Source organism: Ptychodera flava, chromosome 17, assembly GCF_041260155.1.
Source record: "Ptychodera flava strain L36383 chromosome 17, AS_Pfla_20210202, whole genome shotgun sequence".
Lineage (NCBI taxonomy): Eukaryota > Metazoa > Hemichordata > Enteropneusta > Ptychoderidae > Ptychodera > Ptychodera flava.
The window spans coordinates 13,367,999-13,512,177 of record NC_091944.1 but is presented as its reverse complement, the minus strand read 5'-3'; the positions used below and the strand labels follow the sequence as shown (position 1 = coordinate 13,512,177).

Genomic DNA, 144,179 nt, shown 5'->3' with positions numbered 1-144,179 from the left:
GGCTACTAGTACATGTATGATATAATACACTCTAATGACATGTTGGACCGAAATCAGTGTTTTTGATAAAGTTGGGAAACATTGGTAAATAATTCGGGAAGCCCATTAACATTTATGCTGTCTCCTTATCTGATTATAATTGATATACCAAGGGGGAACCCCGGTAAAATGACTGGTGAACCCTGGTAATATTTGCCAGCTTACTGCACTTTACGAAAACACTACATAATGGTAGTGATGTCAGACAGGAGTTTTTACTCGACTTAAAAATGTTTATTTACCAGTATAATATTTTTACGAGAATGGTATTAAAATTATAATCATGATCATCAGTTTTCCCAGATTAGAACTCCATAACCAGTGTTTTTGCTGAGGTTGGGAAAAATTGGTAAATGAGTTGGGAACCCCGGTAGCATTTCTGCTGTCCCGTTATCTGATAATAATTGATATCCATGTACCAAGGGAAACACTGGTAAAATAACCTCAGAACCATTGCATTGCCATTACAAAAAACAACGCTTAAAATAGTAAAGAAAGTAAACTAAAATAAAGTTCTTGTTTTTCCAGAGTTGGGAAAATTAAATGATACTTTGGGAAGGCATTATGAAAACTTGGGAAGCAGCTATATTACACGTAACATGTTGTAGTGCAGATTTGTATTTACTGAAGTTCTCAAAATATTTATTTCAAGTTCCCCATTGCACACTAGCAATGTTGAGAATTCCAGTTATGTTCCTGTAGTTCCTGAATTCATATAACCGATTTCCTAAATAGTATCTTGATTGGGAAAACTGCTTCAAAAGCAATGTCATAATAATTACATATTCTTTTGTATAATCTAACGACATCATAAGTCTTAGAAATAATTGAAACGCTTGGGCTTTTTTTGTATTTGTGTACCCATATTTTGAATCATGGGTTTCTATTGTTAAAAGCAAAAATTAATTACTCCTATGAATTTTTTTTTTTTGGCGATGTATCTAATTTCCTATGTGTTTAATGATAGCTTTGTTTTGGGGAGGATTTGTGTGTTTCATGGAAGCGAGGATGCTCTTTTTCAGGGAACTGTTTGACTTCTTTCCACCCGATTTCCCCTAATGGATCTCCATATGACAGGAATGAATCTGTGTGTGGTGATAACATGGTTTATATGGTAGAATGTGCCTTGGGGACAGATATTTGGACTCTCAAAATTTCAGTTCTTTTCTGATCTACCACTTGTGGGGGTTTGTTGTACTTTGTAAAGCTCTTGGTTTGAGAAACTGTCGTAGTTTACAGAAAATATGAAATTTTAGGTTTTTCCATAGGGATGATCATCCATTTTAAATTTCAAATGTCAGTAAATCGTGGGTTATTTGATTCTCTATCACTAAAATTTGCACGGTGACCTTTGTTTTTATTCTCGATTTTAAAAGAGAATGGCTGAAATTAGCATTGAGGAAAGTTTGCGAAAAGGTTTACACCAAAACCAAAAATACATGTACTGACTGAATTTACATATGTAAAATATACTAGTACAAGTATACGGTCCCCCACTCTATCATATTGACTGAACATGATACTTGGGTCTCAATTACTATACACAAATGCACATTTTTCTCGATGGTCTATGCTTAAATACATAATACCCATGTTGGACAGAGTGCAGGTGTTAAATCACATACTATTCTGTGTAAATAACAACAAACATGGCTTCACAATCTTCAAAACACACATGGATTATTAACCTATTTTCATATTATTCAGAAACTAATCCATAGACAGTAGAGGGGGGAATCCCCTCTACTGTCTATGACTAATCCTTGTGTGTAAGTATGCATGGCCATTGGAAACATGCTTGGCCTTGTATTATGGATTTATACAATAATCCTTCTTCCCCTTTTGTTATGTAATTAAGTTCTGCAACATTTGCACTGCTGGTTCACTATTTGCATATGAGTGCAGCATTGTACTGTGGCTGTGAGTTTGTTTATGGTGACCGTGCCATGTGCCTGGGGGACAGATATTTGGACTCTCAAACTTTTACAATTCTTCTCTGATCCACCACTTACCACGGCTAATTTTCAAGCTCTTGGTGTGAGAGAAACTTCAGTCTTAATTGTTTTGAAAATTCAAAATTTTATTTTTCTCCATAGTGTTAACAAGGGGATGGCGGCCATTTTGAATTTCAAATATCAGTAAATATTTCTTGGTACAGTAATTTGTGTCTCTAGTAATACCAAAATTTGCAAGGTGACCCCAATGTTAACTCTTAATTTTGAAAGAGTTTAGTTGAAACATTCCTTGAGGAAAGCTTGAGCAATTTAAGCTTAAGTCTTTCACTTTTGAGGCACGTACTACATTAATATGCTTGATTTCCTCAAAATAATGTATTCATATTATGCAAAGAGTATTGATGAGCATCATTTGACGATTAAAATAAACTGATAATGAGTCATAAACAATGGAGAATGTTCACTGTAATGTCTACATGTTTATGTGTTTTCATAGGTTAGTCACCAGGGCACACCCTGTATACGGAAATGCAAATTTCTGTCCACCGGGAACTTTACACAAAAATTTTCACTTGGAAAGAAAAGACAGCATTTTGTTGTCTTATAACACCACATTTGGTTTTTAAAAAATTCTGCCTTGGTAGACAAATCTTTTCATAGTTCTTTGACGTTAGCATTTCCATTGTTTGTCTTGACCTTTGACCCATATTTCCGTATACATGTATATGTGTACATGTACAAACTAACTATATATTTAACTGGGTTATTGGTTGTGACGTATGGCTGTGAAAAGCACAAAATATGTCAGACACGGAAACAATCACCATAAAGTGAAACTTTATGGTAATTATTCAGTGCCTTGAATTTCTGTGCAGGAATTGAGAGACTTGATGTGAAAATGTATGAATTTGTTGTAAATCAGTATTAAAATGCTTCGAAACAAATTGATTACTGTACAGGGTTTGTTGATTTATGGATGTTACAAATACGTGTTATGATCATATGGAAGTCTGCGTGACCCAATGCCATGCTATGTACGGAAACAGGAGCACAACTTGTAAACTGGAAGTCAATGAAATTCCCATGTATTAAATTTTGGTGAGGTTTCCAACTAAAGAGAAAATCACATATTTTGCTAAAAGTAACAGGGAACATAAAAATTGTCCATATGTATAAGTGTCAGGAATGTGTAAAAGAAAGTGGTAGATTTTACCGTAGTTTCAGTTGTCATGCAAACACATGTTTTTTCTTCATTTTAACTTTTTTCATCATTGAAAGCGTCTTTTATATGAAATAGATCTTGCAGGGTTACAACAACATTGTTTTAAACTATTTTATTTGCTGAGGTCTTAAAATTCCAAAAATTCCACGTCTTGGGTTGTGTCATATATTTTACACAATAATGAATAGAAAATGTCGGGCATATTAGCTATCTCAACACAGGGTCAGTAACTGTATCTATGGATGATTTTTTCATTATTTTGTTTGTGTTCTTGCCCTACACCCGGAAGCAATTGTTAAACGCACACTATTTAGCTAGTGAATACAGTATCTATGGGTGTATAATGCAATGCTATTGTTCATATCGGATTCAAACCGGAACCAGAATTCACTAGTTTCAACAATAACAATTTCAGTCTACACATGTACAGGCTGTGTGGAAAAGTCGAATGCTTTTTATAAATCAACATGGCTTGGTAAGTAAAACCGGAAACTGGGCCTGGCATGAAAATAATACCCACTATGGACAAATGCTCCCACCCGTGAAGGACGTTTGTTATGTATAAACTATGATCGACATATAGTGTTTACCTCCGCCTACTAAAGGTTTCAAATTCTGGAGAAAAAGTGGATGTGCTTCCAAAAGACTTGAAACAGAATGTTCCCTGTCGTTACATTTTTAGTTATTAGACTGAATTATGTTAATTCCATCTCCATAAATCCAGATATCCCTTGGAGAACACGGCTTAATTCGTAAACAAGTAAAGCGAATATTTACAACGGTGTCACAGTCTACAGGGACACTGAAACATAACTCAATTTTGTTCTTCTCCAATGCACTACATTTGTAAACCAGTTACGGAAAACGAACGATATAAATTTGCGAGCATTCTGTCCGTACACTAGTCGGTACCTCCATGTACACTGAGGGTGCGGTAGTATATGAGTTCACTCAGCTCACCGTCACAACAGGCGAGTTGGTGACTTGTCGAGACTGTCCGTTATATGCAAACGAATGTGACTTTGAGCATTATTATTGTCTTTCTCGATCGTGACTTGAGTACAGACCCTCTGTGCTTTGAGACAGTTTCAAAGCGGAACTATAGGTTATGACCGTATCGTGGCCCGCGACGTGGGGTGTAAGCATACATTACATGTTACAAACCAACTCTGATTGAGGAAGCTGTGTACATACTTAAAATATCAGCTAAGTTTAAATACTGAATGTGCTATATACAACGCTAGAACACAACAATTCGTGATTTATCGTACTGCCACAAAGTATATTCAATTTCATGCGTCCTTGCCGTAGACGGTTCGTATTTTATGTACAAACACGCCGACGAAAATAATCAAAATTTAGTGTTTACCTTTCCTGGCGGCCATCATCTTTTCGTTGTGGTCGTCTAAAAATTGTCTGGCCTTGACGCCAAAGTCGCTGATACGATTGTCTGTGTTCAGACTTTGGGACTTGCACGCCGGCATACTGACGGTTGACAACATGTCGTCCGTAACTCAAGAACTGACGTGAAACTGTACAACGGCGATGTTAAAACAGCTATGATATGGCACGATTTAACGAAGACTTCCGTGTAAAATTCGGTACCACAACGTCACTCACTGTGTCTTTGATGGTGCAATGGCTGAATAGCCAGGGACTGAAAAGGGGAAATCCCTATGCTTACAGAGCTAGCGAATGACATCACGACTTCAAAATTTGCATAGCCAAGTTCCCCGGCCCGGCCCAACCCGGTTACCCAGACTGCACTACGGGGCATATAGTGTCGCATGTCAGGGCGAAATCCTCAAAGAGCAGTCTGGGTAACCGAGACTACCGTGCTGCGAATATCGTAAAAAGTCGCGCTGCGTCGTGGGTGAGTCGTGAGTGGCCGTGACCTGGTTATGCACGATAACGAAAGTATAAACTACAATTCTGCATCTAACATTGGCTTATTTGGAACATCGTATGTAACAATATAGGCGAAGCGCAAAGTTAACGTCTTGTTGCGTCGTGATTTTGATTCCCCTGTGTATTTTTTACGTGCATGATATTTTACAGCGTTTACAGCGCCCTCACCGGTGCTATTTTTTACAAACTTGTGTAGACCGAATGTGAAAAACTTTCTTTTCAATAAAGAAGTACTGTAACCCTAAACCAAATACAATGTCATGTCACTTGTACTTTCCAACCCATTTTGTCACGATTTTGTCAAAGGGTCGGTAATAAAAGTCGTGCGATTTAGACAAACGTTGCTGCTTCACACAACAGAAAAATGTAAACATTACACGTAAGCTTAGATGCTTCACGTGGAAATATTTCAGCAGGAAAAATCAGGTGCTCAATGATTTAATCCCGTTTCAATTGTAAAAAAGTTTTTCATATTAGCAAAAGTTCAAAAGCATTGCTGTGCACACATTTGAAATTCGCACATTTTACTTAACCACACCAAATAACCATGTAACATAACCATATGCACATGTAGCTGAAAACCTCCGGACAACGTTTGCAGAATTTTGCATCGTTATGAGAGGAACAATCATTAAGCTTATAGGTTATGTAAAGGATAATACGAATATCGCTACATGCGTACAACTTATATATATATATATATATATATATATATATATATATATATATATATATATATATATATATATATATATATATATATTAGAAACTGGATGGATTGAAACACACTTCCACAACTGGTTGTTCAGATCATGACGTCTTTATTGTACCTCAAAAACACTACGTTTCGCTCTAAAGCTAGAGCTTCGTCGGGTGTATACTGAAAACGGGAAATACAAAGATGAAGTTGAGTTAAAGTACATTTTACCCGGACGGGATTGTGTGACAAAAAAACTCGTTTGTCTGAAAATATACATGAATAAAGAGTGTAAAGGGACTGACGAGTTTTTTGTCACACAGGTCTAAGATCTATAAGGCCGCTGAAGCAAAGAATGGGTATTAAAGGTATACGGTCACCTGTTCCAATTTTGCCATAGTTATCAGGAAAGAGAAAATCTGACCAATCAGAGATTTTAAGCGGGTGGCCGCTTTTTAAAAACAGCGCCCTCACATGGGCATTTTGAATACCAAGGAACGCCCCTTTGACCATATATGGGCATATTTAGATTACAGGTATCTGTATACCTTTAAATGGCCAATAGCTGTAATTAACTTTTAATGATTTTTTTTCACTTTGTTTAATCAACTACAATAAATTGTTCTACTCTCAAAAGCATGTTCAGGGACATAGTATTCACCTTGTCAAACTCTGCCAGTACATGACTTTGTGTAAACTGTAATGTTATGGATGACAAGCGAATTCTGGTCCGGACTAGCATTCAGATGTTGACAATTACACGCACAGACACTGTATTGACAAGCTTAATACTAGGTGCTTCGGGGAGAAGAACAAGAACTTATAATTGTTGACATACAAAACAAAAACAGTAAAAATAAAACCATCAAAACATACACAGCCACTTGCCCTTTAATGAGCTAGTTAGCCAATATGTATTTATTAGTTGATCTTTAAGAATTTGGGGAAGTTGTTGGGCTAAATACTACTGTGGACTTATGATTAACATTTAGGACACAGTTCACATGCATTAAGTACAAAAGGCAAAGAGCGAAACCTTCTGAACTTGTATTTACACAATCTTGCAAGCTGGGCGGAATTTCCCGTAACATTTTTCAACCAAGAGTAATTGACACGTAATGTAACATATCTGCCTTATATGGGGATTCAAATTCCCCGTTCCCTTTTCTTTAGCAATATTCAATACCTTAATTGTTGAGCAACATGGACAAGTCTGTTCAAGTTGGCCATAGTGGCCAGCTTACATGCACTTTACCGATCACTTTGGCCTTGATACGTAACATTAGATCTTGCAATTCGAAAGATTGGTCGAATTAAACGGCAAACATTTTCCCCTTCTTCCACAAGTGTACGCATATGTCTGGCGTAAGCTGACAAACCCATGACGCAAACCTTAGCAGCTCGGAATGCCATTATTTCACGTGCCAGTCATACTGATATATTTTGCACAAAACCAGAGATGAAAAGGATTGGCAATGTCCACTGAAGACAATGTCCCATACTTCCGTTTCTCGAAATATTATATCGCATCCCTCAGAAGTTCGAACATATATACTCTTATAAGATAAGGATAGTATCTCAACCAAACATCTAAAACAAAAGTAATAGATCGTTAATACATCTAACATGGCATCAATCAAATAATTTTCTTGCCATTGCTATGGAAACCATTATTTCCTGTGACCCCTAGTTTTCTTAAATTGTACAGAATATTTAGATGCGGTATGCTATCGTTTTGAACTCTTTAAAATAAGCTGAGAGATTGCATTGATTCCCTTTTTGCGCAAAATGCGTAAATCCATTCACAGTTGCATAACGTTGTTGAATCATTTACACTCAGGATTTTTTTTCCAATTCTGTCTTCCTCGAATGAAATTTCAGAATGCTTCAACAAAAATGGAAATCGTCATCTGGTTTTCCAGAGATTTAGGAGATCTTGCAGTTGACCCAAGTTCTAAATGTTGACCTAACAGCGAAGGCATTGCGGAACTCTCAGAGACTTAAATTCAATCAAGCGGAACCCTTTGCTTGCAAGAGAGTACAATACAGTACTTCTCCATTAAGGTGGAATTCGTTGAAAAAAGGAGAAACTAACTCAAAATACGCCCATGACAAGATTTCCCATGATCGACGCCATGCACTCTGAATTGAAAGGGCCAAATTACACCATTGGAGAGTAAATTCCTTAACCATACAAAATTCACAATTATTATTACACTCGTGCTTAAACGTTGATGTTGATGTTTGCAAATCCCCGTCTTACGATATATATATATATATATATATATATATATATATATATATATATATATATATATATATATATATATATATATATATATATATTTAAATATGGGGTTTTACTCTAAAACATCTCCGTAATGAGGTATTTAACGGTTTACCTACCTTGTGTCGGATACAAAAATGTCCTGCTGCATACAGGGCAAGGCTAGTTTTGAGAATGGAAATGTTCAATCTCCCGGATAAATATTAACTCACTATTAAAAGGGAACTAGACACTTGGTGAACAGACTCATTTGTTATATCGTGGACGGAAATTTATTCGAAAACAAATTTATTGTTAGCTTAGTAGAAAAATCCTTTGATAATCCGAATCTATACAAACACAAAGTCAATCAGTTTTAATTCCTTTAGAAATTCAGCACGATAAAGCATGTTGAATATAAGAATATTTGTAGATGACTTTTGACAATGAAATTCTCTCTCCTATCCTTGTGACCCACTAAAGCCAGTAACTTGCATGTGTTCCTCTTGATACACAGACCGATAATCGAAGACGTAAGAGCACAAGATCACTTCCTCTTTCCCCAATGTTATACTCAAAGGTCAACAGATAAAAGATTATAGCATTTTCAGTTCCTCAAAGCCAACGTTATTCCCATCTGATAGAACCTGAATTATTAATGTGAAACAAGGGTTCTATTCGATGTTGCCGATCAGTTGTAAAAGCCGGTCAACCTGAGTGTCCACCGTCCCACCAAATTTAGAGAAATCCGTTCAGACGTGTCTTGCTCATTAATGAATGTTACGATAATTATATAATACAACGCGTGGGTCACTTCCACACGCAAACATTCACTCGCACATTTGCGCACGGAATCTGGCCAGAGAACCAAGGCTTGCTGTGCGAGCTTCTATAGTTTAGAATTCACTACCGGAAAGTCTTCGATGTAATCCCCAGTCTGTTCAATCATTTTATAACGGAAAGTATTGATAAACAGTGTTTAAGAGAGTGCTGCCGTTTTTATTTTTTATGGTTCAAGTTTCTTTTTAGTTTTAGCGTGATTGCTATAGTAGTTTCATGAATCTTGTTGGACCCAATGAATGATTACGGCCAGTTTTGGTAAGCTTTTATCTAATAGGTGTCTGTAAAATGGGTTATCTTTTAATGTAAACAAATGAATGAAATATTAAAATTCGGCTGAAGTCAAATTATTACTCGTTGTGAATCGAAAATGTACAGTAAGTCAGAGCCTATAGGCAATTGTTCTACATTTGACTTGCTATCAATGTTTCAGCTATAGTTTGCCTCTAATCTTGACTATTTTTGAAAGTTGTAACATAACCGCTTGCAGCAAGAAGTACATGAAACACGCACACCTATTAGGTGTGCGTGTTTAACTGTTCATTGTCGTCTATCCACGTCCTGTTTTTGCCAACTGCAGGACTGCTCTCCATGCGGTAATGCCAATACCCATGGTGAGAGTACAAATTATGCCTCTTGTCTTGGTGGTTTAAAATATTTTTTTTTTGAATTTACATGAAAAATCGAGATTTTTCAATGAGGGGATGTTATCAATCAGTATCGGAAGATCACGGCAGTCCGGAAAATCATGTGAACATCCGCTATTCTCGCTTTTCGTAGCTGAGCGCGTGGAAAGAGCAGGCGTCCAATTATATTCATTTGTAGAAGAAGGATGTTCTATTCTTTTGCTCAGCCGGATGTTTGGCAATTTGATTAGAATCAGATGTAGAGATGGTGACGTTTCCATCCATACTTGTTTCGTTCTCGTTTTCTCGAACTCTGAAAGTGACCCCACTGCCCCATGGCGCCCCTTTCAGAAGACTTGTAGCTCAGAATAATATATTTTACAACTACAGTAAATACATATGTTGACATTTTCTTAATATTTAATAGTTGCCTCCGACCTATCCGGTCTATAAGGCAGCACAATACCAATTTTGTAAACGTAAGCCATATATGTATGTATGTATGTATGTATGTATGTATGTATGTATGTATGTATGTATGTATGTATGTATGTATGTATGTATGTATGTATGTATGTATGTATGTATGTATGTATGTATGTATGTATGTATGTATGTATGTATGTATGTATGTATGTTGTATGTATGTATGTATGTATGTATGTATGTATGTATGTATGTATGTATGTATGTATGTATGTATGTATGTATGTATGTATGTATGTATGTATGTATGTATGTATGTATGTATGTATGTATGTATGTATGTACATACGTAGGTAATGGTATGTATGTATCAAAGCTAAAAATCCGACTTCACATGCTTTCTTTACTCAGATTCCATTGATCGACTTTCATCGAAAAATAAGTATGATTATCGACAATAGACTTCAGTGCCCTGTCGAAGATTTACAGTTGTTCTTTAATGGTGAGTCATCATTGTCCTATACAAATCAGTAGCAGTGGTGCCGAATGCACCCTTTGTTCAAGTCCTGGCAATTTTTTATGTTGAAGAGAACGCACGGTTCCAGAAAATGATCATTTGTATCAAACTGAGTCTAAACGTGATATTGAAACGGTATTGTTCTGAGAGTGATGATGTTTTCTTCCTCTGAAGTTTTCAAACATGTAGTATGATTTCTTAGCAAGTAGTGAAATGGGACAGACAAAAGACAATGCATTTTAAAACCAGCAATGGTCTCCTTGCCAACGGGAAGGGCCCTCAGCGAGAAGCTGCGTACGTGGCCGGTGATGGCGCACTCTACATATCCCGTTGGCGATGTTCCGAGCCTCACGAAAGAGAATGCTCAACAGTAATACATGTGTGCGTAATAAATACAGCAATGAAATCTATGCTCTGAATAGAACAAGAATTGAAGGATAAAGGATCACCATGCAAATTTTGTACTAAGGAAACAAATTACCTAACATTTACCGATATTTGAAATTGAAAATGGTCGCCATCCCTGTGTTAACTCAATGGGGAAAAATAAAATGTTTGATTTAAACACAAAGGCGATGAAAATTCTTACGCCAAGAGCTGTAAAATGAGCCCCTGCTCGTGATAGAACAGCAAAGTATTGGGATATTTTGAAACTCTGACTATCCGTCCCCGAGACGCATTCTACGTTAGATTTGTGCAGTTTTTGACAATAAGCCCGATCCCATGCAGTCACATTCACAACTTAATTGTCAAACTTACAAGCACTGCGTATAAAGATGTAAGACTTTTTCGAAACATTCATAACTACAAATTGTTTAGTGGTCATCAAATCCTGTCAATGTAATATGCATTTGTTTGCTTGAAGATTGAAAACAGTTTTGACGCAACTTTGAATGAGATACATGGCTGTCAACAGTACGTATTTGCATGATTTCGCCGGTCCTAGAGCAAGCATCAAGAGACGAGTATCTTCCCATCAAAATGGATTTAACTAATTGATAATAATTAAAATACATTAGGTAATATATATGCGATGGGGGGGGGGCATTGTTGTGACAGCTCACAGGTTTTTTCGGTGTTGAAAAAACTCTTGGTTTACCCAAATGTGTTGAAATATCAAGCGTACTCTTCGAAAGAACCTAGACGTAGCATGCACAGTTTTACTCGATGATTGAATTTATGCTCTGATAAGATACGACGTAAAATGAACTATATTTACAAGCTGTGTCGACAAGGCAATGACTCAATGTTTCAGCATGCTTTTTCAGAGTGTAGGCTAGTTTGCTAAAACTGCAGATGATACGCACGGATTGAAAATGTTGTATTGTACTGGCCGTTTATCTGAACGAATTTTCTTTCCCTTGCACGCAGGTGAGTTTTTGACTTTGGAATCTTACAATCGATTCCTGAACATATTGAGTGCAAACATGGTGACTACAGCAAAGGGGGGCTTTGTTGGTCCAGCGAAGTCGCTGAGCGACTTCATCCGGCTTCAGCTCCGACTTGGACACCTTAGAGAGCCAGTACTCCGCGCACGCGCACGAAGCTCTTCACAGCTGAGTTCATCATCGGACATTGCCTCTGCAACCAGAAGTGACAGTGCGGCTGCAACAATGGATCGAAGGGATTTAAAGTTATTTAAAGATGAACAGCACACGGATATGACGTGGATAAAGCCGCATGTTGTGGATTGGTTTAGAGAAGTTAGTATGCAACTTCCATTCCATGAACATATTTGTGTATATTTTTATCATGCAAAAAAGGCCTGTGAGAAAGCGGTCACTGAATTAATCCTCTCCTCCTCCCTCACGACCCTCGGGATCAAAGTGCAATATGTCAAAGATGTGTCAACTAACATCAACCTCGTGACTAAATTCTAAAATACTAAAGCACCTTTTTCAAACCCTGGTGAAATCCACGGCATAACAGTTTTCAAAGCTATTTTAATTGTTTCTTTTTTTCTACACTGGAAGGGCCTCCTATGTATGTGTGCTCACCAAAAACGATCATATCTTTCGTTCTATCATTTCTAAAACCACTTTCTTTATTCGTTTCAGGTTGATGAAATATGTAGGTACGTACTTTGATGCATCGTATTGGATTACTTAGATGTATATATACAGTATATATATATATATATATATATATATATATATATATATATTATACTGTACATGTACATATAATTTTGCTAAAATTATATGTACATATACAGTATATGTATATATATATATATATATATATATGTATGTATGTATGTATGTATGTATGTATGTATGTATGTATGTATGTATGTATGTATGTATGTATGTATGTATGTATGTATGTATGTATGTATGTATGTATGTATGTATTACGTGTGTATGTAAAGGTAGCTAGCTAGATACAGAGGAGGAGTTTAATATATCTGCATCTCTGTAACCTCTGAGAAACTGCAAACTAGGAAGACATCTGAAGATATTATCAAACATGATCAGAATTGAACAAGGTTGCCACTGATCAAATAAAACAATTGTAGTCGGTGAGTTAGAATGCGCCTCAAAGACAGATATTCGCACTCTCAATTTTTTACAATTTATTTTTGATCTGCAACTTATATAGGCTTATTTGACGTCTGTTGGAGTAAATACAAATTTCACTGTCTTACTTCTGTGAAAATCGAAAATTTAATTTTTCCCATTGAGTCGACAAAGGATTGCAACCATTTTGTAACTCAAATATAGGTAATCTCTGATATCAAAAATTTTGCGAGGTGACCCGTCACTTTTACTCCTCGTATCCTTGATTTTGAAAGAGAATGGTTGAAAGTTTCTTGAGGTGAAAGCAAAATCTAAATTAACGTCTTTCACTTTTGAGGCGCATACTACATTCAGTTCATTGTAGCAGTGTTTACTTGATCCGTTCAATCAAGTTAATCATTTCTATCGATCATGCTCGAGTTTCTCTTATTGTACGGTCACCTGTAATCTAAATATGCCCATATATGGTCAAAGGGGCATTCCTTGGTATTCAAAATGCCCATGTGAGGGCGCTGTTTTTAAAAAGCGGCCACCCGCTTAAAATCTGTGATTGGTCAGATTTTCTCTTTCCATGGTAAATGTTGTTGACAGTATACCTTTAAACCAAGGTCCCACATCTTTTTGTCACTTCGCACTTATGTCCAACTCATCGAAATGACAGGTTTTTCTATGGAACGATAAGTCCCCGGGAGACAGTTGGTATTCTTGAAGGAAGAGACCCCGGCTCGTTTCTGCTACGTTTCAGCTCAGACAATCCCGACAGTCTTTGCGTCTCTGCCGTGCACTCAGTTCCGAAGAAAGACAGAGGTGGTTGGAAAGAACTTGTGATGAGGGTCAATGTCATCGTGCACCATGAATTAGTAATGACAGGTAGGCCTTAATGTAGCGAGTTGAACGTTTTAGCAGAGAGAGAGAGAGAGAGAGAGAGAGAGAGAGAGAGAGAGAGAGAGAGGAGAAGAGAGAGAGAGAGAGAGAGAGAGAGAGAGAGAGAGAGAGAGAGAGAGAGAGAGATTAAAAAATAAACTGATTAGTAAATAAATAAATTTATAAATAATAAATAAATAAATAAATACATAAATACATTTAGTTGAGAAAGTGCTGTCGAATAATATTGACACTTTCTAAATATTCATAGGTGCCATATTTGTAAAATGACCGTAATTTAATGTCTACATCCTTGGTTCTTCACTTTTAAATTACATTTTTTTCGGTTAGAATTTTTTTAGGGACACTGCCTTTGGTTGTCGCCATTCGACATTATTTCATGTTTATAATTCTTGTCAAATATTTTCCTAATAGTAGTTCGAGCATTACATCAAATGTAAGGTGTCTCTCTTCACGTTTTCTTTGGCCAACAACTCAAACCCCTCCCCTACCACTCATTCTAGGTGTTGTAGAGAGAGAGAGAGAGAGAAGAGAAGAGAGAGAGAGGGAGAGAGAGAGAGAGAGAGAGAGAGAGAGAGAGAGAGAGAGAGAGAGAGAGAGAGAGAGAGAGAGAGAGAGAGAGAGAGAGAGAGAGAGAGACAGACAGACAGACAGACAGGCAGACAGAGACAGACAGAGACAGAGACAGACAGAGAGAAACAGAGAGATGACGTAAACAATATTTTTGAAGTTACGATTTGGAGGAAGTCGGGCTCCTCCGATATCGCGATTACCGAATTCTCACATTTGAGCGATGAGCGCCCTCAACGAAGAAGAGCGTGTTCGGTGCATTCGAATTGGCAGAATTTTCGACCTTCCCTTGTACATTTTTTAAAAATATGCTGATTCTAATATTAGCCCTCAGATATATAAAGTGCACCACTAGTAAGCTTTTACCATGGTAAAGCATTTCATTTTTCCTAACCTTCACTGACACGTTATTTGTGCTATTTTAGCCTAAATGCCTGGTACCGACAGGTCAACGAAGGCCTTACTAGTATTCAGTTTGTTATTTGCTTTCACCATGTCAATTATTTTCATTTAATTTACTTGAAAATGATAAAGATATGCCACAGGTATTGGCACAATGTTTTCAGGTCATCCATTTATTACTAAATAGTTTCAACCATATTGTAAGCAGAATGACCCGAGATTTTTTCTGCAGAATTCATTCAATTTCTTGTAGTCAGTAGAAAGGAAAGATGGATGAAAAGCTTGGAAGAGCCAAGTAATCTCTGTTACAGACTGAAAGTAGTAAGTTTGAAAAAGCAATGAAAATTCACTTTACTTTAATACACGGGGATGGAAGGAGGTACTTGAAGCAAAACCAATAAAACAGTCAGTCAGGCAGGCCAGCTTATTTTATAAAAAGCAACATACGTTATCGGGTATGGTCATTTTAGTCTTTGTCTCATGCCTTAAAACATCTCGGAATTCAGTTTCTCTGATTAGGTTTTCAATTCACTGTTGTCTATAACAGGCGTATTATCAGGAGGGTACGACTGTTGGGTAACCTCTGTCAGGTCAACTCCTAGCAAGCTGATACTTATTTTCCACAACTTTGTCATTTTTGTTTGTCTTTTAAAACGGGTCCCTAATATTAATCAATTTTTATTTTTAGGTCTTATTAATGTTGCCGTTACCCAGTTCCTGCGTAGTTTGCATTCGTTCATGTCATCGTGTTTGTCCGCTCGACCTCTGACAGTCTGCCAAAGTTGATTCCAAATGGTTCCCCGAGTACCCCCCTTGGCTACAGAACAAAATGCACAGGCTGTTTTATTTGTGTCGCCTGTCAAAAACCGATGGTGACTATGTACAATGTACGCATGACCGGGAGCAGATGGCGGTTTGCATGCATGCGCAACGTGGCAAATTTATCACACGCTCTGCTAATGCCATGTGCTGATTTACTGTACATATAGATGACGCAATAAGTCGTATCATATCCACACAAAAACGCTATTCCTCCACACCACCAAATATAATTTATAATCACAAATGGCCACTAATGCATCAACACAAATTAGTAAGACAGAATTTCTTTTAGGTTAATCAAATTACAGCTAAATTAACAGCGAGTTTGATTTTTTCCCATCATTTTGAAGTTTGTCTTGTTCATAAAATGCATTTTCTTGTCCTACTTATAAAATTATGCCGCATGTGTCAAATGTATTGTCCAATGTTATCACTGATATTTGAGATTTTGTCCGGACTTAAAGGGAGGCGGTCGTCGGAACTGCGCTCAAAGGTCGCTAGGGACCCTTATTACATGCCTGGAGGTGAATGCAAATCAGTGCATTGGTTTGAACAGGAACATCCGGGATGTTAGCGTGCCGGTGAACGATGTACTGACCGGTTTTCATGGTTACCCGGGCCAGTGAAGCCCGATGTTTTCGACGTCAAAGTAGACGCTTAACGCTAGATGTAAAATATCCATGCGCGCACTGCTATTTTGACTTTCGTTAAAATCTGTTTGATGCTGGTCGATAATGGTAAAATTGTTTGAAAATGCCCTCCTTGAAACTAAATGTCATATAGCATTAACTGTGAAGAGGCATGTAATAAAAATATTATTGCCTGAATATATGGGTTTATGTGCCCTCGCAGCAGGAGACAATTTGCCCTCCTGGCGTCGGGCAAATTGTCACCTGCTCTCGGGCACCTAAACCCATGTATTCAGGCAATAATATATATTACCACCGATGTAAACACTGTATCCAATGTACGTTGGCGATTGATGACAATTAAAACATGTTTACCATTATGTGAAATTTAAATGCTACAGCTATGTTGACATGATGCATCTATATGTAGTGCATGAAATACATTTTTTGTAAACAAGAAAGTCGCACATGCGCAGTTCCTACGATTGCCTCCCTTTAATTGTCAACAAAAACATTGCATATTTTATACGATGCGTTGTGATAGCAAGGCTAATACTTTGTGAAATTCAATTATATTACCATGCCCGGTCCATCGCGGTTTGATTGGTCGAGCTGAGCCACGTGACTGCCCACAAATACACAGTAATGGTTTGTTTTCATGCCCGTGAATATGAATGATATAGTAAACATAGAAACTTTACAGCTAAAACGAAAATTGCGATTTGTACAGAATTCATAATCAACCACAAAATAAAATGGAGCATTTGTCGACCACGTTTAGACGCTTTTTTTTCAAAGAAATCTCCGGATTTGCTAAATTTTGGCAGCGCGCGCAGTACTCACTGTCAGGTTCTGGGGCCCAGTTGTCGTTCGCACGGGATATTTTCGTAAATGTTTACGGTTTTTCGGTGTTCGTTGATACTATAATGGAAATAACAGACTCCACGCTGACCATTAACGTTTATTTATGGGCGCGGGTGAGAGGAAAGCCAAATTTTTGGCTTTCCTCTCGCACTTGCCCACAAATAAACGTTAATGGTCAGCTCGTCGTCCGTTACTTCTATAACATAGAGCAGGAAGAAGATGAAGAAATACACTCGTGTAACCAAACAAAAATATTTGGACGAGCAAGTCGCACCCGAGAGGATTTTCGTCAAAATCTGGCAGCAGATGTGGTGCTGCACCTAAATTGATTACAACACGCTGATATCAAACAACATTAATCAAGTATGATCGAACGTCTTTTTCTGCATTCGACAATAAACACACGGGAGGCTTTTTATCAATTTCACGGCATCTGTGAACGAAAAGTAACTAGTTTGACAGTAGCCTTCAGCAAAAATTACGTTTAAATTTCAAATCAGGCAAACCTGCAAATCCCAGTAGTTTACAATTCTGACAGTGCGAGAGATATAAGCATCCATTCAGCTTACATTTTATTTGAAAAATATCAGAGAGGAATTTAATAATAACTTTAATTTAAAATTCCACAGATGTCATAGGAAGTGTACAAGAAGTTAAAAAAGACGCAAGCGCACTAAGAAAGCCACCGCACACGGAAAACAGAACATTCAAACAAATCAAATTAAATAAATAGCAGAAATAGCAAAGAGAGAAGTCGGAGCTTCCTGGCGATACCTGGGGTCAACATTGTATTCGAACAACTTCACATGAGCGAATAGAGCATAGATCGGGTATCGCATTCTCCTTAATTACCGAAGCATGGCGTCTAAATTTATCAATATTTGGCATTCGAAATGACACCTGTCGTCTGTGGTAACCTTGTTAATCTGTTTACATCGTGTAATGCGAGGACAACATAATTAGCAGTACGCTATTTCAAAACCTCTCCTCTCTTTTGAGGCTCTACACCAATTAAGTTACCATGCGCCTCGAAAGTGAAAGACTTAAACTTTTGCTCACACTTTTCTAAATGAAACTTTCAACCATTCTCTTACCAAATCAACAATAAAAATTGGGAGTCACCGCGCAAAGTTTGGAACTAGCGAAACAAAGTACCCAACATTTTGCTATATTTGAAATTCAAAATGGCTGCCATCCCTATGTTAACTCTATGGGGAAAAATGATTTTACAGTATTTGATTTTCAAAAAAACTGAGACGGTGAAAGTTTTTCTTTCTCTATTAGCTTTTAAATGAACCCCCACAAGTTGTAGATCAGAAAAAATTGTAGAAATTTGAGAGTTCGAATATCTGTCCCCGAGGCTCGTTCTATTTTAATGATCACGTTTCTTTTCATTGAGAAGGCCTGCTTCACGTTGAACCGTAAAGTAAATGACGTGGCGTTGATTTGCAAGAATTGTGCATCTGTTTTATCGCTCCTTTGAGTGATTCTCCACTGCCGGACCTGTCGGTCATAAAAACCATACCTACTTTGCGCATGCTTGTCAAGGTGGTATAATGTACAACGACAGTTCAATGGAAGGTGTCGATGCTAAAATATAATATTTTCATTCAGTATGGACTGATGTTTTTCATGACAACAGACCCAATATGCTTTTGTAATGATTTTATTCCCCGACTAAAAATAGTATTGTCCGCCTCGTAAAAAACAACTTTCCCGATCAAAACACAAGCATTTGCCCCGGGTAAAAGGCAAGCTGTAACTAAACTATTAAAGTGTAACACCGCACCTCATACATAAAAATATATCAAATTATTTCATGTTTTTGTTGTACTGTGGAACATATGGACAAGGTTTTTTTGCAGATAATTCAATACAAATTTTATTATCAACACACTTACAGCCTTGCCACTGTTCAACAAGGAAAACATTGTTTATCAGCCTATAAAAATACAGGCGTACTATATGCAAATTTCCGATTTTGGAACACATTATTGTTGGTGTACATGTATGTCAATAAAACATCCCTGAGTACTTACCTTTATAGTCGAAGAAAGTTGAAACGAAGTTTACATTTGTATATCTATCATTACTTTAATTTTGTACATCCATGTTGAAGACAAACAAACAAAACTCGAATATAACGTTGGTAGGTTCTAGGACATGGAACTTTCCTGTACAGAAACAAAATGGCGGCTTGTAATAATAAAGAGTTGTTTCCACTTAAGAAGATAATGATATACCTTTGCAACATCAACATATAATATATTATCTTTATATCATGGTATGATGAGTGTCCAATGACATAAACCTTGCAAGCAATTCCAAGCTCACTACCTATAGCAGTAAGCTGTTATGTAGGTCATCCCCCCACTATCATCATGACCTGAGTTCAATTAGTCTAGAACATTCTCAAGGTCACTGCCCTTAATGACCTCACAACCTTGAATTCAATTAGTCATGTTTGGAATGTTCTGGAAAGTTGATTAGTTGTGTAAGAGAGATAATTTTAGAACAGTAATTAGCATGTCAATAAAAGTTCTAGATTGTTCTTATATGCCTTTATAAGAAGGACGTGCACAGCTTCCAGTCAGACTTTTGGGATCGTGTCTCTTGTGTGTTACTAAACTCCAGCAGTAGTCATTCTCAAGACTTTTCAAGACCTTCACTGTCAACGCTGGATTTATACTGTGGTCTTTGTGCAGCTTCAAGCCTGCAAGCCAAAGGACTGTTCATTCATCCGACTGACTGTTACAACTCTGAGACTGGAGCTTTGCCGTCCCAGCTGAGATAAGTAGTCTGTACACTTTTAAAGCTTGTACTCTATCCCTGACTTAGCAATTAGTTTTATTTTCGTAATAAATTTTGTTTAAACGTTAACTGCTGAGTTCACCCTTTGTTCGTTTTCTCTGCACGTAACAAATTGGGGGCTGTCCGGGATACGAATATTTTGAGCCGTTTGACAACATTTTGACAGCTTTTCAAAACTACTGTATACTGTGAACTCAGCGAAATTTAATCATGGCGGAATTTAAGCCGACGAATTTATGGATGACCTTGATCAGGACACATTTGATTCTCTCAGAAAAGACGACCTCATAGCACTGGCCAATTTCTCAAAGTAGAAGTCAAAAGATCTAGGCGCAAGAGAGAAATACAGTTCAAGATTGCAAAACATTTAGTTAATTCTGGCCATTTTGAGGAGTCTGCCTTAAAAGATTATGAGCCTGAGTCTTCCTTTGAACTCAGAAAATTAGAGTTAGAAATACAGGCAGATTTGGCACGTGAAAAGTTGCAAATGGAAGAAAGACAGAGAGAGAAAGATAGGCAGGAAAGATTAGAAATGGAAGAAAGACAGAGAGAAAAGGAATTGCGATTAGAAGAACAGCGATTACAGGTAGAAATAAAACGTTTAGAGCTTGGACAGTCAGGAAAATTCTTCCCTTCAGACAAGTTTGACATCACTAAGCATTTCAGGTTAGTTCCCCCTTTCCAAGAAAAGGATGTTGATAAATATTTCCTTCATTTTGAGAAAATTGCTCAGAGTCTGAATTGGCCTAAGGAGTCCTGGTCTATGCTTTTGCAGAGTGCTTTGGTGGGTAAAGCCAGAGAAATTTACATTCAGTTGTCAGTAGAGCAGGCTTCAAATTATGATTCTGTGAAGGAATTAATTCTCAAGGGCTATGAGTTGGTGCCTGAAGCTTACCGTCAGAAATTTAGGGATTGTGAGAAGGTGAAGGATCAAACTTATGTTGAATTTGCTCGAACAAAAGAACAACTGTTTGATCGTTGGTGTTCTTCTGAAAAGGTCAGTCAGAATTATGACAAATTACGACAGCTTGTTTTGATTGAGGAATTTAAAAGGTGCATCCGGAGTGACATCAAGACGTTTATCAATGAACAAAAGGCAGATACATTGGAGGTTGCTGCACGTTTGGCCGATGATTATTCATTGACCCACAAATCTTCATTTCTCAGCAAACCATCCCAGTCCTTTTCATACAGAAACAATGCAGGTAAATTTAACTCGTCCTTTTCATCCAAGAATTTTTCAAAGGAGAGTAGGAAATCAAATGACAACAGTTCACAAAATTCAAGTAACACTTCCACATCATCAAATCCCAAGTCTCAATCTCCTTCTGACAAACAGTTCGGTACACTTTCTTGTAATTATTGCAAGAAAGACGGCCATTTAATGTCAGAGTGTTTCAAATTGAAAAGAAAACGTGAAGGTCAAAGTGGTCAAAGTGGATCTAAGCCCACCGGCTTTATTTCTTCATCAACTCAATTAGAGTCTATAATGTGTGTAACACATTTTCTGAGGTTAAACCCCTCTTATCCCCAATTAATGAGGTCAAGGTCAATTCTTCTCAAGATAGCATTATGGGTATTTTCGAACCATTTATTCATAATGGTTTTATATCACTTTCTAGTGATTTTTCTTCCGCTACCCTGTCAAAATTTTAAGAGATACCGGGGCTTCCCAGTCTCTTTTGTTGGCAGATACCCTGCCGTTTTCTGAAAAGTCATTTTCAGGTTCTAAAGTTCTTATTAAGGGGGTAGATTGTAATGACTACATTCCTGTTCCTCTCCATAATGTCTATTTGTCTTCGGACTTTGTTTCTGGACCTGTGGCTTTAGGTATTAGGCCTTTTTTGCCTTTTGAAGGGATTCACCTTCTTCTTGGAAACGACCTTGCTGGGGACAAGGTCATTACTAATCCACTTGTGACTGATAATCCTAGTTTAGATCAGGATCCAGAGCCAATTGAACAAGAGATACCCAATTTATTTCCTTCATGTGCCATTACTCGAGCCATGTCAAAGAAAACTTCTGAGAATCAAAATACTCTCAAAAATAATGTCACTGATGTTGACTTAAATGACACCTTTCTCAGTCAGGTGTTTGACAGGGATCATTCCGTTATCCCTCGTGGATTTGCAACTTCCAGTAAAACTGCTGACCAAAGTCAGACATTTTCTAGATCAAATCTCATTGCAGAACAACACAAAGACCCAGATATTTTGTCTTTGTTTGACAGGGTAGATGATGAAGGTAAAACTTCAGATAGCTCTGTTTCCTATTATACAAAATCTGGTATTCTCATGCGTAAATGGAGACCTCCAGATGTCTTGGTTGATGACGATTGGGCTATAAAACATCAAATTGTGGTTCCAAAGCCCTATCGTGCTGAAATATTGCGCCTGGCCCATGAAACGCCCTGGGCTGGTCACTTAGGAGTCAGGAAAACTTATCATAAAATTCTCAGTCACTTTTATTGGCCTAATCTCAGGCAGGATGTAGCACATTTCTGTAAAACTTGTCACACATGTCAAATGGTAGGAAAGCCAAATCAGACTATTCCAAAGGCCCCTTTACAGCCAATTCCTGCATTTCAAGAACCATTTAGTAGGATACTAATAGACTGTGTTGGGCCCCTACCAAAAACAAGATCAGGAAATGAGTACATGCTGACAATAATGTGTACATCAACTCGGTTCCCAGAAGCCATACCACTGAGAAATATAAAGACAAAGACTATAGTGAGAGCTTTAGTCAAATTTTCACTTTATTTGGCCTCCCTAAATGTGTCCAGTCCGATCAAGGCTCCAACTTTATGTCTGGTATTTTTCAACAAGTAATGGATCAGCTAGGCATTAAACAGTATAGGTCATCCGCCTATCATCCAGAAAGTCAGGGTGCTCTTGAGCGATTTCATCAAACTTTGAAAAACATGATTAGGACCTACTGTTTTGACACAGAGAAGCAGTGGGATGAAGGAATTCATTTTCTGCTCTTTGCTGTTAGAGAGTCAATTCAAGAGTCTCTTGGTTTTAGCCCATTTGAGCTTGTATTTGGACATACAGTCCGTGGCCCACTTAAGCTCGTTAAAGAGAAATTCCTATCAGACGATGATGATTGTCTGAATATTTTGCAATATGTGTCAGATTTTCGTACAAAACTCTCTAAAGCATGTGAATTAGCCAGAGAAAATCTTGAGTCATCTCAGCAGTCAATGAAAACCAAATATGATAAAAGCACCTCAAAACGGAAGTTTGAACCAGGTCAAAAGGTCTTGTTCTACTTCCAATTCCTGGCAAACCACTCCATGCTCGTTACTTTGGCCATATCTAATTGATAAGAAATTGAGTGATTTAAATTACATCATAATAACACCTGACAGGCGAAAACAAAAACAGCTATGTCACATAAATATGCTTAAGCCATATTTGGATAGGGATAATCCTACTAAAACAAAGCCTGTCAGTACAGTCAGTTCTGGCCATTATGAAGATAGTGATACTGAAACTGACTTGAGTGAAAATACTCTAAACTCAAAGCTGGGCTCGGTCAAGCTTCAGAACTCAGAAATCCTGGAGAAGCTGGAGTCTACAAAGTTGGCACACCTCCAGCCAGAACAACAACAACAGGTGAAAGAACTGCTCCACGAATATAAACACCTGTTTCAAGATGTTCCAACGAGGACAAACGTCATCTATCACGACGTTGATGTTGGGGACAGTAAGCCTGTAAAACAACATCCATACAGACTGAATCCAACAAAAGCGAAATATCTCCAGGAAGAAGTCAAATACCTGCTGGACAATGACTTTATTGAACCCAGTAAAAGTAACTGGAGTTCGCCGTGCATACTTGTTCCCAAATCAGACCACAGTTATCGTATGTGCACGGACTTTAGGAAGGTCAACACTTTAACAAAGACAGACACTTTCCCAATCCCGAGGATTGATGACTGCATCGACCGAGTGGGAAAAGCCAAGTATGTGACAAAATTTGACCTACTGAAGGGATTTTGGCAAGTCCCTCTGACGGATCGTGCTCGTGAAATATCCGCCTTTGTTACACCAGACGGATTGTTCCAGTACAAGGTGATGCCATTCGGAATGAAGAACTCTCCGGCAACGTTCCAACGGATGATCAACGACGTCATATCCGGGCTAGACGGGTGTGCAGCCTACGTTGACGATGTCGTCCTGTATAGTGACACCTGGGAGGAACACATCAAGCTCATGCGGAAGTTCTTTGAGAGACTGAGCAAAGCAATGTTGACTGTCAACCTTGCCAAATCTGAGTTTGGTTGGGCTAGGGTAACTTACCTCGGACATACTGTAGGACAGGGTGAGGTAAAACCTGTTGATGCTAAAATCAGTGCCATTTCAAGTTTTCCCATACCAAACTGCAAACGACAACTGATGCGCTTTCTCGGTATGGCTGGTTACTACAGAAAATTCTGTCCAAATTTCTCCACAATTACTGAGCCTTTGACTAACTTACTTAAAAAGAAAGTAAAGTTTGTTTGGTCAGAGCAATGCCAACAGGCATTTGATACACTTAAAGCCATACTGCAAAGTGCCCCAGTATTGTCTGCACCAGATTTCACTTTGCCATTCAAATTAGCTGTAGATGCTAGTGATACGGCTGCTGGTGCTGTTTTATTGCAAGAGGATAGTCATGGTATAGATCATCCTGTTTGCTATTTTTCACGCAAATTTAACAAATCTCCAGAGAAACTACTCTACAATTGAAAAAGAGTGTTTATCTTTGATATTAGCTTTACAGCATTTTGAAGTTTATGTTACTTCTTCAAATCAGCCAATAGTGGTTTATATTGATCACAACCCTCTTGTATTTCTACAGAAATTTAAAGGCAAAAATCAGAGATTGCTAAGATGGAGTTTAATGTTACAGGAGTTTAATCTTGATATTAGACATATCAAAGGCAGAGACAATTTAATTGCAGACTGTCTTTCTCGTATTTAGAGTTTATTGTTGTTCACTTTCAAGAAGTTTTACTTTAGAAAAAAAAATTCGAGTACTTAAATCTTTTAAAAGATAACATTTCCAAAAGAAAGATTTTTCTTTGAAAAATTTTCTTTTTGAAGAGGGGTGTGTTATGTAGGTCATTTCCCCCCACTATCATCATGACCTGAGTTCAATTAGTCTAGAACATTCTCAAGGTCACTGCCCTTAATGACCTCACAACCTTGAATTCAATTAGTCATGTTTGGAATGTTCTGGAAAGTTGATTAGTTGTGTAAGAGAGATAATTTTAGAACAGTAATTAGCATGTCAATAAAAGTTCTAGATTGTTCTTATATGCCTTTATAAGAAGGACGTGCACAGCTTCCAGTCAGACTTTTGGATCGTGTCTCTTGTGTGTTACTAAACTCCAGCAGTAGTCATTCTCAAGACTTTTCAAGACCTTCACTGTCAACGCTGGATTTATACTGTGGTCTTTGTGCAGCTTCAAGCCTGCAAGCCAAAGGACTGTTCATTCATCCGACTGACTGTTACAACTCTGAGACTGGAGCTTTGCCGTCCCAGCTGAGATAAGTAGTCTGTACACTTTTAAAGCTTGTACTCTATCCCTGACTTAGCAATTAGTTTTATTTTCGTAATAAATTTTGTTTAAACGTTAACTGCTGAGTTCACCCTTTTGTTCGTTTTCCTCTGCACGTAACAAAGCTCATTAGCATAATATCTTATTAACATTAAATGGATATATCGATCGACATCAAGCATTCTGTAAACGGCAATATATAAGTATTGTGTCTGTTCAGTGGTGCTGAGAGTGGTTTTTAACGACACCGCTCTTTCATCATGCAACAAGTTATCGAACGATATAATTAAATTTCTCGTGAGTGAAAAAAGTATATAGATGCTGTCTATGGATAGTGAGTTTGCCCTCATTTAGTATATGCCTCGAAAGTGAAAGACTTAACTTTTGCTCAAACTTTCAACCATTCCCTTACCAAATCAACAATAAAAATTGGGAGTTACCGACCAAAATTTGGAACTAGCAAAACAAAGTACCCAACATTTTGCGATATTTGAAATTCAAAGTGGACCGCCATTCCTGTGTTAACTCTGACGGGGAAAAATTAAATTTTGGATTTTCGAAAAACTAAGAGGTGAAAGTTTTTCTTTCTCCAAGAGCTTTAAAATGAACCCCCACAAGTGATAGATCAGAAAAGAATTATAGAAATTTGAGAAGCAGACTGTCTGTCCCCGTAGTCTGCGTCTCGAAAACAAAAAGGTTTCAACGTTTGCGTCAAACCATCTTCGAGGTAACTTCAAACCGATCTTTCTTAATCGAGAATAAAAATCGGGGAGAAAATGTGCATACGTTTGGTAATAAGACAACGACTTACCAAAATTGTACCGATATTTGAAATTTGAAATAATTCCCCATGTTAACTCTACGGAGAAAAATTAAATTATCGACTTTTACTAAACGAAGACAGCGCGCGAAATCTTAATTTGCTCCACAACCGTGACCATTAAGAGACAGAACAATATTACATCGAGACCTTGTAATTAGTTCTATGGGTTCCGGGTGAGAAAATCTTTATGTAAAGATCTCGTGAGGGCACATAGAACTCAGTAGTCAAACTAACACTTGGTATTCTGATGTGAATGACCGTGATTAATGATTGCTGTACACGTTACTGATTGTTCCACGTGTCATTAATGGCTATTTTTCATGAAATTCATGCATATATTATCATATAATCTATCGCCTACGCAGTTAGCCCCGGTGAAGAATGTAATCCTGTCATTTTTGTTGATCTAAGTTTCTTCGAATCCGTACTTCTAGATGTAATATTTTTTCCGTAATTAGTCTTTTTCCAGGCCGAAACTGTCTTCGACAACTTGTTAGTTTGCATGTTAAACAATACATTAGATTCTAACATGTTCGCTGATTCTGTACTGAATTGCAACAACATAACAATTTGTCCTTATTTGAATATTAATTAAATTAATATTGAATTTTGAATATTTCCTATCTATGCAAAATATGTAGGGGCTCATATACCTGGTCAACTGTAGACCAACACCTGTATCATTATTGCACTATATTGCCAGTCGGATTGCTTGCTATATTCCTTGTTAAATATACATGTATCCATTATTTTCGGCTGTGTGCAATATTAGGACAAGGTAGGCCCACGGTACCCTGGACTGCAAACAATTGATCCGTATTACTCTTTTGTGAAGTCTGACAAAAACATTTAATCGACAAGGGATTTCTGAAACTGTTTTCGTACCTTAGGAGACCCAGCCCTGGGTCAGTAGCAGATGTATTTTTAAAACAGGTCTCCACCTCTTCTAGCAAAGTAGTAATTTATTGCTCAGTTTCTGGTGGGTTCAAAAAACCATGACCTTTCGTTGCAAAAATTTAAAAAAAATGTACGCAAATCTCCAAGGCCTTGCCCGCCAGAAATAAACTTGCTAACTGTGGGGAGAATTTGTATGTTATATGCTTATATAGGAAAGCGCTTGGCGCCGAAAAAAAATTGTACCAGGCCGGGGACAGAGAAGCAGCCATCCACATCATCCAAAGATCGCCGTGAAAAGTATTGCTTGTCTTCAACCACCCATAATTTAGTTTAATTCGACAGACGCATATGTCAAATATATAAATAAGGTTGATGGATAGATTTAGAGATAGACAGATGAATGAATAGATGACGGACGGTATGGTAGAATGATGGATGAATGGTAGGATGGGTGGATAATAGACCAGTGGATAAATGGTTGTAAGCACTATAGAGGGATAGATTGGTGTATGGTCATATTGGTAGACTGATCAATCGAAATAGATAGATAGAAAGATAGATAGATAGATAGTTTAGAGAGAGAGAGAGAGAGAGAGAGAGAGAGAGAGAGAGAGAGAGAGAGAGAGAGAGAGAGAGAGAGAGAGAGAGAGAGAGAGAGAGAGAGAGAGAGTTAAGAATAACTTTATAGGTACACTGTGCAACCACTAAATAGTGGACGGTGTCAATGCTGAAACTCCATTTTATCATGGTAAATGGACTGATCCACGAAGTGGCTGCATGCCCAAATTGCTTCTATGTTTTCACTGACACAATATATTTTCCACCTCGCACCCCCTCCCCCTCATTGGACAACACCAGCACTAGCCTCATGGTAAAAGGCAACCTGAAACTAAAGCACCGTAGCCAAGTACCATTACTGATATATAACAATACAGAGTATTTTTCAAAATTTCATATTTTTATCTTCCTATGTAACGCATTGACAAAAAGACGATTTGTTTCAAACAGCTTTCTTTTTCAAGGTCATGAAATCTTTACCTTGATATCAATACATAGCCCTTCAATTTTTCAAAAAGTAATAGCTTGTCGTTTTTCTAACTATAAAAATATACATGTACATGCAAATTTCCAATTTTTGCAGGTACATCATGAGTATATGTCAATAAAAACAGTCCTTACTAAATAACCTTTACAGCCGACGAAAGCGAAAAAATCTTAAATTTAATTACTAAATTTACTATCAGTTCCTAAATCCATGTTGAAGAAGGACGAACTCAAGCTTCAAGCTTAGAGGTTCCAGAACCCTCAGACTTACCCGTAAAGAGACAAAATTGCGGTGTTGATAAAATGCGGTTTCTATTTCAGGAGATAATTAGATCTCTTTGCAACCTCAAGAATAAACATTAGTAATATTCATATATAGTACGATGAGTTTCTCAATATAAATCTTGTTTACAATCGTTCATTCGCTGTAAATCATACTCCCCTGACTGTCGTAAACTCATTAGCATAATATCTTATTTGCATAATCGACCGGTCGACATTGGGCAGTCTGTCACTGGTTTCGTTTTTGTTATGTTTGTTAAATGGTGACTTTAACAACCTTACACTGTATTTTAAACTATTTAAAATATTAAATTCGATTTCTCATTATTTAGATATTGTAATATATAAATGTTAACTACAAATAGTGAATTGGTCCGTATGGTATTATGCGCCCGAAAACTTGAAGGTTTAAACCTTTATTCAAGATATCCTTCAGGTAACTTCAAACTATTCTAAAAAAAAATTGCCGCTATCTGTTTGTCGACCTTATGGAGAAACAATTTTTTACTGTCAGAAAATCGAGATTGCAAAAACTTCATTTGTACTAGAGGCTTAGAATGACTCCAAATGAATACAGAGCATGCAGCAGATCATTGAATCATTATCAAAATTTGAGAGTACAAATATCTGTCCCCATAGGACGTTCTACCTTCAATTTTACCCCGGCGTGCGATGTATCAGTATCAAAAAGTAGATAAGTGTACGTCAGTGTGCAATAGCATACTAAAGAATTTCACAGAGAAGATATCTAACAGGGATTTAAGATTCAAGGAACAGTGTCAGCTTGTTATATTGAGTCATGTTTATCAACGGAGAGATGGCATCACTTATATGGTAATATTGTAAAAAAATGCATTTCTAGTGTACACTTCTGATCATGAACGAGATATTCGCTGTGCATATTGAATACATCATCCTTTGAAAATTTTTCAGAATTCGGGTAAGGGAGTGGACCACCATTATAGGCTAGACTACATACAGTGCAACAAGATGCATCTATCTGCAATGACGATGATTTAAAAGTTCTCTTCAAACAACTTCTACTACGCATGCCTTTTTAACATTGACAGAAATGCCTCTTTCCTTACCTCAAAGCCGAACACTTGAGAAAATTGACCTTTCCTTCAGCAAAAGATATTATTCCATAGACGTTGAATAATTGTATGGAATATCTGTTATTATATCATACCAGTATATTGATGGCATAAATACAGCGATCTGATTGGTCGAGACGCGAAAAGAACCGTGGTATATTGGCGATATACCACGGCTGGCATGCGCGCGAGCTCTCAGCTTGAGCAAAAATCCGTTTATGACGTTTCACGGCAGAATTTCAATATACTGTTATGCCAATATAATAGCAATAAATCACACCCAGCGATGGTATACCACTCGATTTTGACCAGTTCACTTCATATATGCACTCGCTATCGCTCGTGCATATATGTTGTGAACTGGTCAAAATCTCGTGGTATACCATCGTGCCTTATTGCTTAAACATAAAACTAACTGACCGTAGACAAGCTGACATCGTGCAATCGAGTGCAACAGCTTCAGATATTTGATAGAACGTTTTGTTTTTAAGATAGTAAAAAGTGAAAGACTCAAACTTTTACTCAAAGTTTCCTTAATAACACTTTCAACCATTCTCTTACCAAATCAACAATAAAAATCAACGGGCACCGTGTAAAGTTTGGAACTAGCGAAACAAATTACTAAACATTTTGCTACATTTGAAATTCAAAATGGCCGCCATCCCTGCGCTAACTCTATGGGGAAAATACAATTTTGAAAAACTAAGCCGGTAAAAGTTTTTCTTTCTTTAATAACTTTAAAAAGAGCCTGCATAAGTGATAGATCGGAAAAACTTTGTAGAAATTTGAGAGTCCGAATATGTGTCCCCGAGGCGCGTTCTACCTTAAGGGGTGAACTGTTGGCATTTACATTCCTTTTAAGAGAGAGGGTAATATTTTACATTCATACCTTGTTACTTTGTTATAATTTCTCTCTTTCCAGGGGATATTAAAATCATTAAGGTGCTTTTCATAGCGCATAGAAGCAACTAGTCTGATCATCACTTGGAATTTTGATGTGCTATGCCCGGTGTTCAATGAATACCAAAATACTGTACTTGTGGATTAATATCTAAGTATTGAATCTTACGGAATGTTATTATAATAATCGCAATCATACCAATCCATAATCCAATAACACTAGGTCCAAATTTGTAAGACAATAGTTGTAAACATAGACACAAAACAGCACAGAACAGACAGTAAATAGACGGTACAAACAAAGTCAAATTCATGAAAGAAAGATATATGGACCTCTGGCCAAAAGACCAAGAAGTGATGTCAGGTGTTTCGAAAATAGTAAGCGCATCCTGCCCCACATGTGGCACCCGCCATATATCAATCTGTAAGTCAGATAGGTAGTGGTCACTAACTAAGGCCCAATGTCACCGATGCCATCAGTGATCATTTGTCGAAGAGAGATATTGTATTTATCTACCAGCTTGCGATACCTGCCAAAAAAGCGTTTGAATGTAGAGACAAGTCTTGCTCTGGTGTAACCTTGATTTAACAGTTTGAAAGAGAGATGGCCATGTCTCTCTACAAAATCACCATATGAACTGCATGCTCTTGCATATCGTATAAGCTGGGAAATGTATACCCATAAGCAGGTGAGAGTGGAATATTACTGATGAGGTGTGGAAAATTAATTATACTAAAGTTGAAATCATCTCTCTTGTCATATAGCCTAGTAGAAAGGTGACCATTGGAGTCAAATTCAAGTAAAATGTCCAGATATGAAGCAGAAGAGGCCGTTTCTGTAGTTTCTTTAATCTCCAATTCTGGAGGATAAATCATAGCGAGATATTTACTGAATTCAGAGTTATTCAATGAAATAACATCGTCTATGTATCTAAATGTTAGGTTGAAAGTACGAGCTACAGAGACCTTTTTCTGCTTGATAAGGTTCTGGATAAATTCTGCCTCGTATGAGAACAGAAATAAGTCGGCAAGTAAGGGAGCACAGTTAGTGCCCATGGGAATTCCTATACACTGTTGGAAAATGTGTCCTCCAAATTCAACAAATATGTTGTCAATGAGGAAATCAAGCATACTGATAATGTCTTTCTCGGTATAAAAACACTTTAGCATTAGTTGTATTTTTAACAAAATATGTAGAATTATACCCTAATACCACATATTTGTAACGGCGTGAACCGTTTTTGTAGAAAAATGCTTGGTTGATGATGTTTTTCAAGCGTTCTTTCAATTTATCATGTGGTATTGTGGTATACAATGTGGAAAAATCGAAAGTTTTAATAGATGTTATTTTTGAAACAGATCTTGATTTCAAATTTTCCAAGAGTTCCTTCGAATTTTTTTAATATCCACATTTGATTTATACCACTCCGAGAAAAGACAACATCACAGTATGATTGAAGTCCCCGTTTAACAGTACAAAGAACAGAAGTCAGTATCTTCGATAACTCTGTTGTTGAACATTTTGAAGATCCTGCGATAAACCTAGCTTTGTAAGGTGTTTTGTGGAGCTTTGGTATCCAGTATAAGCTAGGCAACTTATTATGGTCATCCTTTGTTGTAATATTAAAATTATCCATGAATGACTTATGGTTTGCCAAAATTTCAGATTTGTTGAACATTGATTGTCTGTAAGAATCCCTAATACGGGAAATAAATTGTTTTCCGTGATTGGTCCTTTTCATGGCCCGTACATTACTCAACCACCTGGGATTTCCGTTGGTTGTAACTGGCTGGTGAAAATGATTCTGTATGAAAGTCCATAAGGGACATTTTTGTGCGAAAAGAAATGATTATCTCGTTCGCACGATATAATAATTATTTTTTCTCTCAAAAATGTCCCTTATGAGCTTCCATAATTCTATACTGAAATGCCAAAATATTTTATTTTCAAGTAATGTGATGGCTTGTGAATTTCACATCGACATAATGTGATTTAGGGGCTCATAAAATTGGCCCGCTGTAGGCCAATTCCTGTATCTTGATTGCACTGCTGTCCACTGGCATGCAGTCTTGATTGTTCTGGATTAAGGTTGCATGCGCCTCGAAAGTGAAAGACTTAAAATTTTGTTCAAAATTTCCTTCAGGAATCTTTTAATCAAGTTCTTTCAAAATCAAGAATAACAATCGGGGGCCACCCTGCAAATGTAGGTACTAGAGAAAGAATTAACCCAAGATTTACCGATATTCAAAATGGCTGCCATCCCTGTGTTAACTCTACGGAGAAAAAATAAAATTTTCGATTTTCGAAAAACTAAGCATGTGAAAAGTTTTCTTACACCAAGAGCTTAAAATGAGCGCCACAAGTAGTAGATCAGAAAAAAAATTGTAAAAGTCTACGAGTCCGAATATTAGTCCCTGAGGTGTACTCTACCTTAAATTTACAGGCGTTAACCTTATTTTCGGTTGCAGTCAGTATTAGAATTTGCAGGCCGATTTTAGGGTACCCTGGACTGCGAACGATTCGACCACGTTATTGATGAAGGTATTAAACCGACAAAGGATTTCTTGACTATCGTTGAAAGAGATAGTAAAAAAATGATCATCCAACCCTTTGTAGCTCAGGAATATTTTGCGTTTTGTACAATGGCTCGATAATTTATAACGCTCGCTTTCTTTTCGGTTTGTTAATAAAACCATGCCCTCTCCTTCACCCAGTCACAAAAATTTACGATTCTAAGCTAATCATCCAGGGATCGTCCACCGGTAATTTTCTGGCGCTGTGAGAGGAGCATTTGCTTGCCATATGCTTAGGCAAAAACCTGTCACAAGTAAGCATTGTACAGAGACGAGACATAGAAACAAGTTGTCATTAAAAGAGCGCAGTCTTGATTTTAATCACTCAAAATCCAGTTTAATTCGTGCAATGCATTGTTATATATATAAGTTTGATGGATAGAGTAATTGATTGACGGATTAGAGGATGGATGGAAGAATGGAGTGCTAGAAAGATGGATCCTTGGATGGATAGATGGATGGAAAGACGGGTTGGTAGATAAATTGACTCATGGATAAATGTTTGTACAGATGATTGAGGGATGATTAGGTGTGATGATAGATTAATTGACGAACAGATAGATCGATCGATCAGGATAGATAGATAGATAGATAGATAGATAGATAGATAGATAGATAGATAGATAGATAGATAGATAGATAGATAGATGGATGGATGGATGGATGGATAGATAGAATTGATAGACAGTTATGAAAACCAATATTGGTACAATATGCAAAGACTGTTGGGGTGAAAGGTGTCAATACTGAACCTAGCGCTATTCATTGTTGACTAATGTCTGCCATCATAACATGCACAGTTGCTCTCAACTGCTTTTCCCAGACAAAAGTATACTCACATAATATCGCGCGACTTCCTCGATGGGAAGTCACCAGTGTTGATATAAGAGGCAACCTTTAACTCTACTCCTCGTGAATAAAAATACCACGAATTATTTCAAAAATTCACTTACGTTGTCACAGATTAAGACGATACTATAATTGTTTCAAGGCGTTTTCTTTTCAAGTTAATTCAATTGTTGATCTCAACATCTATACTTCTCACCATTGAAAAGTGACAGTGTCATTAATCTGCTTATAAAAATAGGCGAGTTCCACACGAAACGCATGAAAAATGTTATTGTGAGTGCATGTGAATAAAATTATTTCACACTGAAATAACATCTTTTTAATTTTCTACAATCGTGTTGAAGTGAGACGAACCGTAAAAATACACGGAGCTTTGTAGGTTTGGACATCCATTGGACATCCATTGACAGAGACGACAATTCTGTTTCTTGTTTCCATTTCAGAAGATAATAAAATACCTTTTCAACATAAACAATAAACATATAAGTCATGTTTATATATGATGCGATGAGCTTCCAATTGTGTAATGCATGCTTGCGCGCTCCCTGTAATTTGTGCTTTGCTCATTCCCTCATTAGCATAATATCTTATCAGCAGAATAGACCGGTTGATACCGGTCATTCTGTCATCGGTTTTATCTCTGTCATGTCGGTGACGCCGAGGGTATTTTTGACTATCACTCTTTCATGCTCTTTCAAGTTGCCCAACAGTGTAAATTGACTTCCGGTGAAATGAAAATTTAATATAAATACATATTTTTCTTGCGCGTTAATCCGTTCAGGTATAGTATGGCCTCGAAAAGCTTTGCAAAAAAACATTATCTCGGGGGGGGGGGGCATATAGTTGCAAAGTTTGTTATTATGGAAATAAATCACCAAAACTTTACCAATATTTTAAGTTCAAAATGACTGCTATTCAACGTGTTATAATTAGGTCTACGGAGGGAAAAACAATTTCCGACTTTCACAAAACCGAGATTGTGAAAACCACATGTACGCTTACAGTACCCACTTTAAATTGATTCCACGCAAGCTGTATACCAGCAAAGAATAGCAAACTTTGGAAAGTTGGAATATTTGTCCTCATGACTGGCTCTAACTTCAATATGACACTGTGTTATATTGACACTGAGTAATGTGACAACATCTATACAATGCACAATAGTTTAGGCTCAGTTTTGTGTTTGCCTTGAGTTGTCGCTCCGTAGTGAAGGTAGTGGATACGTGCAAGAAATCCTAAGAGTATTAGACTAGCCCGGCACTTTTTCAGTTGGAAGTAGTTGGGCTTTATGGCATTCGCTCCACGTAGAGACATAGAGCTGACACTGCAACTTCGATGAATGATCCATAATATGGCATGAAAGCGCACTTCAGCTGAATAAAATAATGTTGATGATAAAAAATTCACCGGTGAAAACACTACAAGGGTCCTACTGTTGCTAACTAAAATATCATTTGCATAAAAAAAATCTAGTGTAATATTGAGCACTAGATGAAACTGTCTGTGTCAAGAAATGAGTTAAATACAATTGTATGACCGCTTACATATTACAGAATTTGACAAAGGTTTTCAACTGGGTTTTAGGATACGCAAAACCAAATCCCCCTAAAACAGTGTCAACGACACCTCTAAATTTACATAATTATTCCAGTACAACTACAATTAAACATTTTAGTTTAAGTAAAATGTGACATATTTTGGAAATGTTGTACAAAATACAATTCTTAAAATATAATTAATATAAGTATTATATAGAAATAATAACGCGAATAATAATAGGTTCAGTTTCCGTGACAATTTCACCATGAAAGGGTATCTTGGGTCGAAAAGACCAAATATGATATCGATTTCACAGCCCCATGTTTCCATGGTAACCATTTTAGGGGTTGAAAATATCAGTTTTTCTAATATCCCACGAAAAGTTACTTTCATTGATATGAAAAATACCTAGTGGGGAAGTTCGGGTCAAAGAACACAAAAACCAGACTTATTTTAATGTTTCGAGTTGCCATGGTAACTATTTTGGGATTGAAAATGTTACTTTTTCCGTAATTCCTATTAAAGAACTATTGATTGATGTAAACAATTGATAATAAGGGTTTCTCTAGTTAGCACACAAAAAAAATCACACTCATTTTAATGTGAGATGTTTCCATGGCAACCATTCAGGAGTAGAAATTACCAGTTTTTCAAAGATTCCACCTAAACTCCAGTAATCAACAGAATGTGTTATATCAAAGGGATATTTTGGGTAAGAAAGATCAAATATCAAGTGTAAAAATCCAGTAATCAACAGAAATATTACACGAAAGGGTTATTTTGGGTTAGAAAGACAAAATATGATATCCATTTTTACTGCCCTGTGTTTCCATGGTAACCTATTTGCGTTTTAAAATTTCAAATTTTTTCCGAATTCCATTAAAAGTAATCCCAGTTACTATGCGAATGCTCTCCTAAGTGTATTTATCACAGTATGAACTCCATGTTCATTTTTGTTCATGTTGCCATGGTACCCATTTTGGTAACCACAGTTTTTTTATTTAAAACCATAGACCCTCGAGAGAGTCTATGTTAAAACATAATTCACTGTTTTTTATTTATTTTATGGATTTCTAAGTAACAACTTTTAACATTTGTACTATAATAATAATAATTGTAATTTCTTTGCCTTCATTCTGGGATGAATAATAAAGATAATGTATATTGGGGCCTAGACTCTCCACAGTCGCTATGCCTTGTTTTCTGCGCGCCCACAACGGGCATGCATTCGAAGGCTACGCTGTGCAGCTGTGAGCACGTGCTGCCAGACACAGCGACTGTCGGTTTTTGCAAGTAGATGAATATTCACAAGGGTAATGACGTCAAAAGAAACACCTATCTAACTGGGCGGAGAGAATATATACTAGTAGCTGGTAGACCTATATACGCGGTATGTTTTTATTTTTTATTTTTAATTATATTTGGCTATGGTACTTGTCACTTTTTTTGATTAACGGATGTGTGGAGTTCTATAAAGTACCCGGATCAGGCTGAAATCCGACCGGTCGCTTGCAAGAACGTCAAGACCCTGGGATTCACGTCGCAATTCACGTCGCGTCAATACCTGCTGGTATCGCTTAAACTGCTTAGTGTCACTTTTCCGACAAACATTAACCCTTGGCTTAATGATATACCACCTCTCTCCGTACAGTATGATGCATAATTCGGCGCTGCACGTACGACAATTACGAGTCACCGCTATTGACAAAATTAAAATAAACAACAACTCTTTTTCAGAATTCAGCTTCAATGAACTGTTATTAGATTTCTATATAATACTTATAGCCCCTAAACTTTTAATAATAATAATAATAATAATAATAATAATAATAACAAGGCAGTATTGCTGAAGGCAATGAGTACTTGGGCCGAGATAGAGTAATTTTGAGGACAATATATACTACTATTCAAATATGGTCTTGAATTTCCTCCTGTCAATTAGGCATTTGATTAACTGGTTATTAAACGAAGCAATCGCATGACAACGGCAAAATATGTCTAGCAACTTTTGTGGAGTTTGAGGCAGGGGTTCTTTATTTATAGTGAAATTGCTTAAACTCCTTAAATATTCAAATTACAGCAAATTTCTTTTGTTCTCGATGGTAGATGTCTAATATTTAGATGGGCATATTTAGATTTCTACCCTATAGTTATCCCTATATACCAAAAATCGGACATCTAGCTCTATTGGCTTGCTCAGAATTAGATATGTGAATAATTAATGAGGTACAATATGTGGTGTCATAAGGTGTCCCATCATACCAAATATGAAGGGTGTAGCACTTGTGGTTACTGAGTTGTGGACAAATATATATATTTGAGGTCAAAGGTCATTGAGGTCACATGACATTTTGTCAAAATAATTGTATTGCTAAGTTATTCCTATATACCAAAAATCAGACCTCTAGCTCTATTGGCTCGCTCAAAATTAGATATGCGCATAATTAATAAGGTACAATATGTGGTGTCGTTAGGTGTCTTATCATACCAAATATGAAGGATGTAGCACTGTGGTTACTGAGTTGTGGACAAATATAAATATTTGAGGTCAAAGGTCATTGAGGTCACGTCACATTTTGTCATAATAATTGTATTGCTAAGTTATTCCTATATACAAAAATCAGACCTCTAGCTCTATTGGCTCGCTCAAAATAAGATATGCGCATAATTAATGAGGTACAATATATGGTGTCATAAGGTGTCCTATCATACCAAATATGAAGGGTGTAGCACTTGTGGTTACTGAGTTGTGGACAAATATGTATATTTGAGGTCAAAGGTCATTGAGGTCACGTGACGTTTGTCAAACAAATTATATTGTTAACTTATCCCTATATACCAAAAATCAGACCTCTAGCTCTATTGGCTCGCTCAAAATTAGATATGCGCATAATTAATGAGGTACAATATGTGCTATGTGGCGTCATAAGGTGTCCCATCATACCAAATATGAAAGGTTTAGCACTTGTGGTTACTGAGTATGGACAATAATGTATATTTGAGGTCAAAGGTCACCAAGGTCACATGATATTTTGTCAAAATGTCTGAGATATCTGCGTGAACCGATGGACTCACTGATGGACTCACGGACGGATATGACCCAATCTATAAGCCCCCTGGACTTTATCCGTGGGGACAAAAAACTGTGTCACTGCATCCTTTAGGCAATATGAATACGATGAGAAACTAAATTTTTATTTTTCTTGGCCTTATACATGAAAGTCTATGGAGAACTGCCTTATACATGGGAGTCTATGGAGGTGTAAACTAAAAAGTCCTCTAACACGGCCAAATTCGATCGCATTGTGAAACAAATCGACGTGCATCTGTATGGGGTTGGGTACTATTCTTGTGCAAAGTTTGAAAGAAATTGACCAGGGCATGTCTGAGATATCTGCGTGAACAGACGGACGGACGGACTGACATGACCAAACCTGTAACTCCCCCAGGACTTCGTCCGTGGGCACTAAAAACAACGCAACAGTTATTACAGCTACACCGGCGGTAGGTCATATCCAGAGCCCCGTACGGTCTGCCGCCGTCGCTTGAAAACAATCTCATAAACCTGGCCATATGGGCAACTGTGTATGAGCAGCTGGATGGTTGACTTCCCGGAGAAGGCGAGCTGTCACGCTCAAGCTCAGGATTATTTGTCGATCAAATTTCAGTAAATTTACCTTACCTAGATGAAATTTGTCTATATGCTGAAATTTCGCCGAAGTTTGACAAAATTGCATCGATTTTTCAGGTTCATATCCGACATTTTTGAGTTTTGAGTGCAGACAGAATTGAGGCAACATGGCTGCGACCCCATGTTGACCCCTAGCCCTGCGTACGATGCTATGTGCTACAGCTAACACACAGCATTGTACGCAGGGCTAGCGAGAGAGTTGCCGACATCGACGGTTATTTACGAGAAGTGAATAAAAGACTGTCATTTTTGGAAGCGATCGAGTAGCTGAGGTAGGCTGGGATACGACTTGGGCCCAAGAACGCTGAATTTCGGCAGTAATTTGGCTTTTTACGTCAAGTCCCAAAATGGATTTGAAGTCACCGACCCTACGTACGCGTACGGGTCTTTGCAGGGCTGTGGTGAGCGGGGCGATTAGCTGTAGCGGAACACACAGCATCGTACGCAGAGCTAGTTGACCCCAAGTGAAAATGTGTTCGCGATCAAATCTTCCTATATTTTTTTCAGAATTTTCGACAAAATCATTGCTTCTTACATCTTTTGTAAAATATAAATATTAAAATAAAAATGCGATGTGCCATGTCTCCAGATTTCTAAAATATCGTTCGTTGACCGTTCGACGGAATACTCATTTCGCAAACTTGTGACGCAGTTGAAATTCAATACTGACCGCCAAATAATCTTAATGAGACGAGATCATTCTAGACATCCTCCAAATTATCCAACCATTCGCGTTAGAGTTCAGCTCGCTTAGAGGATCATAACATTCTTCGGCCTTCGTTTAGATCGACCCTAATCTCTCCCATAAATACACAAGCTACCTTGACAAAACTTCGTGCACCATCCAGGACCAAACACACTACAAATCTGTCTTGACGTCATCATCTCCTTACATGGTAATCGGCATACCGTATTTTTTAGCAAAGGAGACACAGAATACGTCGGAGTATTCAGTTTCAAAACGTATTACATTGTGTGATGTTGTCAAAAAAAGGTAATGTTACTGCAGTGGTATAAATTACAAAACACAAAAGTTCAAATCAGTTTATTTTGGACTGGCTTTACCCAACATTTCATATTGTTTCTTATGCCAGATTTGACCACGTGCTTACTGGCGACCCCTTTACATGCAAATTTTGTGTCAAATGGTGTGTTCTCCTGGAAAAACAAACGTACGATTTCTATATGAAGGAGGCGAAATTTGCCCTCAAAACTCGAAACCACCCCTTTATGGGGTGTACCTAGCTATTTTGAACGAGCTTCTCGAATCTGCAGCTCTATTTCGAAATGATGGTCTGGTTTTTCTCAGCTCAAGGATAAGTGTTCTCCATCGCTGTGGGCATTACTATTCTCAACTGGGGGTACAGTTTCCAGTCGTAATGTTTTTCATTGTGTCCGGGATATAAAACCTTTCCTTGTCACAATTTTACTTCGATTAACACTAGTCCACATCTTGTCAGCGATTAAACATGTTTCAAGTTTAAATGTTAAATTCTGGTCTCGAGCCCTCTTGTTCGACCAACTGAAATTACCCCTCCCACTTTGGCTCGTCCAGTGGTGTAGCAAGGGTCGTGCCATCGCCTAGGAAACGGAGGGTGCATTGATTGTTGCATTTCGATGCACATTTTGATTATATTCAGAAGATTTTGTGGCAAAAACTCAGATAGAGAAGCATTAATATTCACATCTCACTTATTCAAGACTGGCTGAGAGCAGCACTTCCATTCAGTTAACATCATTACGCCATTTATTATGCCAAGAAAGATGAAGCCAAGACATTTTGCCCTCCCTGGTCTCAGCCAGAAATGGTTATACCTTACAGAGTTTTTTCCCACGGAATGAAAACAAATGTACTTGGGCTGAGGCCCAAGTACAATAATGTTTACAATATTAATGTATATGGATTATAGGAAAAAACCTTCTTGCCACACCGCTTTTTGGAAATGTTCAAACAGGTAAGGGAGGCGCCCACTCCCGCCATACTAGAAGATATCAGTCAACAAACACGTCATGCATTGATAACACTGATGAAAATGCATCTTTGCTTACCGTAAAGCCGAACACTGACCTCACCTCAGGAAAAAGTAAGCATTTCACAGATAGAAAATTATGGCTTAGATTAACTGTGAACGTAAAACTTATGAGACCGCCGAGGGCAACAGCTTCTGTTGTTATTGGTTAACTTAATCACCGTTGCGAACTTTATTGCTTCTGAGATAGGAACAATATTTTACTTGAATACTTTGTCATAATCATCACCTCTCCAGGGGGATATACAAATTCTAATCTTTGGATAGAACAAAGTGATCAAATCTAAATTTGGAATCTTGTTTCGTAATACCATGAATAATAAATTGCTTTTCTCGGCAATTTATCTAACAGTTGTGTCTAACAGACTGTTCACCCGCCGTTAATTGCAGTTATCATGCAGTCTATCACCAAACGAATATGTATCCCAATGTAGAATTTTGTCTGTCATATTATCGAGCTGAGTTTGTTCAAATTCGTAGTACCGGATCTAAATTGTTTTTTTCTTTAAAATGATCAATTTTTCTTTTAAAGTGATCAAACCCATGGGAATAAAAAACCCCAAAACCTAGTATTTTAGTTGGAATAACCCGCAATGTTGATTGAGCAGTTTGTTAGATCCAACGATATTCACCAGTCACAATAGTTTATTTAAGTAAATAGTAAAAGTAATTTTAAGTAATTTCCTTGGTGGCAACAAAAAATTCGAATAATTGACATTTTACATCAACATCAGGTCATGTTGGGGCTCATAAAACTGACCCAGTATAGGACAAACCCTGCATTGTTATTGTACCACTTATCTTGCCACGGATTGCAGGCTTCATTGCCCCTTGATAAATCTTCAGACTATGTTTTTACGTATGAGACAATATTAGAATAGGTAGGCCGATTTTACGGTGTCTTGGATCGTGTACTCTTCAATGACTATCTTAAGAAACTTTTCAGGGCCGATAAATGCTTATTGTACTATTCTTGTAGCTAGAAAGATGGAATAATAAAAAACAACCCTAATAGTTCAACAATGTCCTTGACTTTGAAGGCCGGCTTGATAATTTATAACGCTGATTGAACAGACAGGAAGTAGATGATCTTAATCCATTTATGGAAACTTTTGTAAAGACGTTTAACGAATGTATTTGTATGATTAAAGGTAAGATGAAGTACTCTTGATAAGTTGGTATGGTTCGCCATTGAGCTAGTTAGAAAAATGTCTATTTTCTGTCAAAATCACCTCACACGTCTGTATGCTTGCAAAGTTTCATTCTCCTTCCCATTACTTGCGTATTCAGGTTGATCTCGAAAACTATAGATGGAATGCATGCTTTTTATTTTCCTGTCATTTTATTTCCTCTGATTTGCGTACAAGTAAAGCATAGCTGAAAGCTTTGAATTACTGATAAAGACCTACTAGAATATAGAACGCTCATTTCCTCTTCGATTCAAAAATTCCTTTCCTTCACCCGAGGACAAAAATTTACGACTGCACGCATATCATGTGTCCAAGACTTGCCCACCAGTAACCGACTTGAGCTGTGTTGGGGCAATTGTTTGTCATATGCTCGGGTAAGAACATTTCACTCACAATCAATAACGGAGACGGGAAATAAAAGTAGAGTTGTAAACTTTACTCAAAAGATCACCATGAAAAGCAAAATGTCTTATCTTCAACCACACAAAAATTATAGTCTAATTTGTTATATAGAGGAATATATAAAATTGATGGATATGTTGATAGATAGATGGATCAATGAATGTACGGACGGACGGACTTATGGATAGATAAATGAACTGATGGTGGAAAAATAGTTTCGATTTTTACAAATACCAAGGCTGCTCTCTGTAAAATCTAAACTTGCTCAGCATAAAATGAATCTTCACAAGCAAGAGACTAGCAAAAAATGTGAGAGTCCGAAAAATATCCCAATGGTGCGTTGTACCTAAAATTTGACGTTGGGTAAGAGCCCTGTGTGTGCCAAAATGAGATAATAAAATGGCATGTCCAAATCATACCACGGGATTCAACCATGGTACTGTGGCTGGACCGTGATTCTCAAAGCAGGCCTTTTATGATTGGGTTTCAAGATACACGACACAGACACAGACACAGACACACAAATTGCAAACTAAAACAAAGTCACAATGTCATCTCTAAATTTACGTATTCATTATCCCCGCACAGTGTCAACCCACCCTTCAATTTGACCCATTTGACATTGCAGTCTTTGTATATGATGTTGTAACACCCTTCTTCACAAAGCATTGGAAAATAATGCAAAAGTATTTGGGTGAATTTATGGTAAGTAACTAATCACGGAGGAAATCATTATCCCTTGCAAATTTTCAGACAGTACGAGAGGAGAGGTATGAGAAAATGCCTCTCCCTCGCTACGGCGATAGAACATCGTCCAGAAGGTCTATCGAAATATTTCGTGTTTTCCTCTTCAAAAAACTCACCTGTGTCACACATTTTTACAATATCGATGGAAATACAAGCACCCTGTCCTGAGTTCAAAGCCGATCACTGACACTGATCAAAGAAACTATTCGGTAGACAGAAAATATTGGCTCAGAATAATTATGAAGGGAAAACTTCTGTGACCATACAGTTGCTAAATTTAAGTCGCTTAGGGAGGCAACTTCAGACATTTGACAGAATAGTCTGTTATTCCGGTTGTAATCTGATCGTTGCGAATTTCATGCCATCTGAGATACAGAACAATATTTTAAATTTATTGCCCTGTCACATTTTTTATCACTTCGAGGGGATATGGAAATCTAAATCGAAAGATCTTTTTCAGGATGTCTCAAATACACTTTTATCATATGTTTCGATCTTTTTGGCAATGCCGCGAAAAAAGAAATATTTTTCTCGGCAGTTTATCTGTGTCGGCAGTTTATCTAATGCATCCACCAGATTGATTCTTTAATGAATCATTGAATTCCGGTGTATACAATCGTAAAGTTTATCGCCTTAAGAGTAACTTAGGCGGCCCTGCTGGCGGTATAAGTTTTCTCAAATACCTATTACCGGTGGATATAATTTTTTCTGTCACGCTTAGCCATTTTTCATACTCTATGTATGACTTACTACTCTGTATTTCCATTGATGTAACCCATAAGGTGGATTAAAAAATCTGTAAGATCTAAGCATATTCGCTGATTGCTGTTCCGAATGCTACAACATTTTCTTTTCAAGCAAATATTTAGAACAGTTTTTTAGAAAAAATGCATAACCTGACATCGATGTAAAATTTTCAACATCATTGAAAATTTTACATCGATATCAGGTTAGACGGGGGTTATCAGACTGCTCAAGTGTAAGTGACACCAACATCACCAGTGCAATACTGACCACCGGAATGCAGGTTTTATTGTTCCAGACATACACGTTATGGGCGGATGCAGGCCATATTAGAACAGTTAGATTACTTTTTACGGTACCTGGGACAGTTATGTCAACGATAGGAGCATGTTACACTATAGTGGATGTTTAAAAACAGAATGTGTTGACTATTTTAGTAGCTAAAAAGACCCTGCTCTAAATAGAGGGTGTTAAAGAGGTTTTCCACCCCGTTTGGTTCAGCAAGCTTCAGATTCAACGCTGGCTAGATAATTTATAACGTTCGTTTTATCTTCAGTTCAAAGGACCATGCCCTTTCCTTCACCCTAGTACAAAAATTTACGACTGCACCGAGGCCTTGCCCGTCGTGCCTTGCCCATCGGTGATTCACCAGCTCTGTGATGCGAGCATTTGCTTCTCATGTACTTTCGCAAAAAACCTGTCACCTACAATCAATTACAGGGAAGCGACATACAGCTGTGAACTTCATTGAAAGATCACCATGAAGGGAAAAGAGAAAGTCTCAGCCTCAACCACTCAAAACTTAGTATCATTTGAACAATATATCATTAAATGGACAGCTAAGATTGACGGAAAGATTGATAAATGGTTTGATGGATGGTGGAGGAGTGGGTGGATGGGTGTACAGAAGGATATATAAACTCATGGATGAATGGTTAAACGGATGATGGCGGGAGGGATAGATAGATAGATAGATAGATAGATAGATAGATAGATAGATAGAAACAAGGATAACTGTGTTCCGTGATAAAAAATAACTAAATAAACAAATAGAGGCTCAAATTCAGAATACAGAAATGGAAATACCTACATTAACCTTTATATCGCAGTTGCCTATGTCCAACAACCTTCCTTTAATGAAGCAAGGACTCCAAAGAATTGTTTGCATAGTAAATTTGAAATTGACTGGCAATATCTACATTTGTGTTATGGGTCAATGCAGGCACACGGAAGAAAACGCATGATATAGACATCACAAGAAGAAAAGAAGGCGAATTTCGTCGGTGTGCTGTTACCAGGCAACAAGGTCTGTGCAATGTAGAATTGAGTTAAAGAGATATGCATGGTCACCATTTATGTATGTATGTATGTATGTATGTATGTATGTATGTATGTATGTATGTATGTATGTATGTATGTATGTATGTATGTATGTATGTATGTATGTATGTATGTATGTATGTATGTATGTATGTATGTATGTATGTATGTATGTATGTATGTATGTATGTATGTATGTATGTATGTATGTATGTATGTATGTATGTATATGTGACATTATGTGTTTGTGTAATTTGTAATTTTATGTGTATAATGCATGCATACATGCATGTTCTAAATATATTTATTGAGTGTATATTCGTCTTTGCCTTGTTTTCTGTAACTACCTTTGTATCTATTTGTTCATTTTCTCTCTCGCATATTCAACGTCAGCATTTAAATTTATGGTCCGCTAAACATGCTGAACCAGTTAGAGCTTTCTGCACCCAGTGACAGATAAATGAGCCTTAAGCTTACTATCAACAAAAGCCCATATCTCTCTATTGTGGCGACATTTACTGAACGATATAAGCATAGATATTTTACGCTAAACGTGAAGATATGCAACACAGAACAAATGACACTCATACAGATACGACAAAAGAACAGGAGATATTTGGAAATTAGCTTTATTATACATGTTCTTCTGTGCTTCTGTTCAAACCAATTATTTCTTTATTATCACTACTGTGACGGCATTTCCCGCAGGAATAATTGTTTTGAATGTGGACGTCCGATAGCTCTTGATTGGCAAGTCCATGTTTAGATTGCCTTTCAATTTTCTCTTTTCCAATTTTATACGTCAGCATATGATGAACTGAAGAGAGTGCTTGACTTCTGTGAAGAGGTTGATGTGGATCTCTCCTGGCTCTGATAGGGCCACTATGGACACCAGGGTTAGCTGGGACACCAAGACATCTCATTCTATAGGAGGAGGATTACAGCACCATGTCGCTTCAATACGAAAAAAACACGTCTTTCTCCACGCTGCATGCTCTGACTAATGACAACATTGCACTTGTTCAACACCTAGAATAACTACTGTCGACATTTTCTGTCAATATTGGCTATGCGCAGTGCGTCTGTTGTCGTCCATTAAAATTGCTGTAATTAAATTCAGTTAGACTGTCTGAACCAATTTTGCATTCTTACTGCATCATTCAACCCTGATTTCAACATTAGTCCCTTTGTTTGTATTTCTACTATTCCTATATTTCAGAATGTTATATATTTTTCCGCCTTTTTGCATTTTTTTATTTCTAAAATATAGTCTAAGTGGAATTGCGTACCGTTCTTCACTCAGATACAACTGGACCAAAAAGATTTTTCATTTGACATTAATTGGTGAAATTCGCTCTCACATCTTTCAGCATTTTATTACATGCGTCGTATATCGAATGCCGCCCGCCGCGTAGGGTTCAATGTAACTTGTTGATGACGTCGCGAGCCGCATTGTCATCATGACCGAAAGTGAACCGCAACTATTTTCAACTTGGCAACTTCTGGATTTAAATATGTTAAAATACATGTTTTACACAGGAAATTCGGCTTTCAAATATCATGCCTAAAAAATTCGATAAACCGCATAATAATGATTCAAATATATCAATGCGCCATTCGATGATGAAAATAGTGCTATTTTTTTCAACATATTCCCGTCTAAAATGGGAGAAAAAGCATATTAGTGTCATTCGTATGTCAATCAAAATATTTGAGGCGAAAACTATGTAAAAGAGACATGTAATAAAGCATTGTGGCCCAAAGGAGGGACTATGTACCCTCTAGGTAGGTGGCCATTTGCCCGACGTAAGGAGGGCAAATGGTCACCTACCCTCGGGCATATAGTCCCGTATTTGGGCTGTTATATATATTTCAGTCTGTGACAATTTACGCCTTTTGCCATATAGGCTGACTTCTTTGGTTTCGTAACAGATGCCTTGTCCTTTCTCGTTAAGCCAAAAAATATACAACAATCATGGATGTTGAAAGGTTTCAATTTCCGTTGTTGTATTTCTTCAGGTGAAGGGAACACTTATTGCAGAGCTGAATTCCGGAAACGGACATTATCCTGGCGCCAGGGGAAGTAGTTTAGAATTGATTTTACCTTCCTTGAGTGTGAATTTTAGACTCTAGGGCACGTTGACTGTGTCATTGTAGATGCATAACAAGCCCGATCGACAGAATAATCCCCTGCCAATCTCAATGTCGACTAGACATTTGCATTCGCCTAACGGCAAGACGACAGAAATACGACAACACAACAGAAAAAGCTCATAAATTCCATTGAATAGCGACAAGTTCTGGATTATCAAGCAAAATTGTATTATATGTGACAAGTTTTACGTAACGTAGACCTGGCAGAACATTTGCAATAAATGTCTTAGTTTTGTCGGCAAAAAGCCAAGAGATAGCGTGCATGAATAATTCTAGAATAGGGATAAAAGTTCTGTATTATCAGGCAACATTATCGTTCCAGTGACAAGTTCTGGTACATGTAAATCTGATATGACATCATGATGACAGAGAAAGGCATTGAATAATTCAATATCTTTGCTTCGTCGCCAATTCACTAGCCTTTTTAGTGTTGTATATTTTAAAAATGTTTTTGACAATAAATTTTGCGTTACAACAAGAAAGATGTACTGCCGAGCAAAATAGTTTGTACATTGTACATTCCTCTTCGTTTAGTCCAGTCAATCTACGAGATTTTGGCACCTAACCCACCACAAATTGCAACAGAATTTTTTTCTTCAGAATGCATTTTAGAGAGGTACCCAGAACAACATATTAAAGTTTACTCGAATCCACTCGAATCCACCTTGGGAAATATGCCTAATTTGCATAAATCAAATATGGCGGCCAACTATCCGACAAAATAACATAATTGGCCATATATCACATGTTAAACAAGCTATTTCAGTGATTTCAAAGTCTGACACTAGTTATTCGGCACGGGGAATCATTTTGGAGGTATAATATTTCATATAGGCACTTCACTAATTTGCATAATTCCAATATGGCGGCCAGTATTCCTACAAAAGATATTTTTGGTCATATACCACGTCATGAAACCAGATATTTCAGTGATTTCAAAGTTAAAAGTATATTTGTTTGGCATGAACAAACAGTTTTTGAGATGCAATGATCAAATCTGGTACTTTGTTAATTTGCATAAATCCAATATGGTGGTCAACATACCTACAAAGGACATTTTCTGTCATATACCACGTATTAACCCTTTGAGCGCCGGTCTATTTTTGTTAACTTTATAAAATGTACCACAGTCATTTTATCAGCTATTTTGCCAACATTTTGATAAAAAAATGTAGCTGATGAAAAAAATGATATCCATTTGGTCCAAAATTATGAAAAAAACGTACAGAAAAGTTAACAGAAATTGGTAAAATATTGCATAAAATTTTGGTCAAAAAAGTACAGCAGTCAAAGGGTTAAACAAGCTATTTCTGTGATTTCAAAGTTAAAAGTGTATTTCTTTGGCATAGACAAAAGATTTTCAAGATGCAATGATTTGCATAGGTACTCCCTAATTTGCATAAATCAAATAGGGTGGCCAACATACCTACAAGAGACATTTTCTGTCATATACCACGTATTAACCCTTTGAGCGCCTGTCTATTTTTGTCAACTTTATAAAATGTACTACAGTCATTTTTTCTGCTATTTGCCAAAATTTTGATAAAAAACTGTAGCTGATGAAAAATGATATCCATTTGGTCCAAAATTATGAAAAAAACGTACAGAAAAATTCACAGAAATTGGTAAAAATATTGCATTAAAATTTTGATGTAAAAATTACAGCAGTCAAAGGGTTAAACAAGCTGTTTCTATGATTCAAAGTTAAAAGTGTATTGCATTTGCATGGAAAAAACGATTCTTGGCTTGCAATGATTTGCGTTTGCACTTTGCATGAATCAAATAGGGCGGCCAATATACCTACAAAAGACATTTTCTGTCATATATCACGTATTAAACAATCTATTTCAGCCGTTTTGAAGTTTAAATATATTTCTTGAGCATAAAGTATCACCTTTAGCGGTTCAATGTTTTTAAAAGACACTTTGATAACATTCACAAATTAAATATGGCTACCAAATTAATACCCAAATAGCTTCTAATATAAATAGGGTTCTGGTAGAGTTTTTAGCAATAGGAGTATCAAGAAAAAAACTGTTAAGAAGGTACTGCACCCAACAAAGCGTATTGTGCTCCAAACGAAAATTGCAAATATTCATCCAATTTTGATTAATTTGTTAACCCAAGTTTAAAAAATTGGTCAAGTCCACCTTTTAGAATGGCAAGCGGTCGTAAGTTGCATGATATAGAAGTGTTAATGTATACAATGTATTCACCCGATTTCCTGCTTCCCTTTTATCTCAATTTCAAGATTTCCAAAGCATTTAACTCCAGTCTAGCTGGGTCAAACTTTCTGAAATTTTCACATCATGTTCTTTATATTCTATATAACAAAACAACTGTTTTGTTGTGCCATAAATTCTTACATTTTGAATAAGAGGCATTTTTATTTTGCTAATCATGATTTTTAAGCATTTTTTTGAGTTTCAGTCTTTCAGTTCATGCCGATTTAGAATGAGGATAGATAATAAAAAATAAAATTGTCGATTTGTTCTACCTATACTCTTGTTTCAAGTGAAATATTACATTTCAGAAAATAGTGGCAATGGGCTTCCTTGTCATTTTAGATGAAAAATATTCCTTTGAGAACACTATGTTGGCAACGTGCAGGTCTACCTGAAGTCCTTGAACATTTATTTTTTATAATGTGGAAAATCTACTATGAATTTACTTAAAATAACAGTCCAGTTAAGAATAAAAGTTTATTTTACTATTGTCTATGATACCTGAATTTGTTAACATGCTCCATTAATATATTGTATTGTAAAATTACATATCTGACTTCCGAACGGATTAAAATACGTATATGTTGATGTGCTTTTACTAATGAGATGTAAGAGAGTGATGCAATTTAAATTATTTTGTGATTTTTCTATATATGACAACCGTTAATGCTTGTTAGTCATCTAGTAATAATCTCTCTCTCTCTGCATATAACATTAGATTCTTCTGTGTACGGCATTATTTGTGATTTTTATGGATGTTTTATAGTCTACAGTGTCAAAACATGTAATCTTTAATGTTTACTGTTTTAAAAAAAGTCGTGTACAAAATGCTTAGTTTTTAATTTAGACTGAGCCCACTTCTTATGGACGAGTGCATCTTTGTACATCCCCCAAGATGATACGCAAGAATTCATCACATATAACAGCAAAATACAATAAAAATAAACACAACAAAAATAATAATAAAAATGCAGAAACAAAAAAATAGTGTGATCAAAATAACAAATGACACAATACAGACAAATAAAACTTAGCGCTGTTGCCAAACAATGTCAGACTCTTAAAAACTTGATCAACACGCAAACTCACAAAAATTGAAAACTGCATGCTTAGCGAAGGTTTAACAGTAATTCAAACAACTCATCAGCCCAACAGAATCCAACTGTTACACGATACAAACATGTACATCTGGAAAAATGACACTTGGAAAAAACGACTCCTGGTGTACTTGTTTGTATTGTGTAATAGTTGGATTCTGTGTTTGGATTAATTATAACCTTCGCTAAAGCATTCTGTATTCAGTTTTTGTGAGTTTGCGTGTCCTTAAAGTTTTATGAATTTGACATTGTTTGCAATAGTGCTAAGTTTTAATTTGTGCGTATTATGGCATTTTTTTCATTTGGTCATATCATTTTTCTGGCTTTTTTAAGCTTTGTTGTGTTTATTGTATTTTTGCTGTTAAGTGTAATAATTTCTTGCTTATCATCAAGGGGGGGCCTTATAAAGATGCGCCCATCGATAAGAAAGGGGTTCAATCTAAATTAAAAACTTAAGATGTTGAACACGTCTTTTTTAACAGTAAACATTAGAGATTACATTTTTTGACACTGTACAGTGTTAAACACCCATACGAATTACAAAAATGCCGTACACAGATGAACCCAATGTTATAATCAGAAAGAGAATATATTATTTAGAAGACTAACAATCATTAACAGTCGTCATATATAGAAAAATCAAAATTTTAAAAATAAATGTCCAAGGACAACAGTTTCTTCTCGATAGATTCCTAGTGCTAAAACCTATATCAAACCCTTATTTATATTAGAAGCTATTAAGAAATGGGCATTAATATGGCAGCCATATTTAATTTATGCAAATTATCAAAGGGCCTTTGTGAAAATTGAACCACTGAAAGTGTTTCTTCATGTACAAGAAAAATATTAAAACTTTAAAATCACTGAAATAGCTTGTTTAATGTGTGGTATATGACCGACAATGTCCTTTGTAGGAATGTTGGCCACCATATTGGATTTATGCAAATTAATAAAGTGCCCATGCAAATTATTGCATCTCGAAAATCGTTTGTTCATGCCATAGAAATGTACCTTTACTTTGAAATCACTGAAATTGCTTGTTTAATACATGGTATATGACCAAAAATGTATTTTGTAGGAATGTTGGCCGCCATATTGGAATTATGCAAATTAGTGAAGTGCCTATATGAAACATTATACCTCTAAAATGATTCCCCGTGCCAAATTCCTAGTGGCAGACTTTGAAATCACTGAAATAGCTTGTTTAACATGTGATATATGGCCAATTATGTTATTTTGTCAGATAGTTGGCCGCCATATTTGATTTATGCAAATTAGGCATATTTCCCCAAGGTGGATCCGAGTAAACTTTTAATATGTTGTTCTGGGTACCTCTCTAAAATGCATTCTGAAGAAAAAAATTCTGTTGCAATTTGTGGTGGGTCTAACCCTATTTTGACTGGACTAGTATACGCTCTTTGCTATGGTATATTCGGAAGGATAACGGTACAGTAAGGTAAACGCACCTCGGGGACAGATATTCGGACTCTCAAACTTTTACAATTCTTTCTGATATACCACCTGTGGGGGTTCATTTTAAACCTCTTAGTGTAAAAAAACTTTTCTCCGCTTAATTTTCAAAATCGAAAAGTTTATTTTTCTCCATAGACTAAATACAGGATGGCGGCCATTTTGAATTTCAAATATCGGTAAATTTTGGTCATTTTGATTCTCTAGTACCAAAATTTGCACGGTGACCCCCCGACTTTTATTCTTGGTTTTTGAAAGAGAATGGTTAAAAGTTTCCTTCAGGAAAGTTTGAGCAAACATTTTAGCCTTTTTCCTGTCGAGGCGCATACAACCGTAATACAAATGTCTTGCAGCAATGGGCAATTTTCAGGACATTTGTATTGCTAATGAATTATACTGTTGATTTTGTTGTATTTGATTTGCGAAATTCAACTTTCCCTTTGTCATGTTTGGTGATGAAACACACATTATTGTTTAGAAGTAAAGTACAGTTGCAGGATTCAGGATTTTCCATAGTACCACAGCGACAAAGTTAAATATATCCAATGCATAAGCAAACTGTAAGATCACGCAGGGTTCACGAAATACACACTCACCTAGTACACTGTTAGCATTACAAGTGTATGGAAAAGGTTATTCCATTGGATAAACCTGATTTATCCCTAAAAGATTACAAAACACATCCATCATTCGTAATCTGTTTCCGAACGCAAACCACGTGATTTACTTTGAGGCAACGTGTTATGTTATTCAAGACATCCCCACAGAAAGGCAATTCTCACAGTTGCAACCAACACCTCCTAGACACGTTTCATTTCCAAATGCTGTTATAACATGGGTTACATTGGCATATTGGTGATTGGAAATTTTTGATACGTAGTAAGCAATCGCGACAAGATGGAATGACATGGAAATTTTCGTCACTGTTAGGCCAACCAAGTGTTTTGTTTCACTCCATCGGCCGCGTCCTGTGAAAACAAGCGCGTCACGGCTTTCTGTAAAAGAAAAAATCATAGGACTAGCAGAAACATAACATCTAGGCTCTACATGTGAATTCATGTTATGGATCTGTTGATTATGTTCAATAAATGTTCTGAAATGTTCCTCAGGTTGTTTCTTTCAGTGGCAGCCAATTTACTTAGTGGCGGCCACGTTTCAAATTAACGGAAAGGGGAGGGGATGGAGGCCATTTTTATTTCCAAAAAAGAAACGAAAAAAGTCGCATGACTGCATTATTTTCAAATCCATCAAAAGATGAGAATTATTTTATTTTTTGGCCTAGTTTATTGAAAGCATTGCAAACACTGAGAAAACACACAGCGGGTCACTAATAATAAAAACTGACTGATGTGAAATCCTTGGTGCTGACTCCCCATGAGAAAAAGAAGTTTCTTCCATCGACATTTTATTTCATTAATCATAGAACTTTTCTTACTACAGCTGCATGAGCGGAAAACAAATCGAGATATAAAATCCCACCCGAGTTAAGGGATTGCGTTTTGAATACATCAGTTTTTCCCCGCTAGATGACCCGAAACAACCCTTTCACGTTATCATGTATCGCCTACACTGGCCTATTATCTTGTCTTTATAGTTTTCTCCCAAATGACACCAAAATAGCCTTCAAGTGTGCATAAAAATTGCATTATAAATACATCAGAAGTTGTATAAGACAACAAAGAAGCTGAGCATGCGCATGTGCATGAATCTCTATTATTTGATACAATGTAGCAAACAACATACTCCAAATAATTGTACACCTTGTATACCTGATTTAATGTATACTTCATTTTCTTTGCATGCCAAAACAACCAAAATGTCACGCCAGCATTGAAGTTCACGTGATGTACCGTTACATAACTCTTTCCACTGTCATATATAGTGAGTAAAAAAGCTGGAACTGCCGACGAGTTTTGACGTAGAAACTGGAACTTGTTTATTGAATACGGGAGCATGGCTAGACCTAACGACTCAGAATCTGCCTGTGTATGAGTCGGGCCTAGTTGGTCCTAGTTCCGGTCACTTCACAAGAGAGTGACCTTGGTCCTAGTTAGTTTCTGAGTTAATGTCCTGTATCGGTCACTCTCGGTCATCCTCGGTCACAGTTTATCATGTGAGTTAGTGTGTCCATGTCAGTGTCTTGGCTATGTCGGATGCCAGCGCCATAAAGAATATAATAAGACAATACTTTGATTTACCGACATTAGAAAAGATGCAAATTACTGCATGCTACAATTCTTTTATCTCAAACTCCCGCCATGGAGTAAATTAAAATGATAATAGCTGTTCCATATTATAATTGATTGAAACACAATAGAACATGGGGGTAGTACGCAGAATACCTCCGTGAGAAAAATAAGTTACCGGGTAATTCTTTTAAATGTGTAAATGAGCGAGATCATGTTGTCGATACTGTGCTGGTATTTCGTGGCGCAAAGAAAAGTTGCAGCTTGATCAATAGCGTCCAAGGACGCTAATGTATTGTGAGCGTGGAATATTAATTTTCTTTGCGCCAGCTTGGAAGATCATGACACCACCATAACCTTGGAAAATGATATCATATCAAACTCTCTGGGGAGGAAAATTATCTTTACTAGTAAGTGCCATTGCTACAACTTGCACACACATGTACTTAGAATAGACATATATTATTGCATGAATATCTTTCCATCATACGCTGGTAAAACGACACATTAAGCTCTCTGGGGAGGAAGAAATATCTCTAACTGCCATTGCTACAACTTGCACATACACGGAACAGACATGTATCATTGCACAAATACATACATGTATCTTTCCATTATAATCTGGAAAAATGACATATTCAGCTCTCCCAGGAGGAATAATTACGCCAACTGTCATTGCTATAACTAGCACGTGTATGAAAAAGACGTGAAGATTTTCGCACAAGGACTGACTAGGTGTTCTTCGTTAGCAAAGACCACAATTGGTTAGGTATCACCAGAGGTCATCTTGCCAACGGTGCTCGTTAAATAACAGCGATAGTCAAGCTGTGAAAGTTTGAACGCCGCTCCATCGCTGCTTCCTGACACATATGCTAAACGTGACATCTTCACTGAGTGAGGCGACCGGGGCCTGTCCACGATTTGTTTCAAATTCGCAATGTCCATTGTATTTGCCTGCAAAACTTAAAAAGACAACAGATGTGAAACCAAATCAAATATATTTAAATGGGTAATACTGCTTGAATGAAACTAGTAATGTATGCAGATTCGTTACGCCTTGCTCGTAAAGCACACACAATAGATAAGCTTATACTTAGGGATTAATGTTTTAAATGACAGATACTGTGAAATCATATCCCTTTTTTATACACTGATATCAAACTATCAAATAAGTCTAAGGGAGTTTCAATCGAGATTGGAGGATGACTTTGAAACGTTATTTCCCACAAGTTCCGTTTATACTATTTTTTAATAATTATCAGATTTTTTGAAGGTTTTGTGTCTAAATCAGGCAGATAATTAGACTTGGTTCAAGTCGGTGAATTTTTAAAAATAAAATCATTTATAATAGTTTCTCTTGTCTCTCCTATTTCGTACAAATTAAACCTATTCCGAATTTGGCAGCCCTGACCAGGTTTTCCCAGCGATATAGTAGGTTACCTTTAAGAGTCTGCGCAGTAGTGAGTTAGGTTCTGCCGGATATTCCGGGTGAAACTCTCCGGTATAGCGTTCACCCCTCATCGCGTCCACTCTGCTCACGCGTTTCACATGAAAATAAAACACAAATCGTTGCGTTCACTCCACTCAAACATTCACCAATCACAGACTTGAACCAAGTCTAGCAAATAATATAAACCTTTCGGAAGGAGTGTTTGGAAGGCTTATTTCATTCGCATTGTGTCAGAGGTACAAAGTTGCAATTGGTAACCAATTTGGATGGATGGTTTGACATATATCAGACCAACCCTCGCTTTCATGCTGACGTTTGCAGTTTGTAGTGTGTATCGTAGAAGCTATCAGAATAGTGATTATTTGAGGAGAAAAGTATACGATGACATTAACCCTTTCAGCGCCAAAGTATATTTTTGTTGCTTTGATAAAATATACCAAAGTCAAATTATTTTCAGAGTTTTTACAAATTTTTGATAAAGAACTTAAGCCAACGAAATGTGATATCCCTTTGGTCAAAATTATCATAATAATTACAGAAAAATCCGTAAAATTTGTAAAATGTTGCACTAAAATTCTGGCGGGAAAAAATTACAGCACTCAAAGGGTTCAACCTCGCATTCGATGACAAGTAAAAGCTCCAAATGTGATTTACAATATCACAGGGGCATTCTTCTATGTAGAACACAGCACAGAACATTGTGGAAAAATACAATTCATCACTTTTATCACGCAATTAAACCAGATTAGAATTCCTTTCCTTCACTTCAGCTACTTGACTGACATTAGCGCCAGTAAGCCGTCGCTAGTCGGCTTTTTACATGATAACAACAATGGCGCCAGTGAAGATAAGTGATCACGAACCATCGGATTGGGCCTAAAATGGGCCTTCCTAGGCAGCCTCAAGTCGTTTACCCATACCTTTACCAAAATGACTCCCTCGGTTACTAACAGTCCTATTCAATTTAGCTGGATCATCGAGAATTCAATGAATTTTGCCATACTGGGACTTTTCCGGACGCTGTGAGGTATGATTGAATGAGATATTTATGTTTGTTTAGTGATTTTCATTTTATCTTTGCAATTAATTGACTGGATATTTGTCAGGTCTGGCTCAGTTATGCTGAAACATACTTCTCATTGTAATGTGGAGAAAACTGAAGAAGACAGTAGGCGCCTCGAAGGCAAAAGACTAAAAACTTTTGCTCAAACTTTCCTCAATTAAACTTTCTCTCTTACAAAATCAAGAATAAACATCAAATATCACTGTGCAAAGTTTTGAACCAGAGAAACAAATTACCCAACATTTACCGATATTTGAAATTCAAAATGGCCGGAATTCCTATGTTAACTCTATGGGGAAAATCAAATATTCTATTTTCTAAAACCTAAGGCGGTGAAACCTGTCTCTTACTTCAAGAACTTTAAAACGATTCCCCACAAGCGGGAGACCAGAAAAGTATTGTAAAAAATTGAGTGTCCGAGGCACATTCTAGCTTAAACGTTAGACATCTTTGGCTTTTCTAAACACCTACCGAAATTGCAAATGGTTTCGAACGAGCCATGGGCTGCGCACATTTGCTGAAGGACTATCAAACAGCAAACGCGGACTTCAAAATGGCTGTAAAATGATTATAATAATCAAAAATATTGATGTCATCTAATCCCTTCATCTTACCCTTCTATCGATTCTGAGTTTTGCGTATTCTGTGAGTTTCATATTCTAAAGTGTCGGTTACTTCGCTTACAGGCCACGTGTTTAATCTGATTTTTCCCGAGGTTCCTCCAGGAGGCATCTTTTAGGTACAGGCTCTCTAACAAAATGGGTATCAGCTTTTGATGATCTTTGATGTCGTCTGTCTCTTCAACGTTGATTTATGCGCCATTGTCAATGCCGTTCTTAAGCATTGTTTATTTTGCTACCCATGTCAGGTACCTGTTATTAAACCTATGTTGCGTTCACTTAATGTTAACGTACATTAGGCTTCTTTCACAAACAAATATTAAGGTAGAATGTGGCTCGGGGACCGTTATTCCTACTCTCAAACTTTTACAATTCTTTTTCTGATATACCACTTCATGGGGCTCATGTTGAAGCTCTAGATGTAAGAAAAATTTTCACCGTTTGTACGATTTCGAAAATCGAAAATTTTATTTTTCTCCATTGAGCAATAACAAGGATGGCGGCCATTTTGAACTTCAAATATCAGTAAATCTTTGGTTATTTCTCTTGTATAAAAAATTGCCTGGTTACCCCCAATTTTTATTCTTGATATTTTGAAAGAATGTGGTTGGAAGAGTCATTGAAGAAAGTTTGAACTGAAGTTTAAGTCTGTAATTTGAGGCGCATACTACCTCAAGGAGACGAGAGGTTGGTGGAGGCTTGAAAAATTGACGGTGCGTTTGGGGCTTGAAAATGTTGTTGGACTGAAAGGGGGATTCGAAAAAAATAATGCTATTAGTTGAAAGCATCACAATTGACCAATACTGAACAATTTATGTCACACAAAAATACAGTATAGCAAAACTCGATCTCAGTCGTGCATTTAGATTAAGAATCAGATACTTTCTCCCACTCATAAAATTTGGCACAAATCACATGAAACTCTTCAATTAAAGAACAAAACAAACATAGTGATCTAGATCTTTACTATCACAAAATGTTTGACTCACAGTCTAACAAAGTTTTTGCAATATCCTAATTATCAATTAGAGACATGAAACCAAATGTATATGTTAAGTTGCCAGATTGACGGGCACCTTTTGGTTCTGACAGACCATTTGCGACACTCTTTCTATGCATCCAAACTGGACGACACGGTAACTTCAAGTGGACCTATATGCACATATTGACTTATTATGAGGTGTAAGCTGAACATGTACGTCGCCTGGGTCACCTGAACCAACTAGCTGATATGATCTCGAGAAATAGAAGATTAAAATGAAAAGTGATGAAAATGACAGGCCTAAGGCGAAGAAGACGTTTTACTGTTGTACACAGATCCTGTCAATTTGTAGTTCCTACATTTCTACAATACATTTTTTCAGCTGTCACTGACCCAGCCATACATAGCACTGGCATACTTTGTTGTGAGTTTTTACAACATGCATGGATACCACTTTGGAGAATTCCTGACAATGAGTTCTGATTGGCTACTGCCAACTTTCAGCACCTTCAACCTGTCAACTGAAACTCTTGTGCATAATATCTACACTGGAGTACTGATACTGGCAATTATAGTTGTCACAGAAGTCTATCGCGTCGACGTCAACTATGGTATTATAATAGGTAATGCCCACGCTTGTTACCTTTCACCTGGTGACCAATAAGTCAGCAAATCATAAACAAAACTAAAAAAAATGATAATGATATTGACGTAGCAGTGTACAAGGGTATGGTCGCGCATGATGTCCACAAGGGCAGAGGATATGATGAGTTTATATTTTACTTGCATGTAAATAATCACAGTTTACGAGAGGAATGTTTAGGAACATCCCGGACAACACCTGGCAGTATGTAGCATCCGTGCTTAAGAAATAAACGGTGTTATCTTTGAAGACTTTGAGACACTTCTCTGTTTCTGTATCCCGACATCCTCTTGCTGACTATTCCCCTCAGGGAGACAGTGAATTAATTTTTTGTATTGCGAATGCCAATTCTGGAAATACCGTGCTGGGCAGGACAATGTCTTGACTTTCCATCATCCAAATGTACCTCACGTTCACCTTCATTACTTGGCCAAAAGCTACCACCATAATGTGCATCTCTGAGGTCGGGTTGCCTTCATCCATTCGCTCCTTCAAATCCAGTTAGCCAGTCAGTCATTCACCCTTCAGGCTAATTTTGGAGCATTGACATTGTGATAAAATTATCCGGGGTCTTTGATCTGCTGGTCGGTGTTTGTGTATGTGTACTTGTTTCTACCTGTGTTTGTATATACATTTTTGAACGAATGTATAAATAGATAAATGTGTGTATGCAAGGTATGTATGATGGAACTTCTGATTGTATAAAGTGTTTTAGTGCAAATTGAATCTAGTCTGTGAGCGTCCGTAGTAAGTATGGATTTTAAGGATCTCGCACTTTCCTGATGTACACATCTACTATTAGTTTGTCTTACATAATTAAGAGACGCACTTCCCCCTGACCAAGTCTTGATAATACCTCGTACGTCTATGATAGTGATCTCTCGATTTGCTTTCAGTATGCGACGTTTATTGTTTCGCACAAAAATATTCATAAGGCACAATCTTACCCACGGCGAACATAGATTACACGTTTTATCAGTCAGCGAGGTTTGACATTCCGATTTCCACGTGGAATCGTATCCTCTAGGAAATACGAAGAATTCGATACATTTCTAGACGCAACGAACCGTTTATGATTCATTGAAGAGATTTCCAGCTTATACGTTAATGGCAATTTGATTTATAGCAAAATATATAATATCCTATCCAACTTGTCTGGAATAGTGATACTAATATAAATGTCTAATTGCTAATGCAATGTCCCCCGTGTCGAGATCAAGTATGCAAGCGAGAACTAAAATTTTAATGAAATCCTAAGTTGGCGCCTCGTGTGTCAAAGCGATAAATGTTTTGTCGAACGTTCCTTGGCAAATTGTGATGGTAGATTACCCACTTCGTTGAGTGCAGTGTGGTTGATAAACAGAGTACGGATGATGACGGCGATTTTTTCGCAACAAAGTATTGATGAGCTTTTTCAAATTCTTCAGTTACCTAAATCGATATTTCATGTCCCTTTCTTGGAGTGACTGGAATACATTATCGCTCTGGAAAGGGAAAAGAGAGACAGTGAAGAACAAAGAAAAGTGACGAAAAAGCACATCTATAAAAAGAACTGAGGAAACAGAAAAATTAGATTAAATGAGCGACAAAACAATGACTGAAAAACGGAAAAGCTGAGCTGGGCAAACGTTTAAAGAAGGGAAATATTTGACATAACAGTCTGAATATGCAGTATTCTTAAGTTTTAATAAATTCTTAGCTTAAACCGTTTAAAAATTCAACAGCCTTTGCATTATTTGTGCTCATTCGCATGAATGTGTGCAGTGATGTAACAATGTGGAAAGTAATTGACAAACCTATGACTGTGTAAAAAAGTCGTTGATTCAATACTTTACATTAAGCCATATTCACAGACTTTGCGATGCTTTTAGGTAAATTAGTGACATTCTGTAAAAATAATAGAACCCCATGACCTTGCGCAGCATTTTGGGGGATAGTGAAGGTATTTTTTGGGATAGTGAAGGTATTTTTTGGATAGTGAAGGTATTTTGGGGGACAGTGAAGGTATTTTGGGGATAGTGAAGGTATTTTGGGGGATAGTGAAGGTAGTTTGGGGGATAGTGAAGGTATTTTAACGAGTGATGCGGCATACCCTGCGGCAGGACTTTTCACTCAATTCGCTCGTGAAATGTACTGCCGCACAATATGGCACTTACTCATTGAAATAACTCGAATATCACTCAAAATGCTGCGCGAGGTCATGGGGTTCTGTCATATCCCGTGCCCTCCATTAACTCCTTTTTGTGCGCATGTTCAAATGTAACGCTTGTCATATTATTGCGCATCAAATATTTGACACCGCGTTGAACTCTTATATATGCCATCATCACCTTTCCTGCATATCAACAAATTTATCATTCTGTATAGTGTTATCGATTGCTCTCGGCATCTCCATTTTAAAAGACGACTGCCCAGCTGAAAGATGGAACATTATTATTTAGGTCGCCTGTCCGTAGTGTAAACAAGCATTGGCTTCTCCCGAAATCGTCAAAGACGTCTGATTTAGCAAAGTAAAAGGATAGCGTTGATTGGTTTATGTTGTTTAAGATAAGCAACACTAACGACAGGCAAGAGAATCATCATCTTCTTTATTAACCAATTATAACAAATATTTACAGATCAGAAATGAATAAACATCTGTTTCTGTGGTGAAGGGTAAACGGAAAATAGCAATGCTAGTCAGGTCCGTTCCAGAAGCCACTTTACTTTGAAGCATTAAAAAGTAATAAAAATCTCAAATAGTTCGAGAGCAGTGTAACAAGAAAGAAACTGGACTGATAAGTTAGAACATAAATAAAGAATTTGGAAATAAAAATCGCGATCAATGAAATATAAAATGCGCAAATCATCATTCTATTGCGGCAGATAGTATTGCTGAAAGGAAATACAGAGGGAAAGTGACAAAAGTCAATGCTGAAATGCTTTTGTTTCTAGGTTCCAGTTTGAAAATTAATCTGAAAATTTGTGAAAACCCAATTTCAATCTATACTAATGTAAGAGTATGAAACTTTGAAATTGGAGTATATAGGCTAGGATTGCCATAAATCCGAGGGGTGTATCTATCTCACATTACAAGCACAAACGTTTGCCTTACTGCAAGACGTTTTCTGGTCCCGTGTAAGGAATAGACGATATGTACGTATATATATATATATATATATATATATATATATATATATATATATATATATATATATATATATATATATATATATATATATATATATATATATATATATTGCGTACAGTACACGGAGACATTGTCCTTGAAATTTGGAGGCCGTCACTCGTCACACTTGAACTTTTTAATTAATTGTTCTGCACTTCACCGAGCTTTAGTTGAAAACTCTATTTACTCTACTCACTGGAAAGATAACCAAACCTACATGTTATTTCCCAAGTTGTGACCTTCAGGTGATAAAGTATCCGTAGCTCACGAATGGTAAACATCGTGAGACAAAATGAAAGGATGCCCTCGGCCATTGGAATAAAGATCAGTCAGGTAAAGTCACGGAAGAGGTGGTTACTGGCTTGTTTATATACATGGCTAGCGAGAAAAGGGTGCCGGTTACTTCAGTTTTACCCTTGCTGGGTCCTTAAACGCCGAGAGACTCGAACACAATTGCTGAACCAATAGCAACGAGGTAAGGTTATACAGATAACAGTCTGTAAGTTTTGACAACATTGTCATTATTTGCTTTATGGAAAACAAGTATCATGGTAGCAGTAGTTTAATCGAAGGATAAAGGGGTACATATTTTGGGTAGGGAACCTCAATTTTGCTATTAATGATAAAATTAATTCAAGTCAAAAACTTGATACTACTTTATGTAAGTTCATATCTCGTTTAAAACTAGGGTATTTGAAGAACGACAATTTTGTTTTGCATTATCTATTCTAATTCTTTAATAGCAGGGGCTGAAAGATTGACATACACAAAGTGATTAAAGTCCTGATAGGCAGTAAGAACTTCATTTCCAAGCAAAATTGCAGTTTTATTGTACTGTATTGAAGAATATAATGAGAAAAATTCACATGAATTTGACCCTGCCAGAGTTAATTTGTCTTGAAATATTAAAAACGGGAGAAAAAAAGAAGCTACAGAATGGGTAATTCAAATAGATATGCATAAATGTACACTTCTTTCTAATCAAACTTACGACTGCTTGTCATGCTATAATGTCGACTCAACCAATATTCTAAGCTTTTGTTAACGAATTAATGAAAATTGAACGAATCTTTGCAAAAAAGTGATTCCTGTTAATTATGTGCAACGCCACGTTAAGTGTTCAAGGACTGCCTGTGACCTTGTTTAAACATTATTAACACCGTGTACGAATCAATGTTGACAGAGATTACTGCAAGGCACGTAAGGCAATGTCAACACGACTAAAACAGTATCTATACGTGACAAGGTACCTGAAATTGACCGAAAAATTGCCAGCTTACTTTGAGCTTTTCACAGGCAGCCATGTTTTGCAAACACGACTAAACACTCGATAAGATGTCAGTATCAAAATGCTGGACCAGCACTGAAGTCGAAATTGTAAACAAGAACAGTAAAAGCATTTCACTCTAATAGTGTTGACCTGCTTTGGCAGTAATGACCGGTTTCACTTTGTTCGTAAGCTGAACTATTTGGCGAGTACACTTATCTGGATCTTTAGCAAATCACGTATATTGCGTATGCATTCTAAATTTTCTCACGTTAAAGCTAAAATAATGTTCTCACATTGCTAGCCACTGGGAGTGTTGCATCGACGGTTTGGGAAAAATCGTTCTCGTCTACAATTTGTGGGCGTTCATTTAAAAAACACTCTTGAAGCAAGAAACAATTTCACCATCTTAGTTTACCAAAAATTTTATTTTTCTCCATAGAGTTAACACAGAGAAGGCAGCCATTTTGAATTGTAAAGATCGGCAAATGTTAGGTAATTTGTTTCTCAAGTACCAAAATTTGCACAGTGACCCCTGATTTATTCTTGATTTTGTAGGAGAATAATTGAAGGTTTCTTTAAGAAAGATTAAGCAAACGTTTTAAGTCTTTAACTTTCGAGGCTCATAGCTTACTACCTTAAGATAAAGTATTGACTTTACCAAAAAATGCATTCTGGTCCTGACTGAAATTTAGTTGTCAACGATAACATTTGACACATGATGGCAGTGTAGTATTCGATACAAAAGTGCGTTAACGAAAAGAGATTCTGAAATGGTCCGTTCATATTCATACTGTTTCTTGCTCTGTGTTTACCCTGCATATGCACTTCTCTTGAACATGTCGAGGTTACACTTCTGCTAAATTTGTCAGTCGATAAAAAGCATGTCGGGCTCTTAAAAAAATAAAATCTCTCATTTGTACACCCACGTGCACTTTTCTAAAAGTCACTACGAACATAGTGCAGCATAAGTTATACAACGTCTATAGTTTAAGGTATACAGTCACCTGTAATCTAAATATGTCCATATATGGTCAAAGGGGCGTTCCTTGGTACTCAAAATATCCATGTGAGGGCGCTGTTTTTAAAAAGCGGCCACCCGCTTAAGATCTATTATTGGTTAGATTGTTTTTTCCATGGTTACTGTGGCAAAATTGGAACAGGTGACAGTATACCTTTAACCTGTGATGGGTATCGGATTACATTTCGAGCCAAAACTGTTCTACCTTTTGCCTTGTACTCGGTGACGTCTAGTCATCCATTTTACTTTGACTTATTACCGGGTACATTTATGATATCGCCATGCTAATAGAAATACATCACATGATAGATATACCTGGCGTAATGATATTAGTATTTCACCAACGCAATGTAAAGTTGACCCGCAGTTCTTCACCATTCGCTATCTTACTGAATATGGAGTTAGACCCGCATGCAGCAACAGGTATTGGGTGGTTTTATTACATTGTTAGGGACTCGATAGCATTGGAACAACGTTACCAGCGTCCCTGTCATTACCATCCTCTAGGGGGCCATTAAAAGAATACAGAAGAAAGCATAATGAACTACCACCGTCCCAAGAGTGAGCAAGGTTTCTATTTATTGCTACAAAATTGACATCAGATAGTATTATGTGGGCAAGGTATACTGTAGCACTTTTGCAGTTATAAAATAAAAGAAATTAACTAAAGACAAGCTCTAGAGATCGCTTAGCAACATTTATATCCACTTATATATATATATATATATATATATATATATATATATATATATATATAATTTTTATATAGTCATACATACATTCATACATACATACGTACATACATACATACATATATACATACATACATACATACATACATACATACATACATACATACATACATACATACATACATACATACATACATACATACATACATACATACATACATACATACATACATACATACATACATACATACATACATACATACATACATACATACATACATACATACATACATACATACATACATACATACATACATACATACATACATACATACATACATACATATATAATATTATATATATAATATACATAAATACAGGTATTTGTTCTAAAACAAAAATTCGAGACGACTTGTCGTCGGTGATAGCTAAATTCTACACTGTCTATTGTAAAGTAAAACACACCATTCGATGATGAAAATGACGAGAGAGTTGGCGAGCGATTTTACATACAGGTTTCCTGTTCAAATAAATGTATCACCTTGACTGCCTAGTTACCTTGGAGTATATTTCTAGGCATAAAATCCAGCATAGATTATCGTTTCAAATAAAATGTTTAACGGTATTTAATGTTTAGTTTAACGGTCAATTAAATAAGAGTAATTCATTCTTTGACCAATCTTCAAGAAAAATACAAACATCGTTTGCTTTTAATTTTACGACATTTTCAGAACAATTTAAATTGAATGCGTGAATGCTTGATTGAACAACGAATTATACCGAGCGCTGACGAACTTTTAACCTCTCCGACTAATTACAGCGTCCCCGTCCAGCGATGTGTGTACCTGTAACAGCCGAGTCACACACAGTATAATCATTCCGCGACAACGCCGCGTGACAGTGTGCTGCCTGAACGACGAGGGTTCGCACGCTAGTCACTATTATTGGTGCTGGCGCTCGGCACTTCCAACTCTTTAAACGGTAGGTCCACGTCGTCGAATGAGGCGCTTATCTTATTCTCGTTTTGTCGGATCACGCAAAACGGTTTTTCTGCGTTTTGCGCACAGCTTACCCTGTGATCCAATCACCATCCTCAAAGCAGCCGATGAATGATTTAAAGCCGCCCTTAAAATGTTGATCCTACTATCTTTATTCAAAGGGAAGAAGAGACACTGCCGACAGCATGGGTTTGCAAGCTTGGTTTTTTGGCGTCCTCGCTGTTCTTGTATGCTCCCGGAATACATGGTAGGTACTTTCATTTGCTCGAAGCTTGCATCGTTGCACAATCTCGTAGACCATTCCAATGCTTTGTCTGTCTGTCTGTTCAGATTGATGCAAAATTGCAGGCAATGTCGTGTTATAAATTACGCGTTATTTTTTGTACGACGTTAAAGAATAATCGACAGACTTATATTTAGCCGTTTCAGCTACCAGTGCGTTTCTGCAGTCCGGCACGCTTACCTTATGTTCTGCAGTAGGCCGGTATTCATACTTCAATCAATATTTGCTAGGAAAAATGCTGCACCATTCCACACATCCGAGTAGTTCGTTCAAAACAGCCTTTGAAATTCACTGGGCACGTGAATTTTGTTTCCGAATTTATATAAGAGCCTCTCTTAACGTATGTGGGCAGGACAACACACTCTAAATCAAATATCCCTTCTCAGTGTGTTGACTGTACAAATTAAAAAACAAAACACGGCGTGTATGACAAGAGTCATTTAAAACTGGGTACACTCCCTTTGGTATGCTGTTGTGAGTTTCTCACGGAATCCTTCAAGAAGCGAAACGGTGGTGTTTAGACGAGTTTATATACACGAAGTATTGTTCTGTACTTAGGCTACAAGCACTCGCTAAAGCGAAAAAAACTCCATATGGTACTGTATGAAAGTTGACTCGTTTAAATTTTATTATAAGTGTCCGTAGAAGCAACAACCTCAAAATGGCACATAACGCAATACGTTGAATGTCACGCAACGCCCGCCCCCTCAAATTAAAAACCAAAGAAAATTACACAGGTGAAGGCGAAACAGGCGTGTGAAACTACGCATCAAATCTGCTTATACAAATATCTATTTTATAGGCTTATATAGTCTCTTTGGATTCCTAAAGATGAGGATACGGTCTGGTGATGATTTTATTCTTCGGAGCATACATGACCTCAAGAATATTGTGTAACAAACATATAACTCAGACTGTACCCCGTCTGCTTGTATTCGGGTGGTGGCCGTCTGTCAGTAAATTTGTTCCGATCCAAAATTGGCGGTTCTCAATGTCTGCCGTTTTGATGCGTGCGGATTTGCGATCTGTCTGGCACCGCACGATCGTGTTGTCTCTACGGCCGGCTGCGCCGAATGAAGACCATAAGCGCCATGTTACATACATGTACCAGGGAAGGTGATGAGATTTGAAGTGTAAGACTTCAGGGTGACGTTCTTGAATGAAGACAGTGTTTTAATACTGATATAGGCCTACCGACACGCTGGTGTTAAACAGTTAGCTGTTGATACTCCGTCCAGTATCCTCCATTCACTGTGCGCCGTGATGATAAGCGCGCTTATGTCTTCTGCAGAGTTTAATTTAATTCTATTGGGCTGAAAACACCAGCGTGTTCACTTAAACTTTACTCCATGATGTCATCGACAAATCATAGATTGAGTTCTGAGCACCACCCAGGAAATGGAACATACGCAAGTATGGGGTTCGATGATCTCTGCGGCGCTAGTTTAATAATAACACATGAGAGCGAGGACAATGTCACGATTTATTGCCTGCCCAAGGGATGGTGGTCATGATCGAAATATTGATGATGCCCGAGCCGTAGGCGAGGGCATCATCAGTATTTCGATCATGACCACCAGCCCGAGGGCAGGCAAAAAATCGTGATATTGCCCTAGCTCTCATGTGTTATTATTTTTATTACACCGAACAAGCAAACATGCAAAGACACAAAAACACAAAGACTTCTTCGAGTACAGTTCGCCTTTCTGAGTCCGGACCTCAGCGTAAAATGTTGTCAGTGCCGAGTCTAGGGTTGCCGCTGAAAGTTTGCCGATCTCCTCGGTGGCGTATCCAAATTTGTTGCTTGCATAGTCGCTGAACACAGAAATTGCATTCCTTGTTGCCATTTTCGTTCGTTTGCTGTTTACTTGCATCAAAATATCGTCTAACTGTGCCGGTGACAGCTCTGCATGACGTTTCGCAGCCATAGTTGCGGACTGTATAAAGTACAAGCGAACGACAATTTGTTGTGCGCAGAAAGGAGGCGCAGTAAGTAAAATTACGTCATCATGTAATATCAAATGCAGAGGGCATCATCACGTTCGCAGAGGGCATCATCACGTTCTTTTACATGTCACGTGAGTCATGTTTAACCAATGGCAGTGCACGCTGAATGAGTGAGGTGTTATAACAATATATATTCCCTTCTGATTGAGCATGTTAGTACTAGACGAGGATGTTTTCATGATGAAGAACAACAGATGGGGCGCATGACAGCAAATGTGAGATGCGTCGAGGCATCCCCCCGAGGGGGGGGGGGATGGGAGATATGTTGGGCGAGCACCATCGATATTTCGTCAAAGCACTTCAATGTGACAATGAAGTACATTTGTGAAAAATATAACAGTGCCAATACACTAGACCGTTCGAATTGGACTTACACGTGCATTCAGACCCGTAAATGACGACTACAGATTCTGGCGCTATTAATTCAACTAAGAAAGCAGACGTCAAACTGAAATCGCCCATGTTATGATAGATGAAATGCCCTTATAAAAAATCATACAATAGTTTCTGAACCACAACACAATAATTTCTATCCTATTCTCTCCCAGCATTAATGACATTTAGCTGGCTTTAAATCTGTCCGCCCTTATACAGGCTCTTGTTCAATGTCCATAACCAACTTAAACATTAAGGTAGTATGCGCCTCGAAAGTGAAGGACTTAAGCTTTTGCTCAAACTTTCCTCAATGAAACTTTCAGCCATTCTCTTATCAAAGCAACAATAAAAATCAGGGGTCACCGCGCAAAGTTTGGAACTAGCGAAACAAATTACTCAACATTTTGCGATATTTGAAATTCAAAATGGCCGCCATTCCTGTGTTAACTGTATAGGGAAAATTAAATTTGAGAGTTTGAAAAACTAACACGGTTAAAGTTTTTGTTTCTCCAAGAGCTTTAAAATGAGCCCCTACAAGCAGTAAATCAGGAAAGAATTGTAGAAATTTAAGAGTCCGAATATCTGTCCCCGAGGCGCGTTCGACCTTAAAGCATGATATATGTGTTCAGCTCGCAGCTACGTGTCTACCTCGTAAACCGTTCATACAATAGCATTCACTTTGCAGTTCGAGATTCTTTGTAATGCGAAAGGCCGTTAGAGAATGAAAGTTGACAAGGGGAGGAGAAACGCCGAGCCAGGGAAACAGGATGGTCTTTTTCAGCACGTTAACTAAATTAAAGAACGTGCAACGTGCAATGTGTCCGTTCTCGGCGATCTCAGTGCAGTGCACGTACACCGTTACTGAGCAATGACGACACCGTGAACGTACCAAACATCGTAAATGAATATGATATTGTTGACTTAACATTTATCAAGTCTGATTTGAATCTAAAATCGCTACTCTCGTTCATACTGCTGGCAACAAAGGTAAACTGGCTTTGTGCTGAGTTACATTTTGAAAACATGGCTAGAGGGGAAAACAGATAAAATGCAATAAAAAAACACAGGCACATAATACAAAAGAAAAAAGATATAAATATAAAATGTTCAAAACATCTGGCGAAGCGTGAGTCATATGACATTTTCTACCGTAATGACACAACAATTTGACAGTAAAATTATACAAGAGAAAGTAACATCTGATAGTTATTGCCATTTTCCGATGCGAAAATACGGGCAAAATGTATAAAAACACATTTTTCAAACATTTGAACACGTGATCCTCCATTGACACGTACGTCGCTCACAGATGCGGAATTGTATATTTTGTACATACTTTACAGACAGACAGATACACAGTTACCACCCAGACAAACACCCTCTGGACAATTACCACCAGACATTTACCCCCCCCCCCCCCTTCCCGGTTAATTACCACCAATCATCTACCACCGAGACATTAACCCCAAAGACATTTACCACCCGGATATTTACCCCCTAACACTGTTTATAGCGACAATATTGCTGTGTAGAAAATGATGTCAAATGGGAAAGGATGAAAAAAGAACATTTCCGAAGACTGCATATGCATCTTTTCTAGTACGGTATCCAGCTGGGTGCCACATGATTACCTTTCACTACGCCTTGCAAGTGTTATTATACTTTCTATGCTTTACACTATGCCTCTATCAGGGAATCGAACCCGGGACGCCTGAACAACTCCAAGAACTACGCCACGCGGAGTCGTCTGCAGACGTCAGTTCAAATGTTAATGTTGAATTTGACACTGTACGTCTAACCATGCATTAAATAATAAATGAATAATATAAATGAAATTAAAATAACAACTATATGGTGTTAAAGTGGCACTCCCACTTGGTAACATTTTTAAAACACATTTTTGTAATGCCAACGGTCGATATTTGACGTTGCGACTGCGCGCTGATCGCGAGATCTCGATAAAAACATGTCATTTCCCGAGTGTATATTTCACATCCCGAAGTTTTACGATCGGTTCTGATTATGACCCGAAATTCCCCGAAGGTTTGTTGTTGTGCTGATTGACGATATTCTAGGGAGTCCATAATCAGTTCGAACGACGCAATTTATTTACCTCCCACTGCGAAGACTTTAGGCTATATACAGCATTATGCCTTTACCACAAGTAAGTTTTCTCAAAACTTCTCCTTAGTTTTTGTCGTTTTCATTATTCTCAATCAGTTGTATTATATTTTTAACCAATACCTCATAAATATCAGTTTTTACGTGTAAAATATTAGCCGCCTCTGATGACTACATTTTGTCATCTGCCACACAGTTACGTTTGGTTCGCGGTGTGGTATGCGTCTATGCATACCACGCGGCGGCCGCTATGTATCAACCGCACCTTACTGTGCTAGTCACCTATGCAAATGCTGGTGGAATCAGCAAAAAGACTCAGTTTTCTCCCACGGGGCATGAACGATCACAGACGCGAGTGGTACTGTGGCGTAACAGCAGCGTCAGCGTAGACTCGTACTCGATAACTTAGCTGACAATGGCCCCACTGCCGAACGTTTGATGTTCGGAAGCTGAATTTAGGTGGGCCACCTGAATTCAAACTTTTACTTTTTTGAGGACATGTTTTTATCGATATCTCGCGATCCGTGCGCAGTCGCCACGTCAAATATCGACCGTTGCCATTAAAAAAATGTGTTTTAAAAATGTTACCAAGTGGGAGTGCCACTTTAACGGACTAAAACAATGTCTCTATACGAACCATTTTACTGGCTTACCATAACCTTGACCCTAACACTAGGCAACTAATAATATTTGTCTCTTTTTCCATTTTTGTCGTTTTTTAGTCAAAACCGGGTTGCATCGAAAGTTACACACATCTTCAGTTTCACGTTTAACGGGTACTATGTGTGTTAGATGTTTCATAAATTATTTACTAATTCCTTCATAGCCAGCATATAAAATACACTCCATAAGGCTGTTTGAATCATAGACAGAGTCTACTATTTGCTATGTCATAAGAAAGTTGTAACTGTTGAAAATAAATATTATGAATCAGACGTCCTTTAAAATTAAATTTTAAGAGAAGGGTAATTGTCCAGGTGGTAAATTTCTTATGTGGCATGTGTCCGAGTTGTAAGTGTCCGGTGATAAATAGCAGTGGGGCGGGGGGGGGGGGGGGGGTAAATGGTAGATGGCAAATGTCCGGGGACTAAATATCCGGGGGTAACTGTCCTGTTACCCTTATGAGTAGTACTAAGTAGCAATTTATTAACAATACGCCAGTAACTGTACGAACTGTACGAGGAGGAACGCGCCTCGGGGACAGATATTCCGACTCTTAAACTTTTACAAGTCTTTTCTGATCTACCACTTGTGGGGGTTCACGAACACGCTACAATATTTCTGGTTGGAATTTACGCGTGAACAAGACTTAGCAATATCCTTTAAATCTGCGTCTCGGGAATGGAGACTCGGAGAAAAAATCGCAGATACGTATTTGAAGTATACTGCTATGGCATGTTAATGCATAAATTTCAACCAGAAATCTTGTAGCGTGTTCGCTAAAAGGAGGAAAACCCGATTTTTGGAAGACTCAGCAAAACACTTGTCACGTGACTATTATGCAAAAAAAAACCGACTGTGTACTGTGCATGGTCAGATTTCACAATATCAGAGCTTTCAGAAAATATAATACTTTATTGGTGTTTGGGACTTCTATAACTGAGAAAAAAAATAAAAATCTGAAAGTGCCTATTTTGTATGTAGCTATACCTTAAAGCCGAATGTATACAATTGCAGTGCACTTTCCACATATACCATTTTGACAAGCTGAACAGTGAGTTTTTCTTTGAGAGTGGAATAATAACTCACAGTTGATATACAAAGCAAAAATAATGAAAAAATAATCAAAACTTTGATGCAATGTCCCTTTAAACAGTGTTCAACTTTCGATGAAATTTCACAGCATGGTTAATAGACCCGCTTCTTTCTCACGTATCCAATACACCATTACAACAACCTACATGCTAAGTATTATTTTGAAGAGCAACACTTTTTCATGGCAATATAAACTCGAAACTAACCGGGGAAGCAATGCATTTATGCACTACATGGGAAACGCCCTGTTCGATTTAAACTCATCGTAACCAAAACAAAAACTAAATGTGCTCTTTGAAATGCATTGTAGGTAATTACCAGGGGTGTCATATGTTTCTCTTTGTAGGGAGCGCGGTGTGTCCACGGGAAAGCCAACACAACCAACAAGCTTGCGATGTCCTTGAATTTCGGTCTGAACTCTAAGAACTTGAACGGCCAGATTGAACTGAAAATACGTACTCTGGATAAAATGTGCAAAACTCAGTACAAGAATGCAATACTGTATGACACCCGAATTATCATTATTTTGCTTCTGTCGATAAAAAGTTACAATTTTTTCCCATTCTCTTATGAAATTAGTCACCGAAATGCAGCAAAAATAAATATGTATTTTGTTTCCGTAAAGATGACAAAAATACAATATGACATTCGACATTATAAATTCTGATAAGAAATGCTAGAAATATGATACTGATAGAAATATCAACTTCGTACAATCATTAGGTCACAGATAATCTCAAGTAAGAGCTTTTGAAAATAACCCAAATGCCCCTCGAAAACAGTACACACTATGTTTTCCTTTCATCGACGCTAATTAGCAGACATTTTTTTCATATTGCTACAACAATGGACGATGAGAACATAAGAACACTGACAAAATTAAATATTAGGCGATCAGAACATTTCTTTTTCCTGTGGAACGGAAATATTCGTATGATAAGGAAATTGTCACTGACAGAATACAGCGGTGGGTAAAGGCAAACAAGAAAAAATTCCCAATGGACAATTTCTGTATTGTTTATTCGGAGAATATGTTAGTTTTGTCGGTAATAGTGTGTACATATATTCATTGTGTTATAAAGCTATTCACAAGGAATGCAATTAAAACATGCTTTGTTACAGCAAAAGCGACTAATCAAAACGTGTGGTATTGAGTTAAGTTAATTGCATTGTTAAAATCTCATTTATGCTCGCAGATATTAATTATCGTCAAAGATGATATATTAAACGAAAATGCAGTGAACTGAAGAAAAACGGGAAAGCGAATAGGCCAGGCCTGACAAAGATGCCTATAGACAAAATGTCTGTTCTGGCGCCCAGCATACATAAAAAATTAAAACGTCACGATATCGGAAAATGAAAAAAGCGCGGCGGCGTGTCTCTTTGTCGATGCTTGATTGATATCTTAAATAAAAAATGGAAGACTGATAGCGCCGGCAGATTGGCTTGGAAGCTTATACCTGATAAATAAAGCGTTATATTGTCAGACTGAATCAAAGAACTTCGGAATTTGCCAGGTAATTTCATTTAGGGTAGAATGCGCCTCGGGGACAGATAATCGGACTCTCAAAATTCCACAATTTTTTCTGATCTACAAATTGTTGGGGCTCATTTAGAGCTCTTTGAGTAGGAAAACATTTTTTAGTTTTTCGAAAAATCTGTAATTTAATTTTTCCCATAGAGTTAACACAGGGACGGCGGCCTTGTTGAATTTCAAATGTAGGTAAATGTTAGGCGAGACCATTTATAGAAAATTCTTTGTTTGCCGTCTTTGGATTTTTGAAAACCTACCAGCCAGCTAGGCGAAAAAACAAACTCAGACAAAAACACAAGTGTATTAACATAAGCTCATTTTTTGTTTGGTTTCTTTTGGAAAAATAATATTTTTATTCGTAATAGTGTGAACATTGTGCTTTCTTAACTTTCTCTGAAAACCTTGCAGCACGCGGACGGCAAACAAAGAATTTTATTTAAAGCGCCCAATGTGTTTCTCTAGTACTAAACTTAGCAAGGCGACCCCTGAGTTTTATTCTTGATTTGGTAAGAGAATGGTTGAAAATTTCATCGGGGAAAGTTTGAGTAAATTTTAAGTCTTTCACTTTTGAGGCGCATACTACCTTAAATGTTTCGTAGGCAAACTATTTATGCATAGCTGTTGCAGACAGCCGTATAAATGCTGCTAGTAACAATCATATCAAGGATAGATCGGTATCAACTTTTATGATTTATTTATTTCACATTATTTATACTGGTATGATGCTCCCAAGAGACTGTTCTTCAAAGAGAGCGAACGCAAAATACGGTACTCACACTATGTAATAGCCATATACTTAAGGTAGAACGCGCCTCGGGGACAGATTGTCGGCCTCTCAAATTTCTACAATTCTTCTTTGATCTTCCACTTGTGGGGGCTCATTTTAAAGCTCTCGGAGAAAGAAAGACTCTCACCGGCTTAGTTTTTTAAAACTCCAAAATAATTTTTTTTTTATCCATAGAGTCAACACAAGAATGGCGGCCATTTTGAATTTCAAATATCGGGTAATTTGTTTCGCTAGTTCCAAACTTTGCACTGTGACCCCGGTTTTTATTGTTGAATTGGTGAGAGAATGGTTGTAGGTTTCATTCAGAAAAGTTTGAGCAAAAGTTCAGGTCTTTCATTTTCGAGGTGCATACTACCTTAACGCGAAACAAGAGTGTGAAAAGGTATGGAAACACGACACAGTGTAAGTGCGCAGAGCTAAAAACGAAACGCTAAATCCAAGAGGGCAAAAGACATTCAGCAAAAGCGAGAATTTACGATTGTGTTCCACCGTAAAAACATGAAAAGCGTCTTTTAATACCAGCTTGTGTGGAAAGCACGCCCAACATATGATGGCAAACAACAATAAATTTAGCCGAAATGAAAATGACAAAGAAGTAGAAACGGCGAGGTCAATAGTTTATCTGTGAACCTACATGTATGTAAAATAAACCACAGTGCACAGATCAGTGAAACATACATGGATATGAAATGGTCCAAGATGCCAACGCACTTCCCTATACGACGTTTCTATGTTCTTTGATACAGTTACTTTCAATTCATTCAGCTTACCAACTCAAAATTCTCACTCTTAAAGCTGAGTCGTGCGACGTCAATTCGCAGCCTTTTGATGGTCATCATAATCAGAGTAGGAAACATATTGGCATCTGAGGATTTAAATTTCGATTTCCATCATATTTTCCTGGTTTTGTCTACTACAGTTAATTCCTCAATAGTTCGCAGATGCAATTTTTTGATTTATTAATTAGAGATTTCGTCGATGCCTTCGATATTACCTCTTCGAGATTATTGATATCCCCTATACATTTGTATGCCATCAATAGGGACCTTGACAACTGCTCACGGAATTAGTCTGATATCTATAATATCAAGAATACTTCCGTTACCGGATAAGGTACGACCTGCAGGCTTTATAGCTACTTGAAATGGGGATGTCTCGAGGCCCAATTATTTCGGGACTATAGTCATTCTTTAAAAAACACCGAAGGAAGGTATAGGATAACATCTAAAACGGATTTGAAGAGCGCATGAGATAACGCCCGTCTGGAGAAAGTAGGCCATGTCCTCCATGTCATAAATATATGTACATGTTTTAGGGGGCCTTTCTTGGGGAATAAACACAAAAAATACATGTAACCCCCTAAGACAATGATAAAGTACATTTGGAAAAATGAAAGACTTATACTTTGCCCAAACATTTCTCAAAATTAAGTTTCAACCATTCCCCTTTTAAAATTAAGAATAAAATTCGGTGGTCGCCGTGCAAATTTTGCCACTAGAGAAACAATTTACCAAATATTTACCGATATTTGAAATTCAAAATGGCCGCCATCCCTCTGTCATCTCTATAGGGGAAAATAAAATTCCCGATTTTCACAAAACTCAGCATGATGGGAAAACTTTCTTTACTCCGTAATTCTCAAAATGGGCCCCATAAATAGGAAGCCAATTGCAAAATAATGTTTTAAACGTTTGAGAGTCATGTCTCCAAGGAGCATTCTACCTTCGGGTAATAACTATTCTGCAGTTTAGCTGTCATAGATAAAACAAGACCTGAATTGTCACAGACCTACGCACTGTGCCGTTGTACGCCTAACGGAGCAAAACACGTAACAAACTGAATAGGCAGTGACCCTATGAGCATGTATCAATCACATGCATGATATATTCGTTCCACACACTGCATTTGCAAGGTGAGCAGCTGTAGACTGTATGGATTGCTGATTGTCAGTTGTAGGTCACGTTCCTGAACATGAAATAGAGCATTTGTAGTATTTAAGGGCCAAACCGTGAAAATTTGACCCCAGATTTAATGGGAAATTGTAGAATTTCGCTTCTGAATTCGAACTGTCCGGGGTTACACCTGGGCACACCGGGGTTTAGAGCCTACCTCCTCCCATCCCATCCCAGAGAGAGAGAGAGAGAGAGAGAGAGAGAGAGAGAGAGAGAGAGAGAGAGAGAGAGAGAGAGAGAGAGAGAGAGAGAGAGTCGGACGGAGAAAGACAGACGATACAGGAAGATAGACGTGTCCACATGACAATAATGAGGCAATATCTTTCAGCGCCCCGTCCGCTTTATAGAGTTTCTCGTTTCAATTCTTGTGCCGCAATTTGCAAGCACACAATAAGTAAATTTACTGGTGAATTACTTGTGTGGTTATTCTTTTGTTATAGGTTTTCTATACTTTGCACATTTGAAATGGCGCCAAACGCTCAAATTTTTAATGCAGACTCACTTTTCAGATATTTTTTGCACAGATAGGGAAATGTAATCGGCATTGACGTTAGCCGGCTGTGTAAATGATTCAGTTAGCATCATGTGTCGCCCTGTCTATTCACCAGTTAACCTTCCAAATATCACAGAAACTTTTAAATTACCGGAAATTATTAAGCCTAAAATTACGATGCAACTGATTGAATCTTCTCAGGGCACACGCTTAGAATTTGGATTACGGCAACACAACATGTTTTTGAATGGTTTACAAGGACAAGATGACCTGTTCACGCTTTGATTCCGTTTACGCATATCGAAATAGGCTTGAAATGCGTAACCATGAAAATTTATTATATCCATGGGACAGCCACGAATATTGGCTATATTTGGCATAAGAGCCACGAGGCTGAATATGTTTCGAACTTTCCCGAGAGACGAGCAAACTAAGGGACATCAAAGTATGCTTTACACGATTAAGTATTCACATTTCATAAATAACGATTCAAATCTGAATACAAGGCTCGGTTCAGTGCATGCATCGATGCTGTTCAATGTTTAAATATGATGTATTTCCAAGTTGGCCATTTTCCAGGCTGGGGAAGGTCACGTGACTTTACCGCTTTTTCCGTCAATCTGCACAAGAAGACGCACCTTTATTAAATCACCTGTCTCCCGAGATTGGAATTTCACCAGAAATTCACCGGGAGATGTTTGATTATTAACGCTTTTACTAGTAAAGAAAAAGCGAAAAATATACGTCTCAAATGTTTGATTTGTAGTAAACATTTAACATAACACCTGAAGCGAGTTGGTCTCGCTTCAGGGTCAATGATATGAGCATGGAGGCTCCATGATATGAGTTAGCGAGTTGTCCCTCTGAGGTCCCCTCAAAACTAAGTATCCAGGGATATAAAATAGGTCTCCCGTTATCTTCGTGACAAATTGTTCTTGGGCCGAGGACATGGAAGTTTCTTACAAAACGTGACTGACTTATCACAATGCACACTATAACCGTCCCTTGGAGCCGTAACGCCAGCTACATTAGGGAGAAATTGTTTATGTAGATAACAAACGACGTGTTCTTGTGGTTGCCATTGTTCATAGTAACAGCTGTATTTGTTCCATCCAAGAGACCTTTTATACGTGACACTGTACATAACTCATACTCAGTCAAAGTCTGTTAAATCCCTTTCCTATTTTCAGTACACCAACTAGACTGGCCACAAGTCGCTTGGCTTTTCTCAGCAGCTGAGTTACTAGCTGTGAGCAAGGCGTGCACCCCACGATCTACGCAACATCCTACCATTAGCGCGTCGGTCTGCTAATGTTTAGTCCTTCAATTTATTATATGTTTTGATACTTGTATGCCCACAGACTTGGAGCAAGTCTATACACCAACATACAAACTCCTTCTTCAATAACTTTGTCTGCTTGATATAAATTTCGAAATACAATAAAAACACAAGCCATTTGTCCTTTTATGAATATTTTCATAGAATAGCGCATAATTGCAACTAAACAGTAATAGAATAGATATAAACTTCAGTTATGTTCATAGTTTTGTAAAGTAAACAATATATGTATGGACTTTCAAACTGAAAAGCACAGATCTTTGCAATAGACGCTAGAAATCTCAGGATCGTTTCTGACTTGCGCTCTCTCAGCAAGGTGACATTGTTAAGGAAGTTTGCGCTTCAAAACTGAGAGATTTAAACTTTTGCTCGGACTTTGAGATACATTGAAAGGTATACAGTCACCTGTAATCTAAATATGCCCGTATATGGTCAAAGGGGCGTTCCTTGGTATTCAAAATGCCCATGAGAGGGCGCTGTTTTTAAAAAGCGGGCCCGCTTAAAATCTGTGATTGGTTAGATTTTCTCTTTCCATAGTAACCGTGGCAAAGTTGGAACAGATGACAGTATACCTTTAAACACCTTCCCTTCCGAAATAAAGAATAAAAATCTTTTCTCTTAAGCGTGTGAAATTTGAATGTAAAGAGGCAAAAACGGAATTGACCCCTTTCTGTTTCGAAATTAATCTAGGAAAAGTTTTAATCGTTTGGTTCTTACTGAAAAACGTTTACCACGAACGTTTGAGATCATACCTGGAAAATGATTCCTATTAGAAAGATGTAACTATAATTTATAGTTGTTTTATCGACAGTAAAAGATACAAACTTTTGCTCAAACTTGCCTCATAGAAACTTTAAACCATTCTCCTTTAAAAATCTAAAATAAAAGGCAGGGGTCCCCCAGCAAATTTATATACCAGGGAGACCAATTAAGTGCAATTTACTAATGTTTGAAATGCAAAATGACCGATATCCCTGTGGTATCTCTGTTGGGAAAAGTTGACTTGTTTGTTTTCACAAAAACATGACCGTTAAAACTTTATTTACTCTATAGACTTCAAAATCAGTCAACGCAAGCAGATGACAGAAAAAGTTTTACTAAAACAGTCCCATAGGCGCATTCAGTACCACATTATGTAAATGTCTCTTGGTTTCTAGATTGAAAATACTCGTTTCCGCTTACACAGCAGGCGTTTTTTATGACTTACCCAGAAGATCATGCCACCTGCCACTGTGACGTTGAAATGATTTTGTGAAAAGTCACATGCATAAGTCTAAATCCCTTAATGTCTTAATGATTTTATCCTGCGACGTGTGTTGGGTTTTGATGTTCGATGGCATGCACACCTTAACGGATCTTGTTTCAATGTTTGCAGTTACTGCTCGGAGGATAAAGATCACCTCGCCGACGATGAAATAATCAGCAGAATAATGGGGAACTTCGAAATCGGAGCCCTCAGACCTAACTCGCGTGGTAAGTACAACTTAAATAGACAACGGTTCCCTGAGGTCCCCGATGGTCTTTTATGCTTAGATTTGTTTACATTTTAATTTTTACAAATATTTTCATAGTCCTTAAAATTTCAGCTTTTAAGGGTCACCGAAGGATCATGGGAAATATCAGCTGTATGACACACAATCATTTGAGCTGTTAAAATCCGAATTTTATTATGCGATCGAAGCCATTAACTGAAATACTCGGGATTTCAACTTCTGATTGACCTTAATTATAATAGAACGGTTAAAATACATCAACACGGTTAAAAATAAACATCTGCTTAGGTCATGGACAGAGAGCCAATTTTTCGGTCCATCGTTCAGCTCAGAAAAAAAAACAAGCTTCTGGGGCTTTATTAAGTACAGAAAAGTGTTGGCAGTCACATTGGCAATGAACTCGGATTTCCATAGAAGAGAACCCGTTAGCTGTAGTCTGAATATGATGATGCTTATATGAGACCAAAGGCAAGGGAATAAATTATTTATAAAAGAGATTAATTCACATTGAATTTCAAAACTTTGCCTTAGCTTAGTTATGTTAATATATCAAGCCCCGACCATTATCCCTTAACCGTCAGCCCTTCAGCTCTCTCTCTCTCTCTCTCTCTCTCTCTCTCTCTCTCTCTCTCTCTCTCTCTCTCTCTCTCTCTCTCTCTCTCTCTCTCTCTCTCTCTCTCTCTCTCTCCACACAAATTCAAGCGGGAACACGCGTCCCTTAATTGCCTATATTAATCGCCTCCATCAATTGTCAATTTAGGAATTCACGCACTTTCGATACGTTCCATTAACATCGCATATGGCATTCAATAATACAAGTGTAAATATCTACTTAAAGCACGCTTGTAATTGTCAGTATCAAGCAACTAAAGGGAGACATATGGACTGGTATTTTTGTAATTCTATGTCAACGTTGTCAAGGGATTGAAACGGAGCTTAAACTTGAATATTTCCATAGATCTTATCAGTTACCCGTAATAATAAATGCTTCGCTATTCCCTGTAGAGAGCCTATTATAACATAGCGCGACGTCAGTAGTCGATTCCGGAGCAACAATCTTACATCACAATCGATTTGTAGTCAATGGGAGTATAGAATAAACTGTTCGGTAGAATTGTTAAGCCACAGTGATGTATGTGCTCGACGTGTTGTGAATCAAGATTAATGTAATTTAAATGTACCATTTAATAGAATTTGCAAGGTCCATCGATTATCTTTAGGACAGTGGCGATGATTTGATGTCAGCATCAGATCTCAATTCGTGACAATTTTTTCGACAAAAGGAAAACCCGCTTTCCTCAAAGCTTGAATTCCAATTCACAGGGAATCCAGTGTTAAACTTATAACGTGTCCTTTCCGCTCACTGTGTTTTCTCCTTAAAATGTAAAATCTGGGATTCTCGTCGCGGTTCGCATAGTGATAGTTTATGACCTGCAGCCAACATTTTATCTAGAACCGTAATTTTACAGGTACCACAGTTATTTATAATCGCTAAATTTGACAAATAAATACTTCATTTTCGTACATGCCCTTTGTTGTAATATTTTCACTGAACACCACCCTGTAAAACACGCTTTGTGCATATTGACTCTTTCGGTAGCGCTACACGCTTTGTGCATATTGACTCTTTCGGTAGCGCTACACGCTTTGTGCATATTGACTCTTTCGGTAGTGCTTCACGCTTTGTGCACATTGGCTCTTTCGGTAGCGCATTGGTAATAAAAAGACATTTTTCATCGTCATCTGAAACAGAAGCTAATAAAAATATAACTATTTGACTTTCTCTGTTGATCACTCACCCTACAGTCAACCAGATATGAACATAAAATGCCCCCATGTGTCTACAGATCAGCCTATCCACCAGCCCGTACTTTTGTATCTGTCTTTCAAATCCGGAATTTACGTGCCTCGTTTCTTAATAAAGACGGGGTTTCCAATAGTATCCCTTTGACAGTTTTCAACGACTTCTTGTTTGTCTGCGATATCTCAAAGACGAGACAGGTTTGTCTCACCACGCTGTTACTTATCAAATATCGACTCGTGTGGACGTAATGGGATAAAGGTCAAAGTCATCAATCGAATTATAAGATAGGTGGAGATGTAGGAAAGGCTGTCAGTATATAGAGATTCAGCTCTCTGTAACACTTACATGCATGACATAAATTTAACGGTACCTATGCGATTTTGTCTGTAAATTTCCACTTTTCTCTCACACTATTGCCACATTGCTTCATTAATATTGTTACAATCAACATCACGAGCAATATTTGTCGTGTATAGCTTCAATTGAAATTACGCTTAGTATACAAATTTGTGATTAGTTGAAATGAAAATGCTAGCTTTCACCGCTGCCATATCATTGTATCAGCACTTTATACAGCATGTTCAATTGGCCAAGTCCTTCATGGGCCAAATTGTGGAAGATTAGTTAGATATGGAAACAACTAGTAATTGACATTAAATTGCAAAAAAGTATTTCACTACTTCTACATCACAGTTTCATCATTATGCGCAGTAAGTTTCATGAATGTTAGTTGGGCGTTCCAGTTTAATATTCTGAATAGGGAAGTTCGTTAAACATGCAAACCAGTACTCAGTTAATGTAATAATGCTATGTGATTTTCCCTAATGTTATCATATAACTTAAATGTTCATAGCAAGTTCCATCAACTTTTGTCGAGCCCATCTTAATATGTCCCTATTAGGAAATTATTCAAGTATGCAAATTAGTAATAAGCTGATATAAAAATGCTAAATGCTTTTCAGTAATGTTACATCATTGTATCTTAATGTAAATAGCAAGTTTCGTCGACTTTGGTCGAGTAAATCCTGAGATACATCCCGAATTGGGAAAGTTCGTTAAATATACAAATTGGTAATTAGCTGATTTAAAAAATGTTTAAAGACTTTCATCAATTTTACAACATGGTATCCTCAATCTAGAAAGCATGTTACATCATGGGCGGCCCAATCACTATAAATGAGCTTATTATTGAGTTTTTCTCAGTTTTCTCTATCAGTTCCTCTCCTTTTCTTCATGCTCTGACTGATCGTAGTAAATAAAATAAATGACTATATAGCCTAACCTAGCCTCTGTGACTCTTTATTTATTTTACATCCCATTGTAAGGACGTTTATCTCTCATATACACATCTTGTAATTAATTAGTCAACACAACTAATTATGCTAATCCGTGGACTTATCAAGGGTTGGTCAACATTGCAAAGATAGAGATGTAAATATTAGTAACCTTTCCTGTCTTTCGCGATGTTGACTAACCTATAAAATCCCTGATAAGTCCACGGATTAGCATAATTAGTTGTGTTGACTAATTAATTACAACATGTGTGTATGAGAGATATACGTCCTTGTAATGGGGTGTAAAATAAATAAATAAAGAGTCACAGAGGCTAGGTTAGGTTATATAACCATTTATTTTATTTACTCCGATAGTCAGAATGTGAAGAAAAGGAGAGAAAATGATAGAGAAAAACTGAGAAAAACTCAGTAATAGTTTTTGGGCCGCCTATGGTTACATCAACGTATGCTCACATCAATCCAGATTTGCACCACTAATTATTAGAATAAAAATTCTAATTATGCGAATGTGCAGTGTCATTGATATAACACTTCTATTTGACCTTAAACACTGCCATATGGTTCCTTGATCAAAACCTGTACAAAGATTCATAGGTTATAATTCTGTCAGTCTGAGAACATCTGATTTCGAAACATATGGATTTTTTTACCAATAATGCAAGCCATACCCACAAACGAGTAACAGTGAAAGAAGTGTGATGTTGTTTGTATTTTGGAGTGAAATACCACCAAGAACCAGCCAGATCACGGTACAGTGTCGTCAGACTATAGTGTGAAATGTGTCTGGACATTGGTATAGAGGCTGAAACATGGACTCAAAGAAGAATGAAAAGGCTTAAATATTGGCTGTGGATTGCCATTCCTAATGGGGGAGTGTAGAGGCAACTCAACGTGGACACTAGAGTTTAAATGTACATAAGCGATATAATTAGTTCAAATTTAATTAGAATTTTGAATAGATTGCATGTATGTCTCAAACCCCGAAAAAATAACCATGCATCGCTGATTCGCCATCTATACAATTTCAACATGGAACGTCTAAAACCGTTCGTAGATTGTCTTAATTGCCTTATAAATTAACCAATTCTGGAACTCATGCACTGGCCAAATATTCCATCAACTGCACAGCTTGTCGTTGTCAGTATCAAGCAACAAAGTGGAGAGTGGGTACATATATTTACCACGCATGGACCGTTTCTTTTAAATATTGCGCCAACATTGTAAGGGATGAATCGGCGCTTGCAAGCTAGGGGTGGAATAATTTTATAGATTATCATCATTCTTTTTAATAATCAACGGTTCCCATTTCCCCGTTTAAAGCTGATAACATAGCGAGGTAAGTTAAGGATACAGGCGCAACAGACTTACATCACAATCGATTTGTAGTCAATGGGAGTATAGAACAAACTGTTCGGTAGAATTGTTAAGCCACAGTGATGTATGTGCTCGACAACATGTTGTGAATCAAGATTAATGTAATTTAAATGTACCATGTAATATAATTTGCATGGATCCATCGATTATATTCGGGACAGTGGCGATGATTTGTTACAGGAATCAGACAATTTTCACCTCGCGAAATCCCAATTTCCCGAAAAGCCCAATTCACATAGATGCGTGTGTTAAATTATTTATAAATATATAGCAGGCCCTGTGGTCACGGTGTTTCCTCCGTCCAATGCAAAACGTTTGATGGCGATTCACATTTCTCGTCGCGGTTCGGATAACAATTAAATTTACATGTTGTAGTACATATGTTTTCTACATCCTTTAATTTTCAGGCACCACATTCGTTTATACTCTCAAAGTTCGGTAAACAAATACTTTATTTTCATGTATTGCATTCGGTAAAATATTATCATATTCAACGCTAATAACTAGACGCCCTGCGTAGATTGATTCTTTTTACAAGGACATTGATCACCAATAACCGAATCTGAAACGTAATCAAAATATTAATGTTAAGATAATTTGATCATTACCCTATGTTCCAAAAGGACTGATTCAATTTGACAATACCATTAAAATAAAGATAATAATTCATATAGAGAGTTACCTTAATCTGAATTATTACATCCCTTCGTACTTTCGAGACAAAGAGTAAAAACATACTTACATTGTGTAATTTTTTTGTATGCATAATTGTTCAAACTTGTCTATATTTGAAGAACCGTGGTAATAATTTCGAAAATATATTCCTTGTTCCTCTAAAAATGGAGCACATCGAAAGACATTTACATAATGCATACCCCTTGTGCTCTTGGTTTATTGGTGAAATTGTGCTGATGCATGGTAAATAATGATATGTCAGTTTTAGAATAGCTATTGGAACTAGACGATAAAGGGTAGGCCTGTCGGTTTCATTTTAGAGTCGTCATCACTGCCGTGGTTTTGTTGTTATTAACAAATTACAAGGGGTTCAAATTAAGAAACGCCCCAGACACTTACGGGGATTATAAAGCAACACTGGACTCAAACTGGACGTTCAGACAACAAGGAAATGACGTGGTTTATTTCGTTATACTGTTTTTTTTTCATAGCTTGAAGCAAGCGGAGGAACATCTCAGCCTCGTTTTAGTCATTGCTCACTTTGAAAGAAAAATAGTTACCTTCATCGAACTCTCCTCAAGTATAATGCAGCCACTTGTGCCTTCATCTGCTTAATTTGGTCAATTTAATCATCGGAATCATGGACCTGATAAATGAGCCAATTAGTTTTTTCCAACAGACTATGTCGTCAAATTAATAAGTAAATAAGCACGTTGATTGATTTAATAAGCAAATGACCTCGACAAGGCTACTCCAATATGCAGTTTAGTTGAGCTTGCCGATGATACTTTATCTGAAGTAGGTGAGTAAGCAGCGGGACTGGATGAAATGGCGTGTTTCTATGGCAAAAAGAGCAAGGAGCTTTCGAAGTTCTCTATTGCTCCTTCGAAGTCAGCGTGATAAACACTCATAAACCGAAAACTGTAGTCCGTGTAATTCCACGCCGTGTTCACGTAAAGACCGCCTTTACAGTTAATTTCAGATGTTTTTGCAGATTACCATCTTTGTTTAATCAGAGGCAGTTTTCTAGTTTGCAATCTGTTAAAGATTTCATATTCTAACTAGGCTCAGTATTGTATACAATATCGGCATATTGATTTTGGGGTAATCTGTGATAAGGCTACTACATACTGATTTTTGAGCTTGTCTAAGAGTTGTAACACACTCAAAGTCCCTCAACTTCTTGTTCCAAAAGGCCATTCCCTGATCGGGGGCATGTTTTCGAAATCTTGAAATCGCGCAACCATCGCGATTTTCGTTTACTTTGTGAGTCATATTAGATGAATACTTTTCAAGTAGCTTTTTTATTTGAGTACGGATTAAAAGCTGATGTTCAAGTGAAAGTTTTATATGTTATGGAGATTTTCGTGGGCATTCAATTTTGAAGCTTCGATGAAAGTTCTAGAAGTCGATGATCCAATATCTGATTCATTCACCTCGCTGATATATGTAACAGATATACATGTAATTGTGTTTAATGCGTATATCCACCATCTCTTTATCCCAGATGAAAATATCACAAACTTAAAAAGGTACATTTGCGTGTGGGAACGCCATAGCTTCACACTGTGAAAACAAGTTTCCAATAAAAAGATAATATAATGTTCTACACTACAAAATGCTGGTTAAACACGCTGTGGACATAGATTAATCATAGCAGGTAACACCTGTCCCTCCCGAATTAGTGTCTCGTAACCGTTTGCTTCGGCCGGTGTGTTTCCAAAAATGGGGTGTAAGCAGACGCAATAGTGCCCTGTTTTAATTTCACTGGAAGTACGTTGCCGGGTGAGTGCAGCGACGCACGTGAGTTTCATTGCAACTGGGCAAGATGGTCGGTCCCATAGTTACGACTAACATGACCTGCATAATCGAGTCAGGCCGTTCAAAAAATAACACGCGATTTTACTACTTATATGTATGCATCTTCATGCCATTTACTGCTAGAAGAGGCACAAACAGACCATGTAAAGGGGGTCACCGTGTTTAATTACAAGACTTTCCATTCTATGATTTTCAATGCGTTGCCGTTTAGCTTTTTTATTCTGGTGCAAATTGTCCGCCTGAACGGCGCTGATGACTACATTTCTATTAGGAAAACAAGAAAGACACTTCAATAAAACCATTTATTGAGACAAGCCATATCAATAATTAATTAAGCGAGTTAAAATTCAATGAGGCTAAATAATTTCAGAAGCCGTACGTCAATTGATTTGGCATTCATTTTCAACCATCAAAATTATTTTAGTGCTGCATTTAATCGAAGATTCGAAGCTAAATAATAAGCCTTTAGGCTTTTATTATAATTTACGACCAGCACAGCGTGGTTATAATGTGTCAATATTGTATTGACATCTGATCAATGAACGTCAAATATAGCGCTGTCTCACCAATGGCAGTAGCCCAGATACAGGGGTCATGAAAATTCGTGGTTGCCTTATGATTTTAAAATATTTGCAGCTCTTCACATTGCTTTTCATATATTGAATAATGTTCTGTGACTCAGCTGTATTTACTTGATATTACAATACGGCATAATGACATACCCAATATTTTGCCGGGCAGTGTATTCAGTATCGATGTCCATTAAGCGGACTTAAATTCAATCGACATCAATAACACTGGCAAATGCACCTCACAAATGTACTTTCTTGAGCTGAGCAATACTGGGACCAGGATGTTTCGGATTGCTTATGCACCTATCATTGTTTTCCACGGGAGGGGAAGGGGGTTAGGGGGCGCGGACCTAACAGAGGAATTTGACCACATCGAATCTCTACCAACAAGCTACAAAATATATCATATACCGAAGGAAGGGGGTGGGGGGGGGGGGAATAGAGGCTACATGTAGTGGAATGCATTTGTCAGAATAACTTTGAACGGATGAAAGGTTTTGTGTGGCACTCAGTCTTTGAGTGTCATTGTTCCGCATTGCCAATATTGAATCGGTGTAAAAGCACAAATCTGTTTTCTACCATGGGTCCATTTGTAGCGTGATGCTCATTTATTCACCAGGTGACGATTCGTCAAAATAAACAAATCGCATGCTAACCGGAGAAAAGGTGACTGAAACAGATGAAAACTACCTAGTCAACTACAATGAACTTGAGCGTGTAAATAAAAACAACATGACAAACCAGCATTATAAAATCGTCAACGATTCATTGACATTCAACCATATTTCTCCTTCAACCTCAGCCCCTACAAAATATAATAACTTCGAGTTGTTTTTTTTCTATTTCAGGTCCCCCGACTAACGTGACCTGTGATATTTTTATCAATAGCATCCATTCAATTAAAGAAGATGATATGGTGAGGGGCATATCATATTTTATCTCCACGAACAGCGTCTGAAAATATATTGATTGTCACTTTGTTCCCGATCACGTATCTTATGTGGTGATTAAATATCATAATCCCTGGAGAAACTTTATGAAAAATAGAATTTCTGCAAAATCGAGTGATTATTATTACTGTCAAGTTAAGATTAAGTGAGCCTACATTTTTTATGATATGTGCACGGTGAAAACAAATTGGTGATGTTGGGATACCGCTCCTCGACGATTTCACATCTACACATGTATGATCGATGAACTTGCCATCTCATCGCTTGTTTCCGCGTAGAGTTTTCCTTCCCCACCCCCCCCCCCCCATCTCTTTTTAACAGCTCACTTTAAAGAAGGTTTCAGTCCCACTTGTACTGCGCAAGCGTTGAAAACAGTCATGAGGCAGCATTGTTCTTTTTTATTTCTCGGCTATCTGTACACTCAAATGTGCGGTCATGTGTAATTCATCATTTTGGTGCAATTTCGGTAGTGCTAAATGAAATAAGAAATGTTCGTCTTGTTTACAGATTTAGAACTGTTAACTGACCGGGTAACAGTTCGGGCAAGGCCAACTCGATTTTGGAAGATCGAGCTACGCGCATGCGCACATTATATAGTACACATATTAAACGAAGGCGGACGTATCGTTTGCAACCGAGATGAGCGATAACAGAGAATTTCTCAGCATTCAGTGTGAAAATGAAAATGGAATGTTACAATTCAACACATACCGACCAGTAATATTTCAGAAATAGCATATGTTCTGTTTTCCCTACGGACCTGGGTCACCCCAAAATAGTCTGCTCCACGAGATCGAAGGCCGAGAGAAACAGACTGTGTTAGCTTTCCATCTGTCTGTCTGAAGAGAAATATCTGCCGTCACTCGTTTAGATTGCAGACGACGCATATATATATATATATATATATATATATATATATATATATATATATATATATATATATATATATATATTCAGAAAAATTAATAAAAACTTTTTGAAGGTGACTTTTGTTTCTTTTGCAAATTTTTGCGGATTCTTATTCTAATCTAAATAACAGATTTGAAATAACTATTATATAAACTGTTGTATACAGGGTGCGTCAAATGTCGTTGTTTAAAAAGGAATATTTACTCAGAAATGAAATTCATTCGTGCACGATAATTTTTGGTATTGTTGACAATGCGATGTGCTGGTAAGGCGTATACTAAGGTTACAATATACTTTAGGGACAAATATTAGATTTGCGATAAAAATGCAATTTTAGATATTGAAATTTGAGTAAAACACACTTTTCTTGCACAAAATAAATAATGAAAATTTTCTCAAAAGTTACAGCTTTTTACATGTCTCTTTAATCGAAGGCACTTTATTCTTGTTTCACTTTGATATCAACGGTCTGACAACGACTCCTGCTATTGTTTATAAGATTAACAGCTAAGATGAGGACGTTATGAGGGAAACCTCGTGGGACATTTTCTAGACGAGGATTTAACTAGCTTAAAATCAATCTGTTTATCATCATTAAGTTTTCATGAATCTTGGTGATAATTTCTGGCTTGAATGGCTCAGCGACCGAAGGAAACTTCAACAGACAATGCATCAGAAACGTCTAGAACTCGCTTTTAACTCTCTTTACTTCACCGATGAACCACGACCGTAATTTTGGATTCGCTATGGTAGTTCGCGCCTCGAAGGTGAAAGACTTAAACTTTTGCTCAAACTTTCCTCAATGAAACTTTCGACCATTCTCTCACCAAATCAAAAATACAAATCAGGGGTCACTGTGCAAAGTTTGGAACTAGCGAAACAAATTACCCAACATTTTGAGATATTTAAAATTCAAAATGGCCGCCATCCTTGTATTAACTTTATGGAGAAACAAATAACATTTGGGATTTTCGAAAACTGATGGTGAAAGTTTTTCTTTCTCCAAGAGCTTTACAATGAGCCCCCACAAGTGACCATTCAGAAAAGAATTGTAGAATTAAATTTGAAAGTCCGAATATCTGTCCCCGAGGCCCGTTCTGCATTACGTGAAATTATCGCCTTCATAAAGTCTATATTTCCATCGGGATACATCGTAAATTAAATGAGAATATGCGAAATAATTATTTCTTGTTATCTGCTGCTAAGCTATAGTCACATTTTGCACCGCCTCAGAACAGCAAATATTTCAACAATCCAACCAGCGTATTGGAGTGAATGTTAGGTATGAAGTCAAGGAGAAGACGTCATTTTTTTCGGATTGTTAACGTAAACTAAACAAATCCATAAGTATGTGAATAGTTTACCGTTAATTATCAATGCCCGAGTCATACATGTACATAGTGGCAAGGGGAAGCCGTATGATTGCTTCTCGAAAGTGAGAGCCTTAAACTTTCCTCAGTGAAACTTTCAACCATTCTCCTATCGAGTCAAGAATAAAAATCAGGGGTCACCGTGCGAATTTTGGAACTGTAGAGAAATAATTACCCTAAGATTTACAGATATTTGAAATTCAGAATGGCCGTTATTCATGTAACAACTCTGACGGGAAAAATAAAATTTTCGAAAAACTACAACGGTGAAAATATTCTTACTCCCAAAGCTTTAAAATGAGCCCCACAAATGGTAGATGAGAAAAGTATTGCAAGATTTTGATATTCCAAATATCAGTTCCCAGGGCGCATGCTACCTTAAGTGGAGATAATCTTATACAATAAGATTCTTCTCCATGGCGTAATAGATTTTTAAGCAACCATTCCCACAATCCCTTTCTCGTTACGAAAGTTACATAAAGTTCAGGCCTGTTTTACCGAGAAAACTAGTATATAGTATATATCAACGTTTAATTTGCGCTGGTCTTTGTGTTGGTATTTTAATTTCCTGTTACAAAAGTACATGTTTTGGGGGTTAAGGTACAACGCACCTCGGGGACAGATATTCGAACTCTCAACTTTTACAATATCCTTAGGACCTGTCGTTGGGAAACTTTATTTCCCCCATAGAAATGACACAGGGATGGCGGTCATGTTGAATTTCAAAAACACCGGTAGATATTGAGTATTTGGTTTCTCTGGTACCAAAATTTGCACGGGGACCCCTGTTTTTTACTGTTCATTTTGAAAAGAGATCGGTTGCAAGTTTGCTGGAGGAAAGTTTGAGCAAAAGTTTGTCATTCATTTTCGAGGCGCATACTACCTTAACCATTTGTCCATTATATTCCTGAATGTTGCAACGTTTGTTTCGCGCATCTCTACGATAATCAGATCATTTATCGGCATTAGAAATTTTGACAGTGTATGGGTTATGCCTTTTTCACTGAATAAAATAATAATGATAAATTACGTAAAAACATTTTTTTTACTTCCTCCGTAATGAAGTTTGTACGTTATCACGGGTGAATGCCAAAGTAGCTGAATAAAAGAGTTCCCCCTGGGATCAACACAATGCACATTTAGAGTTATAATTCAGTCGAACTCGAGATAATCTTGAGAAGTCCAATTTTTGATTATTTATTATAAAGCGACCTTCTCGAAACTCTTCGTCTTACTCAATGAACCAGTCAAATATCAGAGTTGCCTCGCCCCTCAGCAAAACAGCATACGCATGCAACGGTGAAAATGTCAAAATGAGCTTTCCACATTTTATTCCGCGGGACTTCTGTTTGTAAATTAAATCTTTAATGCGCTGTAAAGGTTATTCTTACCGAATGGAGATACCCTATAAGTGCGTTCGAGAACGTTTAACATTTAACTGTACTTGTAATCGTGACTGCTGAAAATGCTTCACAAGTATGTCGTTGTGACCTAACGTTAAAGGTATACTGTCACCTGTTCCAATTTTACCACAGTTACCATGGAAAGAGAAAATCTAACCAATCACAGTTTTTAGGCGGGTGTCCGCTCTTTAAAACAGCGCCCTCACATGGGCATTTTGAATACCAAGGAACGCCCCTTTGACCATACATGGGCATATTTAGATTACAGGTGACTGTATACCTTTAATACCGCCTTGATTTTATTAGGAAACTGCACATCTTCCAAGCCTTTCAATAGGCAGCGCAAAGCTTCGATGACATTCGTTAATACATGCGCGCGCACATACTGTTTTGCACCGCACACTTTAGCATTTTGTGACCATTATAGGAACACAGTCATTCGATTAAACAAGATAATCGGAGGCGCCATGAGGACTGCTCCTCAATTTCCTTTTCTCAAGTAATAAGACAGCATTAGGGAAAAGGGCATTTTAACACAAACTGATGACCCTATACACGTAATTTCTAACGTCTGATAGGACCTTTCCAACCATTATTACGGTACCATTTTTTGTGAGATATACCGAATTTACATACAAAGTCATTGCATAACATATTCCACGAGACAAACCCTCTGAAACTGGAATTCAAAGAAAACCCAGGTTATTATCAGTTTTATCTCTGAGCACAGGAGTAAAATTAGATATACAGTCAATGTCAACAAGCACTGATGCGAAAGCCATTGATTGAGGACTGTCGCACGCCGTAAGAGTAGCTGTCCTCTTCAAAGTTAGATAGAGAAGAGTCTTTCTCTTTTACGCCACAGTCTGGTAACGGGGTGGCATAGTGAGAAAGGAACAGCAATTGATACGTCACAGCTCTGCATAATTGAGTGGTCTCGCTGTATGTTTTTCTGTTAATATGTTTGTCTCTGATTGTTTCTTTCTGTCTTTTTCTGTTTGTCTGTCCGACTGAGGTGTCTGTCTGTCTGTCTGTTTTTCTGTCTCTGTCTGTCTCTCTGTCTGTCTGTCTGTCTGTCTTTCTCTGTCTGTCTGTCTGTCTTTGTCTCTCTGCCTCTCTCCCTCTGTCTGTCTCTCTGTCTATCTCTCTGTCTCTCTGCCTCTCTCCCTCTGTCTGCCTCTATGTCTCTCTGTCTATCTCTCTGTCTCTCTGTCTGTCTCTCTACCTCTCTCCCTCTGTCTGCCTCTCTGTCTCTCTGTATCTGTCCCTCTGTCTGTCGCTGTCACTGTCTGTCTCTGTCTCTGTCTGTCTGTCTATCTGTCTGTGTCTGTCTGTCTGTCTGTCTGTCTGTCTGTCTGTCTGTCTGTCTCTCTCTCTCTCTCTCTCTCTCTCTCTCTCTCTCTCTCTCTCTCTGTCTGTCTGTCTGTCTGTCTGTCTGTCTGTCTGTCTGTCTGTCTCTCAACAGATTCAGAATAAACCAGTTACTGATCTATTTCATCAACAAATATACCGATACAACACACAGACATCCGCCTCAGTAGTTGAGCTCAGTTAGATATTTGATATCTGCTCACGTTTTACACGGACATTCAGTAACATAATAGCAAGCAATTACCTGAGTTGTACAACCGACGAGGAACTTATTAACGATACAAGTGTCGTTTTGTGAATTCCAAAGGGAAATAACGCAATCTCTTGCAGAGTCATTTGTCGATGGCTAGAAATCGAAATGGCGTTCATCCACAGCCTATTAGAATAATAATACCTAATGGACAACCAAAAATGGATAACATGAAAACTCATCTTTAATTATTGAGATTTATATTCAGATAGGGGATACGGGAACATTTATCTTGTTAGTGTTGTCCTGCATTAACACTAAGTGTCAAGCATTCACCAAGTTCAATGACGTTTTCGATTGAGTTTCTGTTATTTTATTCTCTTTGTAAAAACGTTGATAGCTACTTCCAAAGTCATGTTAAAATGCATGCCTATAGCCGTCACCTTGTCAACACATAAAAATACCTTAGTCAGTGTCTTGTGTTAAAATTTGCTGTTTGGGAAACGCATACTTTGGAAGAAGAGTAGTACATATTACCTTTTTTATGGAACAAAAATTACGAAAAATGTTATCATACAGCTCATAGCCATTGGTTCTTTCAAGGCGCCTGTGTGTCGAGCAAGCCTACGGCAGACGGAGTTGATGCAATACGGCGCATTCTCATGTTTAAACACAGACAAGTAGAAAAAAATTCCTTGTTCTCCTGTCCGTGGTTTAAACGCGCAAATTTTCTCTCTTATTTTTGAACGAGAACATCCATAAAACATAAATTTATCGAAGTGCTCTTTCTGAATGCCCCTGAAGGGACAATTAGGATATAATGATTATGCGAACATATGATCGTTTTCGGAAAATTCAATTTAAACGCTCAGTGCTATTTTCTTCCGATACACCCAATGTAGACAGGTTACGGAACTTTCCTTTTGGCCGGCATCACATATGCACTTCATAATCGGCAAAGATCAATCATGCCAAGGACCGCAAGAATGAGGCGAATACCGACAAAATGTGGTTTCAAGAGATGCTGCAACGCAATGGCCTTGTAATTGCGCGTTATGTTTTTCGAAATATCCGGATTAAGGTCGAAGGTGAAAGACTTTTTCTGAACTTTTTCTGAAAACTTTCCACGGTGAACCTCTCAACCATGCATGCTCTTTCAAAATCAAGAATACAAACCAGGGGTCAAAGTTTGGTACAAGACTAACGACTTAACTGACATTTACCGATATTTGAAATTCAAAATGGCTGCCATCGCTGTGTTAACTCTACGGGGAAAAGTGAAATTTTAGTTTTTCAAAAAAACTAAGACACTGAATATCGTTCTTATTCAAAGAGCTTTAAAATGAGCCCACATAAGTGGTACACCAGAAAAGTACTGGAAAAAAATTTTGAGTCTGAATATCTGTCCCCGAGGCGCATTCTAGATTAATAATTTTTAAATACTTACATGTACGGTTGTAATGATTATAGGCAGGAAAAAATTATCGTGCAGCCTAGGGACAAAAAAATACCTGACATAACACGGTGTAAACTGACACCGTTTCACCTGCCCTTCACAACAAACTAACCGTTCACTTATTGAGCTGTGATAAATTTTACGTAAGACTTCTTCGGTTAGGTAATTTCACAGGCGTAAAAAAGACGACAGGAGACTACACAAAGCTCTATTTCACAATTTGTTTTTATGGGCTTGCGTCATCTACATCATCAATATTGTCACCATCGTCATGACTTCGAGAGGAGCAGCTGCTTCTACGAATCCCCCGAGGGCAGACAACTTGTGAAAGCTGAGATCAGACATGGCAAATCAGTTCTGCCAGGAATGGTTCGGATGATCGGTTGTCATCTAACACTCTGTCGCAGTTTGATATCATGAATCCTATGACTGCTGACAGACTCGTTCCCCAGGACACTGCATGAGGGCCCTGTCAAATGTATCAGAATCATGAAACGCACCCGATAGTCTTGAATGCTTATTTAGATCTTTGAAGGATATATGTAAATAAATAAATAATAATAAATATATATATATATATATATATATATATATATATATATATATATATATATATATATATATATTATTGTATATATATACATATATATATATAAAATATATATAATATATATATATATATAATATATATATATATATATATATATATATATATATATATATATATATATATATATATATATATATATATATATATACTGTAATATATTTGTAGTTAGGATATATGTAAATTGGTTCATACCTTCAAAGAGTTGATTTTGGAGAGAGTATGCATACTTTTCGCTAGAGTTCTACAATTGTTCTCTTCTCGCTTTCCATTTATGTGAAAGGCGGTGTAATCTGTCATTTCCCTGCAAAAATCCCTAAAATAATTTAGCGACCGATCCCTAAATGAGCCGCAATGTTAACTTTGATTACGTTCTTATATCGTTTGATGTAGGAATTTTCGACCTCCTTCTATCTCAACATGCAATGGTGGGACCCACGGCTGAAACATAACGGCAGCAGCTCAATCACGCTGAATTCGGCCGAGTTCATCAACGTAGTCTGGAGACCAGACGTGTACTTCCACAATGAAAAGCGGGGAGCCTTTCACGTTGTTACGACAGAAAACAGAGCGCTGGAACTCGGTTCTGATGGAATGATTTACTACAGTATGCGGTAAGAATCACAATGTTTTATTTAGGGGAAACTGTAAATTTACCAAGCATCGCAGAGATCATAACTTATTTACATAGAAAGGACGAGAGAGATCTCCTAACGACAAAATCATAAAAATAAACCATAAAATACGATACTTTATGTTTGTCTGATGTTCCAAGTCTTTAGTTGATAACTGTAAGCAATCAAAATTTCAAATACTGTTTTAATTATTGATGTACCGAAAGCAAACATCAAATTTCCATCGCAGGAATGTTCAAAACTCGAACATTTATGAATCTCTGAAGTTACCCGATGCAAATGAGCATACAACCATATACTGCATGAAGAGGAGTGTCATTTAGTTATGGGAGATCAGTAGCACTAAACGTTTTGTGTGGACCCCCCTTACCCCCACCCCACCCCACGTGTACGTGACGTTGAAGTACACAACAAACACAAGTGACTGAAAGAATGGAATCTCCTCGTCATGACTCTGAGGTTGTTTCACAAAACCTAAAAACATAGTTAATAAAAGTAAAAGAAGCAAATACTAATCGGTCTTTCCGGTTATTAAAGGGCTTGTAGCTCAGTGTAACTTTTGATGATTTTTAAGTATTTTCTTCTTTTATGTCAACAACAGTCTGATATACTTCTCCCCAAAGCATGTTGAGGCACGCATTATTCAGATTCAAGTTGTCAACTCAGTCGGTAAATGCGGAAATATCATCGTTATATTTGATAAGTGAATCCTGGTCAGGAAAAGAATTCAAATGCAGACAATATCAGTACTTTCTACACTTATAGACGTTGTGTTGACAAGCTATATAGTACCGTGTGTTTCACCATGCCTTGGGGAGTAGAACAAGAACTTGCAATTGACATACAATATAAAATAGAGAAAAAAATCAACAAAAGTTAAATTTACAGACCGTTTAATAATGATTTAGTAATTGGAGATTTTAGAACCAGCTTTTGGAAAAAAAGAAAAGCCTAAGACAGTTTAAACTAGGACAAAAACACCAACATAGTAAATGAAAGTCATTTGAAACATTCATAGAACAAGCTTTTCTAGAAGAAACTGCAATAAAAGCAACAAATAATAATTGAAGTTTAAAAAAGTGACAGGCCAAAGCTCCTCGAAGCTGAAAAATTGTAAGCAGTTCGTTAAATCTTCCTCAAGGAAGAATTGAACCGCCCTCTTGCAAAATCAAGGACAAAAATCAGGGGGTCTTCTCGTGGGATTTTGTACGTAGTAAACAAATTTCCTAAAATGTACCACAATTTGAAATTCAAAATTGTTATGTTAACCCAATGGGTAAGAAGTTAATTTTTATTTTCACAAAAAACAAAACATTGAAATTGCCAATTTCTCCGTAAAATGAGTCTAAGCAAGCTACACAACAGCAAATTGTTTAATTTTTTTTAGTTTGAATATCTACTGACACTACCGTAATATTCACAGTAACTTAAGGGAGCGAGAGACTCCCATAGCGTAAAGATTAATGCTTGCTACCGTAGAAAGAATTCATCTCGAAGAATATGCATTCCTCGCTCAAAATTATTATGAAATGATAGATTCACAACCAATAGCTATCAAACCTCTACCTGCGAATTGCCATACACAGTTGCAGAAAGCGATTGCGAATCTGTTTACTGCATGACTCTGCACGGTAGACTCCTTAAATCGCATACACAGACTTATTCTTCAGTCACTGTGCCCTGCCGGGCGGGCAGTTCAACAAACGGTAATCACGGATTACAAACTCATGACAAGGCAGATTTCAGTTTCTATGAGTCACATGTACTGGCTCCGACAAAAAAGCAGCAAAAGGTAATGTATTTTAAATCCGAGTCTTCGACTGACGTACACCTGCTGGTAAAACTGATTACACCAGATAAGCCTTTACATCTACCCGTCGTTTTCAAGTCGTGACTGTCATTCTAATCCTTAATTTACGTGCCTCGTTTCTTAAAGAAGACGGGGTTTCCAATAATTCCTATCCCTCTGACAGTTTTCAAAGACTTCTTCTTGTTCGTCTGCGATATCTCAAAGGAGAGACAGGTTTGTCTCACCATGCTGTTGCTTGTCAAATATCGATTCATGTGGACGTCCTGGGATAAAGGACAAAGGGTCATCCATCGAATCATGAAATATATGGAAAGTCTGCTGCAATACAGAGATTCAGCGTTCTGTAGAATCCATATGCGTGGCATAAATTTAACGGTACATATGCGATTTTTGAAATAAATGACCACAATAGAAATAAATTGTGAAGGGATAGACAATACATGCATGTCTTGTATGTTCTCTCATTTTACTTCTGTAAAACAAGAACGCGTTCCTATCCTTCTCCCTGATAAATATCAACCTTGTCGACAAATATTGTGCACAATTTATGCGATGATTTTATGCGAGTATAAGTTTTAGTCCGGCATAAATTTAAGTTGTATAAATTTGTTAACAGTGTGCTCTTCAATAACATAAGATTATAAATTATTAACAGTATAAATTTTAGTCCGGAATAAATTTAAGTTGTCAACAACAAGAACGCGTTCCTATTATTCTCCTCGACAAATATCAACCTTGTCGACAAATCTTGTGCACAATTTATGCGATGATTTTATGCGAGTGTAAATTTTAGTCCTGAGTCAACAACATAACATTTGGCATAACACAATAAACACTCAAGCTATGTTGATCCAAGTATGGCCCCCTCCGCAAAACTAGCCCTTTTGATATACGTTTGGGCAGGACAAGAAAAATACTCATCGAAAAATAAATAAAGATAATAGACTATACATCATAGGTAACAGCTTGTTGAACTTTACAGTATTTAATTGAATATTCACGGCGTTTTCCGATAAATTGAAGCATTATCTAATGTTATTGAAGAGCATACTGTTAACTCATGGATGGTCTCCTTGGAGAGACTGGCACTGGTGTAAATTAACGGGGAAGTATCACCGACAATTGGGAAGCGCTACTGAGACAATATTTTTTGAATAATATATAAATTAAAATGTGTGCTCAGCTCTGACGCCCAGTTTATCTAAAATCGGAAGTTTTATACAGATTCCGTACCAAATACCTTCTCCATGCCCTTAAGAAGAAGTCAGATTTCCAATTCTATTTATTCTACCGGAATATAGCAGTGATATTTGCGGTAAAAAAGCAAACTGCATGAAGGGTAATCACAAAACGGAGCCTAGGGAATACCACCTGCATAATCTCGTGAGATTTAGCGAGACTTTCATTATGAAGACTGTGAAACTGTGATAACTCCGTCCAATCGTCATTAATTGTGAGCTTAAAAGACTTCGCGTGCAAAATGTCAGTCTATCTGTGTACAGAGAGTGGGAGAGGCTGTACGAGGCCATATGCAATACGAACAGCATGGTTATATTTGGCTCCCTCAACTTGAATTTTATGATTTCGCTCAAACGAAAGGACAACTCACTGACACTCATAAAGGTCTATTTATTTTTACCAACAAGGTCAAATTTGATGTTTAACAGTCATTTCGTTTCACGACTTTAGCATATCTTAGGTAACGATAGGTACGTGATATTTCAATGTACGGAAACATAAAAATTATTTTTATACTTTCTCAAATTTTTTATACTTTCTCAAATTTAAGCACACAATCTCGAGTATCCTGTTGGACAGATGTGAAATTTTGGTCCGTATCAAAATATCCTGAGACGCTTACAATGTCGAAACTCATTTTATAACCATTAGGTGCGTATATTAAATTGGTATTCTAGACGTGTGCTTTTAAATTGGTATTCTAGACATGTGCTTTTATCTAATTCACTCTCTGCAAACTTTTACTCCACATTGAATTTTGATTCCATTGAAATTGCTTTCTTATTAATTTCATTCAGAAATACTACTTCTCAGCATGTCAGCATGCTTAGCTGAATGTATCATGTGCCGCAGACATCAGTTGACAATAACTGTTTCCACAAGAGCATCATCGATACGATCTTTCAATAATCGCAAAAAAAAACTACTTTTCGTGTCTCAACTCTGCCTGAAATACATGCATATCTTTGAGGTCAATAGACTTAATGTAATATCTTTGAGAGACGTGGTGATGGAACGGCGTCCCCGTGAGTGTATAACTTAGCGATGAAGACAACCATGGATGTAAAGCTCGGATTCAAAAGCTGTCGATTGCATGCTTCGCAGCGCGTGTACATGAAGTACAATTTACGAACTGTCGTCAAGAGATACACGTGCACTTTCAGCAGCCTACAGACATGCAGTATATCCGTTGGTCTTGTTCTCGTTTTCACGACATCATGTGATCGATCGTCAAAATCGTGCTGTGTGAAATGAGTCGTAATGATAGATACGATCTGTTTGTACCTCGAGGATGAGGACAACAACCACCATTGCACTGTCAATTAACAAGCAAACTGATACATGCCTTAATGAAACAAGGTTTCAGGGTTAAAGAATCAAGGAAAGATGTCGCTAGTTTTATTTGGAGTTCAATTACCGGTCGAAATAAACGTGATGACATGTTTTACTATTTCTAATGTCCTTGAAAACAAGCATTTATTACAAAATCGTGAGAGGCAATATCTTTTTACGATTGCTGATGTATTTCCAATGCTAATTTGATAATGCAGACGTGCCATGAACAAATTCCCAAGCAAAGGCAAAACATCGGCAGAAGAACCGAACAGAGAGACACGCCATCAATCTGCTCTATTTAAGTCTCAGAGATTGATATCTCTGGGGCCGCAAATGTTTGGCTCCGTCAGTCCTTACCGCCCTCCCCCGAGCCCTAAATCATTTCTCAGACACATCGAAGCGGTGTCGCTCCAGTTTAGTTCGAAAGAAAGGCGTACCGCATAGTGTAAATGCATGTCAATTTGTGTCACTATGCGATACGCTTTAATCCCTCGGCAATTAAAATCAAATAAATCCACATGCCCTAAAACGTCATTACACAGAAATGCATATATTTCGTGAACATTCGGCTCGGGAACAATCCCCTGGTACATATTCAAATACATAGGCTTTTTAATTCTAACCCTATAAGATCTCACATGAACACTTTCGTGTTTTCCGCTTTTAGATTTCTATTCCAGGTTCACACAGGCAAATTTGACGGTACTTGGCAAAATAGGTCCGACATCGCACCCGACCTGGGATTCAATTTAGTTTCCGTTCAAACACGATCGTAACAAAAATACGCAAACGATATATAACTCTATGTGACCTCTGACCTTTCAAAGATCAACAAGACAATTATGCACATGCATATGAATTGACAGTGTGCATTTCATTTGTTTCGTGATATAATCCAATATGGCTACCATCTGAAGACACATAGCACAAATGGCATCATTGTGATCCTTGGGTAGCTTCAGGTTGTGATTCAAAGTGTTTTTACTATACTAATTGTGCATGGCCAAATATATCCATGAATCTATGTCTCAAAAAATGTTCTTCTAGTCAGGGTTTTTCAAGTCGCGACGCAAAAACTGTGAATCGGCAATGGCCTATTCTTTTACCGGCAGTATCCCCCTTCAGATCCAAAAACATTCAAATGGGAAAACCGAGAAATGGTATAAATTAGATAATATCGTTTTGTTATGTAGGTCATTTCCCCCCACACTCATCATGACCTGAGTTCAATTAGTCTAGAACATTCTCAAGGTCACTACCCTCAATGACCTCACAACCTTGAATTCAATTAGTCATGTTTGGAATGTTCTGGAAAGTTGATTAGTTGTGTAAGGGAGATAATTTTAGAACAGTAATTAGCATGTCACATAAAAGTTCTAGATTGTTCTTATATGCCTTTATAAAAGGGACGTGCTCAGCTTCCAGTCAGACTTTTGGGATCGTGTCTCTTGTGTGTACTAAACTCCAGCAGTAGTCATTCTCAAGACTTTTCAAGACCTTCACTGCCAACGCTGGATTATACTGTGGGCTTTGTGCAGCTTCAAGCCTGCAAGCCAAAGGACTGTTCATTCATCCGACTGACTGTTACAACTCTGAGACTGGAGCTTTGCCGTCCCAGCTGAGATAAGTAGTCTGTACACTTTTAAAGCTTGTACTCTATCCCTGACTTAGCAATTAGTTTTATTTTCGTAATAAATTTTGTTTAAACGTTAACTGCTGAGTTCACCTTTTGTTCGTTTTCTCTGCACGTAACAAAATTGGGGGCTCGTCCGGGATACGAATATTTTGAGCCGTTTGACAACATTTTGCCTGCCTTTTCAAAACTACTGTATACTGTGAACTCAGCGAAATTCAATCATGGCGGAATTCAAGCCAGACGAATTTATGGATGACCTTGATCAGGACGCATTTGATTCCCTCAAAAAGACAACCTCATTGCACTGGCCAATTTCCTTAAAGTAGATGTCAAAAGATCTTATGCGCAAGCGGGAAATACAGTACCACATTGCAAAACATTTAGTTAATTTAGGCCAATTTGAGGAATCCACCCTGAAAGATTATGAGCCTGAGTCTTCCTTCGAACTAAAAAATTAGAATTAGAAATTCAGGCAGATTTGGAGCTTAAAAAATTGGCATTAGAAAAAGAAAAAATACAAATGCAATTACAAATGAAAGAAAAAGAATTGCAAATGGAAGAAAGACAGAAAGAAAAAGAAAGGCAGGAAAGATTAGAAATGGAAGAAAGACAGAAAGAGAGGGAATTGGAAATGAAAAGAAAAGAATTGCAAATGGAAGAAGACAAAGGGAGAAAGAAAGAGAGGAAAAGAAAAGGAAAGAGAATTAGCAGAACACCGACTGCAGTTAGAAATAGACGTTTAGAGCTTGGAATCAGAAATTTAGAGCTTGGAAAGTCAGGAAAATTCTTCCCTTCAGACAAGTTTGACATCACTAAGCATTTCAGGTTAGTTCCCCCTTTCCAAGAAAAGGATGTTGATAAATATTTCCTTCATTTTGAGAAAATTGCTCAGAGTCTGGATTGGCCTAAGGAGTCCTGGTCTATGCTTTTGCAGAGTGCTTTGGTGGGTAAAGCCAGAGAAATTTACATTCAGTTGTCAGTAGAGCAGGCTTCAGATTATGATTCTGTGAAGGAATTAATTCTCAAGGGTTATGAGTTGGTGCCTGAAGCTTACCGTCAGAAATTTAGGGATTGTGAGAAGGTGAAGGATCAAACTTATGTTGAATTTGCTCGAACAAAAGAACAACTGTTTGACCGTTGGTGCTCTTCTGAAAAGGTTAGTCAGAATTATGACAAATTACGACAGCTTGTTTTGATTGAGGAATTTAAAAGGTGCATCCGGAGTGACATCAAGACGTTTATCAATGAACAAAAGGCAGATACATTAGAGGTTGCTGCACGTTTGGCCGATGATTATTCATTGACCCACAAATCTTCATTTCTCAGCAAACCATCCCAGTCTTTTTCTACAGAAACAATGAGGTAAATTTAACTCCTCCTTTCCATCCAAGAATTTCTCAAAGGAGAGTAGGAAATCAAATGACAGCAGTTCACACAGTTCAAGTAACACTCCCACATCATCAGATCCCAAGTCTCAATCTCCTTCTGACAAACAGTTCGGTACACTTTCTTGTAATTATTGTAAGAAAGACGGCCATTTAATGTCAGATTGTTTCAAATTGAAAAGAAAACGTGAAGGTCAAAGTGGTCAAAGTGGATCTAAGCCCACCGGCTTTATTTCTTCATCAACTCAATTAGAGTCTAATAATGTGTGCAACACATTTTCTGAGGTTAAACCCCTCTTATCCCCAATTAATGAGGTCAAGGTCAATTCTTCTCAAGATAGCATTATGGGTATTTTCGAACCATTTATTCATGATGGTTTTATATCACTTTCTAGTGATTTCTCTTCCGCTACCCCTGTCAAAATTTTAAGAGATACCGGGGCTTCCCAGTCTCTTTTGTTGGCAGATACCCTGCCGTTTTCTGAAAAGTCATTTTCAGGTTCTAAAGTTCTTATTAAGGGGGTAGATTGTAATGACTACATTCCTGTTCCTCTCCATAATGTCTATTTGTCTTCGGACTTTGTTTCTGGACCTGTGACTTTAGGTATTAGGCCTTTTTTGCCTTTTGAAGGGATTCACCTTCTTCTTGGAAACGACCTTGCTGGGGACAAGGTCATTACTAATCCACTTGTGACTGATAATCCTAGTTTAGATCAAAATCCAGAGCCAATAGAGGAAGACATTCCGGCCTTTTCCTTCATGTGCCATTACTCGAGCCATGTCAAAAAGAAAACTTCTGAGAATCAAAATACTCTCAAAAATAATGTCACAGATGTTGACTTAAATGACACCTTTCTCAGTCAGGTGTTTGACACGGATCATTCCGTTATCCCTCGTGGATTTGAAACTTCCAGTAAAACTTCTGCTGACCAAAGTCAGACATTTTCTAGATCAAATCTCATTGCAGAACAACACAAAGACCCAGATATTTGTCTTTGTTTGACAGGGTAGATGATGAAGGTAAAACTTCAGATAGCTCTGTTTCCTATTATACAAAATCTGGTATTCTCATGCGTAAATGGAGACCTCCAGACGTTTTGGTTGATGACGATTGGGCTATAAAACATCAAATTGTGGTTCCAAAGCCCTATCGTGCTGAAATATTGCGCCTGGCCCATGAAACCCCTGGGCTGGTCACTTAGGAGTCAGGAAAACTTATCATAAAATTCTCAGTCACTTTTATTGGCCTAATCTCAGGCAGGATGTAGCACATTTCTGTAAAACTTGTCACACATGTCAAATGGTAGGAAAGCCAAATCAGACCATTCCAAAGGCCCCTTTACAACCAATTCCTGCATTTCAAGAACCATTTAGTAGGATTCTAATAGACTGTGTTGGGCCCCTACCAAAAACAAGATCAGGAAATGAGTACATGTTGACAATTATGTGTACATCAACTCGGTTCCCAGAAGCCATACCACTGAGAAATATAAAGACAAAGACTATAGTGAAAGCTTTAGTCAAATTTTTCACTTTATTTGGCCTCCCTAAATGTGTCCAGTCCGATCAAGGCTCCAACTTTATGTCTGGTATTTTTCAACAAGTAATGGATCAGCTAGGCATTAAACAGTATAGGTCATCCGCCTATCATCCAGAAAGTCAGGGTGCTCTTGAGCGATTTCATCAAACTTTGAAAAACATGATTAGGACCTACTGTTTTGACACAGAGAAGCAGTGGGATGAAGGAATTCATTTTCTGCTCTTTGCTGTTAGAGAGTCAATTCAAGAGTCTCTTGGTTTTAGCCCATTTGAGCTTGTATTTGGACATACAGTCCGTGGCCCACTTAAGCTCGTTAAAGAGAAATTCCTATCAGACGATGATGATTGTCTGAATATTTTGCAATATGTGTCAGATTTTCGTACAAAACTCTCTAAAGCATGTGAATTAGCCAGAGAAAATCTTGAGTCATCTCAGCAGTCAATGAAAACCAAATATGATAAAAGCACCTCAAAACGGAAGTTTGAACCAGGTCAAAAGGTCTTGTTCTACTTCCATTCCTGGCAAACCACTCCATGCTCGTTACTTTGGGCCTTACCTAATTGATAAGAAATTGAGTGATTTAAATTACATCATAACAACACCTGACAGGCGAAAACAAAAACAGCTATGTCACATAAATATGCTTAAGCCATATTTGGATAGGATAATCCTACTATAACTCAGCCTGTCAGTGCAGTCAGTTCAAACCATTATGAAGATAGTGATACTGAAACTGACTTGAGTGAAAATACTCTAAACTCAAAGCTGGGCTCGGTCAAGCTTCAGAACTCAGAAATCCTGGAGAAGCTGGAGTCTACAAAGTTGGCACACCTCCAGCCAGAACAACAACAACAGGTGAAAGAACTGCTCCACGAATATAAACACCTGTTTCAAGATGTTCCAACGAGGACAAACGTCATCTATCACGACGTTGATGTTGGGGACAGTAAGCCTGTAAAACAACATCCATACAGACTGAATCCAACAAAAGCGAAATATCTCCAGGAAGAAGTCAAATACCTGCTGGACAATGACTTTATTGAACCCAGTAAAAGTAACTGGAGTTCGCCGTGCATACTTGTTCCCAAATCAGATCACAGTTATCGTATGTGCACGGACTTTAGGAAGGTCAACACTTTAACAAAGACAGACACTTCCCAATCCCGAGGATTGATGACTGCATCGACCGAGTGGGAAAAGCCAAGTATGTGACGAAATTTGACCTACTGAAGGGATTTTGGCAAGTCCCTCTGACAGATCGTGCTCGTGAAATATCCGCCTTTGTTACACCAGACGGATTGTTCCAGTACAAGGTGATGCCATTCGGAATGAAGAACTCTCCGGCAACGTTCCAACGGATGATCAACGACGTCATATCCGGGCTAGACGGGTGTGCAGCCTACGTTGACGACGTCGTCCTGTATAGTGACACCTGGGAGGAACACATCAAGCTCATGCGGAAGTTCTTTGAGAGACTGAGCAAAGCAATGTTGACTGTCAACCTTGCCAAATCTGAGTTTGGTTGGGCAAGGGTAACTTACCTCGGACATACTGTAGGACAGGGTGAGGTAAAACCTGTTGATGCTAAAATCAGTGCCATTTCAAGTTTTCCCATACCAAACTGCAAACGACAACTGATGCGCTTTCTCGGTATGGCTGGTTACTACAGAAAATTCTGTCCAAATTTCTCCACAATTACTGAGCCTTTGACTAACTTACTTAAAAAGAAAGTAAAGTTTGTTTGGTCAGAGCAATGCCAACAGGCATTTGATACACTTAAAGCCATACTTCAAAGTGCTCCAGTGTTGTCTGCACCAGATTTCACTTTGCCATTCAAATTAGCTGTGGATGCTAGTGATACGGCTGCTGGTGCTGTTTTATTGCAAGAGGATAGTCATGGTGTAGATCATCCTGTTTGCTATTTTTCACGCAAATTTAACAAATCCCAGAGAAACTACTCTACAATTGAAAAAGAGTGTTATCTTTGATATTAGCTTTACAGCATTTTGAAGTTTATGTTACTTCTTCAAATCAGCCAATAGTGGTTTATATTGATCACAACCCTCTTGTTTTTCTGCAGAAATTAAAAGGCAAAAATCAGAGATTGCTAAGATGGAGTTTAATGTTACAGGAGTTTAATCTTGACATTAGACATATCAAAGGCAGAGACAATTTAATTGCAGACTGTCTCTCTCGTATTTAGAGTTTATTGTTGTTCACTTTCAAGAAATTTTACTTTAGAAAAAAAGAAAATTTTGAGTACTTAAATCCTTTTCAAGATTACATTTGTAAAAGAAAGATTTTTCTTTGAAAAATTTTCTTTTTTTGAAGAGGGGGTGTGTTATGTAGGTCATTTCCCCCCACACTCATCATGACCTGAGTTCAATTAGTCTAGAACATTCTCAAGGTCACTACCCTCAATGACCTCACAACCTTGAATTCAATTAGTCATGTTTGGAATGTTCTGGAAAGTTGATAGTTGTGTAAGGGAGATAATTTTAGAACAGTAATTAGCATGTCAATAAAAGTTCTAGATTGTTCTTATATGCCTTTATAAAAGGGACGTGCTCAGCTTCCAGTCAGACTTTTGGGATCGTGTCTCTTGTGTGTTACTAAACTCCAGCAGTAGTCATTCTCAAGACTTTTCAAGACCTTCACTGTCAACGCTGGATTTATACTGTGGACTTTGTGCAGCTTCAAGCCTGCAAGCCAAAGGACTGTTCATTCATCCGACTGACTGTTACAACCTGAGACTGGAGCTTTGCCGTCCCAGCTGAGATAAGTAGTCTGTACACTTTTAAAGCTTGTACTCTATCCCTGACTTAGCAATTAGTTTTATTTTCGTAATAAATTTTGTTTAAACGGAAACTGCTGAGTTCACCCTTTTGTTCGTTTCTCTGCACGTAACACGTTTGCACGATTCTACTATGTAAAGTCTGAATAAAACACCAAAAGAAGTTAGAAATTTAAACGACGGAACAATTTCTGAATGTAAACGTAAATTTTGCGATCAAGAGACTAAATCATTTAAGCGTTTTGCTATTTTCAAAAGACGAACCAGATATCACTGAACGTACAAATCTCGCCCCTTCAAACATAATTGGCATAAACACACGGATCCCAAAGCAACGACTGACTACGAAACTGCTCGGATCGAGTTGAATGTTTCTAACGGTGCGCCGCGCTCGGTATCTGTGAAAGGCCGCGACATCGGGCAAATAACTGTCTTTTTCGAGTAGCCGAGGGTGAATTTGGAGCTCAGAATGAGCATAAACTGGGGTAACAGGCACACGCTGAACATCCGATTGCTTTCAGTCTTTCAGACCGAAGGCTACATATATCTGTCGCCGGGTTTAATCTTTATAATCAATACGAATAATTGCACAGTAGAGTCAGTCGATGGATAAGATTTAAGTCTGCCAATTATCTCTGACATTTCCCTGAGACTACGACTGACATTTACTAAACTGAGATTACCAAGGCACTCAAAGTACCTTTTCAGTTGAATTTCATCACATTGACGAAGCCATAAAAATGTTTGTCAAAGATTCGTTCACAAAGCTCGTAGATTTGCGCAGTTACTTGTTTTCAATCGTATACACTGCATTCAGTGGGTTCGCGAAGCTGGTCGAAAAATCGATAGCTTAGATTGATTTAATTTCTTTCTTAACGTCCTAAGGCTGAAAAAATAGACAATCCATTTATCAAATACGAACACTCGCTGAATTTGTTATATCTTGCGGCGATGTTGAGTATCACGACATCCGTGGCATAAAACATCTACTCCTTGAATCAGTTTTAAGGAGACTGCTCACTTTCATTGTCGGGTCGAATGATGTACCATATCAGCTTATGATTCCCGCCCGGATATTAACCGGTGATTAACGCATAGCAGCTTGCTTTAGAAATGTAATCAAGCGTGACTTGACAACATGTGTTGTTTTTGTCATTAATACATAAAAAACACCTGATGCGGTGCTTCATCGAAAACAATGATCTATTTTAGTCAGTGACAGGCAGTAACAAATGAACTTTTGACAGATGTGAGGCCAAACATGATTTCTCTTTGTTGGTGTCTGAATCGAAAGTGTCGATTTTTTTTACAGTACAACTATCGACTAAGCATCATATGTAATCAAAATTCACTTCAGCCAACAATCGTCCAAGTTGTCGAAACTTCTCAGAAGGCTTATAGTTCCACCTTGCACTACAATGAGATTTGTAGACATAAGAAAACCTCAGGTCAACGTATAGTTGTGTGCTATCGTGATGTATGCCTCGCCTAATGATATTCCCTGGTGTTGATTTCTTTTATACACACGGTATGGTGACGCAGTTATCTTGTGCTTTAATTTTCACCGGGGCGTCTCAGCCGTCTTTACTTTACAAACTCACTACACTTTGTCAAGTATCGGCAGTGACGTCAGCCATGTCAGAGTACCGCAAAGGGCGGCGCGCAGCGTACTGTAAAATGTCAAAATTTACCGATCGACGCAATACCTGTTCAAATCCATTCATCCGTGCAGCGTGGGTACGTGCGACATTTGTACTCCAGTCTCCGATCGTACGCCATCGTGCACTCGCACGGGTCGTTAGTTCGACTACAGTTTCCGTCTGATTTCGAGGAACATTAAGCTACCCGGACAGGAGACCTTGGCAAGCGAAGATGATGGTACGCTTAAAGTGTATCATCAGTGATAAGAAGGAGAAAAGGGCGTGATGAAAATGCACAAATTGTATATGTAGTGACCTCGATGATAAACGACAATTAGAATGATCTGTGTTAAGGTGACGTCGCTGTACGGTGTCGCCATATGGTTCAGTGCCTCATCATTATAATTATAAAGTTATTTTAGCACTATCACATGTGACATATCCCTGTTAATGTTCCCGACGGAGAAGCTTACAACTTATCCGAAGACAAAGCTAGCATATTGGTAGAATGCGCCTTGACGACAGACATTCTGACCCTCAAATATTTACAATACTTTTCTTTTCTAGGTTTGTGTGGACATATTTTGAAGACTATAGAGTAACTGAAGTTCCAACCATCTCGTTTTTGAGAAATTCGAAAATTAAATTTGTCCCAATAGAATTATCATAAGGGTAACGACCACCATGACCACTTTGAATTTTAAAAAGATGATTGGTAAATCAAAAGTGATTTGTTGAGCTAGAAACCAATATGTGCAGGTGGCCCTAGATGTTTATTCTTGACGATGAATGCGAATGTTTTGATGATAGTCAGAGCAACAGCTGAGGACTTTCATTTTCGAGTTGTGTAATGCCTTAAGCGAGACAGATTTTGTCTACTTATTGAGCGGTGACCCTCCAGGCAGATCGAAATTGCTATTGTAGAATATCGTCGCCAAGAGTAGAATGGTTAAAATTGGGTTCCACTGCGGTACTGCTAGCGAATACTCTTTCATGTGAATACAGTTTACAGCACAACATGTAAAGGGAAATAAAGCCACAAAACAGTCACGTTTATCCATCGCTAGATACAAACATTTTGAAATAATGTAGCTATTTTGTTCTCGTTCTTTTTTCGCAGACTAAATATGGCACTGTCATGTCAAATGAAGCTGAAAGATTTCCCGATGGACAAACACAAATGTGGCATGATACTGATGAGTTGTAAGTAAATGTTACATGATTTTGAACGTTTTATGTTTTTTCTTCAAAAGTTCAAACATATACAAACACGCTGTATATATATATATATATATATATATATATATATATATATATATATATATATATATATATATATATATATATATATATATAATATATATATATATATATATATATATATATAAACCGTGTAAGTGTGAAGCTTGAAAGAATAATGGGATGGTAACGAGGGGAACAATATTACTATAAATGAGAACAGCACGACACGCTCTAATACTAAGTGGTTTGTCGCTTGTTTACTAGGAGGACTACCTCGGTGACTAAAATCGATATTAGTCAGATTTCCCTATGTCTCCAGATTCCCTATGTCTCTTGTGACCACACTACCTTGATTCAAGCCAGCGCTGCGTTTCTGATAATATCAATAATTTCTTATTATAATTTTTTGAAAAGTCATGATATGGTGTCTTGCTTCTCTACCACAACCCTGCGACAGCATTCGCTTGTAAATTACCAGTAAACAAAGAAATGCTTTAATTCAAAAGTGTAGTTTGTATTCTTCTATACGTACAAATATGCAGTACTCATATACACACATAATATATATATATATATATATATATATATATATATATATATATATATATATATATATATATATATATATATATATATATATATATATATATGTAAACTAGAGTTCTGCATATAGCTCCCGGTGTTACTCGTAGCGTGGCTTGGTAATGGCCCGGATAAATGTATTTACGAACGTCTGCTGATCTGGTTGTAATGTTCAGTTTATTGCGTCAGCATTACTAACGGACCCTTTAATGTCATTGCTATCAGGTTTGAAGTATTAGTCATGCTGTGTTCAGAACGTGTTTGCTAAAATCTGTGTGAGATCAACTGTACAACTGTGTACTATCAATCAAAATTAAGGGGAATTAGAGTTACATCGGTGAAAAACGGCCGCTCAGTGTCTTAATGGCACTTACAATGTGCTGTGCATCTGTAATTGTATTGCTTGCAACACCCTGTAGTAATCCCCTATGAAAAGAATGACCCTTAATGTGAATTCAAAGCAAACAGTAGCTGAAGTGAATTTCGCCTCCTCGTGAAAGCATGTTTTTGTTATTCTGCGCTTGCTTTAGTATTCGGCAGCGTGCATTGAATGCGCTGATATATGTGTCTCATTGAAACTTGTAACTTTATTGCCATATTAATTACCATTTCTCGGTAATGATGTAATACAGGGATTTGCATAAAGCTCTTTGAAAGGTCTATAAGTGATTGAAAATGGCACTGGCTAGAACTCGTTTTTACTCTGATGCCATAGATTCTGCAACACAATAAACGCATTATTTTTTATGCAAATATTTTGTCGTGAGTGTCGCTGAAATGTACCTCCTTCGGAATTGTCATCGCATAAGTGTTGCCACGCGTATTGTTAAGCCGCTCATCACCTGACGGCCAGTAACAGGCGCATTGCATGAACAATTAGGGTACGTGTTATCAAATCTTATCTTTCCAAACTAATCTCAACATAAAATGTTTTGTTACAATTAGGCTGTGTCGCCTTGAATGTAAAATAGTCGTTGTATTTTCACTAGCGCTGCCCTGACTAGAGTTGCTCATGCCGTAAAACACTGAAACGAATTGCCTTAAAGTTTTATTGCTGAATGAAACCCCATCGGTTCCGGTGTCACAGAAAGCGCAATATAGCATGCTGCAAACAAAGATTTCAGTTTGTATGGCCAACTTCACAAACTCGAGTCTGTATCTTGTCATATGTATGTACAGTGTCAGTGAAAATAAGAGACGCGTAGGTAGGCACATTTTGCCGGCGAGCAAAGGTCACAAGGTTACAATATGCCAGACGTTCAGGTGGTTCCCTATACCAGAAAGTTTCAAGTAGTACGCGATTTGAAACTGAAAGACATAAACTTCGCTCAAGCTTCTCTCGGGGAACTATAAAAAGATTCTCTTTCAATATCAAGTATAAGCACCGGGGGCCACTTTGCAAATTTGAGAAATAAATAGAGAAATAAATAGCCGACATTTTAAATTCAAAATAATCACCACCGATGTGTTGTGTGGAAAGATTAAATTATATACAGGGACATAAGCTTTAACTTGTGGCAAGTTTTTCAGTATTCTGTATATCAACTACCGTGTCTGACCCTAATCCGTTTGTCATGCTGAAATTTCGAGTATTCTTTTTGTCAACACAACTTGTATGTGTGTAGTGATCATTGTTTATTGTTTACAAATGAATTCTAGTCCGGACTTGAATACAATTTTCAACAATAACAATGGAGATTATACTCATATAGGTTGTGTTTATATGCTAAATACTTGGCATTAAATTACAGTTTAGGGATTCAACGTAGGGAAACCACAAAACAAAAGTTCTGAAAAAATAGCCAAAAGATACAGCTTATGGAGCTTTAAGTTTCGATTTTCACAAAAAATAAGACGGCCGAAACTTTATTATGTCCATCAGGTTCAAAATGAGTCTTTACAGTTGGTAGACCAGAAATGTATTGTAAAAGATTGAAAGGCCAAGTATCTATCCCAATGGCGTATTTTACCTCTATATGAGAATTTGGGATATCGGAAAAGCTGGGTGCCATACAAACAAGAATTCACGTTTCGAACGGAAAGGACACTTTGAAATTACGCACATATAACTTCTCCGGGCAGCTTTTGATCTCCATCATGATCAAAATTTAAGGATTAAGGTAGAACGCGACTCGGGGGCAGATATTCGGACTTGAGAACTTTTACAATTATTTTCTGATATACCACTTGTGGGAGTTCATTTTAACGCTCTTGATGTAAGGAAACTTTTCACCGGCTTAGTTTTTCGAAATTCGAAAAGTTTATTTTTCTTCATAGAGTTAACACAGGGATGGCGGCCATTTTGATTTTTAAACATCGCTAAATCTTGGGTAATTTGTTTCTCTAGTACCAAAATTTGCACGGTGACCCCTTATTTTTATTCTTGATTTTGAAAGAGAATGGTTGAAAGATGCCTTAAGGAAATTTTGAGCAAAAGTTGAAGTCTTTCACTTTCGAGGCGCATACTACCTTAAGAAGAACCACTATCGTGTTATTTTCTGTCGTCACCTGCACCTCGGCCAACCTCCTACAGAATCGTAACTTGCATATCGTTTTCCATGATTTTACATCTTCAGATGCCTACGATTCCAACAACGTGTTGCTGCACTGGAAAAGAGACGGTGGTGTCAATGTGTATTCGGGAAACGAGATGCCCCAGTTTACACTCAGTCAATACGACATCAGAAACGGATTTGAAAATCATTTAGGTTTGAAATTCCTCTTACAAGTATCTCATCACACTTTTGTCGGTACTATGAATTATATATATACACCCAGGATATTTAAAAAAGGTACTGTTCATCCCATATTTTGCTAATGTTTACAAATAGTAATAAAATAAGGAATGAAAACTCACTTCAAATGATAGAAAATTTAAGTTTCGTGATACCTCGTATATACATAAAGTTTATTTTCTTAACAGGAAAGGTAGATCGTTTTTAGATATCACGTTTATTTTCTTGCAGGAAAAAGTAAATCCTATTTGGAAGTAGTCTTTCTCCTGGAGCGAGAGATGGGATATTACATTCTCATTAACTATATACCGAGCACTTTCCTCGTCATATTATCATGGGTCTCGTTTTGGTTGCAAGTGGACTGCACACCGGGTCGAGTGGCCCTTGGAATTACAACCGTCTTGACAACGGCGACGCAGTTATCTATAGCCCGAGGATCGCTTGAAGTTTCGTACGCAACGGTAAGTATTTCGATGTTCATACATGGCATCACAATTACATCATGCCTTCTGATTCGTCAGTCTTCGATCGAACCACAGGCGAAGGAGACATTATTTGTGTTGATTATTCCTGTTATGATCAAAAATTAGTTATGAATATTAATAAATCATTTATATGAATGTTACAAATAATAAACCCTTTTTTCTACAAAAAATGTCGTCTGTAAATATATTGTGTAACTACCTTCTGGAAACCCTATTGTTGTTATAATTATGATTTTGAATAAATTATGATTATGATTAATAAAATCATATTTCACACATTGTAATCTCGGCTTACGTAAACAACCCTCTGGAAACCCTTATTTAGTTCATAATCTATACAAAAATATACAAGTGACACACTACTTAATTACGCATGCTCAGTCCTAGGTGAAAGTTACTACAGTGTGTATAGAGAGCGTAACAACAATAGGGTTTCCAGAAGGTTTCCTAGCGGCATTTTTTGTAAACAAAGGTTTTATTTTTCCGTAACATTCATATTAATAATTCGTTAATATTCATTTAATTATAATAGGAAAAATCAACACAAATATCTACTTCGCTAGTGTCGCACTTGATACTACGCTTTCTTTTCCCGGCAAAATTTTCTCAAGGCCGGGAAAGATGAGCACTATTTGTTCTGAATCATTGCATATTAGCTAATTCCAACTGCAGTGGAGTACAGCTATTAAATATGTTTACACACGTCATATTGACCTACCATTATGTATATTGACTTACCACTATGTATATTGACTGACTATGTATATTGACTAACCACTATGTATATTGACTAACCACTATGTATATTGACTTACTATGTATATTGACTTACTATGTATATTGACTAACCACTATGTATATTGACTTACCACTGTATATACAGCAACAGCAAAACACGCTGTATTTAATGCAAGCTGGAAAGAAAGTGTACTTTAGCTAGCGGAGGTTGTCCTAGAAATCTGATAATGTATTGTAAAAGTAAAGCAATCAGAAGCATTTCCACGTGATTACATGATCAAGGTCAAAATTTTGAAAGGAAGTTGTATGACGCAAACGTCTAAAATCTCAACATGATTGGAACTAATTTGGGACAATTGGATCTTCATATTTTTCAAAGTTCTCAAAAGTGTTACGTGCACTGTAGCTGAATGTCTCAATATTACAAATTACTCATAATAATAAGTGTATAACTTAAAAAGAAAAGCAGATGAGCTTACATTTACAGATTAAGCCGACCTTACTTCACCATCCAATTATCCCAAATTAGTTCCAATCGTATTTCTCGGAAACGTGTTTTATCTACTCCTCATACGAGAGTACATTATCCTATAGGACTGTGCATAAGAGGTTTTCAAAAATGATTTTGCATGGAACATGATTGAAACTAATTTAGGATAATTGGATGGTGAAGTAAGGTCGTTTTAACCTGCAAATGTAAGCTCATCTGCCTTTCTTTTTAAGTAAGTTACACACTTGTTTTTATGAGTAATTTGTAATATTGCAACATTCAGCTATATGGCACCAACTCTTTTGAGAAATTTGAAAAATATGAAGATCCAATTATCCCAAATTAGTTCCAATCGTGTTATAAGAGGTTTTCAAAAATAATCAAAATCAAGTTGAAGATTATGGTGTGATAACAATGGTGTCAATAAGCATATCGTCAACAGGATTTCTGTTGTTACCCATAAAGTTGTCACTTACCTAAAATGTGGTTTAGAACGTGAACTTCTTTACATACATACTCTATTGGTAGCTTGGGTTGCGAGTTCCAATGAGGTAGATTTATTCACTGAGTTTTTGTTCAGTTTGTGTGCTTTGTGTGCAGGTCTGTTTGTATGCATAAAAACTATCTACTGTTGATTGACCAATCAGAGTGCTCAATTCAGGGTGTTTTATTTACTCTTAAAAACTATCTACTGTTGATTGACCAATCAGAGTGCTCAATTCAGGGTGTTTTATCTACTCATAAAGCCTTGGTCACCAAATTCCAGAAACGAATGACAGCGCCGTAGTAAAGTACTGTCCAATCAAAAGTGAACATGTCATATTCTGTAGACATCTGGTACGTTTTAATATTCAAATTTGGTAACACAGCGGAAACCAGCTGCAACACAAAATCTGCTGTGCCCTAGGGCATTTATATAATGTGCCCTAGGGCATTTATAGGATGTTCCATTACATTGGAAGGCTATTTCACAAATAAAAGTTTTAATTCATATCCTAAACATGTTACATTGACAAAGGGGACGGTTGACGTAAACACATTGAAAACGAAAATATATCAGTTAGGGGCGATAGTTTTTAAGTCGGATAAAACCCTCATACTCGGGCTCTTCTGGTATATAAAGTCCAACCCTACGATAAAATGTCTCGGCCTGCGGCCTCGACATTTTATCGTTGGGTTGGACTTTATATACCAGAAGAGCCCTCGTACTCGGGCTTTATCCTATACATAAAGCCTTGGTCACCAAATTCCAGAAACGAATGACAGCGCCGTAGTAAAGTACTGTCCAATCAAAAGTGAACATGTCATATTCTGTAGACATCTGGTACATTTTAATATTCAAATTTGGTAACACAGCGGAAACCAGCTGCAAAACAAAATGCTGTGCCCTAGGGCATTTATATAATGTGCACTAAGGCATTTTAGAATGTTTCATTACATTGGAAGGCTATTTTACAAATAAAAGTTTTAATTCATATCCTAAACATGTTACATTGACAAAGGGGACGGTTGACGTAAACACTTGAAAACGAAAATATATCAGTTAGGGGCGATAGTTTTTAAGTCGGATAAAACCCTCGTACTCGGGCTCTTCTGGTATATAAAGTCCAACCCTACGATAAAATGTCTCGGCCTGCGGCCTCGACATTTTATCGATGGGTTGGACTTTATATACCAGAAGAGCCCTCGTTTTCAGGCTTTATCCTATACATACATGCTTCATTGAACTCCAGATCTTTGTTGGGGGGTCGCGGTCAATGTTGCAACAAGTTTACTCAGTAATTGAGTGAGGTGTATAGCGATCTTCCTTGCTATGTAGTAAAATTACTGAAATTTGTACAATTCCCTTCAATGTAGCAGAAACGTGCGACAGGACAAGCGAGGTTACCCGTTGAACACTTATAACGAAAAGCGCTGTGAATAGTTGCAAAACAACTGGCAACACTTTCAAGTCAACACTCGTGGCAAATCTGCTCAAGAAAGTAATCGAGGTTTGTCCAAAAACAAGAAAGAAGACAACATGTTTTGTGAAAAATTTCCCATATAATGAATTTTTGGTGAAATTAGAATAAGCTGCAAATGTAACAATGTCTCAACTGAACTGTGTTCATAATATATACATCCATGATAGCACGTTCGACTGGTAATGCCCTGTTCACATTGGATTTGTTTACCCGGCCTTATCCTGGGGCATGTTCCCAATGCCATCAATAATATATAACTTGCTATTAGTACAAGGAGCCACCGACGGCGCCATGCATATTCGATTAAGATCTCACACGATACGCGTTAAAATTTATTAATTCTACACTGATAGATTGGGTAAGCATGACTGTGACAATTCCGCCGTCATCAATCAAAGATTGGTTAAGGCAAGACAGAGGGATCGCTTTATCTGTGTTTACAGCTCGAAAACAACGAGTCTGTGTACTGTAGGTGCTTGAGAGGCCGTTATCAGCCACATTTTACACTATTTATGAACTATATAGCAATAGTTTTATCTCCTGGGCGTGAAACTTATCTTCTTACGCATGCCAACTTTTATTATGCCTTCGGGCACAACCCTGATGCATTGGTCCATCGAGAACTCGGATAAAATTGTTTGTGGATGAGACTCCGCTACCGAGTCCAATTTATTAGTACATCCGAGACAATCGCGTCACAATACTTAGGCTACGTGTTAATTTTAATCTACGAGTACTTAGAGTTTTGCACGACGCCGATGCTCTCTGGCTGCAGACAGCGTCGGCCGCGCTTTGACCGGGGACGGACGAGTTGAAGATGCCAATAAAACATAAAGCAAATTACAGTATCTAGGGAGTTTGAGCTATATCTAAATGTACAACTGTGCCTATAATAAACGCCAAACAGAGGCGCCCAAAAGTGCCTAGCGCAGTGGACGGTGAATTTTAAGGCAGCGCTTTGATTCGGAGGACAATAACTCTCGCTTGTAATCGGCGTTAATTCAGGCGTTAATTCAGGTTACATAGTAGACTGTCTCCCTCTTAAGAAAACTTGTGGCGAAGGTGACCGTGGCGTCCCCGCGGGGCGAAATCCCGCGGGGACCTAGAGAGTTGACTCCGCACGCCCGACCGTCCAGCCGAGTAAATAGTCTACAGTCTTAACCATTTTAATCCAACCTTTGCAGAGCGACACCAATAATGCACCGTGAAAATCTCAGTTTTTTTGTTGAACGAAAACAAATCCCGGTATTTCCAGGTTGACAAGGATTTGAATATTTGACCGTGACCGTGGCGTCCCCGCTGGGCGAAATCCCGCGGGGACCTAGAGAGTTGACTCCGCACGCCCGACCGTCCAGCCGAGTAAATAGTCTACAGTCTTAACCATTTTAATCCAACCTTTGCAGAGTGACACAATAATGCACCGTGAAAATCTCAGTTTTTTGTTGAACGAACAAAAATCCTATACTGATTTCCAGGTTGACAAGGATTTGAATATTTGAACATATCCAATACTGTGATTGGAACGATTTTGATGAAATATGACATAAAAGACAGTGTAGGGCGATGTCTTGTTTGTGTCTGTTTATCTTGAGATACAGCCCAGTATGTCCGCCGGGCTACCCTACCTACCCAAGTGTTATATTTTACAACCTCACAACAATTTAAGGTACCACATTGACATGAGTGAAGGTTAATTTCGTTTTTACGATTCAATCCAACAGTTTTTGTCAGCATATATTATTTGATATGCATGATGAACACGCAGGCTCATTACTATTATAAGCTTACAGTTAATGATCAACTAGGCCTAACATGTGGTACTTAATCAATCAATCAATCCATCACTCAATCAAGCAAGCAAGAAGGCACAATATATTGGAAATCAACACCGACGCTGTGATCTATAGCTGCGCTATGAATACAAGGAAACATAGCTTCATCACATAAAATATAATTCTAAAACAAGTGTAAGGGCCCTTGATTCTCCAGATCGTCGATGAACTTGTCGTTTTACCACGTTGTATATGTCGCCTGTTCATTTATTTCTTATTTAACGTTCGTTCTCTCGCAAGGGTCATTTGCAGGTCGTTTTATTGCCACCTTTTCGAAGGCAATGGTTGGATATTGGTATATACGTCACGTGCATTGGATGCGCATTCTTCAAACCATGCCCCTTCTTGTAATTTCACTGTAATGTGGAGGCACTCATCTTACAAACGGTATATTGAAGGCAAACGGTTCAATAGGGTTGATTTTTACATATTTTACTCAGCGAATGAACATTTTTATCTACCACGAGGCGCAATACACATAAAAATGCAAGTATATACCTATCAGGTATCGTTGGTGCCGCAGCTAACATTATGGCCTTTATCTTTCAGGCTATTGATGTATGGATGACGACGTGTATGTTCTTTGTCTTCACCGCCATGCTGGAATTCGCCGTCGTCAACTACTTAGCGTGTGCCAGCCGGAACCGGCGCGGTGGCGGTATAACATGTTTTCGGCGACAGCAATCTCCTAACCGGGCCATGGTAATATTTCTATAACACTTTCTATCTCTGTGTTTAGTCTTCGACATGTCATGCAATACTAACACGTCATCATTATCTATATTTGAGACAAAAACTTTAACAACTATCCTATCAGAATCTTTTGTTTTCACCAGAGCCGAAAATCATTGTTCGCAGTGTCACCTATAAAAATTAGCATCGCTGTAGATACAGATAAGACCTTGTAGTATAAACTGCGTTTTAAAAGAGCTAACATCGAGAATTCAGGGAGCAATAATACGTGCCCGCAGAAGTTCGCTTTGTTTTACTTTATGAAAGCAATTAAACGTAAAGATTTCAACAGACGAGCCTGCAGTTGTCATTACATACATACATACATACATACATACATACATACATACACACAAAAACATACATACATACATACATACATACATACATACATACATACAGATGTCCTCGTGTGAAATTACAGAGCTCGACGTTAGAAACAGAGTGTTATAAATAATAACAATATTACTCCAAGCACAAAGTAATAATGTATGCATATATGCATACAATTACCTATTAAAATTAATATCATTGCCTCTTCCCTGTCTGTCTCCCTGTCTGTCTCTTTGTCTGTCTCTGTCTCTCGATGTCCCGCAGGAAATGCAGAGTAAACCATTTCTGTACAGGAAAGAGATAACGCCCCCTGAGACGACCAACGACAACGGCGTACCGAAGGATGTGATCGAGATAGAAACAGCGGATAAAACCAAACCTGACCCTAAACCAGGGATGGCAAAGGCTCTCCTAGTTGACAAAATATCAAGAATGTTTTTCCCTTTATGTTTTGTGATTTTCAACTGTGCGTACTGGAGTTTCTATTTGCACCGGGCTTAGTACGGATCCGTAGTTGGGCTCGCCCCAGAGCTTAAAAAGCGCAATGCATGCAAGGCACAACATCAGATCCTTAAGGACAAGTACCAAGAGCGAACGATCAGAGATATAGGTTACAAGCATTAGTCTCCATGAGTCCCCATGTGCGAGTGTCAAACACTGCATTGTTGGTGGAGATTTAGGGATGCTAGAATTCCAACTCTTTCAACGTTAAAGTAGTCTCTGCGGCATACATCTAATCGTTAAGGCACATCCCGCCTCAAAAGCAATAAGGCTAAGCAATCACTTTTTTAAATAGAAAACTTACAGTCATTAGTTTTCACGTGGTGGGAGTTCCCAGTCAAAGACTGAATTTATCATTTAGATCTAAGGATAATGCAGACTGAAAGATCCCTCGCTCGAGGACCCTGTCTACGCTCCCTCTCTACAGGAGGGCAGCGCAGAAAGCGTCCTCGAGGTACGGATCTTTCAGTCCAAGGATAATAGAACTTAAGATTTTCGTAATAAGACAAGTCTCTGCTGTACGTAGATGTTATGAATTACCGATATCAATTAGTGACGCACGTCAGCCTGCAAGCTAAAACTTTTTCAAATAAATTAAAAAGTCCCTTTTTCTTCCGACGTGTCTTGATGACGAGAAAAGCATAATATGACTTCGGAAAAACTGGTTTACAGCGAAGTTTGCTTAGACTTTTCACCGAGGTTCAGAGATGATCAACTTTGCATGGCACTCCATACATTATATGGTCGTCTATGGTCGATGCAAACATTAGCGAGGTTGAAGGGCTGTTTTTCGTCAACTCCTCAAATGTCGAAATAATGATCATAAAGCTAACTGTACAACAAGGTAAAATGCCAACAAATGTGTTCTAAAGCGGCAACCCTTGTCTCCCCATTCCATGAGAAGAGATGAAGTTTTCCATATTTTTAAGTTCAGTGAATAAGATATGTTGTTTTGTTCTGCTGATTTTATGCAGGTTAAAATTCACTGTAGTTATCTTACAGAGTGAAACGTCTGCCATGTCGTAGAATACTCTTTTATAATATCAATTTACATTTAGTAGATGTGCACTCACAGTTTTAAGTGTTATAATATCCACAAGTTAAACCTTAATCAAAGTCTGACCATACAGCACCTACAAAATTGACCCTTGTATGTACGTGTACGTATGTCTTCCTTCATGGCACTGGGGAATGTTTTTCCTCTTTCCGTATAGTCATAATGATCATGACGATCTAAAAGTGCCATGTATGTATGTATGTATGTATGTATGTATGTATGTATGTATGTGTGTGTGTGTGTGTGTATGTATGTATGTATGTATGTATGTATGTATGTATGTATGTATGTATGTATGTATGTATGTATGTATGTATGTATGTATGTATGTATGTATGTATATATGTATGTATGTATGTATGTATGTATGTATGTATGTATGTATGTGCATGCATGCATGCATGCATGTATATATATGTGCATGTATGTATATATGCATGCATGTATGTATGCATGCCTGCCTGCCTGCCTGCCTGCCTGCCTGCCTGCATGCATGCATGTATGTATGTATGTATGTATGTATGTATGTATGTATGTATGTATGTATGTATGTATGTATGTATGTATGTATGTATGCATGCATGCATGTATGTATGTATGCATGTATGTGCTGCATGCATGCATGTATGTATATATGTATGTATGTATATATGCATGTATGTATGAATGCATGCATGCATGCATATATGTATGTATGTATGTATGTATGTATGTATGTATGTATGTATGTATGTATGTATGTATGTATGTATGTATGTATGTATGTATGTATGTATGTAAGTATGTATGTATGTATGTATGTATGTATGTATGTATGTATGTATGTACGTATGTATGTACGTATGTATGTATGTATGTATGTATGTATGTATGTATGTATGTATGTATGTATGTATGTATGTATGTATGTATGTATGTATGTATGTATGTATGTATGTATGTATGTATGTATGTATGTATGTATGTATGTATGTATGTATGTATGTATGTATGTATGTATGTATGTATGTATGTATGTATGTATGTATGTATGTATGTATGTATGTATGTATGTATGTATGTATGTACGTATGTATGTACGTATGTATGTATGTATGTATGTATGTATGTATGTATGTATGTATGCGTAAAGTACAGCTGAGCATAGACGATCAACCCACGGTAAATCCCATGTTAAATTGCCACATTAATACGTGATACATTCCATTGAAGATGCGTTATTTTCTATTTTTGTATCGTGTAAACAGAAATTTCATTTTTTATCCCTGTGGCATCTTCTGAAATCCGATGAAGATCTTCCTATTTTGACAGGCTGTTGATGTCACAGACAGCTCCCGCTGAAAGATACACAAAACGACAACGGTATACTGCGTTTCAAATTTCAGTGCCTTTTCCTGGCCCCAACATGCAAGAGAGTCATATGTCTTGATTCATAAAATCATATCTCATGAGCAGCAATTTCAGTATGATCGCTTATCTCGCTTTCTATACAATATATAAAAAGGAATGCTGAATTCTGAAAGTCTTATAACTCTAGGAGTGTACTTCGCAGACTCGCACAATAACGGAGACTGTAAAATAAATCCAATTCTTCAGTATCATCAATGCATACATTTATTTCGACAATGTATTCTAGCTTTGATATACTCACTTACACATTTATGACAAAATTTGAAACTTTTTTATAGAAAGGCGTTCGTATTATTTGTTCAGGGATTGGTATAATGGTGGATATTATATATCAGTTTTGATCAGATATTTAGCGTGATCAACTGTTAATATTTCTCTGTAATCAATTTATTTAAAATGTAGTCTACGTGTGTTACCTATATCTATGAATAGACGCAGTCGTGATAAATTTAGACATTCGTGCCACTTTTGATTGATTGATATATTTTTTTCAGTTTTATTAGAATTTACTTCATGTTTTATTTCCTCGATAATTAGTAGCTACAATTTTTTTTACCACATGTCTATGTTACACTGAAGATCTTAAATATCAAAAAGCACAGAAATAAATGCGTTTGGCTGCTATGATTTTATCAACTATGTTGTTTTTGGCGCTATAGTAAATTTAGATTTGTTATATATGGCATTTATGCACGATGTGAAGTTGTATGTTAGTGACAACGACACCATATGTAGAGGTCAAAGCCGGGACCATGACCTCGGTTCGATGCAAAAATGTTATTTTACTGACTGTGAAGGTCTCCGCGCTTTCACGACTGAGGTAAATCTAGATGTGCTTTATGGATAGCATTTTTTGTATCGAACTGATGCTATGATCCTGACTATGAACTTAGTTTACATCAAAGGGTATTGTCACAGTAACACAAATTCACAGGATGCAAAACGTCACAGAATGCATCATGCGAAAAAAACCTGTAATCTAAATATGCCCGTATATGGTCAAAGGGGCGTTCGTTGGTACGGTATTCAAAATGCCCATCTGAGGGCGCTGTTTTTAAAAAGAGGCCAACCACTTAAAATCTGTGATTGGTCAAATTTTCTCTTTCCATGGTGACTGTGGCAAAATTGGAACAGGTGACAGTATACCTTTAAGGGGTCGTCGATCATAAAAGCTGACGCACTAGAAACGTAACTTGTCTTACTTTTGGTGTCAACGCCCCTCCCCTCAAAACGAAACTCCTTAACCTGTTCACCCCAATATCCTGTAAACAGGTCCACACTCACCATTGATAACAATGAGATTGGGCTAAACCATGGTGGTGAAAGGGTTAATGCAATGCAATGTTCCTTAATACAACATTTGTTTCAGGCCTGTGCTGTTTATGATAAAGAGAATGCCAATTACAACGCCTTTCACAGATATGTTGTGCAAAATCTTTACATAATAACGATAAACAAATACACTACTAAAACGTTCCAAGTAGTCTATATTTATCAAACTTCAAATTATATTTTTTGGGTTTTTAGTTTGTCTTAATCAGTATGTTGCTGCAAAGCACGTGATTTTGAAATATGGCAATGTGCATGGTTGCAAACCCTGATCTCATCGCTTGAAGTCCGTAAATAACGATTTATCCAATGAAGATAACGTCATAATTACATTAAGATCAAACATATCCTAAAACGTAAACAAAAACTCGTAAACCGTAAAGTTTACATTGAAGTGTGTGCTACTGTAACATTAGTTAAACTACTTTCATCTACAATGCCCTTTTCTCTTCTGGAAAAAATGTTTGAACTAAGGAAAAATATAGCGTTCAGATCAATCTGTCTTTGACTACATATACACTACAAAATCACTCACTGGTTTGCTTAAAATGTAAATCTCACGAGAAGATGGCACGTACGGTGGGTGGTCTCGGTTGGCAGTGGTTGAAGTTTTTGAAATGTCCGAAACTCTTTGTGTCTCACAGTGCACAATTTCACATCGTGGACTTTCTCCTACTATATAGTATTATCGAAAATCATTGAAGGTTTTGCAGTCTAAATGTCAAAACTGATTTTGTTCTTCTCAACCCATCTCAAAAATCGAAGGGTAAACTTGCGCAATGATATCAGTCCAATCAACGTGGTGGCGTCTTCCTCGGCGTTGTGAGTTGAAGGTTTGCGAAAGTACCTTCTGCTCAGGCTGTTCAGAGAATTGCTCTTTTGCCCGGAATATATGGGGAAAAATTTCAAACTATCAACCGTGTATAATTCAATACCGCCAATCGCCATACTTGGATGTCTGACTGCGTTCAGCTCGCGCCTGAGGATCGGGTAGTCAAACGGGTCACCGTTGTGCGCCACCAGACATATGGGGGCGCTCTGTCGCAGAAGGAACGCTCTGATGGATAAGACGACGGCGTCGTCCCAGCGGCTCTTGCTGCACAGCTCCAGCCTTCCCTTCGTCAGTCCGGTGAGTGCCACCGCTCTGCGGGACACCCATTTTTCAGGTGCAACACAGAGGACCAACTTGTCCTTAATGCGGGGCCTGTCGCCATCGTGAGACGCCTTGGTAAGCGACTTTCTCGGAACTGCAACCAAGGCTATCTCCGTGACGTCAGGTAGATTTTCTTCTCCCTGGCCCGTTGGAAATCCCGTTGTCTCCATTTCAAGAAACACAAAAGTCTGAATGAGAGGCGGTCGAGATCCATTCTGAAAGAAAAGTAGACAGAAAATTTTCTTACTGAACATATAAAGGTCGAGCCCTTTTATTAATAAATTTAAACTCAGTTGTCAAATCTAACATATGCTAAAGGTGTAACGCCTTCAACCCTCTTCATCCCTTCCCAATGATTTAACATTCTCGCGAGCCAGAGCATAATTTCCGCTCCGCTCACCTACGCAAAAGGGGTAGCGCTAGGCTGTTGCCGTAAAGAGGCGCATGGTTTACGACAATGATGATTTCAGATGTTTAAAATTGACTTGTAGTAATCAACTTGACCGATAGTAACCCCCCGAGTCTACACTGCATTTCTATACTCATTCCCTTGACGATTGACTGTAGACATAACTTCCTGTGATTTGCTAAGACTGTTTACATGCCCAACCTTAAAGTAATTGTTGTCTTGTGTTGAGTGATCTATTGTTTTAACAGATGCTAAACTCATTAGAAATGATCGGAGGTCGACGTTGACTCAAGCTTTGTGTTGAAAGATCATCTCATCCTGTTTTGACAATATTTCCTGTCCTTTAATATTTTCCGACGTATCTGTATTCAATTAGAGTTGAAGGTTAAGTCATTCATTCCATTTTAACATGTAGCTTTGTAACATCATTCAAGTTGTACTCTTTCTTGAGTGGATCGGAACAGAGCTGAGAACGCAACAGAGCCGGCCTGGAACGAAGATCGGAGAGCAGACATTGAACAGTCTCCGTTGCTGTTCAGTGATCATTAGTGGTGCTTACAACCGAAAACTTTTGGTTTCAGCTTCAGTTACTGCAAGCATTATGATCCCAGACACAGAGACAGAAGGGGTAGACAGTAAAGGTAGAGAGGTGACAAATGTACAGACTCCTTGTCATGATAGAAAGGGACAGTAAATGTTACGAGCAGTTATTAGAATAGATAACGCAGCCACAGTGTTATTCTAAGTGATTTAAATCGGCACATAAAACAGGCGAAATGTCAGTCTCCAGCCTACACGTTTCTATATTGCACTTCGTGTATGAAGTATTACCCTTGTTACTCAGACTATCTCGTTGTTTTCGAAAAAACTAACAGATAATGATTTATTTCACCAGAAAGAATGTGCATAACATTACTGGTGGGGACCAGGGAAGTAGTTCTAGTGGAACTCATCAAGTCCCTGGCTTCATACAAATTATGAAATGAAAGTAATAGTTTGCCATCTTTTTCGAATAATTACATTTTAAATTTCAACAGCGAAGTGAAATGGCATGAAAAGAAACAAAAAAACAGAGATTTCACTATTCTGTGTTCACTAGAAAATTTTTAACAAATGCAAATAAATTTCTTGATTGTACAGATTTTACCTTCGTCGGAATTTCGTTCCAATGCTTAGCAATGGATATATATATATATATATATATATATATATATATATATATATATATATGTATATATATTATATATATATATATATATATATATATATATATATATATATATATATATATATATATATATATATATATATATTATTTTGAGTTAATCCTAAATTTATCTTTTTGAGTTAATCCTAAATTTACCTTTGGAATAACAAAATTGTCGCCAGTAGCTAAACGTGTTTCGTATGTATGTGAAATTGATGAAGCATAACGATCTACTGAATGCCCATAATGACCAGTTTTTAAGTCGAAAGCTACCCAGGTCTGAAACTCACAAAGTTGATAAAAATTGAGAATACAAAGTTGCTGAAACAATGGAGCGAGCACTGTGTGTATTCCAACAAAATGGTAAATAAAGCAAATCTGCAGAACTGTGAGTGTGACCATGAACAGAATTAAAAAGCAAAATTATCTGAAAAAGTAGGTCACCTAACTCGAAAGACGAGAAAGAAAAGATATCAATAAAACCATATCATCACATGAATGCGTTCAGGACGCGTACTTCCCCTTAAAGTCTTAAAAGGCTTTTCGGGATAAAATCATCATCTTTGGTTCATCATCTTATGAGTGAAATACAATGTATTCATCCATGAAGAAAGATAACATTTTAATTGCATAACACAGGATTTGGATTTGGGGTAATTTAATCCATCAAAAGTCGCTGAACTTTCTAATATTCTAAACAGTATTTTACAACGGAAGTGATACAGTATATCATTTTCAATTCCTGCGATTGCTTATCTTTTGTTAATTGGTATTGTTATTGTATTTTTCTAACGAAGCAAGAAATGAATTTCTGCCAGATTTGTTTAACATATTTACACTCACATAATGTGTTCCAGGGTTTCTTGTACGCCATAAACATGGCATTTCCCATCACTTAAAAATTTTGGCCACGCTACCTGACATGGCCTTTAATTTTCTCAAATAATTTCGTAATCCACGTCAATTGGAGTGCCTTAATCTTTCCTTCAATGTCGACACCTTTTTTACCACAATCGTCATATCTTTTAATGAAAATACCCCTTTTTATGACTTCCCGTTTGCTTCTCCAAAAATAACTCCATAACTTTCCGTTTGCTTCATTAATTATTTTTTAGGTACATGATCAAGGTAACGATGCTAGGTACCACAATTTCGATGCAGCTAGCATATTAGCTAAAAGCTATTAGCCAGCATTTTAGCTAAAAGACAGATTTATAGTATTCCAGCCATTCAGGCAATTTCCAGTTTTCTGTAGTCGTGTTACTCAGGCTGTTTCCAAACCTAAACCAAACATTTCTTTTTGTTCAGCTTCGCACCTGTTTATTTTTCAATTTGTTGAACACTTTTAAAGACAGCGTAATGCTTTCTGCACTTATCAAGTATAAAGTTGTATCATCTGCTAACTCTTAATATTTTTTTCTTTTTTGTCAGCCATAATGAAACCCGCGACGCTGTCATCTTGACGAATATTTTCGGCCCGCACTTCTGCTACTATAATATACAGTAATGGTGATAGAGGGCACGCTTGCCTCGCTCCCTTATAAGTCGAATACTGCGAGATAGCATGCCATTGCATTTTATACATTTAGTGTTGTTAGAAAGGTCTTATACCCACTGGATGAAGTCACTGCCAAAGGTAAATTTGTCAAGGACTTGAAAAAAGAAATCTCCGTTTGTCTGTCCGTAAAGCTTTCGTTTGGTCTAGACTGATAATAATAAAAAACGCTGCTCGATGATTTTTGCATATTCAATAATATCTCTTGTGAAGTCATATTATTACCTATCTGCCGTCCAGGCATGCGATCTTGCCAAAGTAATGCCAATAGGATACTGAAGGTAATTGGCAAAATATGTAACCCTCATCAGTGTGGCGGGAGATAGGTGGTACCTCATAGTCTGGTTCCTTGACCCATTCCTACCGCTGGCTGCGCTGCTAACGATAAAAGGGTCAGGTATGGGCTATCGTGAGCATGGCTATCATTGATCAATAGTACGAGTGCAGTGATTGCCTTGAATTTATTTCCAGCCTGGAAGAGTACCTCAGTGCTAAGAATCTACGCCCTCATGTGATGGTGGTGGTGAACGCATGTGCTGGTTGATTATTAATTTCGAACAATAAGTAGAAAATTCGGCAAATGGCAAAGGTAGCTCGGCAAAATTCGACGCAGATTAGTTTTCCCTTTCAATATTTGTACATTCTTTATGATTTAAACGATAAACTTTAGAGATATAACAGAAAATATACATACGAAGAATTGCACTGACGCTGAAAAACCAAAAAGTTTTAATTCCTCATCATCGCGGGCGTCGGACCAAGGGCCCAGAACGGAGGGATACTCGGTAGACCATAGGTGTGCCTACTCCTTCGATTACTTCACATTTGTTGTTAATCGATATTTATAAGTTCATTTGCACGTTTGAGTGTAAGTGCATTCGAACCATGTATTTAGCAATGGCCCGAGTGCCTGCGCACAGAGCCGCATATAGTATATTCAATATTCACGACTGCACAAGCATACAGCAATCAGTGACGTAACTCTTACGCAAATTTGTCAGTCAGACAAGATTGCTCTCACGAGCCCGACCATAAGGGTGACAGCCGAGGGCTGTGCTTACAACGCGCACGGTTTAACGTTACACCACACTGGTTGTGATATGACCGTGTTTTGACCGAGCGACTATCCGTCTGGACATTGCAGGAAGGAGATTGATGCGAAGGTATGAGAAGCAGGCATTTAGGGACTGGTCTGTTTCTTCGGCCTGGGGGGGCGTGAATTCATGGAGGTTTCACCCTGTTTTGGACTTTGGTGATAGGGGGGTCACCATGTTTTTGAAATGGCCAATGGTGGGGGGGGGGGTGTCAGTGTGTTTTTGAATTTCGACACGGCTCATACTCGCGTAAAATGCATTGTGCCAGCCACAAATTTCATCATTCAGTTGCATTTTTCGGCGCGCCCTTTGGGCGCATAACTTTAATAATAATAATAAGACGTATTTTTCAGAGCCCCGTCCTAGTGCAAAACTTTAATATATCAGGCATATACATATATGAGATATCTGTATGTTTAAAATTTTTCGGCGTGCCCTTCGGGCGCATTTCTTTAAAATATCAAACAATATTTTTCAGCATGCCCTTCAGCTGCATGACTTTCATATATCAGATATATCTATGTTTAATATTTATCGGCGCGCCCTTCGGGCGCAGTAAATTAATATATCAGAGATATATGTCAGAAATATCTTGATGTCTGTAAACTGAAAGTCTGTTTTGTAAAGTGTACTAATCATTATGAAATCTGCAGTTTATATGAAAAACATGACAAGTTCCTAATACCTTTATGTTTCCTCTATGAGAATTCAGTATTAGAAAGCAACATGCACTAATATTTCACAATCACATTTTTCTTACAACAGTTCTAGACATCTGGTTATGCATAAAAAGAGTGGAGTACATTCACAGCTCATTCAAAATACTGTATTCAAACTTTAGAATTGACACTTTTGAGTTCTAATCTTACAACTGACATGACAACAATTTAAATGAAACACAGAATGACTGAATGTTCAAAATATACCCAAAAAATAATATATATATATATATATATATATATATATATATATATATATACATACACACACACACTGCATTATTCAATTTATATTCCACCATTTGTTTTACCTTTGTCGCGCGCAGGGGGGGGTCACTCTGTTTTCGAAAGTTGGAATGGGGGGGGGGGGTCAGCCACTTTTTGACGTCGGCAAAAAATAATCAACCCCCCAGGCCGAAGAAACTGACCATTCCCTTAGTTTTACCGAACTGTTGAATAAATTTTGGTCATCTTTTTTACCCCTTCGCTTTGACTTTTTCCACTTTCCAGATTCCACGTGGTTAACATATAATGTATGGATCTAGTTGATACATTGACCCTATCTACATATTATGGTTATTTCTTCACGAACATTTTCGGACACGGTTTTCAAGAGATACTCGGGAAATGCTACGGTTCAGAGTATTAAAAATTTGGATGCCAGTCTAGAGCAATTGTCGATAGTGGAGAATTCGATGTAACTTTCTCCAACGTGTATAATAATAAAATTTCCTGGCACAAATGTGCTATCCGCTATCCCTACACCCAATGTGTTTATGAAAACACTTGCAAACGAATCAAACAAAAGTCAACCGCAGTTTGCTAATCTTAAAGATAAACTTCCATGCTACAGTAATAGGATCAAACAAAGATACTTGGAATGTAGACAATCAGTGGCAGATAGTCACGGGTAGACACGCAGATACGCGTTCCATATATGGGTTTTGGCGGGAATCTCAGTCATCCGCATGTGTCAATTCTTCGTCTATCTGTTTGTTTTTCTTACAGGCGCGGCTGTACTTGATAGAACGGTCCGACCATGGATGGAGCTAAAAAAAGACTAGAAGATCAGTGTGTACAGGGTGGAGAATAAAATGACGGCCTTCAATATTCTTATTGTATCGACTTCGAACAATAATAAAAACTTAAAACTGCATGCTTCTCACTGCATGTTCATCTATATGGTGTACCCAATAACCAGAGGTAGAGTTCCATTCTGATGACCCTGTTCAGGATTGGGCGGGTCAGAGATCTCTGATGAATCCGTATCATTATGTCATACACTATCGTGACTTGAAAAGGCGGTATCTTTAGAGAGCATTTGTGTTTACGACCTTTTCGAGTTATGTAACCATTTTCCTGACTGAATGTACAGGTCTTTGATGCATCTCATAACACCTGTATCTCTGGCCCCTGAAAGCAAACTCCATGGTATTCATTCTGTCTGCAAATCAATGATTACTTTCATTCAAAGTTATTTTGTGCAGGAAAACCCACTGATGTGAGAATGGACAGTGGGATTTTAAACGTCAATGGCCCACAACACATTAGGTCGACAACAGATCAAGTTGCTGCGTTGCTGCAAATCCGTAGCCTCTGCCACTCGGGTAGGTTGGTCATTGACTCCCAGCAGAACACGTCAAGGAGTGGCAGGGCTCGTTTTCGTAGCAAGTTGCTGCGCTGCGTTCCGTGGTCGTGCAATCCCCGCAGTGATCATCTGCTCGATGCAACGACAAGCGGTACGTTACGGATCGCTGTAAATCGTGGGCTGTCGACAGAATTGTATATATATGTATAAAAGAGATTCGGCCTATATATTTGAAAAGAAATGATTTATAGGAGTATAACAATCGTATTAACACGAATGGTTTAAATCGCTACTCCATTGAGACGAGAGAGAGAGGCAGAGAGAGAGAGGCAGAGAGAGAGAGAGAGAGAGAGAGAGAGAGAGAGAGAGAGAGAGAGAGAATTTTCACTACTTACGATTACTGTGCCTGCCATGCCGTAATCCAAGTATATTTCGAAACAAGTTGATTGCAAAAGTGGTGTGTTGAAAGCTCGACTCGTGTGCTTCCTTATATTTGTTTTACCCTGGTTTAAAGAAGTTCTAAGCTCTTTCAAAACACTTTAAGGATGTTCTTGAAGTCTTCAACGGTACTTGTGCGATCAAAGCAGTTGAACGTCATGAACGATGAGTGAGATATTAAGCTGCGTGTGGAACTGTAAGACAACTTCGGGCACCCTTCCCCTTTGCCGTGCGTTACGAGGTCAACTCCGCGCTACTTCTGGAACAATCCACGTGTTCGCGGTCAGCGAGAAGACGCATGCTCGAATGAGAATACAAACTTCCGGGCGGAGGGGGAGGGGACTGTGTAATCGCCACGCCCCCATCCGGAAAAATGTACTTTTATCATAATTTTGTCTCTCACTCTCAGAAATGTCTGTGTAAACTTTGTAGCAATTAGTAAGTATAAACAAACAAACAAACAAACCAATAATAAATAATAAAATACATAATTAAATAACAATTACGGAAAGGGATCACTACTAGTCTACTCTTGTTCTACTCACAACGATACTGCTGTAGTAGCATTTCTGTGTTTTATTTCTTTACAAAGTACTACTCAATTACTGTTATGATGAATTGCTTATTTTGGAAAAAACATCACCGAAGTCGTGGCAATGGTAGTATGGTATTCCTTGATGCATGCAAGCTGATTCTTGTACAGTTTCTTGAAAAAGCAGAGAATGGAAGTTGCACAGATATGTCATCGTACACTGAGTGTTGCTGAAGTGAACGTTTACTTTGATGAACTGCCTTAATCTGGTCAAAGGTCACTGACCTGACTCGAACCCGTCCATTTGCTGACGATCAGGGCGGAACCTGGAATTTTAATGACTTCGCCAGAATCTGAGAACAGTGGGAAGCAATCATGATGCAACCCGCTTCCAGGGCTACCACACGTGTATCCCCCGTGTATGCTCTTGGTCCTTCAGACCACGGTTACGAGTGTCTAGATATCGCGACCGCCGCGTAATATGCATAGAATAATGCATATTACGCGGCGGCCGCTATGTATCTAAACACTCGTAACTGTGCTTCAGACTGATTTGGTGGATTTCAGCCCCAACGCACCCGAAGAGAAAGCCCCGACAATTATCGAGCCGACGATCGTAAAACCCTTCGCGCTTGCTGATGTTGCCTCACAATCTTCGCGATTTCATGAAGCCCATTCATATCCTGTAGCCCTAGGAAATTATAGACTTCCGGCCGACTTTGTTTGATGCTCTAGTAAGTCCCGATCAAAGGACTTCCTGTTTTGATATTAGCTTTTCACCATTATAATTGTGTAATTGGTTCCAAATCTCCTCTGTGTTGTCTTTGTCTAGATAAATAATGAATAAAACATTTACAACTGTCGTGAAAGAGGCATCGTTCCTTTCATAGTATCTTATCTTATCGCTGTCACCGCGCACATACAAGTTGCAAATTCAATGGCACAATATAAAGTTCTGTAGGTGGGTTTGCCTATCTTGTCCCACCATAGCAAGTTATAGTAGGGTTAAGTAACAGATTTCATTACTTTGTACTTGAAGTAATTTGTGTTATTATATATATATATATATATATATATATATATATATATATATATATATATATATATATATATATATATATAATGTATGTATATAATATATATATATATATATATATATATATATTATATATATATATATATATATATATATATATATATATATATATATATGGCCCTCGGTTTTCGGGGAAAAGCCATGTAATTCGTACAATAAGTATTCTACGGCACATGATAATCAGGCTACGTCGATTTTCAGGCAAGAAAGGCAGAACCATCAAGAAATTACAGTCCACAATCAACATACACTAAACTGTGGTTTCTCCATATGTTTTCATTGAAATTCACAGTGTTACCTTTCAGCAGTAAAATGATTTCCTATTATATGTGTGCATTTGATTGACAGATTGCTATGAAACTATCATTAGATGAACCAAAATCTTACCCCCGGCGGTGGCAGTCCCCGAGCTTGTGGGTACCCATGCTTGTTACCCAAGTTTGAAAAGTACGCCCTTTCCTAGAATATTTCTGAGAAAAACACCCCCTATTTGTGGCAAATCTGGGAGAAATTAGCTGTAAAAAACATACCCTTATTTTCGAAATTTAGGAGGTTAGTATGTTGACTTCCAGGGTTGACCCTGGAGGTTGACTTTGTATACATGTACATACATCACAAATGTTTGTCCTCACCTGATTTTAGTCACATTCATACACAATCATCTTCCTTATCCGTTTGGATATGGAGTTCTCTGCTGGCTCCTGTGTGACAATACACCTCCCATCATCTACTGTCTCTCGTGTTTCTAGGATTCTTTGCTTATTCTTCACATTATTATCATAGATTATGAAAGGACTACCCCTAATCTCGGAGGTTACTCTGAAAAAGTACCCCTTTTTCTCGATTTCACGGACCTACAATCTCCGAGATGACTGATGAAAAACCACCCCTTTTCCGTGAATTTGGTAACGCGCATGGGTACCCACCCACCCGGGGACTGCCACCACCGGGATCTTACCCTATCATGCAGGTGGCAGATTATGCATAGATAGAGCTGTTACGCTGCTAGCCTGCTATATAACTTATTTAAGACGTTGAGGGGTACCAGTCCTGTATCGTAATACTTTTAGTAACTGACACTGACACCTAGTATATGACTGACTGAACTGGGCTGTACACCGTACTTGACTCTACTCTGTAGGTCTCCGGCAGTACGCTACTCCGTACTCTGCTCTGTACTCTATTCAACTCCGTCTAGCAAAGTATATTCCTAAAATCGTCTCCTCTAATCTACATATTGTTAGGAATGTCTAAAACTGTCGCTTTTAATTACATAACTACCGGAAGGATGTAAAAGGTGTTGAAAACTAAAGATTGTCAAAACATGGAGGTAGCAAAACAGTACAGTACTATTAAAGCTATTCTAAAAAACAGAGCTTGTTGATGACGTTAGTGATAATTAAAACAATGCATCACACAACATTCTCACAATGTATAATGGAATGCAGCGTCTGTAAACATCAAGGGTTGCTACTAGATTCAGTAGTATAAATATGGTGGTTTCAATCGGGTTCGAACTCACAACGTACGGTATCCAATCACCTAGCGGAGAAGCCACAGACGTATACAACAATAGCAAGTTTATGTAAGAGATTTCTCAGCCTTGACCATAAGAGTAACGCTAGATGTAACTTGCATATTATCGTACACCAGAGATCTGAGGACTGGACATAAATTACAAGGGGGGGGGGGTAGGCCGGTGTTTTTTGGGGGTGGGTCGCCATTTTTCGCGCAAGCATTTTTGAAGGGTCATAAAATTTTGTGCAAGCCTATGGGGGAGGGTCACCTTTTTTCATGCATCAAAGCTGAAATTGCATGTGCACGTATTGAAGAATATGGAATACTGAAACGGGCGCAAATTTCAGGTATAATAAACAATGTATTGATGATCTAAGCAGCCACATTGATTTAAGCTGTCATTATTTCTACTTATTCAACTCTATTGTGCATAACTGTCCCCTATATTGACTCTTTAAATAACAATTTTGGAGATCACTTATTTAATATCATTCTCCCATTGACAATACATTGGGTATAGGTCTGTGTCAAACGTTCATGTCGGTGTATGTACATTTTTTATTTTTTGAGGACATTGACAGAATACAAACTATTCAGAATAGTGCATAGTGTCATCAATAACAACTGGAAGCTTCAGGTCGAACAACTTTTGAATAACAATTTAGGATCAGATAACCTATGAGTTATTTGTAGTTTCCTCATAGCCTACAAAGTATAGTGAATCAACATTTCGGTGAAATTCCAAAATCAAATTTCTTGCACAACCATTGACTTGAAACCACTCTAGTCTAATCATGAACATTAATACTAATAATTAGGTGTACATAAATGCACAGGTTTACCTAGTTTTGTATTGGAAAAAAATTATTCATAGTTTCATCATAGACTGCCATGTATAGTGAATCGACATTTCAGTGAAATTCCAAAATCAAATTTCTTGCACACCCATTGACTTGAAACCACTCTAGTCTAATCATGAACATTGTTACCAATAATTGAGTGTACATAAATGCACAGATTTACCTAGTTTTGTATTGGAAAAAAATTATTCATAGGGTTTCATCATAAACTGCCATGTATAGTGAATCGACATTTCAGTGATATGCCAAAATCAAATTTCTTGCACAACCATTGACTTGAAACCACTCTAGTCTAAGCATGAACATTAGTACCAATAAATGAGTGTATATAAATGCACAGATTTTCCTATTTTTGTATTTGAAAAAATTATTCATAGGGTTTCATCATAGACTTCCATGTATAGTGAATCAACATTTCGGTGAAATTCCAAAATCAAATTTCTTGCACACACATGGACTTGTAATCACTCTAGTCTAATCAAGAACATAAATATCAATAATCAAGCATACATAAGTACACAGATTTGCCAAGTTTTGTATTTAAAAAAAATTAAGTTTCGTCATAGACTACAATGTATAATGGATCAACATTTTATGCAAAATTCCAAAAACAAAGTTATTGTACACAGATGCACATGTTACCACCCTCTTCTAATCAAGCACAATTATGTCAATTATTCAGGGTCCATATATGCACAAATAGTGCATATTTTTAATTCTGAATTTTTTTTTTACAGTTTTGTCATAGACTCCCATGTATAGTGGATCAACATTTTGAGCGAAATTCCAAAATCAAATATCTTATTCACATGTGCACTTGTAAACAACCCATGCTAATCAAGTATATCAGTTGAAGTATATCAGTTATTCAACATCTATAGATGAACAGATATTGCTAGTTTTATACTGGAAAATACACGTTCGTAGTTTTCTTACAGTCGACTACCATGTATAGTGAATCAACATTATCGATGAAATCTAAACATTTACATTTTTGTACAGGCATGCACTTTTTACCTGCCACTTCAAGCAAAGTACATTTAAATGAATTATCATACACATATGATTTGATATTTTTTGGACAACGCGTTATATCGGCCACATTTTGCCTTCCTTTCGGGAGGGCGACTTAAAAAGTATGGCAAGTCAGAATGGGGTCTTGAACACAATGCGGGTTTGTTGGGGGGGGTATTGAGTAACAGGGGAGGGTCACTTATTTTTCATGCACGGATAAGGGGGAGGGTCACTAACTTTTGTGCATGAACTTTTGAAGGGTCACTATTTTTGACGCAGCGGTGTTTCCAAAACACATCGGCCCAACCCCCACCCTGTAATTTATGTCCAGTCCCTGATTCATGGGAAGGGCGTGACACTCGTGACACTCTCAAACCTTTTTAAAATCAGCGTCCTCGTATTCAGGTTCCCATGTGTTACGTTTTGCATCCTACCCATGCCATTTTATCAAATATTTACGCTTTCCGTTGTCATAACGATATTTTATGATTTCTCTATTCCGAAATACTAATTTTTATAATCTTTCCCACACTTGTAAAGCGGCTTGTGTATCAGAAAGCTGGTTTAATCTTTCTTCAGCGCGTAAACGAATCTTACGGCATAGACCCTCGAGAATTTTCTCGAAGGTCTATGCTACGGCGACGTTGTCTGCTACTTTTATCAGTATCTAAAAGTTCAATGGGTATTTCACTAGCACATGTAATGGTACAGTTCCGTATCTGATTCTAAATGATAATCATCTTAAGTTTGTTCTCCATCGTATGATTCGTACTTCATCGTTTTCTTTACTTTCATCAGCGCTACTCCGGTTCTAAAAGTCACTCTGGTCGTATCGTACGCCAACTTGAAACCATTCAAATGCTTGGTTTGGGCAAGGCGCGAGCCGCACGACAATAGCCAAAGCCCCACGGCCAACCAAGTTGCAGCTAGGTATTGCAGTATCAGATTTCTTTGAAGTACACCAAAAGGTGCTATAAGGTTGGAATAAATTTGTGTGGAAGCGCTAAAGCAAATGTAACTGAAACAGACTCGTGTTTGATTAGACGGAGTAGATACTAATCCGAAATCGGTGATCCTGGACCTTTGTTACTTTGAAAAGAATGACGACAATCACATTTCGACATTTCGGGGAGTTGCGGCAGCGATTTGAGGCACATCAAGAGCGCCACCACTCGTTGCCTAGGATAACCGAGCCGCCATCATTGTAAGGCAGAGTCACAAACAAACGTTGGGGGAGGGAGAGACAGAGACTTGAAGTGTTTCACTATTTTGCGGAATGATTAAAAAATTATACCGCAATGTTTACTTTATGTAATCTCTCTCTCTCTCTCTCTCTCTCTCTCTCTCTCTCTCTCTCTAAACTTTTCACACTTGCCAGTCACATTTCTATTGGGCAGCATAAGAGGAACAAAATTTGACGGTCAGTTGACTTTTAAGTTAGAATGAACCAGTATTTCTATTATCTTGAAATAAGGTTATTTGACCGAAAACTGAGAGTCTACTCGGTATGTGATGTGAAATTAATTTTCCTCGATGGCATGCAATAAACGTAAATATATACTTTACATAAAATCAACATTGATTAATTAATTAATTAATTAAGGTTCAATACAAATAATGTGGTATGCTCATGTTACCATTGTTACCTCTACAATTTTGCAATGTTTCTCACTTAAGCCAGATCAGAACTGCAAAGATGGCTATAGGTAGTTGCAGCTTTTTTGAACACGAAATTTGAATTCGATATCCCCCGAGGGTAACTTATGACTGGAGAGCAACCTGACATCTTCAACCATGTCTTTAATGCTTCCCTTAAAATTAAGGCTTCCCTCAATAATTTTGCACCTTGTTGGGGCGACCTCCCTTCCTAAGGTAGTGCGAACGCAGCCTTAAGCTCTTGACAAATTCATGATGGCGGGGTATTCGGTATACGATACTCAAAGTGAGCAAACTCAGCAGCAACATTAAGAAATGTACAGAGGGCGTGTGAACAGACCGTAAACAGGGTTGAGTATGCGCTTATTGCAGTTACTGAGACACTGCACAGACCGCTTATCAAAATCATCGTCGGAAAGCGAAAATAACAACTACCAAGGAAATAATCAACATTTCATTTTTGATGGTTTATAGCGCAAAAACAGCCGAATCAAGCTAATATTAATTATATTTTGGTTTTTAGTTTTTAGTAAACAAAAACAATTTTGGTATCCATCCCTTTTGTCGGAGCTTACAATAAAACACGGTGACGATAATTTTGTTTCGCAATAATTATAGTGACAAGGGTAGTTCATGTGAAAATCCCAGCATGCAAAACGTCTAATTTCAAGTTGATATCAAATATTACTTTATTACTAGTATTAGTGCTTTAAGATGTAGGTTGGCAACACTTCTCGTAATGAGTGTACTGTTGTAACAATTTTGTGACACAGGATTATGAGAAACGGTTCAGAATCGGCCATTTTTCATGAATATTGATTGATGCAAGATACTCCTTATATTGTTTGACATGTTTAAAGATACTGAGTAAATGGATGACGATGTACATATTCGACCCCGGTTTAGACAAATTAAATGAAACCATCGCAAGAACGAATTAATGGTCATGACCATTAATTCATTTTCGCTATGGTTCCACTTATTTGTCTAAAACTGGGGTCCAATATATGCATGGTCACCCATTCATTCAGTATCTTTCAACATGTCAAACAATAAAGGTAGTACCTTGCATCAAACAAAATTCATGAAAAATGGCCGACTTTGTCCCTTTAATAAGAACGTCCTGGTCTTGGTACGACACTGAAAATTAATTATACAAATATATTTACTGTCTTGAACATTATGACTTCTAACATCAATGAAAATATTCTCGTGTAATTTATAAATGTCTGTTCACTTTGCTGATACTAAGCCGCTATTCTGTAAAGAGTTGGTATAGTTGATTGCTTGTCACTTACAAAATAACTATAAACAACAAGATATATTTACAATTATACATCAATGTGTTTACAAAAAATATACCCCGCTTTAAAGAACTACCAAAACTTGGCAACTATATCCTAAGGGACTGCTTCATATATATGAATTAACGAAGTACGTGTAATTTGCAATAAGCCAAACGACTATTTGAACAGTCTAACTCTCTTAGTTAAGGTAGAACGCACCTCGGGGACAGACATCGGGACTCTCAAACTTTTACAATTCTCTTCTGATATACCACATGTGGGGGTTCATTTTAAAGCTGTTGGTGAAAGAAAACTTTTCACCGGCTTAGTTTTTCGAAATTCAAAAATTTTTATTTTTCTCCATAGAGTTAACACAGGGATGGCGGCCATTTTGAATTTCTAATATCGGTAAATCTTGGGTAATTTGTTTCTCTAGTACAAAAATTTGCACGGTGACCCCCTATTTTTATTCTTGATTTTGAAAGAGAATGACTCAAAGATTCCTTGAGGAAAGTTAGAGCAAAAGTTTAAGTCTTTCACTTTCGAGGTGCATATTACCTTAAGAAAACTACAGTGAAATTATTTCATGATGACCTTGATGGAAACATAACAGCTATTTCAGTAAGCAGATTCTGAGTCAGAGATGAACACAATGGCTGCTATAGAACTTTTGCTTACAAGAATAATGTATAATAGTGTTACCACCCTGTAAGATAATAGTAAAGTGGTTTACCCAAATCTGTTCACTGAAAATGTCTATAAGGATAGCTGAGAAAACACTTTGACTGTCTTCCTATTCTAAAAAAAACAATCAAATATTAAGGGCGAAAACTAATAATCAACATGACACATTTCACTTCAGGCAAAATATCTTCACAATGTAAATTACGATTGCTTTCTAGCCCTCTAAAAATGAATGATTGACAGAAATAATGATGAATTTTGCGTATGTTTATGGCCATTGTATTAAATGTTTTAACATTAATGAATATCTGAAAAACTGGCTGAAATACAGAAATGAACTAAAACGGATTTTTTCATATAAACATAATATTAAAACAAATTACAAAAAAATATTACACACATGAGAGTTGTCTTTCAAGAAAAGTTCAGGGACAATAACTTACAAACTGTCATCATTATATTATGAAGTTGCAGATCACATAAATAAGCTTTCAATTGATAATATCTTACAATTCAAACCTATGCTGCTCTTGCAATGACATCTCAAAATTTGCTATGCATTATCCTCTGGTTCAGCAAGTAATTAAAACAAATACATAGAAAAATGAGGTGCTTTCACAGCAATGCCTACCTTGAGCGGACATCAATGATGGCAATTGTCTCATGTAATAACTCTAATTTTACACTTTCTGATATAAAAACTATTCACATATATACATATTATTAAATTGCACTCGTGTAAAAATCTTTGATATGGAAAAATCATGTAAAAATATACATTTATCTCTTGATAGCATATACAAATAGTCTGTTGCAACCTTTGAATTCATGTCACATGATATGCACCTGAATGATTGCCTTGACTCATGTGATACTGTATGAACAAATGAACAAAAGTTCTATGGTAAAATCTTACAAAGTTCATATTTAGATTTTGATTTCAGGAAACAAATCAGATATGGGCGTTGTGTGTTTAGAACATACTACACACAATTTGAGTCTGTGGAGAGTCTTATTTTTGACTACCATATATTATTCTGATGGCAAAAATTAAAGAACACAGTTTCTTGTCCTATGTGTGTAATTGACAAGAATTCCAAATGAACAGCTGATCATTAACTATATTTTCAGAAGTAGATGGCAAGGTATCTCCAAGACTATGGCACCATTTTCTAATCATTCTGTGTCTTTCTTTTTAACACCATGATATATCACACGGACAATACATGTATCTTGCTAGCACCACCTACTGTTACAAATCTTCTTCAAGTTTACAGA

General features: G+C 37.5%; 5 protein-coding genes across 5 annotated transcripts in view; 2 read left to right on the top strand and 3 right to left on the bottom strand.

Annotated features, from left to right (window-relative positions):
• LOC139115503 (NF-kappa-B inhibitor zeta-like) overlaps positions 1 to 4,913 on the bottom strand; it is a 20,091-nt gene extending 15,178 nt beyond the window's left edge. Inside the window, exon 1 of the mRNA XM_070677640.1 lies at positions 4,586 to 4,913. Coding sequence (XP_070533741.1) covers positions 4,586 to 4,718 — 133 coding nt within the window. The 5' untranslated portion in view covers positions 4,719 to 4,913. The remainder of the gene's footprint in view (positions 1 to 4,585) is intronic.
• Positions 1 to 48,459, top strand: part of LOC139115508 (uncharacterized) — a 74,953-nt gene extending 26,494 nt beyond the window's left edge. The window contains exons 5-10 of the mRNA XM_070677645.1: positions 10,391 to 10,481; positions 11,868 to 12,199; positions 12,554 to 12,570; positions 13,677 to 13,885; positions 45,578 to 45,661; positions 46,482 to 48,459. Coding sequence (XP_070533746.1) covers positions 10,391 to 10,481; positions 11,868 to 12,199; positions 12,554 to 12,570; positions 13,677 to 13,885; positions 45,578 to 45,661; positions 46,482 to 46,549 — 801 coding nt within the window. The 3' untranslated portion in view covers positions 46,550 to 48,459. The remainder of the gene's footprint in view (positions 1 to 10,390; positions 10,482 to 11,867; positions 12,200 to 12,553; positions 12,571 to 13,676; positions 13,886 to 45,577; positions 45,662 to 46,481) is intronic.
• An 18,101-nt stretch (positions 48,460 to 66,560) lies between these two features.
• LOC139115502 (glycine receptor subunit alpha-3-like) lies at positions 66,561 to 123,855 on the top strand. The gene is made up of 10 exons (XM_070677639.1): positions 66,561 to 66,695; positions 66,874 to 66,959; positions 80,734 to 80,831; positions 89,241 to 89,308; positions 97,042 to 97,262; positions 111,783 to 111,865; positions 115,063 to 115,194; positions 115,453 to 115,682; positions 121,280 to 121,432; positions 122,060 to 123,855. Exons 2-10 carry the CDS (start codon positions 66,898 to 66,900, stop codon positions 122,294 to 122,296), a joined length of 1,284 nt encoding a protein of 427 aa, XP_070533740.1. The 5' UTR covers positions 66,561 to 66,695; positions 66,874 to 66,897; the 3' UTR covers positions 122,297 to 123,855.
• A 1,086-nt stretch (positions 123,856 to 124,941) lies between these two features.
• On the bottom strand, positions 124,942 to 134,563 carry LOC139115501 (three-prime repair exonuclease 1-like). Its single transcript, XM_070677638.1, has 2 exons — positions 134,213 to 134,563; positions 124,942 to 127,460 (listed from the first exon to the last, which is right to left on the bottom strand). Exons 1-2 carry the CDS (start codon positions 134,228 to 134,230, stop codon positions 126,807 to 126,809), a joined length of 672 nt encoding a protein of 223 aa, XP_070533739.1. The 5' UTR covers positions 134,231 to 134,563; the 3' UTR covers positions 124,942 to 126,806.
• A 7,145-nt stretch (positions 134,564 to 141,708) lies between these two features.
• LOC139115499 (uncharacterized) overlaps positions 141,709 to 144,179 on the bottom strand; it is a 9,768-nt gene continuing 7,297 nt past the window's right edge. Inside the window, exon 4 of the mRNA XM_070677636.1 lies at positions 141,709 to 144,179. This exon is cut by the window's right edge and continues 2,787 nt beyond it. Coding sequence (XP_070533737.1) covers positions 144,154 to 144,179 — 26 coding nt within the window. The 3' untranslated portion in view covers positions 141,709 to 144,153.

Bases quoted from the DNA above. Each gene is read 5' to 3' on its own strand.
- LOC139115502 (XM_070677639.1), top strand. From the start codon at position 66,898: ATGGGTTTGCAAGCTTGGTTTTTTGGCGTCCTCGCTGTTCTTGTATGC. The intron at 115,683-121,279 runs GTAAGTATTTCG...TTTATCTTTCAG, and splicing joins TTGAAGTTTCGTACGCAACG to GCTATTGATGTATGGATGAC. The intron at 121,433-122,059 runs GTAATATTTCTA...GATGTCCCGCAG, and splicing joins AATCTCCTAACCGGGCCATG to GAAATGCAGAGTAAACCATT.